General features: G+C 53.4%; 2 protein-coding genes across 4 annotated transcripts; one reads left to right on the top strand and one right to left on the bottom strand.

Annotated features, from left to right (window-relative positions):
* Positions 1-1552: 1552 nt before the first annotated feature.
* On the bottom strand, positions 1553-7242 carry PRF1 (perforin 1). 2 transcript variants are annotated; one of them, XM_042960501.1, is made up of 3 exons: positions 6676-7242; positions 4578-5153; positions 1553-3685 (listed from the first exon to the last, which is right to left on the bottom strand). In XM_042960501.1, the coding sequence occupies exons 1-3, from the start codon at positions 6684-6686 to the stop codon at positions 2557-2559; spliced, it is 1716 nt and encodes a 571-aa protein (XP_042816435.1). In that variant the 5' UTR covers positions 6687-7242; the 3' UTR covers positions 1553-2556. The 2 variants fall into 2 exon arrangements, with proteins under 2 accessions (XP_042816435.1, XP_042816436.1); XM_042960502.1 differs by lacking the exon at positions 6676-7242 and adding an exon at positions 6476-6630.
* Positions 7243-7821: 579 nt separating this feature from the next.
* ADAMTS14 (ADAM metallopeptidase with thrombospondin type 1 motif 14) lies at positions 7822-121160 on the top strand. Of its 2 annotated transcripts, none has more exons than XM_042960498.1 (24): positions 7822-7863; positions 35931-36104; positions 37551-37704; positions 40818-41260; positions 62752-62908; positions 70397-70587; positions 85363-85446; positions 86180-86327; positions 88618-88723; positions 90454-90597; positions 91075-91207; positions 92643-92756; positions 95019-95167; positions 97025-97200; positions 99740-99873; positions 100251-100374; positions 101374-101454; positions 106867-107030; positions 108438-108606; positions 109102-109234; positions 110965-111172; positions 115469-115598; positions 115726-115836; positions 118584-121160. In XM_042960498.1, the coding sequence occupies exons 3-24, from the start codon at positions 37581-37583 to the stop codon at positions 119063-119065; spliced, it is 3705 nt and encodes a 1234-aa protein (XP_042816432.1). In that variant the 5' UTR covers positions 7822-7863; positions 35931-36104; positions 37551-37580; the 3' UTR covers positions 119066-121160. The 2 variants fall into 2 exon arrangements, with proteins under 2 accessions (XP_042816432.1, XP_042816434.1); XM_042960500.1 differs by having other exon boundaries at positions 118559-118769.
* The last annotated feature ends 19654 nt before the right edge of the window (positions 121161-140814 follow it).

Raw genomic sequence — 140814 nt, forward strand, 5'->3', positions numbered from 1 at the left:
GACAGGCAGAGGCCTCCTGGGGAGGAGTAGTGACCCGGCTAGCCCATGGCCACCTCACGGGGGAGGGGAGCAAACGCACTCTCCGTGCCCACATCTCCTGCCCACTGACAGACGGTGCAGACAGATCGGCGTCCCGGGCCAGAGCAGGGTGACAGCGTGGGGACAGACCCTCAGAAGGACAAATGGAAGCTTTCTGGCACGGCACAGAATCTCCGGAACGAACAAGTGGCCTCAGGTGTGACAGTCTCCCATTGTCTGCGTGGGGATAGAGGTGAACAATGTCATACTGGGTCTTGTATTAGGGCTGAGGGTGCCAGAGCCACCCCTCAACAACATCGGGCCGTTCCTCGTCCTTGGTCATCCCACACCTTTTCACCAGTCTCTCCAAAGCTGTGCGTGCCCGGGACCCAGAGCCCCGGCTCTGCCAGGAACTTCCGTAACCACGGTTCCATCCCTCCCTCTGGGTCTCAGCTTCCCTATGTGCAAAACCAGGAGGGTTAGCAAGATAACCGCTCAGTACCCTTTATGTGGCACCGACCTTCTAGAAAGGCTCGTGGCCCCCTGCCAAAGCATCCTAAGATGGGAGTCAAATGAAGAGTGTCCTTTTGGGGAAACCCAGGCCCAGGGAACAAAGGGATTGCTGGAGGTCAGTGATCATGTGGGCACGTAAACAAGTCTCCCCTCTTTGGTTGGGGCTGTCCCCTGGGCCGGGCCTGCCCTGCCCCGGCTCTCCCCAAGGGGTACGGCCCACACCCGTGTTTATTTTCAATTAGTGCAGCAGCCAGCATGACGTTTCAAGGTTTTTCTGGTGCTCTTGTTTGTGTGTGTGGCTGTGAACGGAAAGGTGTAAAAATGTTGGCTTCCACCAGGCTTTCAGAGCCAGCCAGTCCCTCCTGCCCTACTCGGGGATCCAGGGTGAGAGTGATATCACTGCTGAGCTTTTGAGAGTACAGTTCCACCCAAACCTCAAAGGGCTTCATTTGTAGGGAGTTTCAAAGACAGTCAGGAGGCCGTGCCAGCAAATCTGAGCCCCTCTGACGGCCGCCCCGCACAGCCAAATCCTGCTAATTCTGGGAGGCAGGGATCTTGCCACCCACCCCCGAGGGCCCGTGTTCTATAAGGCCTGTGTCCCAGGCGCCCGAGACAAAGACCACTTCATTCGACGGTGCAACCGGAGACTCTGGGGCTTACCGGACGCCAAGGCCAGGAAGCCTCGGCCACCACCTTGTTGGAACCACCGCCTTCTCCCCTCGAACTGTGCGACAGGCGAGAGAGAGCCCTCCGCCTTTCAAATGGGTTCTGTTGAAATTACAGTTTTCAAACCGACGGCTCTGGGTCAATCATGGCCCGCACACACGTTCTCTTTGGCTTGGGCCATGTTTGGCCCTGTAGGTTTATTTTTATTTTTATTGCTTCTTTATTTTTGAAGGAGACAGACAGAGAGAGAGAGACAGAGCATGAGCGGGGGGAGGAGCAGAGAGAGAGGGAGACACAGAACCCAAAGCAGGCTCCAGGCTCCGAGCTGTCGGCGCAGAGCCCGACGCGGGGCCCGAACTCACGGACCGCGAGATCACGACCTGAGCCGAAGTCGGACGCTCAACCGACTGAGCCACGCGGGCGCCCCTGGGTTTCTTTTTACAAAGGGAGATGCATTGCCAACAATCAAAGAAGTGAAGTTGGGGTTTCTGGTTGCTTTCAGAAACTGGAGGACCTGCCAGCCCCGGACTCATGTTCCTGCACAGGGATGCTTGGCGGGCACACAGCCTCCGGCCCCCTCTAGGTAAAGCATTTGCTGTTCAGCTCAACCTGGTCCTCGCCATTTCCCGATGCCTTCCGGCCGGGACCTGAGTGCCTGTTGCCTCTGATCACTGAGCTTGTGCTGCTGTTTCTTGAATTAAGAGTTATGAGGGAAGCAAACTCTTTGGGGTCCCCCCACCATTTCCAACCAAAGTGGAAACCTGCCCCAGGGTGAGCCGCCTGTCCTAGAGGATTGCTGATGTGGAAGTTGGTCTCCAGGGCCACGTTCGGGCCCCATCCTCCCCTCTGCCACAACCGTCACCGTCGTGGTCAACGTCAGTCACGTCGTTTCTTAGTCCTCTTTCAGGCTGTGCGCGCATAAGGCAGGTCCAGACGGCCCTTGATTTGCCGGAGGGGCAAAGTTTGGTGCGTAAAGATGACAGACCAAGGAGAGCAGCTGGGGCGGGCAGGGTCAGACCCGACTCGATGAAGGACTCGGCCGCCAGCAAGGGCTGCGAAAGGAAGCCGTGCAATGATACCACGTAGCCTGGGAGGAAGAGTCTCCTAGCCAGCTCTTGGCCTAAGCGGTGGCCTGGCCCCGGCTCATTTCCAGGGCTCGAGAAAATCAGGAGGCTAAGGCAGTTTGGACAGCAGTCTCAGGGCTGGCCTGTGAATTCAGCCACTTCACTGGGGGGGAGGGGGGTGGGGGGGAAGTAAGCCTCAGTTTTCCATCTAATGGGTATATGAGCATCGGTCCTGGCTCCCTCTGTGAGAACCCCTTCAGGCCAGGCCCACGTGTCCTCTCAAGGCTGGCTCTTCTCACCACACCGGCCCACTCCGGTTTCCGGGAAGCTCCCCCAGAAGACCGTGGGGGGCATACTCCAGGCAGGTGGCCCCCTTCAGGTGAGGCAAGCACTTGGCATGGTAGGAGAATCTCAGGCGACCGTGGGACAGGCCACACTTCACCTCGTGCAAGCCAGACTGTGGGTTCTGGTCACAGGTGCCGAGGAGGTCATCGTCCCAGCCGTGGTCTTGGTCCCAGACCTGCACCCTCAGGGGCCCCCCCGTGGACAGGATCACGTCCCCGAAGTCCAGCCGCGTCATCCACTTGGGGTTGTTATCGTTCCACACTGTGCTCACTCTCAGCTCCTGGCCTCCAAAGAAGACCTTCAGGTAGGCGTCCGTCCTAGTGAAAGAGTCTCCCCACAGGCCTGACGCCTGGAAGTTCATGACCTCCAAGTGGGCCAGGCCCCTCTGCCGGGGACAGCAGTCCTGGTTGGTGACCGCTGAGCCGTGGCAGACACACTGGCATGGGTTGTGGGGGCTCTTCTTCTGCCCCAGGGGGCAAGGCCTGCTACAGTCCTTCCAGCGGGCCCTGTCCATCACGTACTTGCTCACGGCCTGTCGCAGGGCCTCCCGCCGCGGGTCCTGGCTCTCCAGGAGCACATGCAGAGGCTCCAGGGTGTAGTCCACCAGGCTGGGTCTGTCCAGCAGCGAGGCCACCCAGGCGGAGAACTGCTCGGGCCCGGCCTGGTCCCCAAACAGCAGGTCACTTACGGAGGTGTGGTGGCCACCAACTATTTCGGAAAAGCGCTCCCGATAGGCCTGGTGGAAGGAGGTGGTTATCTTGTGGTGCTTCTTCCTCTCCTCGCAGGCCTTGAATTCCGATGAAGAGCTGGCACGGCCACTTATGCTGACCTGGGCCTCGACGGCCAGGCAGTCCTCCACCTCTTTGGCCCCGAGCCCGTCCAGGGCCAGCTCACAGGTGCGCAGGGCGGTGAGGGCCGAGATCCGGCCGCCCAGCTCCATGGACCGGATGAAGTGGGTGCCGTAGTTGGAGATGAGCCGGAGGTAGTCGGCCTCGGTGGAGGTGTTGAAGTCGGGGGGCAGGTCTCTGACGACCCTCTGGAAATTGGGGTGGAGTGGGGGAGAGTGTACCAGGTGAGAGCTAAAGGGAGAGAGAAACATCAGATGGCCAGCGGTGGTTAGTTTCTCCCTCGCCCATCCCTCAAGGTTGCCCAAGGTCACGTGGAACTGGTAGAAAGAGAGCTGGAACCCAGGCGGCCTGGCTCCAAGCCCGAGCTCCGACCCAGTGAGCTGGCGGGGAAGCCCATCCTGTCTGTTGTCCCTTGGTAACCTAGGTATGCTGTACAGGTATTTCTGCGTGTCCTTTCCAAAATAAGGTTTTCTTCTTTCCTTTTTATTTTCTGGTTATAAAAGTGACGATGCTGCACCGATGATGACCCTCTAGCTTTGGAAACTAGTCCTGTGGCCTTTGTCCATCTGTCCCCTGCATTGGGTGCCTGACTGCTCTGGCCACACGGGAAGATGGCACCCTGTCTCACTGTGAGAGGAACGAGGGTGGTTGGCTCGGGGCCTCCACGGAGACCATGCATTTCTGGGGTGTGGGACCTACGTCCCGGAGGGCTGGGGTTGTGACCGCTGTTGTTTGGTGCCGTGGCCCGAATTCCCAGCACAGAGCCCGACACATGACAGCCACGAATTGTGGCTGAACGTGCGAATGAGGCCCAGCGGTGGGGAGTCTCCTGCCAGGTCTCCTGCCCACAGGACAGAGGGGACTCAGTAGATCTGAATGGCACCGTGTTGGGCGTCTTAGCAGGGCCTTGCTTGCTTCTTCTCTGCCTGTTCTCTCCCGGGGCTCTTCCTGTTCAGGGTCACCGGGGAGGAGGCCCGAGGGCACCGTACCAGCCAGTGTGCAGGTTCCCCCGCCGAGTTCCCCCCGCCACCATTCCAGGGCTCCCAGACCACTCTGAGTTTCCCACACCTTCTCCCAAGCCCCTTCTCACCACCCCCCAGCCCCCACCCCCCGCGGCTCTCACCTGTAGAAGCGACATTCCACCAAGTCAGTGCTGAAGCTGTACTGGTCGTGGAAGGTCTTCTGGGCCGCGAAGTTGGCCATGTGGGAGTGCGAGCCAGCCACGGTCACATGCACGTTGGCGCTGGGTTTGGGAGACACGTCCAGCCCCACCCGCCAGTCGTTGCGGATGTTGCTGGCTGCTTCCCTGGCCACACCCTCGGTGGAACTGGCCTTGGCCCTGACCACTTGGCGCTGGCAGCCTGAGCCCTGGGCGCGCCAGTCAGTCAGTGCCAGAGGGAGGCGCTGAAGGGCGCCCCCCTTCAGGACGTTGTGGCAGAGAGTGCAGGTGCCGTCGGGCCGCAGGAAGCTCTCGGTGTCCACCGGGAAGGAGCCCGAGCGCCTGAGGCTGGTCACGTCCACGCCCTCCCCAGCCAGCATTGAGCCGGGCACAAACGGACGGTTGCGGCGGCACTCGGAACGGGCGGCCGTGTGGCAGGGGGCTGGGGCGGGGGGGGGCAGGAGCAGGAGGAGGAGGCCCGGGAGGAGCACACAGGCACCCATGGAGCTGCGGAGACGGGGGCGTCTGGGCCTCGGGAAGCTGTGGGCAGAGGTACGGAGGGTGAACTGTCAGGCCGTATGGGATGGAGAGGGAACGCGCTATCTCCGAAGTGACTGAGTGTCCGAGCCGCGATGACCTTTGCAGACCTGGCCCATCCCCCACGTGTACGGATGGGGCCAGGATGGGAAGTGACGCGCCCGAGGTCACACAGCCGGGAGGAGCCCCTTGCTAGGATTTCATTATTTAAGGCCTAACGGGGGATCCAGATTGATGGCTTTGTCCCCAGGACCACAGATGCTGCTTGTGGGGACGGGGCTCTGCACACAGAGGAGGGGACAGAGAGTGGATATAGCAAACTTGGGGAGGGACCTGGGACCCTAAAGAAGCCCGGATTCTGGAGAAGTGTCATGTGGGCCCCAGAACAAGCATGTTTTTCCCGCCCCACCTCTCCCACTCTCTGTCTGTCTGTCTGTCTGTCTCTCTCCCACGAAGCCCTTAATGGGATTGGATAAGAAAAAACGCACTGCCCTTATTCTCCCCACCTTCCCTTTGCGATCCACTCTCGAGCTTCATGGGAGAGCGGCAGCCTGAATTCGGATGTGCCTGTGCCCTCGCATCCCGTGTGGGGAGGCCCGGCAAGTCCCCTCTCCAGATCTCCTGGCGTCCACACCTCCTTTGGCATCGCCTTGCCCTGTGGCACTCAGGCACTGTATGTGAGCTACCTATGTGTTGCCTCCTATCGGACAACCGTCAGCTAGAAGCTTCTTCCCTGTTTTGAGGTGGCTCGGGAGCCTCACGTGGACCTGTTTGTAATCTGGGGTCTCCAGGCCCTACCCCTATCCAAACTGGATGCCTCAGAGGCCTGTCCCTTCCAGCACCTGCCAGGGACCCCAGCTCCTCTGAAACATGGGGACTCACCCACAGGAGTCACTGGGGTGGTGGGGTTCCGGCCCCAGAGAGATAAATGGGAGAAGGGCAATCTTTCAAAGGCCGTCGGGCCATCCCACTTAGGAGGCCAGTACGGTTCATAACCTAAATCCACGGAGCTCCATCTCCATCCCCGTCCTCCTCGTATTCTCTCCCAGGGAGCCTCTTTTCAGCTTTCTGAGCGGCTCTCCCCGTCAGCATTGGACGGGGCCTTACGGACGATGCCTTGTAACCTCTCCGTTTCCTATATGAGGCAACTGAGGCCCAGAGTGGGCGTGAGGACGCTCGGCGAGTCAGTGACAGAGCACAGTCTCGTGGGTCCCGGCACTTCCTGCTCCATCAGGCTCCTCCCCGGACAGAGTGGCCTCACTCCCGCGCCTCTCCATCCCCATCCGGGGGCTCCCAGCCTCCCTGCCACCCGCCTTCCTCCCTACCTGGAGTCCTGTGTTGAGACGCTCCCCCACGGACACTGTCTCCCCGACGAGAGGCTCCTGAAATGGTGGTGTCAGCCCCCGGGGAGGCTCACCACACGGCTCATCACCCAAGCCACCGCTCACATCACTTCTGCTTCCTGCCCCGCCCCTCCAGCTGTGGTCACGGGTCCCCTCTGCTCTCCCCTCCCACCAGCACCCACCTTGTGCTCATCTCCTCATCCGGCCTTTCTGACAACCCTCAGGAAATGAAGCCGCGACGGCCAGTGTCTCATCCAACAAGTTGAGCTGCCCGGGCCGTGGGGGGCCTGGGCAAACAGGCGAGGCTTGGTGTGGCACTAACACAAGGACTTTGAGCTTCAGCTCTGGGTTGCTGAGCAGGCCGGCAGGGCCCATTCCCCCACTTCTGATCTACGGCATCACATAAGACACGTAAGGGGCGGTACAGGGGAGGAGCTCGCCGCCGAGGCTTAGGAGCCCACGGCCTGGGCCTGGGCCAGCTCAGTTATGCTCTCGCTGTGTGGCCTGGCAAGCTACTTTGGCCTCTCTGTGCCTCAGCTAGAAAAGGAGATCCTTGGAACGCAGACCCTACGGGTTGTGAACAACAGGGGGTTACTATGGGTGAAGTTCTTAGAACCGTGCCTGGCCCTGAGCAAGGGTGACCATTCCCTCCTCCCCAAACAGGGGGCACTAAATAAACCCCCTGGCCCACTTCCTAGCCACACCTGCGTTCTAGCCCGGCCCCCGGCTCTGAACCCCAAACACTACTCCAGGAGACGGTTTCCTGTTCCCCCCTTTTGTGAGGCGAACTGGTGGCCACACCGGTCCCCAGCCCCTCCCCAGCCTTGGCCTGAGGTCGCAGCCACAGGGTGGGGGGTGGGCCGAGGGGGAGGGAGATGTGGGTGGGGCCAGAGGCTTGGGGTCTTCTTCATCCTTTGTCCTACCTGAAGTCAGGGTGAGGTGAGGTTTCCATGGGTCGAGTGACTCACAGGGCAACTTCTGGGGGCCAAAATCACACTGGTCTGAGGTGAAGACAGCTGGGTAAGTGGGGGACTGTTCTCAAGAGTTCATCTTCCAACCGTGTACGTGACAGGAACAGATAGCCGCAGGCCCCAGACCACGTGTGACACCGTGGGGTTCATCCCTTGAGTTTGTTGTACCCCCCCCCCGAATGCCTTGCTTTTACGGGAACAGCGGCTCACGCTGCCTTCTCGGAACTCGGCCCCATCTCCTCCCCTCCGTGCCCCCCTCCAGAAATCGCGGCCTCCTGACCCCCTTCTCTCGGCGCCTTGTTTCAGAACAAGGGCATAAACAGGAGCCAGGTAGTTGTTTGCATGACAGCATGAAGACCTATATTACGATCTTTGGAACTTTTCAGAGACTGTTATCCGGTAAGTGCTATTGTGAATTAATATTTCTGGAGTGGTATTCAGAGAAATGTATGCCGTTTTTATAAATGTAACAGGAATCATGATTAAAACAGATTGACCCTTCTCAAAATCAGATATTCAGAGCGAAATTAAATTTAAACACGGGGGGAAAAGGCCCTCCATGTTGAATAATACCGATACTATCGCATGAATAAAATTATGTGTCAGCCTCTAAGGAACGGATTGGGACACGATCCATCGGGAACATAAGAAATGAAAAAGTCTTTCCAATCTAGTCTGGTTCAAAACATATCTGTTGAATGCCCCCATGTTATTGCTGCTGTCCTCTTCACATAAAAATAACATGCAGATAACTTAAAAAAAAAAAGGGGGGTCAGGCTGCTGAGGCTGTGAGTTTAGTCCTGTAGGAAGAGACAGTGAGGTAGAGGGAACAGATTCGAGTCTCCGCTTCGCGGGAAACTTGCCGCGTGACTCTTGCCGGTAGTTTTAACCCCTTTCCAGGTTAGTTTGCTCATCTACAAAATCAATGGGAGGACTCTGGGATTTCTTTTTTTTTTTTTTAATTTTTTTTTTTTAACGTTTATTTTATTTTTGAGACAGAGAGAGACAGAGCATGAACGGGGGAGGGGCAGAGAGAGAGGGAGACACAGAATCGGAAGCAGGCTCCGAGCCATCAGCCCAGAGCCCGACGCGGGGCTCGAACTCACAGACCGCGAGATGGTGACCTGAGCTGAAGTCGGACCCTTAACCGACTGAGCCACCCAGGCGCCCCAGGACTCTGGGATTTCTAAGAATCCTTAGATTCTTGATGACACAATGTGCATTTAGCACCTTTCGAGTGGCATGTGAAGTCGCTACTCTCCACGAGATCCTGGTGGGGTCGGTCCATCAAAGAGCAAGGATGTCGCGGAGGTCTACCGTGACCGTTTGGGCCTCTGTGACGGACGGCAGTTGTTCTCTCCAGATGACGCTTAGAATAAAAAGGGACTAAACACACTTTTGCGTCTGATGCCTAAGTCTTAATAAGAGCACAGTTTGTTCAATTGCCAGACTCCATCTATACGGTTTATATTAAAAAATGTAATTCACGGGGCACCTGGCTGGCTCAGTCGGTTGAGCGTCCAACTCTTGATTTCGGCTCAGGTCATGATCCCAGACCCATGGGATTGAGCCCCCCAATGGTTTTGAGCTCAAAACCACTGAGTTGTACATTTCATTTATTTTTTTTTGGCAGCTTATTTATTTATTTTGAGAGAGACAGAGGCGGCGCAAGTAGGGGAAGGGCAGAGAGAGAGGGAGAGAGAGAGAATCCCAAGCAGGCTTCACGCTGTCAGCTCAGAGCCCGACGCGGGGCTTGAACTCACAAAACCGTGAGATCACGACCTAAGCCGAAACCAAGAGTCGGATGCTCAACCGACTGAGCCACCCAGGTGCCCCTGACCTGTACACTTTAAATGCTTGAGTTGTATGTGAATAATACATATATATGTATATGTGTATATATATATTATTTGAATTGGGTTATTTGTCTTTTTGTTGTTGATTTCTAATAGTTCTTCATATATTTTGGATTTGAGACCCTTTTCAGATATATGATTTGCAAACATTTCTATTCACTCCCTTCAGAGTGTCCTTGGAAGCACAAATCTTTCTAACTTTAACCAAGTCCAACATTTCTGTTTGTCCTTTTGTTGCTTATATTTTCAATGTCATACCTAAGAAGTCTTTGCCTAACCCAAGGTCATGGAGATACACTCCTATACTGTCTCCTAAGAGTCTTACAGTTTTAACTCTTACATTTAGGTCTATGATCCACTTAGAATTTATTTTTGTGTTTGGAAAACGGTCCGACTTCATTCTTTTGCGTGTTGGTATGATTTGGGGGTACATTTTCCTAGGGCTACAAAATATTTACCTTTGACAGAAAAGCTCCATGGATAGTCTACACAGAATGCACGAGGAAGCTCCTGATCCTGACTGCATCCACTTACATAAACTCTACCTACTCCATGCTCTGTGCATATGAACCATAATCAGAGAGGTCCTTCGACAACACCAGTGTTTATACTGTAATTATCGTGCCTGTTTTAAAGATACCAAATGCAGTCCCAGTGGCGTTCTTTTCCTCCTGTGATTATTCTCGGTTTCCTCTTCTTCCTGGGTTCTTCTTCCTCACCAGCCTGATGTGTTGCTATGGTTATGTCGGTTTTCCCCTCAGCCTCACGAAACGACCGGAGGGGTCTTTCCTCTGCTTCCATTCTGTGGAAGAGTCTCCAGAGATTGGCACCCAATTTTTGTACTTGGGCAGATTTTTAATACTGAGTCCGTATCTTCAGCAGTTATAGCTCTGTTTGAGTTTTCTGGCTTTTTTTTTTTTTTCTGATATCAGTTTTGGCAAGTTACATTTTTCTAGGAAAATGTCCCATCTGTCTGAAATTTCACCATTGTGGCCATGACATTATTTATAGTTGTCTCTCACACTCCTAGAAAAAATGTCTTTCTGAATCAGTAGTCATGCCCCCTATTTGATCACAATTTTTTTTTTTATCATTGTTTCTCTCTCTCTGTTTTTAGATGAGTCTGGCTAAAAGTTTTTCTATTTTTTATTAATTTTTTCAAAGAACTTGCCCTTGGCTTCATTGATCCTCTCTATTGTATCATTATTTCCCATTCGATCAGTTTCATTCTTACCTTTTCATTTCCCTCCTTTTCCCAGTATTCTTTGGGCTCCTTCTATTATTCTTTTACTAACTTCTTGAAGTGAATCCTTAGCTTAATTTTCTTTTCTTTTTCTTTTTTAATGTAAACACTTAAGGCACTACATTTCCCCCAAAATCTTTTATACTGCCTCTTGATAGTTTTGGTGGGAAGAATTTTCATTATTGCCTGGTTTCTTAATATTTTCCAAATTTCCTTATGATTTTTCTTTACCTTGTAAGTTATTTAAAAGTATGCTCTAAGAGACTGTTAAAAACTGAGAACAAACTGAGGGTTGATGGGGGGTGGGAGGGAGGGCGGGGTGGGTGATGGGTATTGAGGAGGGCACCTTTTGGGATGAGCACTGGGTGTTGTATGGAAATCAATTTGACAATAAATTTCATATATTAAAAAAATAAATAAAATAAATAAAAATAAAAAAATAAAAATAAAAAAATAAAAGTATGCTCTCTACATTTTCACGAAAATGGTTTTTTTTTTAAATGCTTATTTATTTTTGAGAGAGAAAGCATAAGCAGGGGAGGGGCAGAGAGAGGGAGACACAGAATCTGAAGCAGGCTCCGGGCTCTGAGTTGTCAGCACAGAGCCTGATGTGGGGCTCGAACTCACAGACCGCGAGATCATGACCTGAGCCAAAGTCGGATGCTCGACCGACTGAACCACCCAGGAGCCCCAAGAAAATGGGGTTTTAAGTACTATCACTTGAGTAGTGATTTCTGATACAGTTGCACTGTAGCCGGACATGTCTGTCTGTATGACAGCCATTCTTTGATGCTGGCTGAGATTTTCTCCGTGGTTTAATAACCGTTTTTCGTAAATGTTCCTGCATACTTGAGAAAAATACCTGTTTGCTGATTTTTTGACGCAGGGTACTATGTTCAAATCTATGGTCTCTTCATATATTAATTACTGGGAGGATCAGGTTAAAATATCCCATTGTGAAGACAGATAGATTGTTCAAGAAAGACCTGTAGATTTCACCCTGCAGCGAGAGTTCTGTCAACTTTGGCTTTCCATGTTTTGAGGCTATCTTATCAAACAAGCTTAGTATCGCTTTGTCTTCCTGGTGAATTAAACCCTTTAAACTTTTTAAATCCCAAATTATGCTTTTCCCTGGGATATCAGTTTTGTCTGATGTTAACAGAGCTATCCCAACTTTTTTTTTTTTTTTTTTTTAGTATAATTAGTTTTAGTTTTGGTAAAATACACATAACGTGAAATTTACCATCTTAACAATTTTTAAGTATGACAACCTTCTTTTGATTAGTACTCACATGCATATCTTCTATCTTACTCTTAAATTCCTTTTGTTTTCGTGTTTTAGCTGGGTCTCTGTTAAACATAATTAGTTGGCTTTTGTGATGTCATCCAGTCTGAGTAACTGGCAGTGTAATTCTGCATTAAGTCCATTTATAATTACTGTTCCATGAGTTTGTTTCTATCACCGTTATGTTTGTTCGCTGTCCTGCCTTTCCATGCTCTCTCCCCTCTTTTCCTGCCTTCTTTGAGGCTGACTGAACTTTTAAAAAGTTACATTCTTTTCTCTCTAGTGGTTTACTCTTAGAGCCTTTCTGATTCTCTCGTGGTTGCCCCTAAAAAATGCTAACACGCATTCCTAGCAAGGTCTTAAGTTTCCTGTTTTTCTTTCTAGGGATTTCAGGATCTTAGAACACTGTTAACTAGGGGCACCTGGGTGGCTCAGGCAGCGAAGCATCTGACTTTGGCTCTGGTCGTGATCTCATGGCTCATAAGTTCAAGCGCCAAGTTGGGCTCTGTGCTGACAGCTCAGAGCCTGGAGCCTGCTTCAGATTCTGTCTCCCCTCTCTCCTTGCTCCTCCCCTGCTTGCACTCTGTTTCTCTCTCTCTTTCAGAAATAACCACCCCCCCCCCCAAAAAAAAGAATGCTATTTACTAAAATCACCTTTTCTCCTTCTCAGGGTTATTTTTGTCTGGTATTTTTGCTCAGTGTTACTTTTCCTGCACCGGCTTAGTCGTGGGTACTCTTACTTGCCTGATACAGTCAGCATTTGTTTACATTTACACGCTGATCAATTTCTTTGCCTGTTATTTGCTCAGCTCCGAATTTCCCTTGAAGATAAGTTTCTTTTTCTTAAAGTAAACCCACAAGAAGCGCCTTCGGTGGCTGCCTCTGGCAGCCCATGCTCTCAGTTTCCGTGTGCCTGAAACATCTCTATTCTGCTCTTTGTTTTGAATCATAATTTTAGCAAGTTGGCCCTTTGAAGTCCCCGCCAGTTGACACCTCTCAACGCTTTGACATCACTTCGCTGCTCCTGGCTTTCATTGTTGCTGTTGTGTAACTGTTATTCCTGTACAGAGAATTTATTTGGGGGGGGGGTGTGTGGCGGAGGAGGAACTGGTTCAAAGATATTTTCGTTTTTGATTTTCTGAAATTTTACCGCAAAGTCTGTATCTCAATAGGAATTTCTTTCTAATTGAAGCTGTTTGGGATTTGTTCTTCTTGAATCTGAGGGTTCACATCTGTCGTTGAAAAATCTCACTGCTGCCCCATTCCAGCCTGCCTCCACAGCTACAACCTTTTCTCTTCTTCCTATTTCTTTCTTGGTTTCTTGGGTGTCGTCTCAGAGTTTTCTTCCCAACACAAATATAAATAAATACTAGTATGAATGTCTTATTTTCTTCCTTCCTCACATCAAAGGAAGCATATTATACATCTTGCTTTGTGCCATTATGTTGTTTTAAAATCGTATACTTTGGAGATCTTTCCTGATTTGCATTAGAGAGCTTCCTCATTCTTTTATTTATTTTTAATTTAATTAAATTTAATTAAAAATTTTTTTTGAGCATATATTTATTTTTGGGAGAGAGGGAGAGAGAGAGAGAGAGAGAGAGCAGGGGGAGGGGCAGAGAGAGAGGCAGAGAGACCGAGAATCCCAAGCAGGCGCCACACTGTCAGCACAGAGCCCGACATGGGACTTGAACCCATGAACCCTGGGATCATGATCTGAGCCAAAACTAAGAGCCAGACACTCAACCGATTGAGCCACCCAGGCACCCTTAATTTTATTTTTTTAAGCTTCTTTTTTAGCAATGTCTTCGCCCAATGTGGGTCTCAAACTCACGACCCCACGATCAAGAGTTGCATGCTCTTCTGACCCAGTGCCAGGTGCCCCTCCTCATTCTTTTATCTTTTAAAATGGTTGCACAGTATTTCATTATATAGATGAAACATAATTTGTTTGACCAGCCTCCCATTGACAGACATCTGAGTTATTTATAGTCTTTTGCTCTTACAAACAATGTTGCAATTGAATAACCCATTCATTTGCTGGATCAGAACATAATGTGTATTTCATTTTGTTATCTGGAAGTGTATATATATGTTCACACACACGAACATTGTCCATAGGGTTGGCACCAGTATTCACTCTATCAGCAATGCACGAGTGGCTTTTCTCTCAGTCTTACCTTCAGAACGTGTGGTCTTCCGGATTTTTCTTCCATTAATTTTTACTTTCAGTGATGTATTTTTTTTAATGTTTTATTTATTTTTTTGAGAGAGAGAGAAACAGAACACGAGCAGGAGAGGGGCAGAGAGAGAGGGAGACACACAGAGAGAGGGAGACAGGCTCCAGGCTCTGAGCTGTCAGCACAGAGCCTGACGCGGGGCTCGAACTCACAAACCACGAGATCGTGACCTGAACCGAAGTGGGCCGCTTAACTGACTGAGCCACCCAGGTGCCCCATCAGTGATTTACTTTTTCTTTATAAGATCTCTGTTTCATTCTGTTCCAAATTTGTGATTATGTTTTCATTCTGTTCCACATTCTGTGATTATGTTCTTTAAAAAGTTTTCTTTCTTTTATAATTTATTTAAAAAACATTTTGTAAATCTTTTTAATGTTTATTTATTTTTTGAGAGACAGAGCACAAATGGGAAAGGGGCAGCGAGAGAGGGAGACACACAGAGAGAGGGAGACAGGCTCCAGGCTCTGAGTTGTCAGCACAGAGCCCGCCACGGGACTCGAACCCACAAACCACGAGATCGTGACCTCAGCCGAAGTCGGACACTTAACCGACTGAGCCACCCAGCCACTCCTTTATTCTTGAAAAACTTTTAAAGCATTCAAGCATACTTATTTGAACTTTTACATCTAGGCTTGCCAATACACAAAGACTTTGGTGCATCCGATTTTTTATCTTGTTACGTCAGTGGAATCTCCCCTCTTGGTGACTTGTATTCCCGGGTATTTCGCCTGCACTTTAGACCGTGATCATGCTTGGCTGCAACTTCTCTGTGGGAATCCTGCCTGGGTGAAGAATAGTGTCTCGAAGCAGGCTTGCACTTGCTTTTGTGAGGCATCTGTCAGTGTACTACCCTTCTATTTATGTTTATTTGTTGACCTGGCATATTTCCCCCTACCGGTGGTATAAATTTGAACCACACGTGTAGGGAAGGTAGGTCTGTGGTTATCATGCTTTAGGAGAGACTCTGTCCTTTTACTCAAAACAAGCGTCTTTCTTGATTCCTTTTCCTAGCAAATAGATCCTTTTTCTAGTGTACACTTTCATTGACATTATTAGCTCACGGAGAATGTATTTTAATTCTATGTGGGATGATCTCAGCTTCCATTCCGCGCCCCCCTCTCCCCCAAGATATCATTGCCTTTGATGCCTGTGGTCATTGTAACTTGGGATCTGCTTTTCCTGGATCAGCACATGTCTCAGGGCATCCACGGTTGATCTGCCTGGTCTTTTCTCTAGTCACTTCTTTGGTTTTTGACCCCTTGGGATTTCTCTTACTTATCTTCAGTTTCATCCATGCTTTGTGATACATGTCATGATATTCAACTCAGCCTTTCTAGGTGTTTTTGCAGCAGTGTAGGTTTTAAGAATAACTATTCTGTATTATTGATTCAATAAATATTCCATTCAACAAGCATTCAATGAAATAAATGTTGGTTGATTGCCTACTATGTGCTAGACTAATCCATTCTATTCTATTTCATTCCAAAAGACTCAAAAGACTGTTAAGTGTAGCAACCGCAGTTAACTCACCCATCATTAGGTGAAGGGGAAATTTTTTCCTGCTTTAAGAAAGAAGTCTAAGTCCATGGTGGATGATGGCTGTGACCAGGTTTTGGGTGGCTACGTACCGACAACGTTTTTATATGAGATTGACCCATACTAAGAGGGCATTGGTAATTACCCTTGGTTTGCTGTTTATCCCACCATATTAATGTCTATTGATTAATAAGACAGGAATCTAGATTGCTAACGTACTTATCATGGAAATGAGTAGTAGAACTCGAGTCTCTTGCTTTTTTTAAATGGATGAAGATAATGAGGGCTGCTATAAGGATGGCCTACTATAGAAATCTCCCAGAAGGCTGGTACTTACGGAAACTGGAAAGACAGCAGCCTCCTCACTCGGTCTGTTCTTTCTTATTTATTTATTTATTTATTTATTTACGTTTATTATTTTTTTGAGACAGAACGAGACGGAGCATGAATGGGGGAGGGTCAGAGAGACAGGGAGACACAGAATCCGTAACAGGTTCCAGGCTCCGAGCTGTCGGCACAGAGCCCGACATGGGGCTCGAACTCACAGACCATGAGATCATGACCTGAGCTGAAGTCGGACGCTCAACCGACTGAGCCACCCGGGTGCCCCTGTTCTTTTTCTTTTAGACTACATAGTCCTCATCTCCTTTTCTTCCTCTGCTCTATTCTTCACTTTTCACCAGACTGCCTTCTTGGCCCGCTCATCTGCTTCAATGGTCCCATGATGCCTGTTGAAAGATGGCTGCCCACCCTTCCCAACTGGCTCCCCTGGCTTACCCTCTTGATTTTGTATAGCACAGCCTATAGCAAAGAACTTCACATACATTATTTCATCTATGCCTGACAATGGTGTGACATAAGCAGAACGTTGTTATCCGTGATTAATTTTTTAGTGAAAAAACAGAGAACCAGCAAGGAGAGGTACTTGCCCAACATTACTCAGCCAACAAGTGGCAGAGCAGGGACCAAGCCCTGGTTTTCTGGCTCAAGGCCAGTGCTTTCTTAAGAGCCCAGCTCACATACAGCTGCCTAGTAAATCCACATCCAAGTGAAATTCCAATGTCTGGAAAAATTGGATTTCTAACTCATCAGTGACCTTTCAATTTTCTGATATTTCTATTAAAGAACAGTAGGTCTGGGATTTCTCTGTGAGAGCGGTGGCCTCAGATTATAGAGCTTTAGAAAATTGGTGTGGGTTTTGTGAATGTTCTGAGGGCTGGGCCTGGCCATGTCTGGGAGTTTTGCGATGAGTGATTAGTGGCCAAGGGCTTGTGAAAACATAAACATCTCACTGAGCTCAAACCTGAATGGAAAAAAGAAAAAAAGAAGTTCTGAGTAAGAGTCTGACTAATGACTCTTTGGAAGGAATTGAGCAGTGTCTGAGACTTTTCCATTTGCCTTTCGGCTAGAAAAGTTTCTTCCTAAAATCCCACAGCCCCGTGCATTTAACCCACACAACGTCCTATGCACACCCATCTATTGTAGTTCATCGAGGAAGTCTTTGCTGAACCCTTACTCTGTGCCGGGTACTGCTAAGAACTGATGATCACAGAGAGAGTTACAAAGGCATGCAAGCCAGGGCTCCATCCTTGATGGAGACTACAATCCAGAGATGTAGCACCACGTTCAAACTCGACCAGACTGCCTGGTCAAAATTCCTGCTTTATCACAACCAACAATCAACCTTGGGATAAGTATCTAGTCTCTTTCCACCTCAGTGTCCATCTATGTAAAAGAAGGCCAATAATTGTATCTACCCAACTGGGCCTTTAATCAGAGTTTTGTTGTGGAGATTAAGAGGTAATATATGTAAAGGGCTTGGCATAGAATAAAAAAATCTAAATAAAAGTTATGCCACTGGGGTAAAATCTCAGAGGAGGTTTGGGATGTATGGCTTAAAAATGGGGAGCTGCGGTGGTCCAGGGTGTTGGTTGGGTCCAGTTAACCCACTGATATAACCAGAATAGGATGCTCTTAAAGGATCAGCGAGCGGCAGAGACTGTGCAGAGGTTTTTCAGGGAAAGGAGTAGCAGGCGCAGAGGTACGGAGGCAAGAAAGAGAGACTCACATCAAGGAAATAGCTTATGTTTACGGATAGGACTAGTATGTATGGTAAAAGGGGGTAGGCATTAATAAGCATCATAAGTATCCCATGTGTAATACTATCTGCCAGACACCTTGGGAAATGCTTTGTAATTATGATGTAAATTAATCCTCCCAAGAGCACATGACATCTCCCCATGAAATGGTGAAGCTCAGCAGCCAAACTAGGACAAAGCCCTACACTGAGGGGAAATGGCCAGAAGTAAGTAACAGGACAATGAGGAGCCAAGTAGAGAGAAGATCCACATAAAGATAAAGTAGGGGATCCTGGCTTCTGTGAATGCACGCATCACACACACACACACACACACACACACACACACACACATAGTGGGGGAGAGTAACAGAGGAAGCAGCTCTTAAACTTCTCTGAAGCTAATTTCAAAAACATTTTTCAGTACAACAGAAGATGGAGCCCTAGAGTCATGAATCTTGGCCAAGAAATCTTCACCTACTCATCCCACTCAGGAGTACAGGGAAGCCTGTCTCAAACATGGGCAATCGAAGGGTGCCTGGGTGGCTCAGTCGGTTAAGCAACTGACTTCGGCTCAGGTCATGATCTCGGGGTTCACAAGTTCCAGCCCCGCCTCAGGCTCTGTGCTGACAGCTTGGAGTCTGGAGACTGCTTTGGATTCTGTGTCTCCCTTTCTCTCTGCCCCTCCCCTGCTCTCACTCTGTCTCTCAAAAAGTGAATAAACATTAAAAAAAAATTAAAAAAACATGGGCAATAGAATAAGATTGCAGAGAAGGAATCCAGTTCCATTCAGGTGTCTTATAAGAAAAGAGACTAATGAGCATAACAGGCTATCAGACCATGAAGTTCTCTAGAAAGACTTGCCCACAATACAGATGCAAATTTTAATTAAATATTTGAAAATGAGCTAAAAGAATTTTTTAAAATGACTGAAACTATGAAACTAAAGCATAGCTCAGGATCATAAAAATGTATAAATGAGAAGATTGGACAAAAGGAAGACTTGAAAAGAGCTTACATAGAGTTAAGAAAAATGGTTTTTTTTTTTCTACAAAGAAAAACCATTTCAAAAACGAAAAAAAATATAGAACGAATACAAGAGTGAACAAATAACACAAATAATACCATAAGAGAAATAGATGAAAAGGAAGGAAATTAAAAAGAAATATAAATAAACTGGAGAGTGAAAAAGAAAAGATATGAGAGAAAGTGATAGGTATGGAAGACAGAGAAGATCCAACATCCATGTAAAAGAGAACCTAAAGAAGAAAACTCAAGCAGTGGGACAGAGTAGACACACAATCAGGTGAACAACTTTAACCTCCCTCTCTCTGTAACTAAGTAGACAACAATAAAATCAGTAGTGATATAGAAGATTTGAACAACACAATTGATAGGCTTGCCCCCACTGACCTGTATAGTACACTGCATCCATGTGCTAAAGAAATACAATTTCCTTTGTTGTTGTTGTATAAAACATTGTCTTTATATAGAAATCAACTGATTTATTCAGGGTCATTGTCTCCATTGTGATGCCTTCCTGAGAGATTTTTAAGAAAATTTGGATTATAAGGATGCCTGGGTGGCTCAGTCGGTTAAGCGTACAACTTTGGCTCAGGTCATAATCTCACAGTTTGTGAGTTTGAGCCCCAGGTCAGGCTCTGTGCTGACAGCTCAGAGCCTGGAGCCTGCTTCTGATTCTGTGTCTCCCTCTCTGTCTGCCCCTCCCCTGCTCATGCTGTCTCTCTCTGTCTCTCAAAAATAAATAAATGTAAAAAAAAAAAAATAAAAAAAAAGAGATACATACCATAGAAGTCATTCTTTTAAAGTGTAAAGTTTAGTACATGCACAATATTGTGCGACCATCACCACCGTCTAGTGTCAGAACATTTTCATTACCCCAAAAAGAAATCTCATATCCATTAGCAGTCACTCCCCATTTTCTCTTCCCCTCCATGTGCCTGTCCCTAATCTACTTTCTCTCTCTATGGATTTACCTATTCTGGACATGTAAAGGGAATCAGATGACAAGTATATGAGGTCTTGTGTGTTCGGGTGCATTCTTTCAGCATAAGGCTTTCAAAGTTTGTCCATGTTGTAGCATTTAACAACGCTTTATTCTTTGTGTCTAAAAATATTCTATTCCATTGTCTGGTTATGCCACATTTTGTTTATTTAATTATCTGTTGATGGATTGTTTCCACTTTTTGATTGTTACGAACAATGGCACTATCAGCATTCCTGTACCAGTTTTTGCCGGGACCTATGTTTCCATTTCTCTTGGATAAATGCATAGGTGTGGAATTGCTGGGTCATAGGTTAACTCTAAGTTCAACTTTTTGAAGAATCGTCAAACCGTTTTCCGAAGTAGCCGCACTGGGTACTATGTTACGTTCCCACTGGTAGTGTATGAGGATTCCAATTTCTCTGCGACCTAGCTAACACTTGTGGTTATTTGTCGTTTGGATTATACCATCCCAGTGCACAGGAAGGAGCATCTCATCGTGCCTCTGATTTGCATTTTCCTAAGGACTAACAATGTTGAACATCTTTTCATGCATCTGTTGGTCACTGTGTGTATCTTCTTTGGAGAAATGTCTATTCAAATACTTTGCCCATTTTAAGAGTAAGTTATTTTTCTTATTGCTGAGTTGTAAAAGTTGTTTATATATTCTGGATGCTAGACCCTTTTCAGATACATGGAAAGGATTTGATACAATTCTAACACCCATTCGTGATAAAAACTCTTAATACTCTAAGAATAGATGAGAACTACAGCTAACATCATACTCAGTGGTGATATTGTAAAAGCTTTTCCTTGGAAAATGAGAACAAGACAAGTGTACTTCCTGTCACCAAGTTTATTCAACATTATATTGGAGGTTGTAGTCGGTACATTAAGCAAGAAAGAGAAATAAAGACATAATGATTGGAAAGAAAGAAATACAACTTTTTGAAGATGACATATGAAAAGAATCTAATAATAAACCATTGAATTAACAATAAATTAGCAATGTCCCTGGATCCCAAGTCAATGTATCAGCAGTGATTATAAAATAAAAAATTTTTTTAAATGTTTATTTATTTTTGAAGGAGAGAGAGACAGAGTGCGAGCAGGGGAGGGGCAGAGAGAGGGGAAGACACAGAATATGAAGCAGGCTTCAGGATCTGAGCTGTCAGCACAGAGCCCGACACAGGGACGCGGGGCTCAAACCCACGAGCTGTGAGACCATGACCTGAGCCGAAGTCAGATGCTTAACTGACTGAGCCGCCCAGGCACCTCAGATGATAAAATAGACTTTACAGAATGATTCAGTTTATCATAACATCATAATACGTCAAATTCCTAGAAAAAATTTTAACGGAGAATGATTGCTATACAAAAACCTACAAAACAGTACTGAGACCGATAATGTAATAGTGCAGTGGAGATAAATAATATACCACATTTATGAATTAGAAGAGTCAAGATTGTAGAAAAGTCATCGCTCCCCAATTTGATCCATAGATATAATGCAATTCTACAAAAGCCTGTTTTAATATGGAAATTTATAGGCCAATGCTAAAAATTATACGGAGGGGCACGTAGGTGGCTCAGTCGGTTAGGCGTCCAGCTCTTGATTTCTGCTCAGGTCATGATCTCAAGGTCGTGAGATGGAGTCCTGGTCAGGCTCCTCGCTGGATGTGGAATCTGCTTAAGATTCTCTCTCTCCCTGCCCCTCCCCCCTCAAAAAATATTAAAATTTATTCTTTTTTTTTATAATTTTTTTAACGTTTATTTATTTTTGAGACAGAGAGAGACAGAGCATGAACGGGGGAGGGTCAGAGAGAGAGGGAGACACAGAATCTGAAACAGGCTCCGGGCTCTGAGCTGTCAGCACAGAGCCCGACGCGGGGCTTGAACTCACGAACTGCGAGATCATGACCTGAGCCGAAGTCGGACGCTTAACTGACTGAGCCACCCAGGCGCCCCCAAAAATATTAAAATTTATATGGAAATGCGAAAGGCCAAGGATGGTCAAGAATACATAGATGCAAAACAAAGCCGGCATGGAGAACTTTTACCATCAAATATAAAGTCTTATTGTAAAGCTGTAGTAATTGAGTCAGTATGGTGTTGGCATGCATATGGAAAAATAGACCAATGGACAGAATAGGGTCCAGAAACAGACACACATATATGGTTACCAGATTCCCAAGAAATGTGCCACTGAAATGCAATGAAAGAATGTTCTTTTCAATAAATAGTATATGAAATTTGGATATCCATATAGGAAAAACATGCATGTTGAACCTTACTATACCTTGGGTAGAGATAAATTCTGGATGGATATAGAACCAAATGAAAAAATTAATAAAGCTTCTAAAAGATAACAGACGAGATTATCTTTAAGACCTTGGTGAGGTAAAGATTTATTAAGTAGGATTTCAAAAGGGATTACTAAAGGAAAAATGGATAAATTAGATTTTATGAAAATAAAGAACTTTTGTTCATGAAAAGATATGAAGAGCGAGGAGACTAAGCCACAGAGCAGGAGAAATCATTTTTAATAGAAATGTCCAACAAAGGATTAAAATCCAGGATATAAATAAACTCCCACAAATCTGTAAGAAAAATGCAGACAACCCAAGGTCAAATCATTCAGACAACTATTTAGTAGTATCTTTAAATTTTTTTTAACATTTTATTTATTTTTGAGAGATAGGGACAGAGTGAGTGGGGGAGGGACAGAGAGAGACGGAGTCAGAATCCAAAGCAGGGTCCAGACTCTGAGCTGCTAGCACAGAGTCCGATGCGGGGCTCGAACCCACGAATCATGAGATCATGACCTGAGCTGAAGTCGGAGGCTTAACCGACTGAGCCACCCAGGTGCCCCTATTTAGCAGTATCTTTTTAAAAATGAACATATGTGTATCCTATGATCAGGCAATCCTGATCCTGGGTGTAGAACCCCCAGAAATGATTGCTATGGCCAACAGATACTGTGCATAAGAATGATCATAGCAGTGCTATTTATAACAGCCCAAATGGAAACCACTCAAATGTCCATTTATAATAAGATGGGGGAATAAACGGTCGTGTATGCATGCAGTGAAATTCTACACAGCAACAAAAATTAGCACATAACCAATACTGGAAACAATTATAAAATATTGAGTGAAGGAAACCAGACACAACAGAATATAAACTGTATGATCCCATGTATATGAAGTTCAAAATAGGGAACACTAATCTATGGTGACAGGGGTCGAAATGGTGGTCATTTTGTGAAGGATTAAGGATGGGGAGACTACATGGAGGGGCTTCTAGGGAGCTCATGATGCTTTATTTCTTGTTCTGGGAAGTAGCTACATGAGTTAGGTGTATATATTTTTTGTATTTCTTGAGCACTTTTCAGTATATATGTTACACTTCAATAAAGAAGCTTACTTTCTTTAAAGAGATCTTATGGGGTGCCTGGGTGGCTCAGTCGGTAAGGCATCTGAGTGTTGATCTTGGCTCAGGTTATGATCTCAGGTCTGTGAGTTCAAGCCCCACATTGGGTTCTGTGCTGACAGCACGGAGCCTGCTTGGAATTCTCTCTCCCTCTCTCTCTGCTCCTTCTCAGCTCATTCTCTCTCTCTCTCTCTCTCTCTCTCTCTCAAAAAATAAATACACTTAAAAAAAATAAAGAGATCTTATATTTTCGAGACATACTGAACTATTTATGATTTGCTTCAATATAATCCAGTACAGATGGAGTGTGTGTGTGTATAGGGGAGTGGGGAATGTATAAATGAAGGAGGTTAGCTACAAGTCAATTATTAAAGTTGGTTTATGGGTGCATGAAAGTTTATTATCCTCTTTGCTTTCGTATATATTTGAAAATTTTCATCCCCAAAGTGAAAAGATAAGAGCAAAAAGCCCCAAACCACAGGGTTTATGGAGGGACATGGTGGAGATGAAATTTGCATACTCATCCACCTTGGAGAGGAAGGGAAGTCACTAGAATTGTCCTTTGCAGAAGGATCCAGAATCCCACTGGAAGAATATGTTTCAAGGATGGGAATTAAGTCCCTGGCACACAGTTGGCTGGAGAGTTATATATAAAAGGGGTTGAGGGGGGTGCCTGGGTGGCTCAGTTGGTTAAGCTCAGGTCAGGACCTGAAGGTTCAATTCGGTTTGCGAGTTTGAGCTCCCCGCTGACGGTGCTTTAGAGCCTGCTTTGGATTCTTTGTTTCCCTTTCTCTCTGCCTCTCGCTTGCACTTTCTCTCTCTCAAAAATAAATAAATGTAAAAGCAAACAGATAAATAAATGGGGTTGAAAATCAATCCCGTCCCAGTAAGACAGTTAGTGAATTGCCCAGGAGTCAGAAAACTCTCAGAGGACAAGACCTTCAGCTACCAGGAGTCAGTCTTGCTTTAATTCCACCCGCAAGCCTCTCTTTGGACTGCGCTCGCCCCCCGCAGTCAGCTCACCAGCCTGTGTACCCAGAGGCTGACGATTCTCAGGTCTTTTGTCTCCCAGGAACGCCAGGCCTGGGTGCTCACTGCACGCCAGGTGTGGGCTCCCTTGGTTGAGTCCCAGAAACTTCAGACTCACCTCGTTCCAAACCAGCTCTTCCCTTTCCCTTCCAAACTTCCCTTCTCCATTTCAGGGGATGCTTCGGGAAGAACCAGTGGGGTCATCCTTATTTGCCTCTCCTCCTCCTCCTAGCCTCTTCCCCATCAACTGCTAGGAACTGCCTAGTGTATTCACCCAACTTCTTCTTAGATAGCCCCCCACCCCCTTTCTTTTTTTTTTTTTAATTTTTTTTTTAACGTTTATTTATTTTTGAGACAGAGAGAGACAGAGTATGAACGGGGGAGGGGCAGAGAGAGAGGGAGACACAGAATCGGAAGCAGGCTCCAGGCTCTGAGCCGTCAGCCCAGAGCCCGACGCGGGGCTCGAACTCACGGACCATGAGATCGTGACCTGAGCTGAAGTCGGAGGCTTAACCGACTGAGTCACCCAGGCGCCCCCCCCCCACCCCCTTTCTAAACCTGCGGCCAGCGTCCCGGATCAAACCTCCCCATCTCTCCCACCCCTGTCCAACCATCGTCCATGCCTCTAGAGGGTACGGGCTCACTGGGGCAAGGGAGCTGGCAGCGAGGGGAGGTACATATAGTAGACTTTGGGGGATTAAAGCCCCAATTAAAAAATACTGTGTTGAGATCTGTTGGGGGTGGACACTTCCGTAAGCATTTAATGTGCCCTCGTCAGCCATCCAGCAGCCCTCACCCCTGTGCCTGACAACCTCCATCAAGTTTGTGTTGAAGTTATACCGCTCCCGGCACATCTTCTGGCCTTAAGTTGGCTGCCTTGGAGTGGGGGCCAGCCCCAGCTACAGTCACGTTGACCCCGGGACCCCGGGCCACGTCCAGCCTGACCTGCCAATCATTGTGGATGCTATCAGTCAAATCCCGGGGCCACTTCTTTGGGAAAGATGGAGCAGTGGAGCTTGGCTGGGGCTGAGGACGGCTCCGCTGAGGGCACTCGGGGGCCCTCAGGAAGGGAATAGGCACCATTCTGAAGCCAGTGGGTCACAAGTACAGGACCAACCATTCCAGTGTGCCCAGGGCAGGGCCTGTCCGTGCCCAAATCGGAGAAGCCTGGGCAAACCAGGATGAGCTGGTTACCCCAGCCATGCACCCAGCCAGTGCTTAGTCCGATCCGTGAGAAGGAGGTCCGAGGCCCTCTGGACGCTGCAGAGTCACCTGGCTCTGGCCCCACTGTGGCCCCAGCACCCACGGGACCTTGGGACCTCCGACAGATGGCTGTGGTCATCTTCACCCCCTTTCTCGTGCTGCTGGGGGACCCCAGAGGGCTGAGCGCAGCTGGCGGCCGCCATGTCCTTACCCCTCTGCGGCACTGTGTCCTTGCTTTGCTTCCAGGCCTTTCCGATGGCCAGCACCCTCTCACCCGCACACGTTTATACGGTGTGCAGAGAGCTTTCCTGCCTCCCCACAAGCTCATCTGCTGGCTTCTCAGTTCCTTACTTCTGGAGCACAGAACCTACCAAACCCCCCAGATCTGGGTGTGTCTTTTACAATCTTCATTCAGAATAATAACGCTAAATGCAGTCAGAGTAACAGCTGACATCTGTTGAGTCCTCACCACGTGCCAGGCACTCTGCCAAGCATCTAGGAATCCTCACCGCGGTCCCATAAGCCAGCTCTGCGGTTTTCCTATTTTACGGATGGGGAAACTGAGGCTCAGGGGGGTTAAGAAACGTTCCGCACGTCACAGAGCTGGTAAGTGGCAAGCCAGCGTCACCGACTTTCCTGAAGCCCTTCTGGATTCTGCATTCGACAGGGACAAACCACGGACGGCGTGTGGAATCCCCTTGGCAAGGCAGCTATAGCCTAAGGTGGAGGGCGCCAGGCTGCCGAGGTTGGAGAGAAGTGGCGGAAAGAAGGAGGCGGGGTGGGTGGAGAAGGCAGATCCAGTTGGAATGGGCGTCCTGGGAAGGAGGTCGGGCAACCTGGGTTGGAATACCAGAGCTTATGTTCTCTGGCAGTGTCACCTTGCACGGTCCGTCACCACCAGAGCAGTCGCTGGGACATCAGTGGTCACCATTCACGGTGCTGCCACTGGGTGATAGCTTAGCACTTCCCGTGGATGGTTGGATTAATCTCTACAAGAGCCCTCGTGAGTAGGTACCTTTATTCTTTTGCATAGAAGGAAAGCGAGGCACTTGACAGGTGACGTGACTTGCACCAGGTCACCAAGGCGGTTGGTCTGCATCAGCACTGGGCATGAACCTGGGCCAGTCTTATTTCAGGGCCCAAGGCCCTACCCTCTGGGCTAACTTTGTGGAGCCCTCAGGTTCCTACTAGCTGGATGAGATCTGGATTCTCCCGACGACTTCTCTTTGGCTGGGATCAGGGAAGTAATGTGCATCGAGCAGGGAAAGGAGTCCCAAGGGTGGGGGTCCTTTGGGGGTGGACACAAACAGGTCATCTAAGTCAGAGGCTGGACTCTCAGGACCCCCCTTATCAGTTTGATGTGGTTCTGGAAGTGCCTGCCCCTTTTGCGGCCTCCTGTCCTCTCTTGGGCCTCAGGTACCTGGCTCCCCCACCAGCCTGCACCTGGATTGTCTCAGACCCTGCTTCCCAATGATCTAGTCCAAGGCAGGGCTCGGCCAAGGGTAAAAAAGGACGTAGCTCCCCACTGCCCTTGCACTTATGGAGACAGATGCCCATTTTCTGCTCAGCTCACAGGCTTAGGTCACCTCCACAGTATCTGCTGGGAGATGATTCCAATGGGTCCCCGTCTGTCTCCTGAATAGCTTTGGTTCTGGGCTATATTTTTGAGGACATTTGCATAACAAATGGCCCCGGAAGATAATGATCTTGCCTTTCTTCTTGCCTGTTTGCTAGCAGCCCCTTTAGAAGACTGGCATTGCCTAGACTCAAGGCTCCTCAGCTGTGGCACAAACCCATTGTGGTCACAGCACCCACCAGGGCCCGCCTCCGGCTTGGCCCCGCGGGACTTGGGGGTGAGGGAACAGGAAGCTCACGCTGCCCGCTGCGCCATGAACAACAAAGTCCTTGGTCTCTGACCCAGGCAGTTAGCATCTTCCTCTGGAAAAGTGGATTAGCCTCCAAGGAGGGTAACATCTCAGACCTTTACAGCTCTTTATAGTTGCTGTTGTGAGGGTGGGTGCTCCAGAGACATGGCTTTCTGGAAGAGAGAAGAACAAGGGCCCCATGGGGGATAGAAGACCCCAGGGATGCTGCCGCCCAAGTGGTGGTGGAGGGTTGAGGAGTAACGGTCCCTCACCATCCTTCCTGTTACTGAGGCAACGGGGCTGGAGGTAGAAGGGAAACAAGGTGCCTGAATGTCACTTCGGCTATTGCTCAGGGCAGGCGGGAGGAGGCACGGCCAAGGAGTCCCCAAAGCTGACAGCTGACCACTCTGGGCATTTCCAGTCGAGCCCAGACCCCTACAGGGCAGCTCGACACCCAAACACAGGATGGGCAGTGACTACTGACATTTCTTCAGGTGACTGTAAACCCATGTGGCCCCAGAGCTAAGCTGTGGCCTGTGTTTGGCTTTCTGGGCCATTTGTCCTTGGATAGAGGTGCTCCTTCTAGAAGCCACTCCCCAGGGCCTTCTGCCTCCTCCTGGTGCTCACAGCTCAGTAGTGAGCAGTGAGGTCACTGGGTGTGGCTGCCTCCAGGGAGGACTCATCTCTCAGCTGCCCTGCTCTCTGGGCCACGGGGCCGGGAGACGTATGTGGACCTATTTGGAACATTCGGTGGAGGTCAGTCGCGGCCAAGTGGGAGGAAGCTTCCTCCCGGCCGGCCAGCTGGAGGGGACTCGGGAAAGCACACAGCTTGTAACGTGCAATCTGCAGCCCTTTTATAGCTCATTCCGGATTTGGATCTTCACCGTGTGCTTTAATTCTCTGTGCATTTTGCTTTCTCCGTGACCTGGTCTTCCTGGTGTCCGTGACCAGGCTCAACTCCACTGGCCCTAAGTAGCTCTTTGGTGTCCGGGAGGGATTTCTGACCGGTTCCCACCCCACAAACCTCCCAACTTCTCAGCACTGACTCGGCTAATTGACCTGGAGGTCTTGCCAAAAAGCAGATCTCGGAAGCCTGTGGAGCATAAATGTGGGGCAGGTGTAGGGCCCCAACTGCCTGGAGTTATAAAAAGAACAGAAGTGCCTGTGGCGGATGAGTGACTAATGGTGACCGCAAGGGTGTCACCATCAGCTGTTGGGTGAGATGATGTGTATCAAGCCTCAGTTAGTTCCCAAGGCCTGAGTATCCCTGGAGACCTGTATCCTTTTTCACTTCCCGGCCTTCACGGTGAGGGGTTCAGACTCTTGCAAGAACGATTTAGCCCTTAGGAGAGCGACGCTCACCCAGGGTAGAGGGCGGAGGGAAGGGACCTCAGTGCTATCCAGTACAACACACTTTTATTGAGCACCTACTGTGTGCCGGGTCTTAATGAGACAACACCTGAGCCCTGCCCTTAAGACAATTTATAAGAAGGGGCGCCTGGGTAGCTCTGTTGGTTAAGCATCTAACTTCGGCTCAGGCCGTGATCTCGTAGTTCATGAGTTCGAGCCCCGCATCTGGCTCTGCACTGTCAGTTGCAGAGCCTGCTTGGGATTCTCTCTTTACTCTTCCTTTCTCTCTGCCCCTCCCCCACTCATGCTTTTTCTCTCGCTCTCAAAATAAATAAATAAACTTAAAAAAAAAAAGAAAAAAAGAAAGTGTATAAGAAATGCTTCCATAAGAAATATGTGTCGGGGCACCTGGGTGGCTCGCTCACTTAGGCGGCCGGCTTCGGCTCAGGTCATGATGTCATGGTTCATGAGTTCGAGCCCCGCGTTGGGCTCCGGGCTGACAGCTCGGAGCCTGGAGCCTGCTTCAGAATCTGTGACTTCTCTCTCTGTGTCCCCTCCCCAGCTCATGCTCTGTCTCTGTCTCTCAAAAAATGAGTAAACATTAAAAAAAAAAAAAAAAAGTAATATGTGTCATAATGGGTCCAGGGAGGAAGTGCCTGCTGACAGAGAGTCTGAAGGAGGAGGCATAGCTTGCCAGGTGGAGGCATGGGAAAAGGCACCCAGCCTCAGGAAACAGTGTGTGCAAAGCCCTGGGGGCTGAGTCATGGGTGGTGGGGGCTCAGAGGCACCGCAGAGGTGATCTCATCCCCACACTCAACGGTACAGGGCAGGAAGGGGACTGCCCAGAGCTCCTTAGCCTGTCAGCAGCAGAGTCTTGACCAGGACCCTGGCCTCCCGGCGTCCCAGCTGAGGTTTTCCTCTTGCTAGGCAAATGTTAGATGCCATACAAACCACCACCTTCACCATTGGAATCACCAACAGGCATACATTCAGATCACCCGAGGAGCTGACGTTTCCCGGGGCCCGGGCAATGCTTTCCACAGTGCCCCATACACAGTGCTCAATAAAAGTCTGTCCCTCTTTCGGAGAACACAGCTGACAACTGTCGACTCCTGACGATTTTGAAGGTGGGGCTTGTGAAAGCTCAGTGCCGATGGAAGGCAAGAATTCCATTGGCAAAGTGTGGGTGCCTGTGTGTCCCCCCCCACACCCCGCCCCTGTTTGAAAGAGGGTGGGTCATCCTGGAAATGAGCAAATGTAGGTTCAGCTCCCACCCACCTGACCTTTGAGTGGCAGGGGGTGAGGACTCTTAGTCCCTCAGGGCATTCCGTTTTAAGGGCTAAGAAGGAAGCAAAATGCCAGTAACATTACGCCCCGGCTCCCCGAAGGGCTTCCAGATATATGGCTGGCATTGTGTTTATCCATCATTGACGGGAGATAGATATTTCTAGTCTCATTTTCCACATTTAGAAACCAGCTCCAAGAGGGGCCATAGCCCAGCACAACCTATTGGAGCAAAGGTGGCTTTGGGTGAAGAGAGAAAAGGCACTACCTCCGAGGCATCATTTCAGAGACTCAATTCCATCGTTAGGAGGCTACCCTGTTATGTATCCCATTACACAGAAAATATATGGACCTAGAAGAATATTCCGCCTTTCTGAAATATGTCAAATACATATTAAGATATATGTCTGGGGGCGCCTGGGTGGCTCAGTCGGTTAAGCATCTGACTTCGGCTCAGGTCATGATCTCAGGGTTCGTGGGTTCGAGCCCCACACGGGGCTCTCTTCTGTCAGCGCAGAACTCGGTTTGGATCCTCTGTCTCCCTCTCACAGACCCTCCCCCGCAGCTTAAACAAAGCATCTGGCTTACACCCAGAAGATTTCATATCAAACTGACCATCCTGACATGCACATGGGTGTGCACCCTGTCTCTCAAAAATTAACATGAAAAAGACATACGTCTATATTTTATATTGATACATAATTTAATAATTATATAACAATATATAAATAAAATTATATATTAAATATTGAATAAATTGTGCATTTAAAAATCATATCATTACATAATTTACTCAGTAATATATAATACACAAATTATACATTAAAACAGATTATATGATATGAAATACAATATAAAGATATACATTAAAAATATATATTTGATATATCTTGAAAAGACAAAACACTATTACGAGCACCCCTCACACTATATCTTGACCCTTTTACCCCCTGGGCTCGAAAGAGCCCAGTGCACCACCATGGGTGACTCATGCCTCAGTGGGAGCGAGGAACTTGAGAGCAGATTTTACATCTCACTCGCTTTTTCAATCCTAATGCTGCTCCCGCCCCCTCATAGAAGCTTCCAGGGGCTGTGAGAGGCTTCTGGATGGGCCAGATCCCTTAACACAGCTTTTCGGCCCCTGTGAGGTTGGATCCCGCACCACCCTCCCCACAAGCCCCTGGGCACCCCCTCCAGGAAACGTTTTCCAACTGCACAAATGTAGGTTTGGCACGTCTTCTCTGTGCCCTCATGGCACCTGTGCCTCCCTCCCAGCTTGGAAGCACCCTCAGTAGATGAGGAGCTCAGAACCCACAGACCGGTCTGCCATGGTCACCTCTGGGTCCCTGGTGTCCAGCACAGAGCTGGGACAGGGGGCGTGCTTGTTAGATGCTGACCATGAGCTAGAAGATGGAGCGGGGAGGATCCGGGTCGGGGGCTGGGAGGGCATCTCGCGAGCAGCCATGTGCTTCCGAGGAGGGCCTCGGGCCTGGTCAGGGATTGGCTGTGAGGGATTCTGGGTATCAAGACTCAAAGGCAAAGTGGGTGATAGGCATTGAGGAGGGCACTTGTTGGGATGAGCACTGGGTGTTGTAGGTAAGCAATGCATCCTGGGAATCTACCGCCGAAACCAAGAGCACACTGTATACAATGTATGTTAGCTAACTTGACAATAAATCGTATTAAAAAAAAAGACTTGAAGGTAAATGCTGTGGGTGGGCGGGGGGGGGGGGGTTGCTCTGGAAACCTCTACCTTGCTCCTCAAAAGGGGCACCAGAAAATGCAGGATTCTGTGGGACAAATGTCCTCATTTCTTCAAACCAAAAACTGGAGAGGAAAAAAAAAAAAAGATAGGGGAATTATTTAGATGAGGGGTCAACGAACCTTTTCTGTAAAGGCCAAGTAATAAATATTTTAGTCTTTGTGGCTCATCCTGGCTCTGTAGAAACGACTCCACTGTGCCTTTGTAGCATGAAATGGGGCCAAGAATGTGTAAACAAGTGAAGGTGGCAGGCTGTGTTTATAAAAACAGGCCGTGGGCTGGGTTTGGCCCCACGTGCAGGTTGCCCACCCATGGATTTGACTAAAGGAGTCTCTTGAGACCCGTCAGCCAAACACATTGTGGGAACTTATTTTGGACCCGGATTTGAACAATCCGTGCCTTCAAAACAAAACGAAAGAAGACGAAAATTTTTGTGGAGGAATTTAAGCAATAATCGGATATAAGATGACTTTAAGAAGTTGAGGTTAATTTTGTCAGATGTGACTGAGGCACTATGTTTTTTGTTGTTGATGTTTTGTTTTTTTTTTGTTTTTAAAGCGAGTAAGTCTTTCTTAGCTACTGATACTAAACAGGAGGTGATGTCTGAGATTTGCTTTAAAATTTTTTTAATGTTTTATTTTATTTTTGAGAGAGAGAGAGAGAGACAGAGACAGAGCATGAGCAGGGGAGGGCCAGAGAGAGAGGGAGACACAGAATCCAAAGCAGGCTCCAGGCTCTGAGCTGTCAGCACAGAGCCCTATGTGGGGCTTGAACTCATGAACCTCGAGATCATGACCTGAGCCGAAGTTGGACGCTTAACCAACTGAGCCACCCAGTACTCCTGAGATTTGCTTTAAAATAACCCAGGATGTTGGGAATGCAAGCTGGTGCAGCCACTCTGGAAAACAGTATGGAGGTTCCTCAAAAAACTAAAAATAGAACTACCCTACGACCCAGCAATTGCACTACTAGGCATTTATCCACGGGATATAGGTGTGCTGTTTCGAAGGGACACATGCACCCCATATTTATAGCAGCACTATCGACAATAGCCAAAGTATGGAAAGAGCCCAAATGTCCATCGATGGATGAATGGATAAAGAAGATATGGTATATATATACAATGGAATATTATTCGGCAATCAAAAGAATGAAATCTTGCCATTTGCAGCTACGTGGATGGAACTGGAGGGTATTATGCCAAGTGAAATTAGTCAGTCAGAGAAAGACAAAAATCATATGACTTCACTCATATGAGGACTTTAAGAGACAAAACAGATGAACATATGGGAAGGGAAACAAAAATAATATAAAAACAGGGAGGGGGACAAAACAGAAGAGACTCATACATATGGAGAACAAACTGAGGGCTGCTGGAGGGGTTGTGGAAGGGGGGATGGGCTAAATGGGGAAGGGGCATTAAGGAATCTACTCCTGAAATCATTGTTTCACTGTATGCTAACTAATTTGGATGTAAAGTTTAAAAAATCCCACCAGGATGTGTGGTGGGAAGGGGGTAACAATGAAACAAGACCAGTCTTGTGCTAATAATGATCGAAGCTGAGTTGTGGGTAAATGTGGGCCAGAGGGGGATTTGGGGGTAGCTTCATGCTACTGTCTTCTTTCATGTTATGTTTGAAAGTTTGCATAATAGAAATTTTTGAAAGAGGGGACAAGAAAGAACTCCCTTTTCCATTGCCTCTGGTCACCATTGCAGCTGGTGAATATACGCATTTGGCTGGCGCTGATGCAGCCATTTTGTGACTAAGAGGGGACAAGACTGAGGACAAGAGTAACTGCGAACATGGCAGAGCAGAAGGAGGAAGGAACTAGGGTACTGGGTGAGTCTGTTGGGCTGCCAAATTAACTGGGCATGCCCAGGTCTCTTTCAGTATTCTATATTATGTGGGGCAATAAATTAAGCCATATTTATTTATTTGGTTACATATAACCCAACTGATCTAGAGAAAGGACGGGAATGGAGGCCTGGCCTGTCTTTGCTGGCAGGATGCCACCATGGCATCTAAGAGGACACCAGGATTAGAAGACAGGCTGGTGAGAAATGAGTCCTTGCCAAATCTCTTTAAGACCTTCTATTACAACCAAGGGGCTCCAGGAAATAGGAGAGGGTCTCTGTTTTCTGCCTGCCTCTCTTGAGCCCCAAGGGGCCAATATCAGGGGCTGCGCTGGACTTTGATTTGCAATTATAAACCTACAGTTTCGGGAGAGTGAATGGCAGAAACAGAATTCCGGAAGGACAGCTGGCTTTTCTGGCAGCCCTCCTTACTAGGACAAGGAGACCTCCTCTCCCTGAACCCCTCACCATGCAGTAACCACAACCATACGACATCTACACACAGGGCACAAACAGCATTGTTTCTAACTGATCTCATGGTTCAGCCGGTCTCGGGGGTGTCAGCTGTTCTGTAATGTATGACAAATCACTGTGGTTAACTTAACCCGTCCGGGTCTCTTAGATACGGTCATTAGACACTCGCCAGGAAATGTGCAGAGGGAATGCGGGGGTGGAGACGAGGAGGAGGAGAAGGGTGATGCGGAGAAGGACCACAAGGCATGGTCTCTGGTTGCTCTGGATGCTCCTGGAGCTGTGTCCAGACCCAGACTTCAGATGCGGCTCAAGCCCAAGCTTTAGAAACTGGGGATAGGAGGTGAGGGTGGCAGCCTTCAGTGAGGAGCAGGTCACAGATCCTCAGTGAGTTTGTTCTCATCCTAATTGGGCCTTGATTTGCAAAGCTTTGCTTAGAATAGTGATTCTCATATTGAGCATGCACCAGAATCCATGGAGGGTTTGAAAAAGCTTGCTGGGCCTCACCCCCTATTCTGGTTGAATAGGTCTGGGGTAGGGCCTGAGAATTCTCATTTATAACACCTAAGTGATGCTGATTCTGCCGCTGGGGGACCGTGATTTCAGAACTATTGACCTAGAACTTTTTTTTTTTTTTTTTAAGATTTTTTATTTTTAAGTAATCTCTACACCCAAGGTGGGGCTTGAACTCACAACCCTGAGATCAAGAGTTGCATGCTCTACCCACTGAGCCAGCCAGGCGCCCCTGGCCTAGGACTTCTTAGTGGGACTGTGGTTCTCAGGTGTCAGGAGGAAGAGATCCACACCTTTCTTTTTCCCTTAGGAATGAGGTGGGAGCCAACGATGAGTAGCCAAAGGGCCAAGGTCCTGTGGTGGGTGGGGGCGGGGAGTGGAGAAACCAACAGGGTGGTATTCTAGAATCATCTTACCAGGAGCAAGGAGTCTTGGGGTGTTATCTTGCCCCTGAACGAACCCACTCTGAGGTCTCATGGAAGTTACTTCTGCTTTCTGGGCCTCGGTTTACCCCTCTGTAAAAAAACAACCAGGTGGCACTTTTCTGTAAGTGTTCTAGTTTTCACAGCAGAAAGGTATTTATTTAATTTAAAATCCATGTATTTACTTTTTGAGAGAGAGCGAGAGAACGTGCACTTCTGCCAGTGAGGGAGAGGTAGGGATAGAGAACCCCAAGCAGGCTCTGCACCGTCAGCCAGGAGCGCAACTCAGGGCTCAATCCCACGAACCTCGAGATGATGACCTGAGCCGAAACAAGAGGCAGATGCTTAACCAACTGAGCTACCCAGGAGCCCCTTTCTTTTAACTTTTTTTATGTTTATTTTTGAAAGAGAGAGAGAGAGAGATTGAGAGCACAAGCGGGGGAGGGGCAGAGAGAGAGGGAGACACAGAATCCGAACGAAGCAGGCTCCAGGCTCTGAGCCGTCAGCACAGAGCCCGATGCGGGGCTCGAACCCACAAACTGAGATCATGACCTGAGCTGAAATTAGTTGCTTAACCGACCGAGCCACCCAGGAGCCCCTTCCTTTTATCTTTTTAAAAACCTTTCCAGGGGTGCCTAGGTGGCTTGGTTGGTTAAGCGTCCAACTCTTGATTTTGGCTCAGGTCATGATCTCACGGTTTGTGAATCTGAACCCCTTGTCAGGCTCCGTGCTAACAGTGCAGAGCCTGCTTGGGATTCTCTCTCCACACCCCTTCTCCCCCCTCCCGGCTCCTCCCCTGTGTGCACACGTGCGGTCTCAATCTCTCTCTCTGTCTCTCAATAAACATTTTTAAAAAAAGATGATGGAAGACAAACAGAACCATGGGTACTCCAAGGACTATGGGCTTTGGCTTGGACCCAAGTCTTCCACTGAACTTGCCCTGAGCCCCTTTCCTTCTGGAATCCCCATAACGCTCACCCATGACTCCGCACCTTCATCCAGCGCACTCTCCTTTTTCCTGTCTTACCCGGTTTTCAGGCTTTCTCGTGCACCTGTCATATCTTCCAATTGGCTCCTGACTGTGCAGTGCAAGCTCTTTGCGTATCCCTCTCCGCTGCCAGCGCTTTGGACAGAAGGAGCGTTGGATAAATGTTGGAGAACCATCAGCGAGACAAACACCCAAGCCGTATTCCACTGTGCGAGAATCCCAAGGTGAGAGTCAGGGAACCCAGAACTTCCCTCTCTAGCAGGATCCCCAGCTGATGCCTGTAGATTTCCTTGCTTTGGCCCTGTTCACCTACAGAAATGGGGCCTGCCACCCAGCCCTTTCCTCCACCTTCTGCCCAGACTCTGAGTTATGTTCCCTTGTCCGCTCTTCCTAACAAAGGGTTCCTCAGTGGAAAAGAGCCTGGACATACAATACTGGCCAACAAAAGCAACCGTTATAGCCCCAGGGAAGGGGGCGGGGGGAGAGAACCGGGGTGAGGTTTTGCTCTCTGCTTGCCAGGACTGGCTCTGGGGGAGGTCCCAGCCCACTGCTCATGAGTCAGGCTGCTGGGGTCCCAGCTGCAATCTGTCCCTCTTGACTTACCAAGTCTAAGGCAGGAAGAATGGGGTGGGGCTCAGGGAGGGGGCTAGGCAAGCTTCTGGGATGGCAAGGGAGAAAGTCAGCCGTCATACACCGTGACTCTTCCCTTCTGTCCCCATAGGGCCCCCACTCTGCAGCTGGGAAAACTGAGACCCTGAGAAGGGAAGGTCATTTTATCCTGAGCTCATTTAGTGGATTTGTGGGGGGCCAGAATGGAGACAGTTCCAGCCTGGTCACCTCACAGCCCCTCCTCCACATTCCCACGGACACACACACACACATACACACACACACACACACACATTCTTGCTCCATCTGTCCTCACACACAAAACCACAGTCTGGCTCTTGACTTAACAGAGCTTAAAGGACCCAAAAGAGTGAGAAAAAGGAACTCTGTTTTTCCTGAACTTAATACAGGTCAGTTTGTGATCCCAGGGTGGTGGGACAGGGCCCCAAATTGGGCTCTGTGCTGAGCGTGGAGCCTGCTTAAGATTCTTTCTCCAGGGGCACCTGGGTGGCTCCAGGGGTTAAGCGTCCGACTTTGGCTCAGGTCGTGACCTCACAAGTTGTGGGATCTAGCCCCACGTCAGGATCCTGTGTCTCCCTTTCTCTCTGCCCCTCCTTCGCTCACGTTCTGTCTCTCTCTAACTCTCAAAAATCAACAAAACATTAAAAAAATACATAAACATTAAAAAATTTTTAAAAGATTCTTTCTCCCTCTCACCCCCTTGCTTGCATCTGTGCACGCACACAAAGTCTCTTTCAAATAAATATATATATGTGTGTGGATTTGCTGGTGCCATTTGCAAATAACTGGATGGTATTCCTTGGAATTCTTGGAATTCCTTGGAATTCTCTTGGTATTCCTTGGAATAGAAAATGCTCTGCATTTCCACAGGACGTCAGAGTTTGCCTTGACTCCCGTGAGCCTTGTGGTTACCCCTTTGACAGATGAGGTACCGCCGCCCAAAGAGGAAAATGACTTGCCCTTGGTCACAGACTGGGTTTGGCAAAGCTCAGCCTTGAATAGTCTACTGACCTTTCATCTTGTCTCTTTCTCTGGCTCAGCACTAGACTGGGATCCCAGCCCCACTGCAAATGAGCTATGTGACCTGGGACACCACGTCAGCTCTCCGAACCTGCTTTCAGAAACCCACCGGCCCTCCAATACCGAGGATGAGGAATCCTGAGGAATCCGGGTCTCTGTCCACAAGGCAGGAAGGTATTCAGAGCCTAACCAGGGGGCAGACTGGGAAGAGTGCAGGAACCCAAGTCCTCTCTCAGGGGATCCAGGGATTCCCCAGAGAAGTGTGTTTAGAGAATTTCCACCCGCAAGCTGGCCTCCCTTTAAGAAAGCCCCACAACAAAATGTCTGGACTCAAAAGCAGAAAGATTAGGGGTCTTTATACACTGTATACAAAGATTCTTTATTCCACAGTTCTTAAAAAAAACAAAAAAAATCCTTTCTCCAATTCCCACCTCTGGCTTACTTGAAATACAGTTCATTTGCAAATTGTTAGGAACACATTTATACAGCGAAGCAGGGGTTGGGCTATTTGCCCCGACTACTGAACTGGTCTCAGCAACACTGCAAAACCGGCAATCCACACTCGTCCCTGCCTCTGGATTGTTCCCACCTCGGGCCGCGGAGAAGCTATTAGTGCCAGAGGTGGAGGGTGCCTTATTTATGGAACACCTAGTGCGTGCTATAGTTAACTCTCCCAGGGAGGCTCCCGGCTAGGATTCCAATCAGGTCTGTCTAAGCACAAAGCCAGGGAGGGCTCTCTCTCCTCACCTTGTTCAACCACACTCTTGACTCGGGCTCAGGTCACTCCCTGCAATTGGGGGCCCAGAGGCGTGGTCTGCAAAACGTGTAGATAAAGTTAGTGGAGGGCATCCACTCCACTAGGAGAGAAAGGAGATAGAAACCCCCTCTAGGGAAGGAGAGGTGGTTACCGTCTCATCACCCAAACGGAGTTGGACATCCCTTCCGCCCGGTGGCTCTGGAGAGTGGGCCCTGCGGTCAAGTAAGGGGAGCAGAGGGGACAAGGAAAGCGGCTACGGACCGTCACTCCGGGGGAGCCCAGGCGGCTGGCTCCGCGTGGCACTTCCGATCAGGCAGGGCCGCTCGGCGCTGCACTCCCCAGCCCCGCGCTCCGCCCCGGCCGCGCAGCGCCCCCCGTCCGACCCGCGCCCGGCCCCGCCCCGCCAGCGTGCCCACCCCCGGCCCGCCCGCCCCACCGCCCCCTTGGCCGGCTCGCGCCGCGTCCCCGAGCGTCACGGCGCGGGCGGACCGACCGGCCCGCGGCAGTTGGCACGGGGGGCGCTGGCGCGTCGGCCGCTCCGCTCTCCCGCCGGCAGCCTCGGGCGCGTGGAGCCAGCGGTCCGGGCGGTGGCGCGGGGGACCTGGAGCCGGCGGGCCGGCGGCGGCGGCGGCGGAGCAGGCGGAGGACGGTCGGCCCGCGCCCGGCAGTCCGGGGCGCGCTCCAGCCTCGTCGGCAGCCCGGAGCCCGGGGCTCGGGCGCCCTCGGGCCCGCGTCCGCGCGCGGCCACATGGCTCCGTTCCGCACGCTGCTGTCCTGCCTGCTGCCCCTGCACTGGGCGCTCTGCGCCGCCGCGGGCAGCCGGACCCCAGGTGCGTGCAGGTCGGGCGCGCGGGGGCGCGAGGGGTCCGGGGTGCCCGGGAGTCAGGCTGGCCCCAGGGGGCCCGAGGGGCCGGCGGCATTCCGGGGAGCAGGAGGCGGTGCGCGCCCTGGGCTTGAGCTCTTTCTTCCCCTATGGCCCGGTCGCTGACCCGAGCTTGCTCTTCCTTTCTGGCACGAGAGGTGGAGAGACCCCGGAGAGGTTTTGGGAATCTGGAGTCTCTTCTTAGGGGCTATATATTTGTCTCTGTCTCTGTCTCTCTCTCTCTCACGCGCCCGCGCGCGCGTGCGTGTGCACACACACACATACACACACACACACTCCCTCTCTCTCTCTCTCTCTCTCTCTATTGGTCTGTTTCTGTCCCGTGTGCCTTTAACTTTCAGTGCCTCCTGTCTCTCCAACTTGTGTGTGCGTGTCTCACTGCCTCATCCTCACGGAGTCAGGCTGGCAGGTGGTTGCCCACACCCAGTGAGCACCTGGCCCTTACACTCCTGCTGGGAAACACACTGATAGCTCTCTCCTCCATCATTCTTAGGCTCTGTGCAGACACCATCTCACACACAGACCAGACGCCCCACACCCTCACCTGAGCATGGGGAGGGGGCTCTTGTCATTTCTAGGCGGGACATCTGCTTGTCTGTGAGCTCTATACTCATGTACTGAAGTGGGATCTCCCTAGCAGAAATCCTGGGGGTCTTAATGGGTAAAACCAGAGGAGAGTCAGTACTCCCCCACCGTAACTGCCATGAGCATGGGAGGTTTTCGGGAGATGTAATTTTCTAGGTTTCATCGGTAGTGTGAAGGGGGCTAGGGAGGCAAAAGATGGAGCCATGTGGAAATGAAAATCCCTCCAAACTCCCGTCCCTGAATCACCAAGCCTGGAAGCCAGCGAGCTGTCATTCCTGCTGGGCCTGGCTGGGCTCAGGGAGAGCTGTGTGAGGACCGGGCTGCTGGCATGCAGCCTGGAGCATGGGGCCATGACCTCACACTTAATTCAGTCCGAGTGGGCAGGTCACCCCATGCGTCTCTTTTTTATTTTTGAAGATCTATATTTACCAGGCTTGGTGCTGGGCCGTGTCGAAATCTCAGCAGCCTCTGTTTACTTTAAAAAGTTTTCTTTCTAAACTTGGAAAAACATAGAACCTGTACTCCCTCCCTCCCTTCTCCAGCTCCTGTCTCCTTGACACGTGCCCAGGATCCCCTGGGTTTCTAGGTGTGTGTGTTTTGCTGGCTGGGTTCAGAGAGCTTGGCGAGGAGGGCCCTACCCCAGGCTGGGCTGGTGACTTCAGCACACTGAGGGAGTCTGGGCAGATCCCGCCATCCCTCTCCTTGCCCTGGGGGCTTTCGGGGAATTTCAGCCTTTTCCTTGGCAATGCCCAAAGTTGGAAGGCTCGTGGCTAGAGTGACAGACAGGACTCTGGCATCATTTCTTTTCTTCTGTTAAGTTTAACAGGGCCTTGGGGACTACAGAAAGCAAGTTATGTGCACAGAGTACTTGAACACCGTTCATCTAAGTACAGAGATCCAGAGGCTCAGGAAGCACTGGATGGCTATCGGATGAACTTGGGCTAAGAGGTCCCTCCGAGGTGACGCTGAGGGTTGCAGAGCTCTCTCCGCCCGTGGGATTGCCGGTCTCCCCTTACCTTTGCACAGACTACATTGATGTAACTCCTTGTTTACTTCCAGCAGAGCTGCACCTCTCCGGAAAGCTCAGTGACTATGTTGTGACAGTGCCATGCAGCACAGATTTTCGGGGACGCTTCCTCTCCCACGTGCTGTCTGGGCCAGCAGCAGCCTCCTCAGGGAGTGCAATAGTGGATGAGCCACCCGCACCACGGTCACGCTCAGGTCGCCTCCGGGTGGCCCGCAGCCCCCTGCGCCGCAAAGGAGCCACCCTGCAGCCTGGCCGGGCGGGGCGCTCCTCCCTCTACTTCAATGTTACTGTTTTCGGGGAGGAACTGCATTTGCGCCTACGGCCCAACCGACGGCTGGTGGTGCCCGGAGCCTCCGTGGAGTGGCAGGAGGATTTTCGGGAGCTGTTCCGACAGCCCTTGCGGCGGGAGTGTGTCTACACCGGGGACGTCACGGGCATGCCAGGGGCAGCTGTCGCCATCAGCAACTGCGACGGATTGGTAAGGGACAAGCCTGGCTACCCGAGCCAGGCTGGCGTGGTTTTCTCCTTGGCTCCCTGTGTTTGGGACTCCTGGGGGCACAATGTGTGGTTTGGGCCAGTCACAGGCCTCACTGCCTCCGGAGAGCTCTGCATGCCCCACTGGCCACCAGGTTCACGCTCTGGCAGGTGCGGAAGATCTGGTTAGGATGATGCCTTGTCCATTCCCCCACCGGACGCGCTGGGACCACGGCTTAAGCTGGCAGGATTCTCTGAGCCCAGACACATGCAGCGGTAAGGAAGGCGGGCTCTGCTGGGGCTGAATCCTGGCTGGGCCACCCAGTAGCCCTGAGGCTTTGGAGATGTTACTCTGCCCTGCCTTCCCTTCTGTGTGAAGCAAGGATTTACGCATAATGCACACATTTACTTTGTGCGTCCTATGTGGCCAGCCCTGTTCAGGCTCTGGGGGATGCCACAGACATGGTCCACGCCCTCCCGGGGCTGAGTGGCAGTGACGATAATAGGACCTACCTTACCGGGCAATGTGGTGGGTGGTCAGCACCTGCCTGGCATGGGGTCAAGGCTCTGTTGGTGTTAGCTGCTGTTATTTTTGTTATTGTTACGTCCTTCCTCATCCCCCACTGTCTTTGGTCTTAAAGTCAGCCTGCTCTTTCCCAGTGCTCCCCTCTGTGAGTGCTCCCCTTTTTAAAAAAAACAGATTTCTTGGGGTGCCTGGGTGGCTATGTGGTGACAGTGCCATGCAGCACAGATTTTCGGGGACGCCTCCTCTCCCGCGGTTGAGCGTCCGACTTCGGTTCAGGTCATGATCTCACGGCCCGTGAGTTCGGGCCCCGCGTCGGGCTCTGTGCTGACAGCTCGGAGCCTGGAGCCCGCTTCGGAGTCTGTGTCTCCCTCTCTCTCTGCCCCTAACCCACTCGCATTCTGTCTCTGTCTCTCTGAAAAATAAATAAACATAAAAAAAAAAAATTAAAAAAAAACAGATTTCTTTTTTAAAGTTCATTTATTTTGAGAGAGAGAGGGAGGGAGAGCACACATGTGCGTGTGCGGATGAGGGGCAGGGAGAGAGGGCAAGAGAGAGAATCCCAAGCAGGCTCTGCACTGTCTGTGTGCAAACCCCAAAGCCGTGGGTGGCCCTCTCGGAGCCTTGACTTGTGCTGGAGTTCGGCTCCATCCCCGGTGTCTCAGGCGCTTGCGAGCCCGTGTGGCAGTCCCAGGCTTTACTTTGTCACACTTTGTCAGGTATGAGCTGACGCGTCTCAGGAAAGGACCCCCGTGCTCCTCTGCCCTTTCGCTTTAAGTGAGGGATGCGTCAGATCGGGAGGATGCTAAGGGGGAATCTTTCTTCACTAGCAGGGCTGGGAGCATTTCTCCCCGTGTCCCCGTCCTTGCACGGTGTCTTCCTGCTGATTGTCACACTGCCTTGATGTGGGCCAGGGCTTCTTGTTCTTTTTTTCATCATCACCCCCTAAGGGGTGACTGATGTTTGCAGTCGCCCAGGGATGCGGTGTCTGTGCAGAGGGAGAGACAGAAAGTGCTGGTGTGGACCGGTGGCTTGACCGAATCACACCGTGAACTCCCTCTCCGGTCCGCAGCCACAGAGGCCGTTGGCTCTTCAGTGACAGGGCTGCGGCCACCGCCTCTCCCGCTGCCCCCACGAAAGTACGTTGGGGCCTCAAAGCTGTCAGTGGGTGATCAACAGCATTACTACCTGTGGTATGACTGCCACTGCTTTGGCTTGCCCCCAGGCCACTGCTGCTGCCTTTGGCTGTCTCTGGAGCCAGTCCCTAGCCACAACCCAGTGCAGAAGCCTCCCCAGGGCAAGGATTTCAGAATTTCCAGCCCATTCCGGAAAACTGCCCCGTGTCCCATGAGCGCAAGGGGCTGTTCACGGTGACCCAGCTGAGCCCCCTTTGGACCCAAAGGCCACAGTGCAACATTTCTTTCTTTCTTTCTTTCTTTCTTTCTTTCTTTCTTTCTTTCTTTCTTTCTTTCTCTTTCTTTCTTTCTTTCTTTCTTTCTTTCTTTCTTTCTTTCTTTCTTTCTTTCTTTCTTTCTCCTTCTTTCTTTCTTTCCTTCTTTCTTTCTTTAAATTTTTTAATGTTTATTTATTTCTGAGACAGAGCATGAGCAGGGGAGGGGCAGAGAGAGAGGGAGACACAGAATCCGAAGGAGGCTCCGGGCTCCGAGCTCCGAGCTGTCAGCACAGAGCCCGAGGCGAGGCTCGAACTCGCAAACCGCGGGATCACGATCTGAGCCGAAGTCCGTCGCTCGACCGACGGAGCCACCCAGGCGCCCCTACAGTGTAACATTTCTGATCAGATTTGAGTCTGTATCTGTGTGTGGTCTTTGGATTTAAACCCCATCTTCTTTAGCACCTCAGGTCCCAAAAGGCCTTCTTTCCAAAAAAATACGTACTGACCACTGGCCGTGGGTGAGGTCCTCAGGGAGACGTAAGAAAATGAAAGTGACCCGAGGAATATAGCAGCAACAGCCCCGGCCTGCACGCGGAGACGTGCACTCATTATCTTCACCCGCTGTATAGATGGGGAGACTGAGCCGTCGGGGGGGGGGGGAGATCTGAGGATAGGCAGAGAGCTTGTTTGCCCAACGCCGTATGGTTTGTAAAGCCCGCCGGTCGTACGCAGTGTGTATGCAGATGTTGTTATTACCCTGCTTCGCAGAGAGCCCCGTCCCTGCTCTCAAGGAACTTGGGTGCCAAGCAGGAGAAACACCTCTGGTAGTTTCTGCGTTAACTTGTTGCCATTCCAGAGCACGATGGAGATGGTGCTCAGGAGATGGGAGCGATTGTTGTCTTTGGTGCCCGGGAACGTCACGTTTGAACTGGGCCTTGAAGGGTGGGTAGAAGTTTGCTGAGGCCAGAGGGCGAGGAGGGCATTCTGGGCAGAAGCTCTTCCTTCTTCAAGCCACTGAGGGTACATCCCCATGCTGGATGGAACCGGGGAGGGGATCCCAGAAGACGCACTGGGAAGGTGGGCCTTGGCCTGACCTTGAGGGAAGGGCAGGATAGGAGAGGGGTCCTCGAGTAGGAATGGGGCAGCCTGTTAACTGCAAAGAGTCTGAGCTGGGAGTTGGAGACGTGGCTGTGTGACCTTGGGCATGCTGCTCTCCTTCTCTGGGCTCCACTTGCCTCTTAGGTGCACCTCAGAGGATGGGATAGAGGGGCTCAGAGCCCCTTCCAGCTCTGGCATTGGTGCTTTGGGACGCGGGGCAGGCCAGCTGAAGGAATTTGAAGCCAGGCCTCTCTAAACCTATGGTTGAGACCTCCTCGCCTGGCGGGTTCTAGGACATGCTCTGTGCCAGACCAGGCTTCATTGCAGGTACCAGGAGGAAAGACAGCCAGCCCTGAGTTTGGCCCTCATGGCCAAGCCAACCTTCCAATTGTGAGAAGGGCTTGAACAAAGACACTTTGTGTGGATAGACTGCAGCCATTTGGATCTTAGCTGCGCTGGGGGGAAGCGCCATCTCTGAACTGGTGGCTTGGTCCTCATTGCCAACTGGAACCCACCCGGGGGTAGGGGGCGGGCAGCAAGTGTCACTGCCATCCCATAGAACCACTCCCCCACGGACACCTGGGACAGACGCTGGGAGGGTGCTGTGCCCTGCGGTTAATTCATGCCAAAACTGACCTCGTTTCCCACCTGCTCTTCTGGAGGGTCTTGTGTGTCACAGTGGCGGGGAGAGGGTCAGGAAGGACCCAGGAATGAGGAAGCTGGGACCTCTGCCCTGGATGAGTTTGTAGGATAATGGGGACCCAGACATATGAGCAGACAAATCACAATTTTGTGTGAGGCAGCAGCAGAAGGATCCACTTATTTTGGTCGGGGCATCTAGGAAGCCTCCCTGAAGGAGGTGGCATTGGCTCAAGATTGTTCAAACATTATAAACGTGAAAGGCAGTGCTGGGCCTCTGGCCAGCAGAGAGAATGACTGGCCCAGGGCAGGCTTGTGCAGGGGGGGGGGGGGGAGGAAATAAGGGATGTGGGTGGCCCCTACTACCTGCAAATTGTTTCCCCTGGGGCGGTGGCGGGGTGGGGGTGGGGGGGAGCCATCAGACCCTAGGATACCCAACTGGGAATGTGCCCAGGCAGGACCACTCTTCAGAGCCTGTCTCGGGGAGCCCAGCCAGTCAGTGCAGTGGTTCTCCCGACACTCCTGTGACCCCCAGCCTCTGAGGGCCTGTGGGCAGGGAGGACCCAGGTCACCTCAGGACCCCGGGCTGGGGGCCAAGTGCAGAGCAGGTCCCCCGTTAGCGATTATGGCTCTGAATTCCTGGGAGGAACACAGAGGCCTGGGGCAGGGGCCAGTTCTTTGTGGGCCAGGAGGGATTGGGGGTGCAGGAATGGGGTCAGCGGAGTGGGGCCCCACGAACCATCTAGATCCCAGACTGCCCGAAAGGGTCCTTCCCCCACTGCCTTCTCTGCCTCCCTGTGTCCTGGGCCTCGCTGCCCCTGCACTGGGGGTGGCAGGGACTTGTCTGTGCTGTGCGTCCCCCCTTTGCCTTCAGTGACTCTGTGAGTCACGGGCCTGGTGTGGAAGCAAGGCACATGTAAGCTCTGTCACCATCTGGTTCCGTTTTTCACCCTCTTCAGATCATGCATATTTAAGGGGTTACAGAGTAGACCCCTGGCAGGCTGTGTGAGGAGGGGCAGCGGGGCTGGGTCCCAGCCTTGCTTCTTACCCCTGCCTAATGTACAAATCACAGCAGCTCTCTGAGGCTCTGTCCTTTGCCTTTGGAATGGGCTTACAGTGGGGTAGGGAGCAGATGGGGAGGGGGTTTCTTTACAGGGTGATGAAATTCTAAAATTGATTGTGGGGCAGTTGCACGGCCCTGTGCATATACTAAATACCATTAAATTCTACGCTTTAAATGGGTGAATTGTATGGCATATGAATTATATTTCAGTAAAGCTGTTACAAAATGTGCCCGGCCAGTAGAAAGGCCTAGACAGGTGCTGTTAGTAATTGTGAGGAGACAGTCTAGGGCGACAGAAAGTGCGGGGTCTCTTCGCTCTGGTCCAGACTGGCTGCGTGACCCTGAATGTGTGTCTAAATCGCTCTGTGTATAGATTCCTCACCTTCAAAAGGAGAGAAGGGCAACCATTTGTAGGCTTGTACAGAGAATTAAATAAGATGATATGAAAAAGCGAAGCATCTGGTGTATGGTGGGGTCTTAAAAAAGGAAATTATTTCAGTGGCTCTTGATACTAATATTTATTACTTCTCATAGCATTTACTAAAGTAATTACAGTTATTATTAATAGTGGAAAACACTGTAAATATTATCAGATGCCCTTGCGTTGCAGCAGGATGTAGATTAGCAGCGTTCTCTGGTGTGGGTTTGAGGCCACCTCTGGTCCCCGGGCTGGCCAAGCCCTGCCTTCCCTCTGCTTCGGCAATCTTAGCACGATGAGCCGATCAGCACTGGCTCCACGAGTGGAAGTGTCAGTATCACGACTGAGCTGAGATAATGCAGCTTAATCCGTGGGCCCTTGTCCAGAGCCCGGCCCTTCACCAGGTCCTGGGGGTGCAGGCATGAGACTCAGCCCTGTCTCCCTGAATTCTAGAAGCCCACAGTTTGAATTTTTTAATGTTTATTTATTTTTGAGAGAGAGAGAGGGAGAGAGGGAGACAGGGAGCGAGTGGGGGAGGGGCAGAGAGAGAGGGAGACACAGAATCCAAAGGAGGCTCCAGGCTCTGAGCTGTCGGCACAGAGCCTGACGCGGGGCTCGAACTCACAGACCGTGAGATCATGACCTGAGCCGAAGTGGACCCTTAACCGACTGAGCCCCCCCCCCCAGGGGGCTTGAAGCCCACAGTTTAAAGGCTGACGTGCCCAGTGGACAGTGCGAAACCAGACAGACCACACTAAACTTCAGTGTTTTATGGGAGAACAAGGAAGCATAATGCACTTGGTGGGTGGCCTGGAGGGGACTATTGAAAAGGAGAGGTGCTCCGAGAAGGCTTCCGAGGGGAGAGGCCATTTGGGCTGCATATTAAAGCCTCAGTAGGATTTTTTAAAACCCGGAACTGTAGGCATTCTGCAGGAAAGGAAATCCTGTGTCTTTGCAGGATTCGGGAAATGGCGAATCATCCCAGCTCTCCATAGGAGAGGGGGAGCAGTGAAAATGTAGTTTGGAAAATCTGTGCCTCACCGTGGAGCTTAGACTTGCCCCTGTGGCCATAGGGAGCCATGGGGGGTCTGGAAGCAGGAGTTACATTAGTATTGGTGGAAGATGCTGATCTTTCCAGATGCACGTTGGTACGGTGCTGCCATTGCACATTTGCCTGTGGCTCATTGGTGTCCCTGTCAGCACCTGTTCTTGCCCTGGGGGCCACTCCTTGCTGGCTGGGGAGCCGGTGGGCTGAGCCAGTACCTCCTTGGGAAGCCCCTGGCTCTGTCCTGCTGTCCACCCCTGTCCTGGGGATGTGGAGTGTGACGCCTGGAGTTTCAAGAGGTGCCCTCATCCAGCCACCCAGCTGGCCTGTCTCTGTACATCTTGGCCTGCGGGCTGCCTGCCCTCACTCGGCTGTGCTGTCGACCCTGGAAGGGACAGAGGTTGGTCAGGTCTCACCTCGTTGCTCCTCCCACCTCCCTGGCCTAGATAGTGGTTCCTGCTCTGCGGACCCCCACCCTCTCCCCAGCCATGCTGATGTGTTCTCACCTGACTTTGCAGCCCTCCCCGCCCCCCTTTGCTCAGGCTGGTTGCTCCTCCTCTGGTGCCTTCCCCTTCCCTCCACTCGCTTGTACGTCCCTCACGTTAGCCACCTGGTTCCCAGAATCCGGAGGCTGGCTTACACCTTCTGTTTATCTCAGTGCCAAGCATGGGGTGGGCTCACGTTGCACAGGAGGTGGTGACTTCAGTGCCTCCAGGAGCAGGGAGTGACACAGAGAAAGGGCCCCGTGTAGTAGGGGAGGGGGGACTGTGGCAAACAGGGGGTGTGGGAGTATGCCCCGTTTAAAGGAAGTACCCATCTGGCTTTGTAAGATCTTTAAGTATTTGAAGGAGAAATTTGAAATAGTGACCTAAAAAAGTGTTTGTTTAGTTTGCTTATTTTGAGAGAGAGAGAGGGAGCTCATGGGAGGGGCAGAGACAGAGAGGGAGAGGGAGAGAGAATCCCAAGCCCTGACAGCACAGAGCTGGATGTGGGGCTTGAACTCATGAACCGGGAGATCATGGACTTGAGCCGAAACCAAGAGTCGGATGCTTAACCGACTGAGCCACCCAGGTGGCCCAGAAATAGCGGTTTTGAAGCAAAGGGTCCTATTAAGACAGCGTGTGGGCCGGTCACAGCAGGACAATTAGCTGGAGGCCTCTGATCGCCGGTGGGGCGGTTCGTGAGGGGACGAGAGAGTGACCCCTGCAACCGCATCTCCCGGGTTGAAGTCCCAGCTCTGGCTTTCACACATGCTGTGTGGCCTTGGACAGTTACTGGGCCTCTCTGTGCCTCCGTTTCCTCACCTGTGAGGTGGGCATCGTAAAGGAGGTCACTTCCTAGAGCTGTCCTGTGTGCTCAGTACGCGATATGCTGCGGCTGTTGCTATGGGACGGTGTGAGCTTGTCGGCTGAATCTGCTGGGTCTGGGGAGGTGGGTGGTGGGAAAGAAGAAGAAGGTCAAGAGCAACCTATCGCTCTGCTTGCCACCCCCAGAGAGGTCCCCGGGCTCTCAGCTGGGCAGGCAGAGCCCGTCCCCGTCCTGACCTCACCAGGCCTGTTAGTTTTCCTCAGGCTGCAACTTGCTCCTGGCCCCAGTTTGCGTCCTCACCCGGACCCGTCCCATCGGGTTCCCAAAGGGCGGGGTCCGAGCTTAGTCACCCGTGTGTCCTCGGGACCCCCGCACAGGGCCTGCCCCGGGGCAGACTCTCGGTGGCTGCGGGGTGAGCTGACCCTGTGAGGGAGTGCGGCCAGCCTGCCGAGGTGGCACAGAGCCGACGTTGGCGCCCTCTCAGCCCACTGGAGGAGGAGGAGCAGAGCGTGTCTGCCGTTCCCGCCGTGGCTGACTGTCCCCCTGCCCTCTGCAGCCCCTTCAGCTTTTCTGGAGGGAAAGGGAACTCCTCACGTCCCACGTCGCCAGGGTGAGTGCGGCTCTTCCGGTGGGACGTGGCCTGCGGCCCTTCTTACGCCTGTGGTGCGTGCAGCGTCTGGGGCCCATCCCGGTTGCCGGGCACGAGGGCCTGGGGACCGCAGAGGTGGAGGCAGGGGTCGGCATGGCGTGCCTCGGCCCCGGCCAAATCCCAGGAGGCGGGCGGCTCAGGTTTTGCTGGGGAGACAGGCCGTGCAGGGAAACTGAGGGGCCGGCCCAGTCACCCACAGCTGTGTAACAAGCTTGCGTAAAACGGAGGCGCTTAGGGCATTCTTTCTCCCCGTTCTGTAGCTTGATTCTGTAGGTTGGCTGCGAGGTTCCTCTGCTGGCTGCTCCCGGGCTCCCCCGCAGCTGTGCGCAGCCAGACGGCGGGCTGGGCTGGACGGTCCGAGCTGGCCCCGTTCCCACATCCGGCGTCGGTGCCAGCCGGCGGGCCCCAGCTCCCTCCGTCCGGCGGGCAGCACTGGTTTCGGCACCGCGGTCTCCGGAGAGCACGGCCGGAAGCTGCGGGACCTCTTCAGGCCTGGTCCGGGCAGTTGCGTGACTGCTTCTGTGCATTCCGTGGGTCAAAGAGAGCCACAAGGCCAGGCTAGGTTTTCCAGGAGCGGGGAAATGGGTGCCACCTCTGGAGGCCGGTGGCGGCAAAGTCTCACCGCAGAGAGGCGTGCGGACGGGGACAGGAGGACTGCAGCCCCCTTTGCCATCGCTTGTCCACGGTGACTCTGGGAAAGTCGCTTGACCTCTCTGAGCCTCAGTTTCCACATCTGTGAAGTGGGTGTCCTACCTTGTTTTATTCACTGGAAATCAAACATATAAAGTTCTGCCATAGTGCCTAGAACAATATCATGGTAGCGTTTACTCACTCTTGCTGATCTCTTGGAATAAATACAGAAACTGAGGCAGGATCCACGGTAGGTTTGTTTCCAGACCGCTGGTCACCCGTTCCAGTGCTCTCCTTGCTTCCCAGAAGCCCTGTCCCACCGGGGCCTCTGTCTGAGCGGACTTGCGGGGTCTGGGACCTGCGTAGTTTTCCAGTCCTCAAGGTGGTCTGGTCTTGCAGAGTTTCACCTCCCCGGTCTCCCCATGGCTGTGCCTTGCTGTCTGCCCTGGATTAATAACTTATTTATGATATGGAATAAAAGCCAGACATCACCTCACTGCTGCTCCTCTCGAGCAGGGCCAGTGGGGGCTGGTCTGGGGGCTGGTTTTATTTTTCTTCCCTGGCGTCCTCAGGCGGGCTGGAGGGAGGGTGGCCTCGAGGCCCATGAGTGTCGTGGGGGCTGCGCTGGCCTTTCATCTGTCAGCCGTGCTCAGTGGGGCAGGGGCCCAGGGGTGGGCTTTCGGAGGGGGCCCAGGGGATTTGGGCATGACTCTGGGAAAGTTGCTTGACCTCTCTGAGCCTCAGTTTCCACACCTGGACCCTGCGGTGGGATGTTCCCAAGCCATCTTCGGGGCCTGGGATTCTGTGTTCAGCATGTAGGCCTTGCCTGCGTCCGGAGCCTGAGAAACAACAATGACCATGACGAGCCCAATAACAGTAATCTTTGCAGGCTGCCTGGGCTCTGGCAGCTCCGTGTTTCCTGTTAGCACAAATAATCCTGTGTTATGAAAACCTCCAGGGGTGAGTTCAGCTCAACGTCATTTCCATAGGCCACCCTGACTTTGGCCTGAGTGTGGACAGCTGTGGTTGGAGGAGGCTTCGGGGGCCTCTGGGTCCCCTCCTAATTCTCCAGACAAGGAAGCTGAAGCCCACGGAAGGGAAGAGACTCACCCAGGGTCACAGGGCGACTGTCAGGGCCCCTGACTCCCAGTCCAGTGCTCCCCCACCATCCCACTCGGCCTCTTCTGAGTCAGTGGGAAAGGACTGAGTAAATGTTGACAGTGACTCAGGGTTGTAAGCCCTGTGCTGGCCAGTGATGCAGTGGCTGTGGCAACAGCTTTAGAGCCCAAAAAGGTGTCCTACACCGTTGGTCTGGTGCTTGCCCTCTGGGGCCCGGGCTGGCAGTCCTCGGGCCCGGGTCCCACTGGGAGAGTGGGATGCTCAGCTTCTGCGTGTCCTTGTGTCCCCAAAAACTGGGAAGCCAGCTAAGAAAAAACAAGTGTCAGCCTCCTGGTTAACAGGATTTGAAGGTCGAACAGAGCCTTCTGGTGTTTCTAGGCCCTAAATCACCATTGCCACTGTTTTCTCCATTTTCAAAATATTGGAGGGCAATGGGCTGCTATTAGGCACATGTTACTTGTCAGAGAATATGAAACACCCTGCAGTCTCCTTTTCTTCTGTTCTCTGTAACACGGGCTGAGGGGCCTGTAGCACAGCCCCCTTTTAGAGAACTGTTCGAAGGTGGGAGCATTTGTCAGGACACGGTTGGTCTGGATGCAAACCCTGTTCCCCAAGGGTTGCCTGAAGCCCTTTGTCAGCCTTTGCTTTTAAGCCAACCAGATATTTCTACCTTTGATCTGTCTAGAAAATGCCCATACCCCCAATCACCTTCACCCCACAGCAGAGGTTCATTTCCGCCCCTTGAGGCTGGCAGGAGCCCACACTCTGAATTAGCTCCTCGAGCCCAAAGAGGCCTTGTGTTCTGTGGCCCGACAGGCTGCTGGCCTGGAAGCGCTGACTGCTTGATGCTTTGTTACCTCATAATTCACGGTCCGTAGATGGGGAAACTCTAGGTAAAACATGCTGTCCCCTAAGCCATGGCCACATTTTATGGGAGAACAGACCTCTCATTAAGGGTGACATGCCCAAGGGACTTTGTTAAGGAGGCTTGGCCCCAAGGATGCTTCTTTTAAGGGGGTTTGTGCCTCAGTACTTGTCCTCCTGAAGCTCACATTTCAAAGAATACACAAGAAAATCCCCTGGATGGGGACAGAGCGCTGTCAGGAGCCACTGAGGGCACAGGGGAGGGAGCGGCGATGGGGTGACGTTTGAGCTGGGCGGGAGGGGCGTTCCTGGCAGAGCTCAGAGCAGGGACAGAGGTGTGGAGGCCCACGTGAACACGTGTGGTTCCAGGTACGGAGCAGGGCCCGTGTAACAGGGCTTGACAGGAAATACAAGTGTTGGGGTGGTCCAGACACTACCTCTCTCGGGGGTGATGGTTGTGGCCTCCCTCCCGGATCTCCCTGCCTCCACCCACGCCCCTGCCCATGACAGCAGCCAGAGCAGCCTTGTTAAGTCCAAGCACTCCCGTGACACCCCCCCGGGGAAAGCCAAGCAGGCCTGGGCTGTGGTCCCTCCTCCCTGTCCGCCTGTGACCTCCTCCACCCCTCTCGGGCTGTGCTCCCCTGACTGCCCTCCTTTGGAGCATTCCTCCCCAGAGACTGCCATCTCCCTCAGACTTTTTCTCAGATGTCACCTTCTGAGTAACCTCTTCCCTGAGTCCACTACTTAAAAGTTCCAGATCCCATTTCTGTGCTCCGTGTAAACGTTCTCCCCCACCGCTGTTTCCACTTGGTATGCCCTAGTTTTACTTATCGATGGCCTGTCTCCCCCCTCGATAGAACGTTAGCCCCAGGTGAGGAGGAATTTGGGGCTGTGTCCCCAGTGCCCAGAACAGGGCTGGCTCAGTCATTATCTCTGAATGAATGAATGAATGAATGAATGAATGAGTGAATGAGTGAATAGATGAATGGCACCGCAGACAGAGGTTTAGGAGAAACTGCAGAGACGTACGTGAATGTGTCAAGTGAGTCGGGAACCTGGTGAGCGGCCCTAGCGGCTGGGATGTGGGCGTTTGCGTTGCTAGTAACCGACAGGGCTTAGCAGAGACAAGGTTTGGTGACGTGTCCGAGTTCTAAGAAATCTGGAAGACGGGGCCATGGTGCCAAGGCCAGGTCAGGAGTAAGGACAGCCACGAGGCCCGGCAAATACGGACTCGTCGCCACCGTGCAGAGGAGGGCCGGGATGCCTGGAGGGCCTGAGTGGTCGGGAGCCTCTCGGGGGGGTTGGGGCTGGGCCCTGCACAGGAATCTGAGCGACGAACAAAGCCCGCTCCCCCTTCTGTCCTTCCATCCTCCTCCACCTTGCCTGGGAAACCGTCCCTGCTGCCACCGCAGCCTCCGTGTATCGCTGGCTGCAGTCCTGCTGTGTGTCAGACTCCGTGGTGAGCATTTCACGTGCGTGATCTCGTGTAGGGAGAACATGGCTTAAAACCCAGTCAGCGCCCCTCTGGGCCGGGGCGACGTCGGATGGCCCAGAGGGGAGGTTGCGCCGGGACAAGTGACCCGGTGGGGGCTGGCCCCCAGCTGTGGGAGGGACTGGCCACGCTCCTTCCTGGAGCTGCCCCACTGTCCGCGGCTCTGCCTCTGAGCTGGAGGTTGGAGACTGCGGGGCCTCGGTGCAGGGAGCCGCCCCTCCGCCCCGGGGGCCTGGCGTCCACACTGCGCCCTGGCATGCGAAAGCCGCTTCCTGCCTCCTTGTCCTGAAGCTGCTGCCACTGCGGGGACTCAGGGCCAAGCGGGCAAGGTCGAGCTCCCAGCCCGAGCTTGGTGGGCCACAGTGGTGATAGGAGGGGGTGCCTCAGAGCCACGTGGCTCCTGGGCGCAGGGAATGGAAAGGACGGGTGGCTGCTAGCCTGGCAAGGTCTGCCCTTAACTCTGGCTGGGCTCCAGGGTGGGGGTTTGCTGCAGATGGGGAGTCTCTGAGCACCTGCAGGCGTGCGTCCCTGCCCTGCCCCCGGGCCAGGATCTCTGCTGCTGGGGAGGGGGGGGGTTGTCATAAAAGTGAACACCCTTCATTTCAAGAATATTTACCAAGCTTTTGAAGACCCGAGGAACTGCTCCCCACAGTGCCAGAGGACAATCAGCACTTTCATCGTGGTCATTGAGGCCCCGCTACTAATTGTTTTCACTGTCTGTGCTGTGGACTCCTCAGCTTGGGTGGCCGCGACATCATTGGCTTGCCACTGGCCACCCAGCAGATCACAGCCCCCTCCCCAGCCCCCCCCCCAGCTCAGGGCAATTTTGGGGAGTTATTCTTCATTCGAAGTGGAGCCGCCCCTCGAGGGAAGGAGGTGGTTGGGTCCTAAGACAGCACCTGTACACGAGGTGGGGACTGGCCTCGGTCAGGCTCAGCCCCAGGAAGTGCTCACGACACGCCCTTCCCAGCCCCGCCTGGTCCAGGGCACTTTCTCGTCCTCTCGTTCCCTCTCTGTCTTGCCCGTTTCCTGCATTATGACCGGCTGATTCTCGTCGAACAGCCCCAGCTGATGCCACTCTCTTTGTGAGACATGGACGAACCCTTAAACATTCCATTGTTGGGAAGCTTCCGGAGTTTGGATGAGTGGTTCCCAGGCCTGGCTGCACAGTAGAATCACTTGGGCAGCTCGGAGAGAATCCTGATGCCTGGGCCACATCCCCTGAGATCTGATCCGTTGGCCTGGGGTGTGGTCTCGGTGCCAGTAATTCTGCAAATCCCTCTGATGATTCTAACGGGCATCTAGTGGTGACACCCGCTGCTGTGGCCTCCTGGAAAAATCTATTGTGTCCTTGATGGAAAAGCTGGGGTCAGGTCGGGGATGCCAGGAGAGCCGGGCCAGAGAAGGAAGGAGGGGAAGGAAGGGGCTGGCTGCCCTGCCGTGGGCAGGACCTCGGTGGTGGGAGGGAGGCATTTGTGCTTCGTGACCTCAGTCCATCCTGCCGGTGACCCTTTGGTTTCAGATGTGGAAACTGAGGCTTGGGGAGGGCCTGGCTCCCAGGAGCAGCCTCTACACCACTTGCAGGGAATTTGGGTGACAGAAAAGGGGGGGCTTCATTGGGTTCGTCTCCTTTTTTAAAACTTTGTTTGAAAATAATTCTTTTTTTTCTTAAATTTTTAATTTATATTTGAGAAAGAGACAGAGAGACAGAGCGTGAGTGGGGAAGAGGCAGAGAGAGAGATGGAGACAGAATCCAAAGCAGGCTCCAGGCTCCGAGCCGTCAGCACAGAGCGCCCACACGGGGCTCGAACCCACAAACCGCGAGATCATGCCCTGAGCCGAAGTCGGACACTCAACCGGCTGAGCCACCCAGGTGCCCCTGTTTAAAAATAATTCTTATGGAACCATTACTTGCTCGTTGTAGTAGGCAGACATTCTGTGCAGAATGGACTTTCCTTTTCAGATGGGGAATCCTAGAAAAGTTAGAAGACACCTACAGAGTTTAAAGAGAAGGAAATGGCAACAATTTTGCCACCCAGAGACGGCTCCCTAGCAGCTGGGTGCGTTTCCACTAACCTTTGACAGGCCTTTTGTCGCCTTTAAAACTCCCCTAAACCAGGAAGGCCTTTCCTTGCTAAGGACTTTTCCCCTTAAGGGTGCTCAACCCATGGTATTTTTTCCCTCGGGCAGTTCCTTCTGTTTACGGCACAGATCTGAGCGGGTGAAAGCCAGGTCGTGGTGGCACCAGGAGTTAGAGGCTAACCATCCTGTGGTTCCAGAATGCTGCTCCCGGCACTGAACTCATGAGCCAGTGGGACTTCCAGGCACACGGGGAGTTGATCGTGGTAATTCTGGCAGCAAGCGGGAGCATTCGCACAGTCCTTGCCGCGAGCCTGGACCATGCTAGGTGCTCTGTGTATATTTCTCAGAGCAACCCACAGGATCGGTGCCGGTATAATCCTGAGGCACAGGGATGTCAGGTAACTTGTCCCAGATGACACGGTTTGGGAGGGCAGTGCCAGGGATCCTGGCTGTCAGGTCTCTGCATTTACCCGCCTCACCGACCACATTGCTTCTTCCCCGAAAGGATTCTTGCTGCAGGGGAACTAGGCCCAGCAAGCCTTTCACCCAGCACCTCCCAGGGTGTGGGGCCTGCAGAGGCCATGACCCTGGGAAAGGAGGGCCCAGCGGTTGCCCCGGATAACAGCCTCCAGCTGGTGGAGGATGTCCGCTTCTGGTGTTTCTCCCGAGACTTTGGCCCGTTCAGGGAATTCTGAGGCTGCCCACGTGGGGCACGCAGGGCCGGGCACACCGGTTGAGGACAAGCCTGACGGTTGTCCGCTCCGTCCTTCAGGGGCTACTTCCTCCTGCCTATCCCCAAGGCTGCAGCTCGGGGAGAATGGGCTTTCAGACTTGCCCTGGCTGGGGCCCCGGCCTTGGCCGTGCAGCCTGCGGCAGAGCTCCTGTGGCAGAGCTCCTGCGGCTCGGGGCTTCCACATCAGGTTTGGATTACTCGGAATCTCAGCGTCCATGGGCTTTTATCCCAGCCGTGCTGACTCACGCTTCCGTGGTCACGGGCAGCCTGTGCAGCTCGTGCGCGCGTTGTCGTCTGAGTGCCTGTGTGTCGTCTCCACGCAGACGTGTCTGCTGTCTGCCCGCGCATGTGCGGGTGTCAGCCCCAGGGGCACGCGTCGTCCCTTCGTGGGGCCCCGTGGGGCCCGTGTGTCCCCGTTTGCACCCTTGTGTCATTTCTCCTCTCCCTGAATGTGTCGTGTTTTTTAAACAGCTTTATTGAGATACAGTTTATGTACCATGCGGTTCACCTAATTTATTATAATTTTTGTTAATTTGACAGAGAGAGAGAGAGCACGAGCCGGGGAGGGGGCAGAGAGAGAGAGAGAGAGAGAGAGTCATAAGCGGGCTCTGTGCCAAGTGTGGACACACACCGAGCTGCCTGACATGGGGCTTGATCCCATGACTCTGGGATCGTGACCTGCTGAAATCAAGAGTCAGGATGCTCAACCGACCGAGCCACCTGGTGCCCCTCACCTAATTTAAAGTGTACAACTTAAGGGCGCCTGGGTGGCTCAGTCGGTTAAGCATCCAACTTCGGCTCAGGTCATGATCTCGAGGTTCGTGAGTCGGAGCCCCACATCGGGCTCTGTGCTGACAGCTCAGAGCCTAGAGCCTGCTTCAGATTCTGTGTCTCCCTCTCTCTCTCTGCCCCTCTCCTGCTCATGCTCTGTCTCTCTCTCTCTCTGAAATAAACATTTAAAAAAAATTTTTTTAAAAAAAATGTATAGTTCAGTGAATGTTCATGATATGGATAGAGTTGGGTAATTATCATTCAATTTGAGTTTTCAAATTTTCACCATCTCAAAAAGAAGCCCCGTGTCCTTTTTGTTATCACCACCCCCCATCCATTACCCCAGCCCTTGGCAACCGCTAATCTTTCTGTCCTTATGGATTTCCCTATTCTGGACATTTTGTTTGGATGGAATTGTAGAATATGTGGCCTTTGGCGCCTGGCTTCTTTCACTCGGCATTATGTTTTCAAGATTCGTCTGTGTTCCAGCATGGACCATTGCTTCCTCTTTTTTTGTTTGTGGATGCATTCATCTGTTGATGGGCATTTGTGCCTGTCCTCCTTTCTGGCTACCGTGAGCAGGGCCGCAGTGAACATTCAGGGACAAGTTTTTGTGTGGACATATGTTGTCATTTCTCTTGGGTGTATACCACGGAGTGGAATTGCGGGGTCATATGGTAACTGTGTCGTGTTTTGTGGAACCGTAGACTGTTTCCAAAGTGGCTGCATCACTTCACAGGCCCAGTTGGCCCAGTCGTGCGCGGCGCGGAGGGAAGCAGGGACTCTGGCACTGGCTGGCCGGGGCCCGGGACGGAGTTTCACAGAGGGGAAGGTCCCTGAGCGCCTGTGTGTGCCAACCAGAATGGTGCAGGAGAGGGTGGGCACGGTGATACTGGGAAGAGGGGCACCCACTGCAGGAGCTGCGTTCTGCAGAGGTAAGAGGGAGGCGAGCGGGAGGTGAGGAAGGGCACAGGGTGCCCGCAGGGTGGGAGTTCACAGGGTGGTGGCACAGGTAGGGGAGAGCCCGCCGGACGGTGCCTGTTTTCTCCTTGAGAACAGGAGACCAGGAGGTGGGGAGAGTGTTCGAAGTCTAAGCCATCAGTGTAGCGGGGAGCCACAGCAGAATCCCCAGCCGGCATCATGCTCACGGGAGAGCTGTGGCCGTTGATCTCAAGTGAGACCAGTGGGCACCACGTGCGTCAGTGTGCAGACAGGGAGAGGGTGGCTGGTTGGGTTGAACCAGGGCAGAGGCTCTTCTGAGACGGTGAGAAGGAGGGAAAGGCAGGGAGAGGGCTGTGGGCGTTCACAGAATTATTACCGTGTCCAGGGTGGTAAGAAGGGAAGTGAGGGCTTGGTCGGGGGTATCGGCCGTGATGAAGCAGTGGGGCCATGCACTGGAGGTCGCGATGAGCTCGGTGAGAGGGGACCCAGTGGATCGTCAGGCTGTCATCTTGAAAGAAGTCCTCCTGGGGGTGGTGGGAGGGAGGCAGACACCTGCAGTTGGGGTTTCTGAGCTCTGGCTGGTGCCGTGGTCTGGGGAGGGAGCGTGGCCGGGCACAGAAGCAGGTTGCTGGGTAGGGGGTGAGCCTGAGGGAAGCCATTCCGGACTCTTTTGCTGTTCCCAGTTGTGTGTATCACCCCAGCCTCCACTTGCTGGGCTTTCTTTCATTTCCTACAGTGGAACAGTTTCAAGCTGAATTTGCTGGAAGCCTAGAACCTGAGACAGCACAGCTGGCAGTAAAAAAACCTTGGTAATGGAATTTCCAGAACGAGTTCGGGCCCGAGAACGTGCTCTCCTTGGGAGGTGGTGGGCTGGTTGGTTGGAGGCCTGTTCTGCTTCTTGCTTCTGTGGGGAGGCCCCACATAGGCTGACCTTGGAAGGAGAAGAAAGAGGGGACCTGGCATACCTCTCACCTGGCTTCGTCGGGGCTCTCATCTTGAAATAAGCCCTCCTGGGCATTCTGCGAAGGTTGGCAAATCTGAGGGCACAGCCAGGAGGCTCTGGATTACTAGGAAAGGCTCTTCCTTGTGAGGAAGGGCTCCCCTTTCCTAGAGGGAGGGCCTGCAGCTGGCCTCCTGGAGTTCCCCCACTTACCCGTGCCTGGACCTCAGGCTGGGTCCTTGCTCCTGCCCTGGCGTTGACGGGAGAGCTTCTCAATATAAGCCCGGAGCTCGGCACCTCCAAGGACACATATTTCAGTCCTTGGGGGTCTCTTCCCGTGGCCCCCAAGATGTATTGGTTTATTGTGCCGTCACCTCCCAGTTTACGTGCAAGTACATGCGATTTTAGAATAAACATGTTTATATATACACATGCACATACACATACTCATTCTAAAATAACGCGGCTTCCGTTATCTGCTGAAATATTTGGGACTTCATCCCGATGATAGACGGTTACCAATGAGCAACTGAACTTGCTCAATTATGACCTAAGGCAGGATACAAGGATACGCCAACACCTACCTCCCCCATCACCACGTGACCTGTCTCCTTCAGAAGCCCTGGACTTCCCCTCTGGACCTGGGGCTTCCGCTGAAAGGAAGCAGGCCTAAAAAATCTGGGATAGCATGGCCTGGAGGCCTCTGGATGAAGATACGGCAGAAGGCATTACCTTTGCCACTAAAATGACGTCACCAGCCATCCTGGAAAAGTCCAACAGGTCCCCCTCCACCACTCACCTCCCAGGAGAGGCCCCTCAGTAGCAGCTGTAGTAAAGGAGTCCAGAGCCTGGCTGATGGCGGCCAGGCCTGTGCACTGGAGAGTTTCCATTTGGAGAGAATCGCCTGAGGGCCTGCATAGAATGTGGCTCAGTTGGACATAATCAGCTGTTCTGGCTGTTTGTGTTGCATGAAGAACCTTTCTAATATATATTTCTGCCAATTGACTGTTTTGAAGAGAAGGAGGTATGGGTGAAAACGGCAATGTATTTTTGTCTTCCAGCAACATATGTTTTCCTCTTTTCCTGATTTCTTCTACAGAAATTTGATTTGATTTTAGTTCTTTAAAATTAGCCACCACTTTTCAGAAATACAAACATCTCATAAATTGAGAGACAGGAGTAACTTGGCAAGGGGGCAGAGAGCCAGAAAGTTCCCGTTGCCAATTTGTCTGCCCCAAGCGGTGCCTGGTGTCCCGGCCAAGGCAGAGCTGAAGACAGCCCGCCAAACCTCTCATGGTGTGGATGGGGAAACCGAGGGCCACGGGGGAGGGACCTGCCCAGCCCACTTCCTGATCTGGTGGCTGAGCCTGCCCGCCCATCGCTCTCCAGGAGGAGGCTCTCAGAGACCCACGGGGCACCCCATCCTGGGCAAGAACTCTCTGTCGGGGCCAGAAACGATGCACAAAACAGAGCAGGAGCGTTGCTGCAAGTGCTGTCTTTGACCCCTGGGTCCCAGAGGGATTTGAAACATATTTCCCAGGTTGTTATATCACAGGTCTTTGTCCTTACCAGTTAGCCAGGATGGGCAGGTAGGGATTTGGTAACTCTTGCCTGGGGAGAGGACTGTGGGCATGGGGCTGGACCAGACCCAGGAATCCTGGGGCTTCCACTTCTGACAGAGCAGGGCTGAGGGTGTGATGGGGATGGTGTGTGGGGTGAGAATCCTTTCAGGCTGGGAGTCGCCTGGGGGGATGGTGGGGTCCGTTCCCTTTAGGGCCATGTGCGGAAGTTCTCCTCTGTTCTCACAACCACGTGGGAGGTGGCCTGGCTTCCGGGAAGCCCTCTGCCCAGAGGTAGGATGTGAACATTCTGCTTGCTCAGTAAGCTCAGACTAGATGGGAAGCCCAGGGACGTATAGATGGGGAGTATGGGAGGGAAGTTTCCTTGCTGAGTGGCCCCCGGGGGGGCAGAAGTGGGACCCTGGGATGGCCTAAGGTAACAGAGCCTCCTGGTTAAGAGCCACACGGAGCTGGGCTCTTATTCTAGTTCTGTCACTTACTTGCTGGGTGACTGGGCAAGTTTCTTAACCATTCTGAGCCTGTTTCCTCATCCATGAAATGGGTCTAATATTTGCATCTGCCTTACAAGGTTGTTGTAAAGGTGGGGTCGTTTGGGGTTGTTGTAAAGGTGAAATATGTCAATATAAGTGGCTGTTATATAAGATACTGTTGTTAATCCCAGCGAGAATAAGACTTTGCAAAGGGTGGAATGTAGGGAAGTGTGTTTTAGCTCAGTAAACTTCACCACTGTCCCTGCACAGAACGGGTTGTGTCTTGAGGGAGAGAGCTCTCTGTTGCTAGAGGCATCCAAGCAAAAGTTAAGAGCCCCCTGACTAGGGATGTTGTCGAGGGATTGAAGCCTCAGACTGGGTCAGGCCTGGTGATCTTGAAAGGTCTGTGCGGTCCATCATGGCGGGCAGGAGGGGCGAATTGGATGGTAGTGCCTCGCAGCCCAGCCCTGTGCCGTGCAGATCATTCCGGAGCCTGCATCCCTCGTGTGAGGCACTGAGATATGGTGGCCACACAGGGCAGGGGATGCCAGATTTCGAGGGGCTGCAGTAGCTTTGGCAGGAGAGGATTAGTGGCTGCTGACGCGTGCTCAGGAGATCTTCGAGGAGATGCCCCAAGAAGTCATCTCGGAACAGGGGGAGGTGGGAAAGCTGGTGGAGTTTAGTTGCATGGAACCATGGCTGCTCCTGCTCAAGTGGAGAACGTCTGATAGATTTATAAAAATAGTTCCTTCGTTCACCACCTTGTGTTCACAGCTGCCTTCCCGGGGTCTGGAGCAGTGCTGGTATGTAGAAGGCACTCAATAGATACGTGTGGAATGAGTGAAGGAATTCATTAAGGATTGCCTACTATTTTCCAGGCACTGTAGTAGGTGGGCTGGTCTGACTGCTTTATAGAGCTGACCCCAGGGTGTGGGCTGGGGGGGCTGCACATGTGTTTCACTGGCCCCTGTGATTATTGCCTTCATCGGGGGCTAATAACACATTTGTGGGGCTTGGCCGAGGTTGCATTTTTAATGTTTTTATTTCCCAGGCCAACAGCTGATTATTTTTACAGGACTATTTTGATGCAGGCAAAAAAAAAAAAAAAAAAAAAAAAAAAAATTAGATTAAAAACAGAGCGTTCATTCCTGTGCCCTATCCTGGCTCGTTTATGGTCAGCAGACATGAACTGCGTCCCTGGTGGACGTGCCCATGTGCTTTAAATCTGACATAATAGCACGCTATGTGGGAGTGGAAACCGGCACCCATGTGCAGGATCATTAACCTTTACGGGTAGGAATTTCCCCCCCTTGTCCGGGGTGGGGCGGTTCAAGGCCAATCTGTGTGATGGCGCTTTGGGGTGGAATTCTGTGCCCGAGGCAGTGTGTGTGCGTATGTATCGCAATGCCTCTCCTGCCTCCCCCTACCCCCTTTAAGCTCTGGAGGCCTTTGGTGAAATGAAACGTTAGGTGGAACCCCAGGAGCGCCCCACAACACAGTGCAAGCGGATCCGCTTTGCCCGAAATGGACCTGGGCCCCCTTGCTCGGCGTCCGACCACCCGCCCGCGCACTTCCCTGCTGGAATCCCAGGGCTCCCCGAGGCCCTCGAGGAAGGGTCCGCACCCGTGTAGTCACACACGTTCGCGGTCACAATTGCTCGCCTGTCCCGGGCTGTGTACTCACGCCTCTTCTCTCTCCCCCCTCTCTGCTCCCGCTTGCTGCGTTGCCCGGCTCAGGCGGGCCTCATCCGCACGGATCGCACCGACTACTTCATAGAGCCCCTGGAGTGGGGGCAGCAGGAGAAGGAGGCCAGCGGGAGGACACACGTGGTGTACCGCCGGGAAGTCGGCCAGCAGGAGTGGGCGGAGCCTGGCGGGGACCTTCACAATGAAGGTAGGCACTGGGCAGGTCCCTGAGCTCCACCTCCGCCGTAAGTCCCGCGCGGTCAAGTCCCGGCCTCAGCCTTCTCCTCCGCGAGGTGGGACTGGACCGTGTATACCAGCCGAGAAAGCCCAGTGGGGCTTAGGGACCGTTACAGCTGGCGGGTGAGCTGCTCGAGCCCCCCTGAACTGTGGCCCTAGGGACTCCGGAGGTCTCCGAGGGGCTCCACATTGCTTTGGAAGGCTGTCTTCCCTGCCCAGCAGAAGGTGCAAGGGTTGCAGTTAGCTCTTCCCCCTAAAAATTCACTCAGCCCGTGGGAGCCCCAGGAAGGAAGTTCTTAGGGCGTTTGTAGGGAGACTTCCAGGTATCAGGGCACCAGAGGTAGGTTTGTGTGCCAGAGCCCATTTTTATTTTTATTTTATTTATATTTTCTTTTTTGAGAGAGAGAGAGGGAGAGAGAGAGGGCACGTGCATGGGCAGGGGAGGGGCAGAGGGAGAGGGAGAGAGAGAATCCCAAGCAGGCTCCATGCTGTCAGTGTGGAGTCCTATGCGTGGATCAGTCTTCTCACGACCGTGAAATCATGGCCTGAGCCGAAGTCAAGAGTCGGATGCTCAACTAACTGAGCCACCCAGGTGCCCCCAGGAGACCATTTTTTCTCCAAATGTTTATTTTTGAGAGAGAGAGAGAGAGAGAGAGCAGGGGAGGGGCAGAGAGAGAGGGAGACACAGAATCCGAAGCAGGCTCCAGGCTCCCAGCCGTCAGCACAGAGCCCGACGCAGGGCTCGAACCCACGAACCATGAGATCATGACCCGAGCTGAAGTCAGTCACCCAACCAACTGAGCCACCCATGGACCCCCCAACAGACCTTTTTTTTTTTTAATTTCTTTTTTTCAACGTTTTTTATTTATTTTTGGGACAGAGAGAGACAGAGCATGAACGGGGGAGGGGCAGAGAGAGAGGGAGACACAGAATCTGAAACAGGCTCCAGGCTCCGAGCCATCAGCCCAGAGCCCGACGCGGGGCTCGAACTCACGGACTGCGAGATCGTGACCTGGTTGAAGTCGGACGCTTAACCGACTGCGCCACCCAGGCGCCCCCCAACAGACCATTTTTAAATCCTGCCTCCAACACTGTCTACTGTGAAACCCTAACCAATTGACTAAAATCTCTGAACCTATTTTTCTAATCTGTAAAGTAGGGATGGTTATTATTGATCTCTTAAGATTGGGTGTATTAGCGATAGTGGGTATAAAAATTCCATCATGGAGCTTGGCACGTAGCAGGTGTTTGGTGAACAATTGTTCTTACTACAGTATTGTTCTTAGGGTAACCAGTGACACGTTAGGGTGAGAGCCCCTGAGAGCAGGGGTGTCCTGGCACCCTGGCTGTCGGCACAGGAGCCCGCATACCACCAGTACTCAGGGCCCATGCTTGCGTGAATGAACCAGTGGATGCTACGCGTGCTAGTCTTGGGCCCAAGGCCAGCTTCATTGTCCAACTTAGCTTTGTCCCAAAGCCCCCTTTGGCCAGGAGGACGTGAGAAGGCTTTGGGTGGAATCTGGCCGTGAGTGGACCACACCCTCCTGCCGGGGCCCCGGTGGGGTTGGGCATAGCGTGAAGGAATGCGTGGAAACCAGTTGTCCCCACATACACTACCTCCTTTGAAGTACCAGCTGCTCTCCCGGTGCCCCTCTTGAGAGAAGCCACGGCACCAGAGGCTGAGCTGAGTGGTGGAGGGCTCTGCAGGCCTGGGGTGGGGGCACGGGGGGGGGGCAGGGACTTGATGGAGTCTCGGCGGGGGGCTGGGGTGAATCTCAAGGGCAGAGTGGGACGGCACCGTGCCTTCTACTGTAGCTGGGAAGAAGGACAAGTCTCACTGGGCTCCACTTTATCTGAGGCCAGCTGTGAATCAAAAAGCATAAATCTCCCCTTTTGGGGAGACCCTGGGGAAGTGCTGCTCCATGGCCATGGGCCTGGAACCAGCCACACTGCCTGCCGCCACGGTCAGTGGCAGGGAAACTCAAACCGCTGAGCTCACAGAGTTGGCGTTCAGACCCAGGAAGGCTGCCGGGGCTTTCGTCATCAGGCTTCTCAGCTGAACGTCATGGGCCCATGGGTGATGCCATGCCTCAGGCCCATGCGTGTCTTTCCTTAGAAAGACAGGTGGCATTGGAGGGCGTTTTGGAAACCTGGGACGCTCACTCACTGTTCTTTCAAGACCAGCAGTGGGTCTGAGCCCGGTGAGTAGGTTAGCATTTCTAGGTGTGTCTGTCTCCATTTATCATTCGTGATTAGGACAGGTTTCACTTCAGGGGTGGGTATACTTCTTGGCACAGAGCAATGCCTCAGAGGCCTAGGCCAGCCGGTCGGAACCTGCTTAGCTGCCAGCAAGTGGGCTTTTGAGAAATCTGCCTCAGGCCAAGCACCTTCCTCCACCTCTGTCTGCCTCCATGCTGCCCAAGTGTCAGCCCAGCTCAGGTGTCCCCTCCCCTGGACCCTCGAGCCCCTTGGATTTCTCCCAGGACTTCTTCTTGTCCCAAATAGGCTGGGGGGTTGGGGGGAGGCAGTTCCTGGAGGACAGATACCGAGTCTTTGTTCCTTCACATGAGCTCTGCCACTCCCCAGGATATGTCTGGCTTTCCTCAAGGGAGGAGAGGAGGTGTCAGAAGACCCTTCAGATTGGTTTTCGAGCTGAGCTGTGGCCTGTGGAAGGGCTCCAGGCACCTGGGCTCCACTGGAGAAGTATCTGGCATTTGCCAATGAACTTGGGGGCACACTAAACTTCAGAGTCTGGAGGTAGAAATTCCCTTGGCTGGACCTCCAGGTCTAGCTGGTCCCCACCCAGCCCCTCAGAGACTCCCCCGTGGACACTGCCTGGGCCTCAGGGGCTGTGCCCTGGATGCTGCCATGCTCCTAATGCTGCCCTTTCCCTCCTCAACCCATGGTCCCGCTCTCAGCAGCCCCTTACCACCCTACAGGTCCTGCCCGAGGAGGGAACAGTCTGCCTCGGGGCCATGTGCACCTGTGGCCAGAGTTTCAGCTCTGTGGCAAGGGAGGGGGGACAGGCATCAGACAGCAGGGCGGCCCATCCTTTCAGGGGAAGCCTGCCAGGCTGGGGCTTGGGGCTAGTGCTGCTGCTTTTGTTTTTTTTTTTTTGTTTTTTTTGTTTTTATTTATTTTAATTTTTTTAAGCGTTTATTCATTTTTTGAGAGACAGCGCGAGTGGGGGAGTTGCGGAGAGAGAGACACAAAATCCAAAGCAGGCTCCAGGCTCTGAGCTGTCAGCACAGAGCCTGATGTGGGGCTTGAACCCACAAACCATGAGATCATGACCTGATCCAAAGTCGGACGCTCGACCGACTGAACCACCCAGGCGCCCCAGCTTTTTTTTTTTTTTTTAAGTTTATTTTTATTTACTTTGAGAGAGAGACAGGGAGTGAGTGGGGGAGGGGAAGACGGAGAGGGAGACAGAATCCCAAGCCAGCTCTGTGATATCAGCGTGAACACGGGGTTCGAACTCACGAACCACGAGATCATGACCCGAGCCGAAATCAAGAATCGGATGCTAACCGACTGAGCCACCCAGGTGCCCCCTCTTTTTTTGTTTTTTTAACTTGAGATAAAAGCCATCATTTAAATCATTTTCAAGCATACATTTCAGTGGATTTTTACTATGGTTACAGTGTTGTGTACCCATCACCACTATCTGATTCCAGACGTTTCTGTCGCTCCCAGAGAAAGCCCTGTGGCCCATTAATTAGCAGTCACGTCCCTTTTCCCCCTCTCCAACCCCCTGGCGACCGCCAGCCTACCTTCTGCCTCTATGGATGTGCCTCAGGACGGCTCACGTAAACGGCATCACGCAGGCCTTCTGGGACTGGCTTCTCTCGCCCCGCGTGTGAGGTTCAGCCGCGTGTGGCTCGTGGCATTACTTCACCCCTTCTTGTGGCAGGGTGGTCTTCCACTGCACGAATACACCACATTTTGTTTATCCCTTCACCTCTGGGTGGGCGTGGGTCGTTTCCGGTTTTCGGTTGTTACGATAACGCCGCTGTGGACGTTCACGTACGAGTTGTTGTGTGGATGTCTGTTTTCAGTTCCCTTGGGTATGTAACTGGGAGTGGAATTGCTGGGTCCTATGGAAACGCCATATTTGTCTTTTGGGGAACTGCCAAACTGCTTTGCAAGAGCAGCTGCACCATTTCACATTCTCGTGGGGCGTCTTGGGTGGGCTTCTGGAAAAATCCCCCGGGGCCCCGCCGCCCCCACCCTCCCCTCTTGGAAGGTTACCTGTTTCTGGCCTGAGAGACAGAAGAGGGTGTGGGGGGCACCTCTCCAGGGCCTATGGTTGACGTCAGTAGGCCCTGCCCAGTGCTCCTCACTGTTTTTGCTGAGAGGGAAATCCGGGCGGGCCCTCATAGGGTGTGATCACGTGAGGGTGGGAGCCCTGGGTTTCCATTCTGGGCTTCTGCCATTAACTTTCTGTGTGACCTGGGATGAGTCAGGTGACCTCGCTGAGCCTCCCTTTGACAGGCCTGTGGCTGGGAGAGCCGTGAGGGGTCACGTCCACCTTTCACTTGCAGTCTGTCAACCCGTGGGCGCTGCTCCCATGTTGGGAGCGGCCGCTCTTTAGTCTCCCTGCTCGGTGGAGAGAGCGCTTGCTCCTTCTCCTCCCCTCCTGGGGGGTCTCCTTCCCCTCTCCCAGGCATTTGCCTCCGGGCTCTGTACTCACCATTGGGCTCAGGCACCAGGCCGCCGGGAGTGCTTGTGTCAGGCCTAGTGAGGGCGACGCCGGCCCGAGCTGGGCTCCCCAGGCTGTGCATCACTCAGAGGGCTGGCCGCGCGTTTCTGGTTTCTCCACTCGGCCAGTGCGCACAAGCTTTCCCAACCCTTCGGTCTAGTGCTTTCCTTCCTTTGCACTTGAGAGCCCCAAACCAAAGGGAAGACAAAAAGAAACCATAGCAGGGTCCCGTGGTTCCCTGTTGCCCTGTCCTCAGATTTCAGTTCCTGAAGTATCCATATCGATAGAGGCTTAGAGGCAGATCTTGGGTCTCTGCCCAGGTACCTGTCGAATCGTCCCCAAGGGTCACGCATATTGTGGATGGTTTCACCCCACACTTGCTCACAGTGGGTTTTGCTAATACAATTCCCACTGCTGGGGACCCTCTGTTCCCCGTGTTCCAACAGGTTGTCTCCCGCTCCCCGTCTGGCCCAGCTTAGATGTCCCCTCCTCCAGAAACCTCTGTCAACCCCCCAGTCCTGGTTTGGGTCTTGGTGTGGAAGCCTTCCCTAGTCAGTCCTCCTGTAAGACTGAAGTCACTCCAGTGACTCCTTGAAGTCACTGTACTGTTACCATCTGGTTCTTTCTCTCACCCAGGGGAGGCAATGGGTTCAAGGGCAGGGCTCCCACCTTTCCCACTCACCTACCATCCACCCACCAAGTATGTATAAGGCCCCTCCTGCAGTCATTCCCCTTGATACATGCTGGGGATGTATTGGTGGCATTTTCCTATCCTTAGCTCCTGTCCCACTCTCTGGAGGATTCTCACATAACTGGATATTCTCAGAAATTAATGGTATGGGCACCTGGGTGGCTCAGTTGGTTAAGCATCCAACTCTTGGTTTTGGCTGAGGTCATGATCTCATGGTTCGTGAGTTTGAGCCACACTGACAGGGAGGAGCCTGCTTGGGATTCTCCCTCCCCTCCCCTCCACCACTCACTCTCTCTCTCAAAATAAAATAAAATAAAATAAAATAAAATAAAATAAATAAAATAAAATAAATAAAATAAAATAAATAAAATAAAATAAATAAAATAAATAAAATAAATAAAATAAAATAAAATAAATAAAATAAATAAAATAAAATAAATTAAATAAATAAAATAAAATAAATTAAATAAATAAAATAAAATAAAATAAAACAAAATAAAAAAAAATAGAAATTAATGGTACAAGTACCAGAACTTCAGGGTAGAATGGAGCGGAATCATGAAATGTTAAGGCTTTGGAGTCTTCTCAAGAGACCCCAGACTCTTATCTGACTTTCTTAGTGTGGGGGAGGAAAAAGAATTTTCCCTTTACCCTTCCAGGTTCTGGCTGAGGCACCCTGTAATAAAAGACAGATTAACAAAGATAAAGTAATCAGAAGTTCAATTACATGGATACCTCCTGTGTATGTGGGAGAGACTCAGGAAAATTGAGTAACTCCCCCAAATGGTCCAAGCCACCACCCTAACATCAGCTAAAGACAAAAGAAAACGTTGGTGGGTGGGAAGGAGCGGTGAGTTGATGGGAGGTTACCAGGAAAACACGGCAAACAGGGGCAAGGTTGTTATGTGGATTTAAGTCATTTCCCTCTCTATTGATAAAGAGTTTCCAGAGATTTAGAGTCATCCTTCTTCCTGGTGCAGGGTGGGAGACCCCCTTATGAATGGAGATTTCCCTTAAAGGGTCACTTCTCAATTTCCAGAGCTTTTCCCGTGTCTGCTGTTTCTTAAAAATAATCAGCCTGAAATAATCCTCACACCACAGAGACGTATTTTGGGGTGGCAAATTCTGCTCCCCTCCATTGGCTTTTCCCACCGTGTCCTCACGAACCCTCAACTCCACCGCCCCAACAAATGTTGCTGCAGTTTATTCAGACTATGGTGCAAATGACTGATAACGACTTAAGGTGCCACCTTTCTAAGTAGCAGCACCGATGGTGATGCTTCAAAGCCTGGTGTCTTGACGCAGACAGACCTGGACAAGCTTCTCTGGACCTCAGTTTGTTTGCCTGTATATTGGGGGCAGTAACCTGAGAGTTGTAAGAATTGGATTGGATTGGATTAGACTGGAGGTCAGCAAACTAAGGCCCACCATGGGAAATTAATTTTTTTTTAAGTTTATTTATTTTGAGGGAGAGACAGAGACAGAGAGAGAGAGAGAGAGAGGGAATGCACACAGGTACGTGTGGGGGAGGGTCAGAGAGAGAAGGGGACAGAGAATCTCAGGCAGGCTCCCCACGGTCAGCACAGAGTCCTGCCTGGGGCTTGGACTCACAAACCCTGAGATCATGGCCTGAGCCGAAATCAAGAGTTGGATGCTTAACCGACTGAGTCACCCAGGCGCCCCCCGACGTTTGATTTTTACAGCCAGCTTCTGGGTGAGAGATCAAGAGGGGCTCATCCTGTGTCACAGGAGGAGTGAACGGGCAGGGCTGGGTCACGCGGGGAAGATAGGGCTGAGTGGGACCTGGGACCTAGGCCTGCGAGTCCAGGCGAGGTCCCCCTTCTCCGTGTTCCTCGCCTCAAAGCCTCAGCCGTGGCCTGGCTCCTGGAAAAGGGCTTGTGCCTCCGAGCTGGCAGGTGTGGGAGGAACCCTCACGCTGAGTCGGCTTCTTACAGAGGCAGGAAGAGGGCACACGTGACGAGGCAGAGCGGGCTGGCGGGCGGCCTCCGGGCGACAGCTTCTCCTGTGGCTCTGACCTCTGTCTCTCTTCCCATCCTGGTTGGCAGCCTTTGGCCCGGGCGACCTCCCCAACCTGCTGGGCCTGGTGGGCAACCAGCTGGGCGACGGGGAGCGGAAGCGGCGGCATGCCAAGGCGGGCAGCTACAGCATCGAGGTGCTGCTCGCGGTGGATGACTCCGTGGTGCGCTTCCACGGCAAGGAGCACGTGCAGAACTACGTCCTCACCCTCATGAACATCGTGAGTGTCCTCACGTCCCAAAGCGGGGGCGGGGGGGGGGGCTACCAGTGTTGCTCAGAACATGATTTCCCTCGGGCCGGTGTTCCCTGATGGATGCACTGCTCGCTCCTTAGCCCAGCAGTGACCCAAACCTGAGCTGGCCTGACCCCCGCCCCAGGCTGAGGTTTGGATTAGACTGGAGGGGCCCATAGGCCATCGGCGTTGGCCCCTGGCAACCCGGGGCCTGGGGCCAGTGGGTTCAGGGCTGGGACACATTCAGAGCCTGAGGCAGGCGTGGCCAGGGGCTTTGGTTGCCCAGGAGTTGAGGGGCCTTCCCTGGGACTCCCCTTCTGGAGAAAATGCCCAATCCCAGGCCGGGAAGATTGGCCAAAGAGCCTTCAATCTGCTGGTGGGGGGGCCAGATCCCAGGTCCCGAAGGGGGCCTTTGTTTGGTGCACAGGGAACAGAAAGGTGGTTGTGCAGATTGACGTCTTCACCTGCCTCGATAAGAGTTTCCGGAGACTGAATCATCCCCTGCTTTTGGTACAGCTATGAGACACCCTCACAGATGGACATTTCCCTCATACATGTAAATGTCTCCCACGAAAGGGTAACTTCCACTGGGGTTTTCGGAGCTTCTCTATGCCTGCAGTTTCTTAAAAATAACCTGCTTATGAGGCGCCTGGGTGGCTCAGTCGGTTAAGCGTCCGACTTCGGCTCAGGTCATGATCTCACGGTCCGTGAGTCCGAGCCCCGCGTCAGGCTCTGCGCCGACAGCTCGGAGCCTGGAGCCTGTTTCAGATTCTGTGTCTCCCTCTTTCTCTGAACCTCCCCTGTTCATGCTCTGTCTCTCTCTGTCTCAAAAATAAATAAATGTTAAAAAAAAAAATAAAAAAAAATAAGCTGCTTATGGGGCGCCTGGGTGGCTCAGTCGGTTAAGCGGCCGACTCTTGCTTTCGGCTCAGGTGGTGATCTCACGGGTTCGTGAGTTTCAAGCCCCACATTGGGCTCTGTGCTCACAGCTCGGAGCCTGCTTGGGATCCTCTGTCTCCCGCTCTCTGCCCCTCCCCCACGCACACTTGCTCTCTCTCAAAAATAGATACATGTTCAAAAAAATAATCGGTATGCCAAAGAGGCATCTCTTGGGGCGCCCACACCGGCCCGCCTTCATTGTTCTTGGAGCTGTACTGTCTGTGTGTGTGTAGAAGTGGTCCTTCGTCTAAGCCTCTGAAGGGGTGGGTTGGGGTCTTGTCTTATACTTTTTTTGAGCCCCAGCTGCACACAGCACAGTCTCGGACCCCTAACGGGTGATGGGTATGTGTGGAGTGGGTGAGTGGGTCGTTGAAGAAGCAGGGGACAGAAAGGTAGCAGGTTTGTGTCCATAATACGGGTGTAAAGAAAAGGGGGGTGGGGCTAGAAGTCAGATCCAATTACACTGAGCCCCAGGGAGGTGGGGACTGAGCCCCCGGCCTCCTCTTTGTTGGGATATGAATTCTTCTGTCCCTTAAGGAGCCTCCCGTGTGGGACTCTTAAGAGCAAAGGCTACCACGTTGGGCTGTTTGTGAGGCAGGGCAGGTGATTATGAATATGGACACACCCCCCCCCTCCCTGGAGCCCTTGACCACCCACCCAGACTCTATAGATGGCTAGCCCAACCTGAGGCCACACAGCCTAGTACTGGTCCCATCAGTGGGAAAGCAGGGTTGGCCCCTGGAGCCAGCAGGTGGGGGCAGGGGAACCCTTAGGAAGCCCTCAGGTGCTGGAAGCCTGGGTCTTGGGTCCAGAGCTGGGGCTGAAGACCCCAGGAGTGTGAGCCTGTGAACCAGACCCCATTCACAGCCCCAGAGTCCTTCCGTTTGCTAAAGGATACTTTTCAGGAAAAGGTCAAATCCTGACGCTCATACAGAAATAAAAGCAGGCGGGGCGCCTGGGTGGTTCAGTCGGTTAGGCGTCCGACTTCGACTCAGGTCATGATCTCACGGTCCGTGGGTTCGAGCCCCGCGTCGGGCTCTGTGCTGACAGCTCAGAGCCTGGAGCCTGCTTCGGATTCTGTGTCTCCCTCTCTCTCTGACCCTCCCCTGTTCATGCTCTGTCTCTCTCTGTCTCAAAAATAAATAAACATTAAAAAAAAATTAAAAAAAAAAAAGAAATAAAAGCAGGCAAGTGTGAAAGATTTTAGTTTACTCAGTAATCAGGGAGGGAACCAGGCAAGTGTTAACCACCCTTTCAGAAGAGAACCCTAAGAATGGAAACATTTACGATCAGGGATTTTGAAATGAATGTGCAAACAGAGAACGAAATTGGCTTTTTCACGGGGTAGAAGAGAAGACAGGATTCGTGCATCTGTAGACACTTTACATTGTTATCAAGTGTCCGGTTCTCAGTTGTAACGTAGCTTCCGTGGAATCAGATTCAGATAAGGCGAAAAGTGTTCTGTGGACACATAGTTTCCATCAAGGTACACGTTGTAATTATTCTCCGGGCTTGAGGCCTGGCCAGGGTCCCAGGTAGGAAGCCCTTCCCGGGGATGGCAGGGAGTCTGGTGGCCCGTCCGACTTACGGGCTGTGTCTTTGTTCCTGAAGCTAGAAGGCTAGCAACCTCACTGGGGACACACCCCTGGATTCTGGCTGTGTGACCATCCTAAGCAACTAAGTGGTGGGACCTCCCCCACCTCCCCCAAGAGCTGGCCTCGCCACTGTCTCTCCCTTTCTAGATTCTGGCCTGGGAATAGGGATGAGGAGAGAAGGCCTAGGCGGGAGTGGTGGAGGGTTGGGAGTCTGGGGAAGACCAGAGGCTCTCTTTCATGGTCTGTGGCCTCCCGTCTGGGTGCCTCCAGTGAGCATTCTCTTGCTTTCTTTCTCCTTAAATGTGCGTTGGTTGGACTAAAGCGTGAGCAGGTCAGCAGGATCTGGAAGGGTGGCACAGGCTTCCCGGAGCCCTGCTCCCCAGCTGGCCTCACTCTCCACTGTTGATGGTTGTGCGTTCATCGGTTCACAGCCGGGTTCTGTGCTGTCTCCGTGGATCGTCCCCCGTGCTGGGCATTGGGCATGATGGGAGTGGATGTTAGTCTGGTAGGGTGCTCGCTCTCTCTCTCTCTCTCTCTCTCTCTCTCTCTCTCACCTCCCTATTTGTCCTCTTGGTGATATAAGCCAATAGGAGCCAGGCTTTCTCTCCATGGCAGGAAACAGGCCCATTGGGCCACCCCAGGCCCCACACTTCCTGCTCCCAGGACACAAAGGCAAAGGAATCCCCCCGATGTTTCTAGGGAAGGCTGGCCTGGGTCAATCAGGTGGCTGTCCTTGACTAATTGCTATGACTGGAGGGTTGGGTTGGGTCCCCAGGTGGAGCCCAACACCTTGCATGGGGGCGAGGTGGAACAGAATCTCTTCCTAGATAGTGGGGAAGCCAAGCATGCAGACAAAAGAATGGCTTCTATAGTGAAGGGCTCAGAGGAGTAGAAAATGGGGTCCCTGCCCTCAGAGCCTTTACCTTGCTGCGTGTCCCCAGACAACTGCAAATAACATTCCCTTGTAAGTCATTACAGTCATTGAGCAAGCACTGGGAGCCAGACTCCTTGTAAATGTGACTTCATTTACTCCAGTCTCCCGACTACCCCGTGAGAGGTCTGGCTATCCTGTCTCCATCTGTTCAGCCACAGGCCTGGGGTCTGAGGCCTGCTCTGTCACTTTGGAGCCAACCCTCTTCACATGGCCTCTGCATATAGGTCTGAAGCCTCATGCCTGGTAGTGCTATCTCTGGCTAGTGACCCAGATGTCAGGGAGGAAAGACAACTTTCCCTCTATCCTCTTAGGTTCAGTTCCAGGGGCTTGCAATTTAAACTGATGAAAGATCATCATGTGCAATACGTGTATTTGTGGGGATGCTTAGTGATGAGTCGCTCAAAGGGGTGATTTGAATTTGTAACTTATATACCTAAGGGGAAAGAGAGTTGGCAAAAGGCTTGTACGGTTAGGACAAATAGGCTTATTTAGGAAAGACAAGTAGGTTTTTAGGAGAACAAATGGGAAATAACATTTGCGGTTACACTTGTTTATACTTTCCGTCCTTTTTTATGGTGATGAAGTTGCCCAGGAGAGGAGGGGGAAAGTTAGAAAATGATGGGGAGGGTCTACAGGAGCTTGTTCCCCAAGAAGAATTTGGGGGCTTGATGAACCATACAAGGCGGATGGTTCGCCATAGGGGGATCTTCTGGGAGGTTGCGTTCTGATGTCGCAGGTGCGGAAGGCAGCCAGTGAGAGCTCTGGCCCACGTTGGTGAGTGGATGGGTGGCCAACCACCTCTCCTCCTGGGGGACCAGCAGCTCATCCTGTCCATTGTGTGGGAACTTTATTTGGCTGGGATGCTTGAAGCTCAAAGCACTAATTTCCTGAGGGATTTCATGAAGCCAGTATAAAGGGTGTCCCTTTGCTGTCCCCTTAAAGTGCCTGCCGGCCTGTGACCATTTCTGATCCTGATTTGTGGGGCCGGGGCTGGCCTAGCAGGATCAGAGAGAGATCCGATTCCCGGGATGTATAGTCCTATTGTGCTAACCCTGGAGGAGGGGGAGAAGCCGTTAGTGAAACCCTCAGAACCATCTGATGGGGCCCTGCTCACTGGCAGCTCTCAGGGTATCCTGCCTCTCAGTTTTCCTTTGCATTAACCTGGGGATGTGCTATAAATATTCATGCAGCTGCACATGGTGGCAAGGACCCCCCCCCCCCTTCACATGCTGGTGGGCCCTTGAGGGACTTTATTTGCCCGTGCCTCAGTTTACCCATCTGCACCAGGTCACTCTCCTTAAAGCGTCTTCAAGCCTCAGGACTAGGGAACCATTTGAGAGCTTTGAAACATAAGGAGCAGTTTTGTTCAGCATTTGGTGAGTGCCTAGTGTGACAGACCTTATTCTAGAAGCTTTGGTCTGGCGGCCAAAACAAGCCTCAGACCACGGAATAGTTTGGGAACCATTGAGGCCAGTGCTGAAGGAGCTTAGAGGAGGCAGCCGTCCCTGTGGACTGGAGGGAGAGGCTTGAGGTTTGGAGCTGAACCAGCCTGGGGGGAAAGGGTTTGGTGAGGTGGATCATCGTCGTATGGCGGGATTGTAGACGTAGGAATGAGGGGGCAGCCAGGCCTGCGGAGACCTCTCAGGAGTTTAGCTGTGGCGGGAAGGTCCCTCGGGCGACAGCATGGGCTCTGGCATGGAGAGGAGGGGTGAAGAACATTGCCTGACGGTGGCGCTGGCTTGGATTTGGGGGGAGGAGAAGACGGAGCCTGAGCCTCCTCGAGCCTTCTCGAATATCACAGTATCGTTCCAGCACCTACCACATGTCCGGCACGGGGCTGAGAACCTCACAGACAGGCTCTGTGAATCCTCACAGTGGCCTTACGCCAGTGACATTCCTTTGACCGCTGTGGCTCTGAGAAGCCAAGCGACTTGGCTCGGGATAGTAAGTGGCAGAGTTAGGATTCGAACCCAGATCTGTCTGATTCCAAAATTCATGCGCCCCTCCCCCCCCCCCCCCCCCCCCCCCCCACTGTGGTAGAACCAGGGGCAAAACAGCTCTGAGGAGGAAGGAGAAGGAAGATCGTAGCCTCCACCCCCTGGCCTCTTCCCGAAATGGGTCTCCGTAGCTGAGTCAGGATTCTGAAGCTTCACCCCTGGGCCTGCTTCCTGCTCTCGGCTCCTGGCTGTGGCCAGGCTTGCCAGCCAGGGGCATGGAGAGAATCAGGCACTGTCACCGAATCTCTGCGGTGAGGACTCTCTGCAACAGGGGGATGCAGGCATCCTCAGAGGGCCCAGAGCCAGAGCAGAGAGAGGGCAAGGAGTCAGGCCCCTTTATCGGTCCTCACTGAGCCATTCCGCAGCCAGATCCCTCTTTCTTGGCAGTCCTAGGCTCCCTGCCCCCCCTGCTCTCACCCCATCTGGCCAGGCTGATGCCACAAAGGTGTTGGGCGTGGTTGCCGTATAGATGTTGGCCGGTGCCTCTGAGAGGGTCCTACCCTCTCTGACCTGCTTCCGGGCCCCTTCCTGAAGCCTCTGCAGTGCTCTGCTGGAAGAGCTTGGTGCCCCTTCGAGGCCCAGGAGGTTTGGCTGCAGATGACTGTCAGACCAGGGCCTTGGTGGCCTCAGCCTGGGAGGGTGGCGGCGTTCTCTTGGCACATAACTGTGTTAAATATTCATCATAAAGGCCAGTTTGGAATGCCACAAAAACACTGCTTTCGTGCTGACAGAGAGTGTTGCTTTGCCAGACGTTTTCCGTTCGGGGATATGTGAGCCTCCGAGCAGCTCATCCTCCCTGCTCATTGGAAGGACACAAATCCTCCTCCTCCCTCTCTTTTTAGGCCTTTCTCTTGTCTTGTCTCACCCTAAAATGCTTTCCACTGCTTTTGGGGGCAATCTGAGACCCCCTACAACTAGGAGCAGAATCTACTTACTTTGAGGTAGTGGTTCTTAATAGGCAAGTTTGCTTCCCAGGGGGCACTGGGGAAGGTTTGGAGATATTTTTGGTTTATTGCAGCTGGAGGGGATGGGATGCTACTGGCTATCTTGAAGGAGGAGCCAGGAATGCTGCTAAACATCCTCCGGTGCACAGGACTCCCCGTAGCCAAGGTGGCCCTTGTGGCCGGGAGTCCTGCCCTGAGGTATTAGCTCCAGTCCATATTGCTTTTTGAAAGCAAGCCCCCTTGGGCAGAGAACAATGCTTAACACAAAGGCGTGAATACTGGGATTCCTGGCAGGAGAGACACAATAACAATGAGGACAAATACCCCTCCTGGTAATGAGAGCTTTATGGTTGACAGAGCACTTTCATACCAGGCATCTCGGTCGCCATATTGGAGGTCACGCTCCTGAAATCCCGTATTCCTGGGCTGACCTAATGGACCTCTCATCAGCTCCCCAAGTGGGAAGTAGAAGTTCTGAACCAAGAGAGGCCACTGATCGAGCACATATGTGTTCCAAGCCCTGTTCCAAATGCTTGACATTTGCCTCACCTTCTGTCCTCAGGCCTCGCTGCAAGGTTTATCAGTTCACACTCAGATGGGAGAGTCGGGCTCAGCAAGGTGAGGTCACGGCAGTTCGGGTCTTTCTGGGCCTCCACAGTGCCTCTCTTTGCACTCAGACAGGCCGACCTGGGGCATAAAGGCGGCTGCATTATGGAGACAGGTTGTGGGGGATAAATGCTGGGGACTCGTGAGCCGCGCCCTGGCCCGGACTCAGTGTCCCAACCTGGGGGAAGCCGAGGCCCAGCTCTGGCTACTGCATAGGCCAGCCTGGGGGGTGGGCAGGGATCCTGGGCTGCAGGCCGCACAGTGTTACTGGGGTACACCCCCAGAGAGTGCACACATGCACAGATGGAGTGCGTGTTTCCATGCACATGCGTGTGCACGCACACACAGCCACCCATATGTGTAACTGGGCTGTGTGCACATAGATGCGTGTACCACACCAGACCAGGTGTGCCCACGCAAGGAGCTCACACACTACGTGTGAACACATCACTTGCCACGTTTCATCAAAACTGAACCCATCGACTGTCAGATGCTCTGTTACTTTACGTACTTAAGAAACAAAAAAAGTGCTACCCGTTAAACCCTGACGTGGTGTTTTCGTATCACTTAGAATTTTTATTTGTGCTCGTCGGAAGAACTCTTTCAACCTGATGGAGGCTTAGATTTTCGTCGCGTGTTACTCACGTGCGCACGTAGATACGACGGTGTGACAGAGTCCGGTATTCCCATCACTTCTTCCATTCCGAGTGTTACTTGTCAGAGTCGCTTTCAGCCACAGAGCCATCCGCGTCCGTGTTTTCTGCACGGCATTGGCTCCTGTGCTGTCTGGAGCCTGGGTGATGCTGTGGGAGCCCCCCCCCCCACTCCCCACCCTTACCTCTGGATTTTCTCCAAGCCCGAACCCGTTCCGCGACTTTGATGTGGGTGCCTTCTTGATTTTACTGCAAGGTGGCAACGGAGGTTTTCTTTTTTTTTTTTTTATTTAAAAAAAAAATTTTTTTTAACGTTTATTTATTTTTGAGACAGAGAGAGACAGAGCATGAATGGGGGAGGGGCAGAGAGAGGGAGACACAGAATCAGAAGCAGGCTCCAGGCTCTGAGCCATCAGCCCAGAGCCCGACGTGGGGCTCGAACCCGTGGACCGCGGGATCGTGACCTGAGCTGAAGTCGGACACTTAACTGACTGAACCACCCAGGCGCCCCCGGAGGTTTTCAGACAACCAGGACTCCCATTCCTTTCTCACCCCGTAAATGGCCCGCTGCCAGCAATGTCAGGGCGTGGCAGTGTCCTGTGAAGCCACCAGGAGTCACGTGAGAGTCTCGCTTGCACGGGCAGCGGTAACAGTGTGCTGGCCCCCTGTGACGGTCAACGGGGAAAGGAGACCGTCTCAGACGCGTGCCACGTGGTGCTGGTTGGAGCATCTGGTCTGCAGAGTTGCCTCGTGCTCTCGATGAGAGGGGTCGGAGCTGGGGAGACGGGGGGCTAGTTCCAGGGCCTGGGACTAGAAAGGGCAGGAGAGGTGACTGTTGGCCAGGCCGCACCTTCAGGCAGGGCCACCCCCGTTCTGTTCAGGGTCAGAGGCCGGAAGCGACCAGGGAGGGCACGCGAGCAGAGGCTGCTTCCTTTCCTGTGGCCGCCGTGCTCACACAGGCTCGGCTGTCACTGTGGGCCTGCTTGTCTCCCGGCGAGACGGGGGGGTAATGACTCCTTGGAGCTCCTTCGAGGAACGGTTGGCCGTCACAACTAGAGCGGAGAACGTCCAAGGCGAGCCTCCCGTGTTGCCAGAAAGTAAGGAAGTGCCCAACACACAAAAACAAAACAAAACAAAGAACCCCAGAGCCAACAAGAAGGGTGTGTTAAAGGGACACAGGAGCCAACTGAAGGAAAGAGCTCCCGGGGGCCAAAGCTGGGACAATTTGAGCGACCAGGTTAATGTCGCGTTGAAGTATAACCCAGAGTATAAAAACACACAGCCATGGGTTCATACTGATAAATAAGCGACAGAATAAATGAACAGCTGGGAGAAGGATTCCGAATAATTGACGTAGATACTCTGCCCTCAAGGAGGTGGATTCTAACTCCCACTCCTGAAGTTCAGGCTGTGCCCGGTGACTTTGTCCTGAAGCGCACAGCACGGGGGTCGGGAAGGAGAGAGTATGTTACGCAGGAGAAACCTGGCAAACGCTGTCTAGAGGTCAGCATTGTCGGTGACGGGTCGTGCTGGCGGCGGGTGCCCTTGGCGTCGTGTGGGGAAGATGGCCCTTCACTCCTGTGGCCTTCCTCCCCCCCCAGGCCCGTACCGCGCATCTAATCATGAGACAAACATCAGCCATACCCGAAGTGAAGGATGGTCTGCAAAATGCCCCACTGGTATTCCTCGAAACTGCTTTAGGTCATCAAAACCCAGGAAAGTCTCCGGAACTGTTAGGAAGGGCAAACAGTCTGGAGCAGCCCAAGGAGGTATGGCAGCTAGACGTAACCTTCTTCTCTTTTCAATTGATATATATTTTTGATTTTTAGAATAGTTTCAGATTTACAGAACAGCTGCAAGCCTAGTCCAGAGAGTTCCGAGGGCCCCACTATGTTCAACATCTGCCATTACCGTGGTACATTCGTCACAACTACTGAGCTGATACTGATGCGTTATTGTTAATGAAAGCCCGTATTTGTTTCAGATTCCCCCTTTTTGCCCCTAAGGTCCTTTGTTTTTGCTCTAAGACCGCATCCAGGGCACCAGGTTACGGCATGCAGGCTGTGGCTGCATCAGCCTTTAGGTAGCAGTTACTGCCCTCTCCTGTTTGAGCATGGGGTGGGCTTGAGACCCTGGGGTCATGCTTCCTCAGCACGGCCCCTCCCTGTTTGAGACCTGCCTGAACCGCTGCCAGGCTGGTGGATAGGCTGCTCCAGAAGTCCTTGGGAGCAGTGTTCCCTAGCATTGTGGGAACTTGGGGCTGGCTGGGGGGCCATTCTCTGCTGGACCCCTGTCCCCGCACTGCCAAGGAGAAGCCCATTTTGGCCTGGTCCAGAAGGGAAGGCTGCCAGCTCCCCCCCCCCCCCCGCCCCCATGGGCTCCCCAGGGGCCTAGCTCTCCCCTCCAGCCGCAGTGGAGTCCCAGGCATTTCTGCTGTCGGTACCTGGGGTCTGATCCTCCCTTTGGGCTGGAACACAGATTCAGAGTTCCCAACCCCCTTCCCTTCTTCCTGCTCCCTGGGTTTGGCCACAAGGCCCCCGGGAGGCCTGGCCATGCAGGGTTACAGCAGAACAGAGAAGGGGCTCTCGCAACGACTCCCTGGCTGGCCGTGTTGCTGTTTACTGGATGTGGAAACCCGCTTCGCTTATCTTCTCTCCTAGGCCACAGAGAGCCCACTCCAGCCAGCCTGCCACAGGAGCTGGTTCTGGAAAAACAGCTGTGTGGAGTGGCTCAGAGTCACACAGCATCAGAGTTTAAATCTGAGCCTTCCCACTTTCCAGCTGGGTGGCCTTGGGCAAGTTACTTAACCGCTCTGAGCCTTGGATTTCTCACCTGTGAGACGGGAATGATTCCTCTCTCCGTAGGCTGGCGTGAGGTTGTATGCAAGCCCTCACATGGTGCCCGGCACATAGTAGGTGTTCAGTGAATAGCAGCTCTTTCTCCAACCCTCGTGGTCTCTAGCTTCTGTTACGTTACCATGGACCTTCTCCCTTCTGCTGTTCTGTGCCCCTTGACCAGAGAGAGTCCTGACGTTTGCTTGATTTTCTAGTATATACCAGTGGCCGTCCCAGGCCAATATCTGATGTGGAACCCTACCCTGGGGTCTTGGCAGGGGATGTTGAACTTGGCTGAGGTGGGGAAGAAGGACACCAGACATAGCCTTCTTTTCTGCCCTGTGGGCGTCTCTTGATGTATCCCGCTGGGACCCACAGCCGCGGGAAGCAGTTCCAGGTCTCCCCAGAGCTGGCGCACGGGCCTGACCTTTGGCATCGGGAGGGTGGAGGCCGACAGCCAGTTCTTGAGCGCACAGCCAGATTAGAGCCTGCCAGGGGGCCGCCAGCGCATGTGTTCCAGAGGGCCAGGGTCCTGGGCCTCTCAGGAGGCCCCCCCTCCTGGCTGTGGCTCCAGCACCAGCTCACGGCTGTGGCTGGGACCTGTGTGCCAGGCACTTCTGCAGCCCTGTCCAGCCCCCTCCTTGGCCTGTGGGAAGGGTCAGGACAGCTTCAGCTGAATCAGAGCCCTACTCAAGGGCTGGGGGGGATGGGGGTGTGTGCAGATGAGGGTGCCGGGGCACCCCAGACGGACCCCACTAGGGGATGTGGAATGGCAGGGCCAACCCCCCCCTTTTTTTTCTTTAAGTTTATTTTGAGAGAGAGGGAGAGGGAGCGCATGAGCAGGGGAGGGGCAGAGAGAGGGAGAGAGAGAGAATCCCAAGCAGGCTCCACACTGTCAGTCCATGGCCCGATGTAGGGCTCGAACTCACAAACTCACGAACAGTGAGATCATGACCTGGGCTGAAATCAGTAATCCGATGCTTAACCAGCTGAGCTACCCAGGGCCCCCCTCCTTTTTTTAATGAGGGAATAAGGGTGTGAAATAGAATTACTCTATTTTTATCTCCTTATTTAGCATAAGAAAAGACTAGACTTGCTCATTGCTGAACCCTGCTGCTCTCAGAGCTTCAGAACTGTTCACCCACTCTTACACCCTGGGCCACCTGTTGGGGATCACTTTCCACCTTACTTTCCTGCAGACCTGCAGACAGTGGGGTCTGGGTGGCTCCGTTTCTGTTTCCTTGATTGACAATGGCTTCTTTCATCGTGGTTCTTAAAAGCTGGTTTGCTGGGCCCAGGATTGTGGGTTGATGGTTTCTTTATCTTGGGACTTTGGTGCTATTACTTCAGCGTCTCCCCTGGTCACTGCTGAAAACCTACCCCTAACCAGATGGATGGTCCTTCCTTGGCAAGTGGCCTGTCGTCTCTCTCGCCGCCTGGAAAGTTTTCTGTTTGACCGACGTGAGCACGGAGAGACGTCCCCTGAGAGACCGTGGCCGCCATCTCTCCCGGGGAAAGGAGCAGATACGCCCCGTGGGACTTCCAGAGAGAGACTTGAGGCCAGTGGAGGAGGCGGACGGGAAGGTTCAGTGGGGCTCACGGCGCCCAGAACTTTCTAACGGGCTAGCACACACGTTGCTGGAAGTGTGGGAGCGTGGGCTGGGAAGAGATTCCCATCGCGTGGGGGGCTGGCCTCAGCTGCCCTGATTACCACTGGCCTGGGGCTCTCTCGATGGTTCCGCATGACTCCTGCCTTTCTCTCCCCTGCCCTGAACCTCTGCCCATCTCCTCCGAAAGGCCTGTGACCTTCTCCAGCGGGACGCGTTCTGGGTCCTCCAGCAAGTCCTCCCTGACCCCTCCCTCCCACATGTACACCACCTTCCTTTCCCCCAGCTCCTGGGGTCTATGTATATCTGTCCCTGAAGCATTTGGTCGCCAGATTATTTCAGAGTGCTGTGCCGAGTGGGGTCTCTCCGAATGGTGCGTCCCCTTCTGCTTGCTCAGTATTGCATTTAGGCCAGTTACCCGGAGTGGGAGGTGGCATCAGAAGGCCCCGCTCAACCCCCACCAGTGATGGACACTTGGGCTCTGATCCTACTTCTTGTTCAGAGAGGCAGCAGCCTCCTCCCCAGTCCCACCGCGAAGCCTTCCCCGTGTTCTGGGCCGGAGATGCCAGCCATTGGAGCAGGCGTCACTGGGGGTTTGATGGGTGGCTTTGGCCTGCTGAGTGTGGGGACAGTAAGGAAGGATTCGGGCAGCAACCTGCCTAGCCCGCTTTGGAGAGAGACAGAGCAGGAAGACAGTGGCCCCCTGAGAATTTCCAAAAGCCTAGAGGCCGTGCGGATGCCTCCACCCAAGCATTCCAGCGACTGATCTCTTTTCCTGCCCTGGGGCAACCGGTGGGGTTTACATGTGTACATGTGGGGCACAGATGTGTCTGTGTAGAGCGTGCCCTGCTTATCACCCCATCTCTGGTCTGCTTGCCCGCAGGGCACATCAGGGAGGTCTGAGACACTGACCACGTAGAAGGCCACGTTCTGAGCTGGAGGGGCTGAAATGTCAAGGTTATTTAAGAGTCACTCCGGTGCAGATTATTTTGGCAGAACAGGAGAGAATTCTTAGGTTGGACTTGTTTGGGAGAAAGTGTGTGTGTGGCCGGTCGGCTCGCCCGTCTTCCACTGCACAGTTCTCCTATGACAGCCATTAGGATCCCCATTCTACAGAAACAGAAACAGAGGTCCCAAGGAGTTGCCTGATGTGCCCTAAGCCACAGAGCTAGGACCCGAACCCGGGACTCTGGCCCCCAGTAACTGCATTGCTTCACCAGTGCTGTCCTCTGACACTGACCCACCGAGCGAGTCACTGAGCGAGTCTCGGGGGCTACGTCCAGCTAGGGGATTAATTATCTAAGTCGTGGCCCATCATACGCAGACATTAGAGATGATACTTTTTTTTAAAAAGTTTATTTATTTTGAGGGGGGAGGGGCAGAGAGAGAGAGAGAGAGAGAGAGGGAGAGAGAGAACCCCAAGGAGGCTCCACACTGTCAGCAGAACCGATGTGGGGCTCGATCCCACGAACCGTGAAATCATGACCTGAGCCAAAACCAAGACTCAGATGCTTAACCGACTGAGCCACCCAGGCGCCCCCTAGAGGTGATGCTTTTAAACATACAGAATACTGTTTCATGAAACAACCAATGTATTAACGGTATATTCAGTATGATTACTGTTTTGTAAATTGAGCCTCCCCCTCCCCCCCGCCCGCCCACCGCACACACACACACACACACACACACACACACACACAGAGATACGCACCCGGCAAGAAGAATGTAACTGCGGTTATTGTACATCTGGCTGATTGTAGTTTGGGCAATTTGATTTTCCTCTTTCACCTTTTTTTGTACTTTTCAAAGTTTACAGGGTGAAATGTTTTATATTCAGAAAAAAAAGTTAAAACAAAAAAGCTGGAATTGTTCAAGGGGCATCCTTAGGAGATGGGCACTCAGGGGAGGGTGAGCTGCCTGTCTCTGGGGGTGGACAGACAGAGCCTCGTCCATCTGTCATGGACACTGTTCCGGGTCTCCTGATTCGGGAAGTAGGAGGGATAGCATTCTTTGGCGGCCTGTGTGGGACACTGCCCCACGGACCCCTGGGCCTGTGGGAGAAGGGAGTTTTCCAAGGCCATGGTCCTCAAACTTGACCATGGCTGAGCATCCCCGGGGATTGTGTTCAGATTACAGACTCTGACTTGGAAGGTGGGTCCAAGACTCTGCATTTCCAAGGTCCTCGTATACTTTCCCTTGGATTTGCCGTGGAAAAGTGCCCGGGCACTACGGAGCAGACAGACGATTCCGGTGGCAATTGGAGGGGTACCCAGGGACTTGAGGGTGAGCGACCCAGGCCGGGGGACATCTGTGGAAGGACTCTCCCGAGCCGTGGAAAGATGAGTCTTTGTCAGAGGGCTGAGTGTGAGGCCAGCCCCTCATACTTGGCTTCGTGGAGAGGGTGCACAGGTGGAACTAGGCGGGGCAGGATTTGAATCCCAGGTCTGCAGCAACTTAGCGGTGTGGCCTTGGGAAGGTCATTTTGCCTCTCTCTGCCTCAGTTTCTTCGTCTGTACAGTAGGGAGAAGAATGCTGCCTGAAAAGGCCATGGTGAGGATAACACGGGTCAGGTACCTGGCTCAGTACCTGCTGTGTGGTAGGCTCTTGACAAACGTTTGCTTCCCTTAAAATTGCACACTCTTTTCTCCTTGCAGGTGGATGAGATTTACCATGATGAGTCCCTGGGCGCCCACATAAACATTGCCCTTGTCCGCTTGATCATGGTCGGCTACCGGCAGGTGACCACCTCCCTTCTGCAACTGGCAGGGTTTGGAGGGAGAGGGGGTGTGGGACCGGAGGGAGAGGGGGTGTGGGACCGGTGCACCGGACGGGCTGTGGTGTGGGGAGGGGCTGGTCAGCATGTAGGAAGCATTTTGTTCCCAGAATCAGAACCCTGAGACCGTTAGAGTTGAGGCTTCAGGGGCAGAGGCATTTGGGGATGTTAAGCGGGGCCTGGGGGATTCCCTGCAGTCTGGAAGCAGGCAGTCCTATGCCCTGGCAGCTGGAGATCCCTCTCCTTGAGGACCCCGTGCGGAAATGGGCTCTGAGCCGGGCAGTGACCGTGAGACAAGTCCTGCTCTGGTTGGACCCTGGGGCCCTGGGCTCTGCAGTCTTAGACCGACTGGTGGCTTCTTCTCCCCCGAATGGGGGTGGCAGTAGCACCTTCCTCCAGGGGCTGTTGTGAAGATTAGATGAGACCACAAACACAAGGCACAGAAGTGCTCAGAGCTACCCCCGCCTGCAGTTCGGTCGAGGGATGCGAGAGAATGCGTGTTGAGTTCCCAGCAGACAGGTGTCCCGGCACAGGGCCTGGCACGCGAGTGTTCCCTGAAGCGGGAGGGCTGTGCGCATGCACGGCGACCTGGGGACCGGTACCGCGTCCCACGGGCCTCGGTGTCCTCTGCCCCTGGGAGGGGAACGACGGGTGCCCGCTGGCAACCCCCTCTCTGTTGACGCTCTTGGCCCTCGCAGTCTCTGAGCCTGATCGAGCGGGGGAACCCCTCTCGCAGTCTGGAGCAGGTATGTCGCTGGGCACACTCTCAGCAGCGCCAGGATCCCAGCCACGCAGAGCACCATGACCACGTCGTCTTCCTCACCCGGCAGGACTTTGGGCCCTCAGGTACGCAAGGTACTGTATTTGCTGCGGCCAGGTGTTGCAGCTGCAGGGCAGAGGCCGGGGCTCGGGGCTGGGCTCTCTGGAGCCACCCGAGGAGCTCTGAGGAGCCAGTCAACAGAGAGATTCATGGGACTCTGGAGAAGGACCTGGCCCATCTGGATGGGCAAGCTTTAGAGTGGTTTCCTCGGGGATCAGGGGAAGTGAATGGGTCCCCGCTCTGGTCCCTGCTGTCTGGGTCGAGCCTGCGGGTGGCCGCAAGTGGTCAGGCTTACTGTCCCAGAGCCTGGCTGCGGGAAGACCCGTCAGCATCTTCAAGATGCTTCTGTTCCCCAGCCCCCCACCCCCTACCCCCGTATCGATATGGGCTCATCACAGGCCTCGGGGCACCTAACAGGTGCCTGTGTGTGGACACGCTCCACACCTCTCCGTGCAGCGACCCAAGCTCACTTCTTCTCCCCTGGTCCTCCCACCTGCCGAGTGGGGAAAAAACAGTTGCTGCTTTCCCCCATTCCAGCCCGCTACAAGGTCTGAGGGAGGCCTGAAATAAATGCCTGTGGTCGTGCGTGCTCTGCAGACACGTGAAGCTTTGGTCACTCGCAGTTTTCCCGGTGGGGAAACTGAGGCACAGAGTGGCGAAGAGGCTTGCCCCTGTCCTCTAGCAGAGACGAGACAGATCTGCAGCTCTGACTGGATCTTCAGGCTCCGAGTTGAGGGCTTTCTAGTTTTTCCTGGTCTGATTCCAGAAGGGAGTCAGCTGGCCATGCCTCTATCCAAAGCCTCCTTGTCTGAATCCCCGAAGTGTCAAGTGTGAGGTTTGCTCTCACACACACACACACATACACACACACACACAGATATACATGTACACGGATCACATAGATACACACGCTTACGCATGCGGATACATGTACGTACTTACACGTGCGTGCTCATGCACAGACACATGTCCAACATACCAACACGCGTGCAGCTGTATCCTCACGTCTCACGTAGAGTAAACCTCAGAACTCCAGGACAGTAGAGGCCCCAGGAAGCTCCTTCACACCGCAGCCTCTCATTAGAGTCCCCCGAAGCGTCTCAGATACAAGTGCATTTGAGCACTTCTGAAGACCGGGTAGAGTTGTCTGGATAACCGCGGCCCCAGGCAGGAAGTGCTTTCTGCCCTCACCCCTTCTCCGAGGTCTTTCCCAGCCCAGCCTTCCCTCCCAGCCTATAACAGGGCCCCGGGGAGGCTGGGAAGCAGGCCCCTTAGAACGCAGGCCTCGTGGGGTGCCTGGGTGGCTCAGTGGGTTAAGCGTCTGGTTCTTGATTTCGGCTCAGGTCGTGATCTCACGGTTCGTGGGATCGAGCCCCACGTTGGGCCCTGCGGTGACAGTGAGGAGCCTGCTTGGGATTCTCTCTCTCTCTTTTTCTCTCTCTCTCTTTCTGCCCCTCACCCATGGACATGTGCTTTTTTTCTCTCTCTCTTCAAATAAGTAAATAAAAAAGAATTCAGGCCTTGCACACAGTAGCTACTTAGCAAACATGACTGGGGCTGCTATGTGCAGCCCCCTGCACTGCCTTTCTGTGTCCCCACCCAGCACGTCCCCCCATCCCCTCCCCTGCAGAGTCTTGCCTGTCCTCTGGGCCCAGCCCTGTGCCCGCCGCCCCCCTCCCCCGCCATGAGCCATTACCTGGTGGCCCTCAACCCCCTTAGTTGAATCTGTTCTCTCCTCCACATGCCCCCTGCACACGCATGATGCCCCTTGACTGTAGCCTTGCGGGCCCTCGTGTGAGCTGACCTCCTACCACCTAGTTTCTCTGCTAAGCCATCTGCTCCTTAAGTATGGGTGTGTGGCAGGGGCAGGGACAGGGGCAGGGCAGGGGGGCTTGGATCTGATTCCTCTGGTTCCCCATAGAATGTAACACAGTGTACCCCTGCCCTCCCCATCAAAAAGTATTTGGAGTGTGTTTGTTGACTGACCAGCTGACTGGCTGGCTAGAGGGGCATGGCGTGGAAGTCGGGTTTGGGCAGGCTTGGGGCATCTGGAAATCCCACTGCCTTGATTAGAGGAGGCTGTGGGCCCTGAGGGGTTCCGTGGAGCTTTAGGGTGTGGGGGCATTTGGCTCGGGGTTGCTGTACTGGGTGGGGCGGGGGGGGCGGGCCTTGCAAGGATCCTTCTTCCTCCAGGCAGCCTCTGGCAGTGACCACGTCAGGATGTCCCTGCGGTGGCTGGTCAGTCACAGACCTCATTGAGTCCTGCTTTACCTCCCCATGACCTCTCTCTCCGCCCTCTCTCCCTCTCCCCGGCAGGGTATGCGCCTGTCACTGGCATGTGCCACCCGTTGAGAAGCTGTACCCTCAACCACGAGGATGGCTTCTCCTCGGCCTTCGTGGTGGCTCACGAGACCGGCCACGTGTAAGTGGCGCCGGGAGGGCGGGCTGTGCCGGGAGCTCCGAGGGGTTCTGCGGGTGTGGGAGGCTTTATCCCAGATCAGGCCCCCATCCCAGTGTCCCCGGAGATGCCAGAGGAGCTGCCCACGCACTGAGGCTCAGCCCTGATGGGAACGGAGCCCAGGGGCCCAGATGGCAATTCTGGGCCTGCGTTGTTGGGTCCAAGCCCCTAAATCCCAGGGCCACGGAAAACCAGATGTGGCCCTGTCTTTGGGCAGGCGGATGCACTATCCCGTCATAGGAGGTGGTCTGTTCTCTGGACGGTCTCTCTCCCTCGTCCCATGCACAACTCAAGGCCCTTCTCAGAGCTGTCCCGGCCCACACTGGTGCTCGCTGCACACCGGGGCACTGGTCTGAGCCCATCTTCAACAGGTGCACAGAGGCTCCGGCCTCAGGCCAGGCTGGCGGCTTGCTGGCTTGATCCTTGGGCCTGGATTTTGTTGGGAGCATATCCGTTCCTGCGACCAACATTTCTTGAGCACCCACTGTGCGCCAGGCCCCGTTGTAGGGATGGACTGCCGTGGAGACTAGGCCAGAGAAACTACATTCCGGGAGAAAGCAGATAAGCCACTGACATGTAGCGTGTCCTCTGGTAATGTGCCCTTGCTACAGTCATGCCTCCTGGCGTCGTCTGCCCAGGGGGCAGAGCTGAGGGACGCACTCCTGGCCCGGCCCCTCCCCAGTGCACACGTGGAGGGAAGGCTGTGTGCTGCAGGTGAAGGGCCTGGGGAGCAGGGGAGTGGGCCAGCCCAGAGGGGTTCTGCCCCCCGCTGTCTGCCGTGCCCCTCTCCACACCGGCCCTGTCGGCACAGAGACCATGTGGACTTCATCCCAGCTCTTCCCCTCACCGGGCGGTGACCCCTTGTCTCCGGGGCCTCAGGTTCCTCCTCTGCAGCATGGAGGCTGGCACCCGGGGTATACTGAGGTCTCTTCCTGCCCATAGTTCCACATATTTTAGAGCTGGGAGTTTGTCTTCCTGTACGTGGGAGGCAGGGGGGTCCACTCTTCCCAAAGCAGAGACCTCTCCCCGTGGAGAGCCAAGGTCAGCACCAGAGGTCCCTGTGTCTGTCTGTCTAGTGGTCAAGGCCAGACGCAGCCACCTGGGAGTACCCGAGAACTTAGAACCTCTGGGCTTTGGCATTAAGTACTAATTATAACAAGAACCAAGCTTTTAAATTTAGACTATCATCATGGTAGGTGTGTACCAGGCACAGAGCTCCGGGCTAAAGTACTACGGGGTCTCGGAGAAGCTTAAGTAAGCCACTAGGTAAATGAGGTTGAGCTGAACCAAATGAAGACTGGGTCCTTGTACTTGAAGGTCTTGGGTCTGGCGAAGAGATAGCACGTCGTGGCATGTGAGGTGTTAATGGTGGGGCAAGTGGCCGCCACCGTGGGAGGTCAGCCCTCAGTCAGGGTGGCCAGGGAGGGTGTCTGGGGTCGGAGTGGGCCTTGAGCTAGCCATGGAAGCCGTGAGGGCGGGGTGGGGTTTGAGGAGGGGGCAGGAGGGCAGAATGAGTCCAGCCCCACTGGGGAGCAGGGGGGACCCTCAGCTTCCGTCCAGTTTGAAGCCTGGTCAGGGCATGGTCTCCCACTGCTGTGCCACCTGCCTGTTTTCCCGGGGACGGTTTCCCTGGCATGACTCAGGATTCCCGTCTTTCCCCCTTCCCCCCGCCCCCCCCCACCGCCACCCTCTAGGCTCGGCATGGAGCATGATGGTCAGGGGAATGGCTGCGCGGACGAGACCAGCCTGGGCAGCGTCATGGCACCCCTGGTGCAGGCTGCCTTCCACCGCTTCCACTGGTCCCGCTGCAGCAAAGTGGAGCTGAGCCGCTACCTCCCGTAGGTCACCTCCACCTCCGGGCTGGGGACTGGGGAGCATGCAGCCTGCCCTTCATCCCCTCCCCCTCCAGCCATCTCCCTCCCTGTACCTCCCTGCCCCCGGCACAAGCTCAGTTCCCAGGTCATCAGGGGCCCAGGACAAGCTTTAGACTCAGGAGCTCAAGGCCAAGAATGGGTACAGAGAGGACTTGGGGGGGGGCAGGTGTGGGCAGAGACACTGTCACCCACCTCAGGCGGCAGCTGGCCAGGGCCCCGAGTACGTCCTGTGTAGCTGCCTGACTTTTCTTCCCTTGGTGCAATGAGCCCTCAAATGGTCCAGGGACCAAACCTTCCTCCCTGGAAGTCACGGCTCCTAGCAGAGGGCAGCAAGGATGGATTCCTGCAGGCCTTCTTTGCTCCTTAAACCCCCACCTCCAGGAAAGGAGAGCTGGGGAGCGCCGGCCTCAGCCTGGCTCACCTCCTTGTCTCCACCGGCAGCTCCTACGACTGCCTCCTCGATGACCCCTTTGCGCCCGCCTGGCCCCAGCCCCCGGAGCTGCCGGGCATTGACTACTCGATGGACGAGCAGTGCCGCTTTGACTTCGGCTCTGGATACCATACCTGCTCTGCGGTGAGTTCCCACCAGCCTCTGACTGCTGGAGAACCAGGGCCGTGTCCGTCTGTGACCCAGGCTGGTCCTGCACAGAACATCTTCCTCCCTCCTGGCCAGGTAGCCTGGTGATGGGCCCACAGGCTCCGTGCCAGCTGCCATGGCGGGGGGGATCCAGGGCGACCGGCACCTGGCCCCGCCACCTTCTGCTACATAACTTCCCCACCCAGTCCCACCTTTGGGGGCAGGTGTGTGCAGTGGCTCGGGGATGCTTTACTCCTGGGAAAGATGGAACATAGTAGAACAGAGTGGCAGGTGACTGGTGGGATCCTGGCTGGGCTGGGTTATCAGGGAGTTCCTCTTATCTTATCTGCCAGGCAGTTCCTCTGTCACATCAGCCACTGGGCTCTCGCCTGATGGAGGAATACTTGCCTCTGTCTGCTCTTCAGGGATTTGGTAGGATGATTTGGGCTGATTCGTCACCCTTGTGAAATTCTCCTGTGTCGCCACATAACTGTTCTCCAGGCGGTGAATTGCATGCCCCCCCACCGCACCCCATGCCCAGGAGACACATATAAGGGGGCATAGCCCTTCCTTACCCTGTAGGACAGGGCGAGGGAGAGCCTGGCCCTGGGGATCAGCTAGAGCCACCCAGGAGAGAACGGAGCTGCTAACCAGCGTCCAGGCAGAGGCTCAGAGAAGGGACATCCCAGGGCAGGGGTCTTTCTGAGGGGTCAGGCCTTGGTGACTCCAGCACCTCAAACCTCCCATCCAGGAATGCAGCCCCCTCCTCAGCTCTGCAGGCCCAGGAGGCTCCGTGTCTGTCCAGGCCACACTGGGACACGTGCTCTCTGAGCTGGGGGTGGAGAGGGGTTTCAATGCCCAGGGCTGTATCTGGAGGACACTGGTCCGGCTGGCAGGGGGATGATAGGAGAGAAAAAAACTGGGCTCTCCTGGACAATGGGAAGCAGGAGAGTACCAACATCTGGCACAGCCTGGCAAGACTAGAGGATGCTGGGAGGTCCTGACTTTATCTGGGTGCCTTGGGATCCTGGCTGGACCGACAGCCCCTTGAAGCCCCGATAGGCACTGGGCTCAGGGGACGTCGGCAGGCCCAAGCCTCCCTGGAGCCTCAGACCCTCGAAACCCTAGTCCCTGCCCAGTGTCACAGTGGCTTCTGCAAAGGCAAGGAGGGAGGCCTGGGGGGACGACAAGGGATGTGGGCTGTGGCCTGCCCCTTCTCGGTGCCCTGCTGGAGGGAAGAGGGGTCACCGGAGGCCATGGCGCTTGGAGTGGGGTCCAGTTTGAGGGTGTGGGCCCTCCTGCCTCCTTCACAGCATTCTGGCCCCAGCGTCCACCGCACCACTCCTCTCCATCACTGCCCTTTGCCCCCCGGACAACTTGTCAGAGCCTGAGGGCCAGTGTAGCCGGTGACCCCCGTCCCCTTACCGCGCAGTTCCAGACCTTCGAGCCCTGCAAACAGCTGTGGTGCAGCCATCCTGACAACCCGTACTTCTGCAAGACCAAGAAGGGGCCCCCGCTGGACGGGACAGAGTGTGCCCCTGGCCAGGTACCTGCGTTCCCGGGGCTGCAGCAGGAGTGTGCAGGTCCCAGGGGAGCCCCTGCCCCCCAGGCGTGTGGCTGCGTGTGTGTGTGTGTGTGTGCGTGGAGCCCCCCATGAACTCATAGGTACACCCTCTCTCCCACACCACAGTCGCTTGCTTCACAGAGTTTGGCATCATCTCATCGCCCATCTGGCAGGAAGCCTTCCCCCCATTTTACAGATGAGAAGAGTGAGGCCCAGGCAGGCAAAGGAAGGGATGAAGGGAAGACTCCAGGTGTCCTGCCCGCCCCCCTCCCCGGCCCACCATGCTGGTTCTCCCACATGCGTGTTGCCTCCCCTGCCCCAGACCTGCCCTTTCACATATCACCCGGCATGTGTTTGCCCTCTTGAGCAGGTGTGGGTGCCAGGGCATCATTTGTATGGGGGACCTCATGGCCGGGTCTAAGAGCCTGAGGGGTTCTAAAATCCACTTCTGCTATATTGCTGGCCCTTCTCTGATTTCTGTGGCGACCTTGGGCCATTCATTGAACTTTGGGTCCTGCTGACCCCTGACCAAGTGGCCTTTCCACTCCTCGGGTTGTTCTGAAGTCACTGAGTCACGCTGGAGCAAAGCAGAGAGCTGGGAAGAAGCAGGGTGTTAAGAGAGGCTCCAGCGTTATTACTCAGCCACAGGACCCGCCCCCCCTAGCCTGCCCTCTGCCCTCTGCCCTCTGCCCTCACGAGGCTCTGCCCGCTCACATCACATGTGGAGGGCTTGCCTCCTCACAGATGGATGGGGCTTCCCACAGCTATGCATGGCCCAGTAGACTCCACACCTGGCGGGTTCTTAGCCCGGAGACTCGGTACACTGGCTCCTGGTATTTGCAGAGTTCCAGGTCCTTCCGTCACAATTGCATGTGACAATCAATCCGTGGCTCTCAGTTCTGGCTGCATATTGGAACCATCCGGGGAGCTCTAAGAGTCCCCACCTCTAGAATGGGGAACGACTGCAGGTGGGCACGGAGATCTCTTTGGGGTGATGGAAATGCTCTAAAATTGGACGTGGTGATGGTTGCACAATGCTGTCGATTGTGAAAAATTGTTGGCTTGCACACTTGACCGGAGAGACTTTTTGTAGTATGTGAGGTATACTATTGCTGCTGTAAAAACTCCCCACTCCTAGAGATTCTGACTCACTTGGTTGGGGGTGAAGTCAAAGCATCTGGAGGTTTTTTTTTTTTTAATGTTTATTTATTCTTTGAGAGAGAGAGTGCATGCACATGAGCAGGGGAGGGGCAGAGAGAGGGAGACACAGAATCTGAAGCAGATTCCAGACTCTGAGCTGTCAGCACAGAGCCCAATGCAGGGTTCGAACTCATTAACCGTGAGATCATGACCTGAGCTGAAGTCGGACGCTTAACCACCTGAGCCACCCAAGCGCCCCAAGGCATCTGGAGTTTTAAAAGCTCCCCAGGTGACTCTAAGGCTGAGAGCCACTCTGTTATCTCTTAAAAAAGACCCAGGGAACTTTGGTGTACTTCTTACATGTTGCCCTGCAGGAGAAGGGGAGGGGGTTACTTTGGTCGAGCCCGCCTTTGTGCCTGGCCCTGAGCTAAGGCCTTTGTGGGTATTACTGCCTTTAGTTCTTAGAACAGTCCCATTTAACAGATGAGTAGACTGAGGCTCAGCAAGGTGAAGTTATGCCAAAGCCGCACATAGCCAGTAATGGCTGAGCTGGGGTTCCAACCCAGGCCTCTCAGACTCCATTCGTATACCCCCTCCATTTGTGCATGGATGGACCTCCCTGTGGGGCTGGCTTGCCTCCCACAAACACACCGGCCTGTGGCCTCTGGGTGGTGATTTTGAGACACAGAGCCAAGATCTCCTCTAGATTAACATGGTGAGACTGTGTCTTCTCTCCCCTATCAGCTCTTTTTTTTCTCCGGGGGTGATAAACCAAATAATTGCATAATTATTACCGTCATTAGCAATACTCTCTGCCACTTTTGGAGGGCTGTGTGTGCCCGGCGTTATCTCCTTGGAGGCTCACGGCAGCCCTGGGGGCAGGTGCTGTTATCCACAGTGGAGCCCTTTGCCGGAGGTCACTTGGCTTGCGGTGTGGGTGGGATTCTGTCACCCTGGGGCTCGTCCTCTTAACGTCCCTCTCTCTGGGCTCACCTGTGGCACCCACCAGCTGTGCCACGTGCGCAGTCGGGCACCCTTCCTAGCAGGCTAGGCAGCGGGGGGCGGGGTGCCCAGGGTAACCTCATTCCCTCTGCTCTATCCCAGTGGTGCTTCAAAGGTCACTGCATCTGGAAGTCGCCAGAGCAGACTTACGGCCAGGATGGAGGCTGGAGCTCCTGGACCAAGTTCGGGTCATGTTCACGGTCATGCGGGGGTGGTGTTCGATCCCGGAGCCGGAGCTGTGACAATCCCCCGTGAGTGCTCTTGGCTGAGGTGGGCAGGGCAGGGGACCCCCTCCCTCCCTAGGCCTGAGGAGGGGCTGGGTGAGGAAGGCACCGAGGGGCAGGACACTAGAGAGAAGGACCCTGCAGGTGCCTGTATCCTGATGGTGGGGACCCAAAATTGTTTGGGGGGGGGGGCCACATCACTTCCACCCGGGCCCGACATCTCCCATCAGGCTGAGATTAGGTCTGAAGCGGTGATTCTCAGACTCTCACGTGCAGAAGACTCTGGGTGGGCCCAAAGACTGCCAGTTTCACGAGCCTGCCCGTGACCCGGATCCTCTGGCTAAGCTTTGAGAAAACACTGATCTAAATGCTCAGTAGCCATGTTTGTTTTCTACCCCAGGAAGCAAAACTTGACATCAACTCCTGCCTTTCACTGCCCCAGTAAATCCAACATTCTGGGGGACCGGTCTGTTTCTCCCCTTTTGTCCCCTCTATGGGGATCCCTCCCATGGTTTTGGAACTTCCGAGGGCCAGCTGGCCATGGCCTGCCTCTCCCAGGCTGCTCAGAACAGCCTCGGGCGAGATGAGGGCTGGCGGTGTGGGTCACACGCGGCCTTGCGGGTCAGCGGGCTCCGGGGACCAGGGACGCCGAGACTCCGCTGAACAGCAGGCCCCCTGGATGCTGTGGCTCGGTGTTGGCCACCCTCCCTCGCATCCTCAGGAGGGGTCCTTCACACTCGGCCGTTTACCTCCAGGGATGGGAAGCTCACTACCACCCAGAGGAGCCTATTCCTGTGTCAGACGGCTGTGCTGACCTTTTGCAAACGGGAGCCAAACGGCCTGCCCCGTAACTTCCACCCGTCGGTGGGGGGAGAGCCGGGGTTGGGGCAGGGCCCTGTGGCGCCCACTCCGAGTAAAACACCTTCCAGGTGGATGGTTATCCCCTCCATCAGAGCTGCCCTCTTTCAAACTCCTCTGCGATAAGAACTATTTTTATTTTACAAGGCTTAAGCGAAAGAATTCAGCGCTGTGCCCAGCCCAGATTAGGCACTAACGGATGACAGCTGCTGTTACAATTATTACCGTGTATCGAGCACTTGCTCTGCGCCAGGTAGAAGGCTGAGCGCTCAGGTGCACGAACCCCCGTGACGCCCCAGCGTCCGGGAGCGGAGCCGCGGTCACCTACGCCTGGACCCTTGGCATCCATAACGCTACCCAGTCCTCTTAACATGATGGCAGACGGTACAGAGTACGTCATAGGCCATTTCTTATTGATTCCTCACCGACACACCAGGAGGTAGGTGGCCGAAGAGGTATCCGGGTCCCACCTTTAAAGAGGAAATTAAGGCTCAGGGGGACTAAGTGACTTGCCCAAGATTTGCATAGGTGGGACGTGGGGTTAGACCTAGCCAGGCCTTCTCATTCGGGACCCAAGTCTGTTTTTACCACTGCTTAGTTTATTAGGACGCGAAGCGGGTGCAGATGGGAACTCGCGGGGGCACCTTGGGAGGGAGTGCCCCCCGTGGTATGTCAGGCTGTGAGTCATGTGGTTCGAAGGACACACAGAGATAAATGAGACCGGTTTCTCTTCCAGCCCCATTGGAGAGGGTTGCTCATCCCTGGCTCCGTGCTTCTCAGCTCCCCCACCGCCCCTCGTGCCAACACACAGGGGACCAGGTGGCATATGCCCCAGGGGTGGAGCGAGAAGAATCTGGAAGGGCTCAGAGCACGGCAGCCCCCACCACGAGCAGCCCTCTAGTTTACGTTCGAGCAGCTGCTTTATGTCCCCCTAGAAGGCCAAGCTGCCCCTAGGGGCCACGTGGGAAGCCTGGCCCTCCCCAGCCTTCCCCCGGCAAGGTCACCGGGTCTCTCTGCTTGCCCCAGCCCAGCCTACGGAGGCCGCCTGTGCTCAGGGCCCATGTTCCAGTACCAGGTGTGCAACAGCGAGGAGTGCCCGGGGCCCCACGAGGACTTCCGGGCCCAGCAGTGTGCGAGGCGCAACTCTTATTACATCCACCGGGACGCCAAGCACAGCTGGATCCCCTACGAGCCAGAAGACGGTGAGTGAGCCCCGCTCCCCCTCCCATCCGCCATGCCCTTGGGCATCTGCCAGGTGGGCCTCCCGTGCCTGGGGCCACCAGTGGAGGTGGAGGGACGGTGGAGGACAGTCGGCAGGCTGGCCGCCTTTGTGCAGGCCCTTGTCTTTGGGCCACCGTCCTCCTTAAAGCCATCCCTGATGTGGAGGCTTATGAGGACTGTTCCCTGGCGGGGAAACGATCTGGAACCGGGGCATTTCTTTTCTTTTCTTTTCTTTTCTTTTCTTTTCTTTTCTTTTCTTTTCTTTTCTTTTCTTTTCTTTTCTTTTTTTTTAAAGTTTATTTATTTTTGAGAGAGAGAAAAAGTAAGGGGCTGAGGAGGGGCAGAGAGAGGGCAAGAGAGAATCCCAAGCGGGCTGCATGCTGTCAGTGTGGAGCCCGACATGGGGCTCAAACCCACAAACCGTGAGATCATGACCTGAGCCGAAGTCGGGCGCTCAACTGACTGAACCACCCCCCCGCCCCCGCCAGGTGCCCTTTGAACCAGGGACATTTCACTCAGAGGTGCTGTTGCGGCTGACAGCAGTGTTGGCTGTTGGGGTTGGTGGTGCCTCTCACACAGGTCCCTTACCTGTACGGGAAGGCTCTATACAGGTACAGGTGCCCTGGCTTTGCTGAGAGCCCCCGTCCCGTTAGATACCATAGTTTTAGGTTTTACTGACTGTGCTACTGTTTCAGCAGCTAATGAAAATGATTGAAGAGGCACACAGATGGGAGCCTGTGGCCAGGGATCCTCATACGGAATCCCTCCAGGCTGCTCTGGGACAGACGCAGGCCAGTGCCTGTCTGCTTTGGAGCCTTTCCACTGACTGCTCTTATAGCAGCAGCAAGATACCAGTGAAGGGGTGGGATTCACGGCCTCTTAGAGCCTTTATGCTGGAAGGGCCCTTAACTGTCCTCTGTGTTCACCTCGCCTGCCAGCCTGTCCACGGTCCTTTGATGGACAGATGCTCACCCCCCACCACACAGCCCTCAGCCTCCGATGGCACCGACCAGAGCAGCCTTTCCTCTCCTGAGCCCAAGGGCTGCCTCTTTTAGCCCCTGTTCCAAAGTATTAATTGCAGGGCAATTCAGTTGACTTTTAGAATGACAGTCTTCAGATTAGAAGGGACATTAGAGGCCTCTCCATTGCCCACCGGTGCACAGACCTCTCCAGAATATGATCGCAGAGAGCATTTTCCCTCTGCTTTGAATTCCTCCCATTCTGGGGAGCTCGCCACTGTCCGCTGGCTTCCATGGCTGCCTGCCTGCCTGGGGCGTACTGGTCAGGGTCCCACCTGTGTGTGAAGTTCAAAGTGGTATTGGATGCTGTGGCTCTGAATTTGAGCCCTGAGTACTGGGGGCAAGATGTATCCTAGGAGCCCAGGGACAAGGGGCAGGGAGCCATTTGGTTGCTGAGAAGTTTGGCTAAGGGGGTGGCTCGCTTTGAAAGCCTTGCAGCTCCATTCAGATCCAAACAAGCCTCTAGAGGAAGGGGCTTCGAGGCCCATGGGGCAGCTGGGCTTTGGGCTTTCCCAGGACTTTTAGACAAATTCCAGAAAGTTAGCTAAGCCCCAACTTCCCTTTTTCTAAGAAACACAGCAAGTGTTTATATGTTACGTTTTTTGGAACCTTCTTTTAAGGACATCAGTAGCCCAGATGGGAAAGAGAACAATTAATTGTTAGAACTAGGAAGGGCCTCCTTTCCGCTCTCACTGCAACTTTGTTTTATAAACCCAAACCCAGCCTACTGCCCTGCTTTACTCTCACAGGGTGTCCTGATGTTTGCAATCATGTTGAGATACACTGTTATACATGAGACTGCTGAAGTGTATGTAGAGGTCAGTGTGGGACTCAAGCCAGACTGCCTTGTTTAGAATCCTGGAGTTGGTTCTCAGTATGTGGCTGTGTGGCCTTGGGCAAATTTCTTAACCTCTCTGGTCCTTGGTCTCTTCTAGAATGCTAGAACTTACTTCCTAGAACTTACTGAAAAGTTTAAATGAGTTAAGTCACACAAAAAATTTGAGGTTGTACATCAAGAGTGTGTAGGGGCACCCGGCTGACTCGGTCAGTAGAGCACGTGACTGTTGATCTCGGGATCGTGAGTTCAAGCCCCACATTGGACGTGGAGCCTACTTAAAAAAAAAAAAAAAAAAAAAGAGTATGTAAAGGTTTTGGAAGTATTTGGTACATGGTAAGCATTCACTATATATTGGCTTATTATTATGGCCATTACTATTATTTAATCACTTGATTTTATTTAGCATCCTGATGTGGCATTTTATTGATCAGGGATAATAAGTAAGGAACAGAGACTCCGAGAGGTCAGCTGATTTGCCCAGGGTCACTAGGCTAATAGGTGACATGGCAGGGATTGTAAGTCCCAGCTCCATACTCAGTGCTCCCTCCACTGCCCAGAGCTGGCCCAGGAGCTTCCCGCTTGGGACATGCGCTGATGTCCTTCTGGGCCAGCCCGCTTTCTCCGAGCACAGCTGGGAATGCAGCACGGTCCCTTTCTCCACAGATGCCCAGAAGTGTGAGCTGATCTGCCAGTCGGAGGACACAGGGGATGTGGTCTTCATGAACCAGGTGGTCCACGACGGGACCCGCTGCAGCTACCGGGACCCATACAGCGTCTGTGCCCGCGGCGAATGTGTGGTGGGTTCCCTGCTCCGGGCCACCCACCTTCTGCCTGCCTGGGGAGACCGGAGGGCTATACTGCCCGCTTCTCCTGGGCCCTAGGGAGACAGGCATCTCCTCGCCTTCCCCACCCATGACACCCTTGGTCCTCAACATAACCCTGGGATCCTAGAAGGGGGTTATTGCCCAGCCCATTCAAGGGAAGAGGAATGGCCAGGTTTAAGACCTGCCCGTGTCACTTGGCGAGTTTGTGGCAGTGACGTGTCCAGGAATGCCTCTGGGTTCAGGGTCAACTCGTGGGGACTGGGGAGGGAACCAGGGGCTGCCGGCCTGGGGTGGGGGGTGGGGGTGGGGAGCACGGGAGCCTTATCCTCTGACCCCACCTCTGGCGTCAGCCCGTTGGCTGTGACAAGGAGGTGGGGTCCATGAAGGCAGATGACAAGTGCGGTGTCTGTGGCGGCGACAACTCTCACTGCAGGACTGTGAAGGGGACACTGGGCAAGGCCTCCAAGAAGGCAGGTGAGAGGCTGGGGCTGGGAGATGACCAGGAGTGGCTGGGGTTCTGGCCCAGCAGGGGCCCTTGAGCCCGAGTCCCTTGGGCAAGCCGTCCGTCCTCTGCTGGGCCACGGTTCAGGGCGGGGGAGGGAAGAAGGCACGCAGAGCCTGCCTCCAGACCTTCCCGGGCTGCCCCAGGCCACTGAGTCAGAAGCTGCAGCTGGCCGCAGTCTCTTCCAGTGAGCACTGCCTGCATTCGGGCCCAGGACTTCAGAAGCATTTTTCTGCTGGCCAGTGCACTGTGATAGGAACTCAGCCATCTCTTTGGCCCTGGGGCTATTGTGGGAGTGAGAGCTCAGACACGTCTGAGGATGTGGCCCAGACTGGACTGGAATTTTTTTTTCCCTCTCTCCCCTCTCTCTCCATTTTTTGGTCAACTTGTGGTGCCTCCTTCTAACTCCTGGTACCTTGAGTTCCTTGACTTCCCTCCCTACCTTCCATCGGACCACACTTGGCTGTTGAAAAGGGCCAGATATTAGTCCTTTACACTCTAGGAAGAATTAGATCCATTTCCCCTTTGGGACTGTCATAGCTTTGCCTCATTTCTCCTTGTGGGGAGAAAGTTGGTGGCTTCGAGAGGGGTTTGTTTCCAGGCATGGGATTGGGAGGGCCATGGGGCCCAGGGCAGCCATGATGGTGGCTCAAGGTATGAGAAGAAAGGGGGGGGGAACATCAGAAGAGAAAAGTAGGCTCAAGAAAGTGGAAAATTGTAGCAACAAAGTGTCTGCATACTCTCCCCCCCCGCCCCCCGCCACAGCCCTTAGAGTTTTTAGGGCATTTTAAGCCATAGCATCTCATTTGAACCTCTCGGCACCTTGTGGGCAAGGGTCCCCCCTTCCTGTTGTACAGATGAGGAAACAGGTTCTTGGGCACGTGCAGGGGCAGGGGGTGACGGGGTGTGCTGGGCAGTGGGGCCACCAGCTCAAGATGCTCACGGTTTTTCCGGATCCTGCTCTGTGGCAGGAGCTCTCAAACTGGTCCAGATCCCGGCTGGTGCCAGGCACATCCAGATCGAGGAGCTGGAGAAGGTTCCCCACCACATTGGTGAGTATGGGGAGCTGGGAGGGCAGAGGAGAGCAGTCTAATGCAGGGAACCCTTAGAAACATTTTTTTTAAACTTAGGTTGGGTAGACAACCCGTTCCATGCTTCGAATGTCAGAAGGTGTGAATGGGGATCCAGTGAAGATTGCCCCTCCCACCTCTTCCCTCCAGGATCAGTTTCCTTCCCCAGGGGCAGCCACGGTCCATCTGTTGTACACAGAAGAAAACCGTTTTCATAGAGTGTATCCGTCAACTTTTGCTTGTCTAACATCCCATCCCCAAACTTTGCGGTTTCTAACCAGTGTTTGTGTTAGCTCATGGTTCTGTGAGCCATGAGTTTGGGCTGGGCCCAGCTGGAGCTACTTCTGCTCCGGTGGCTGGACTCACTCCTGCGAATGCAGCATCTGGTGGGGCTGTAGGTGTTGTTGGTACTGGCTGTCAGCGGGGGTGATGGGGGTGACAGGGCCGCATCCCTGGCAGGCTAGCCTGGGATTATTCGTGTGGTCTGTCACATGGTCCTCAGCGGGGGCAAGAGCAGGCAAGCCCCAGCGTGCAAACACTTTCCAGGTCTCTACGTGTGTCATGCTTTGTAGCGTCCCGTCGGCCCAAGCAGGTGTCATGGCCAAGCCCAGACTCAAGCTGTAGAAACAGACGATCTCTTGGTGGGAAGTGCGGTAGAGTCCCAGTGCAAAGAGGCCTGCACGTAGGAAGAGGAGGAATTTGCAGCCAGTCTGACACACAGACCCTTAAATCCTTCTTATATGATGACACATAAACACAGTCACTAAGACACTACTTATGAGAGTTATACAACTCTAAAGCCAAGAGAGATGAAAAATTCTGGCCCCAAAAGAAATCGACAGCATTCAAATTGAGAACATTAACGTAAGGGGAGAGATTTTTGTGCTTACTTGTTTGCTTTGTTCTGTTTGTGCTGAAGCCAAGTTGGTGGTTAAGAAATGAACATGTCCAGGGCGGGCAAATCCGTGGACGCAAGAGAGTAGCTTAGTGGTGGTCAGGGGCCGGTGGGAGGGGGATGGGGGCATCTGCAAATGGGCGTGATGAAGTGTCTTGGAATCGGGCAGTGGTCCGGGAGTCAGTGAGTTGCACACTTTCAAAGGCTGAGTGCGTGCTACGTGAATTACATCTCAATTGAAAACACGTAAGCATGGTTTGGAGCAGGGTCCCGGGGGCAGGCAGACAGAAGGATGCTTCCCTGACACTGGGGAGTGGCTGCATCCTCCCGCACTTGTCTGTTCAGACCCCTTACAGAGGGCATGGGTGCCATGGTGTCGCCGGGCCTTACTTAGCATGTCCCCAGAGGCCCCTCGAGTCGACTGTGCTCGCCAGGCCGCACCGCGTGTCACCACCTCTTCATGAACGTGAATGCAAAACGTAACATCTCTGGGCAGGCTCACGTATTCCAAAAATGCCGATATTCGTATTTTTAGATTACCATCACAATGACAGAAAACGTGTGAAAGCCTCCCAGGGAACTTGCGCCCCCTGCAGAATACGCTAACCTGCTCCAGAAGGCACCTGAGAGGGTGTAGTGCAAATAGACACAGGGGGAAACTGAGGTCCACAGTGGATTGTGGGCCCTCTGTGTACCCTGATTCCCCCACGCGGTGAGCCAGTCTGCGCCAGGCTCTCCTGTCTCCCAGCCCCGGGCCCTTGCCCACAGCCCCACTCTGCATGGGTATGAGTCAGGAGGGCTTGGCTTGGCCAGCTCCCTGCCCACTTGCCTGTCTGGCTCCGGGGGATTGTGCCAGAACAGGGGCCAGGGGAAGGGAGGGGAGGGGGCAAGGAGAGAAGGGCAGCTGACTCCAGAAGAGGGTGGAGCTTGCAGACGCTCCTCCTGCTACACCCCTACAGATGATTCAGATGATTCCATAATGCTAGCAGCCCCTGGGGCCTCCCCAGCCAGCCCTCCCACTCCTCCCAGCCCCCACCCCTGTCTGCGGACGTCTAGCTCCTCTGTCTGCTGGCAGCGAGGAGTGCTCCGTGGAGGCTGCAGCCGGGCTTCCATGGGGGTCGGGGCAGAGGCTTCTAGAACCCAGGGCAGGTTCAGTGTGGGCACGCTCGCCTGTGAGCTCCCTGGAGGGTTAGAACTCCCAGGAGCTGGGCGGGGAGGGAAGTGGGACGGAAACCTGACATTGGCACGCACTGTGTGATTGCACAGTTGTGAGGTATGCGGCAAGCCCGCCGTGGAAATGTGCAAGCTGCACGTATTGAGAGTGAGCGTGTGTATGTGCACGTGCCTGACAGGGTATGTGCGTGCTCTCTGGAGACATCCAGGACAGGTGGCCGTCTTGGCAGTGAAAGCCAAGGCCCCGTCCAGGCTCGTTAGACTCTCCTGGAATTTGGGGGCTTTGATTCTTTGAAAGGAAGTCAAGGGAAGAGAACCATGCTGTTAATATCTACCATGTGCCAGGCCTCGAGCTGGCACTTGTCATCCATTACCTTACGTAGGCCTCGGGACAGTCCACGGACACTCCTCCCTAGCCGTGAAAGTTCTAGATGGCATCTCCTTCCAACAGAAGGCTGTCTCATCTACATTGAAAATCTCTTGTTTGTAGTGACCTTCTGAATTATCTTAGCTGGATCTTCTGGAAAACTTGCTGCAGTTTCGACATCAGCACTTGCTGCTTCCTTCACCTTGTGCTTTTATGGCTTCTTTTCTCCAACCTCTGCTGTCTTCGAACTTTGTCTGCAGCTTCCTCGCTCTCCTCCTCTTCCTCTCTCAGCCTCCATAGAACTGAAGAGAGTTAGGGCCTTGCTCCACGTTAGGCTTTGGCTTAAGGGAATGTTGTGGCTGGTTTGATCTTTTTTTTTTTTTTTAATTTTTTTTCAATGTTTATCTATTTTTTAGCGAAAGAGAGAGCGCGAATGGGGGAGGGGCAGAGAGAGAGAGGGAGACATACAATCCGAAGCAGGCTCCAGGCTCTGAGCTGTCAGCACAGAGCCTGACACGGGGCTCGAACCCACAAACTGCGAGATCATGACCTGAGCCGAAGTTGGCTGTTTAACTGACTGAGTGCCGCCCCAGGCCCCCCTGGAGTAGCACTTTCAATTTCCTTCAAGAACTTTTCCTTTGCCTTCCCAACTTGGCTGACCGTTCGGCACAAGAGGCCTGGCTTTTCGCCCATCTTGGCTTTTGACATGCCTTCTGCGCTAAGCTTAATCATTTCTAGCTTTAGATTTAAAGTGAGAAACATGTGACTCTTCCTTTCCCTTGGACGCTTAAAGGCCATTGTAGGGTCATTAACTGACTTGATTTCAATAGTGTTGTGTCTGCGGGAACAGAGAGGCCCGAGGAGAGGGACAGAGATGGTCGATTGGGGAGCAATCCGAACACACTCATGTATCCGTTACGTTTACTGTCTTTTTTTTTTTTAATTTTTTAAAAATGTTTTTATTTATTTTTGAGACAGAGAGAGACAGAGCATGAGCGGGGAAGGGGCAGAGAGAGAGGGAGATACAGAATCCGAAGCAGGCTCCAGGCTCCGAGCTGTCGGCGCAGAGCCCGACGCGGGCCTCGAACTCACAGACTGTGAGATCACGACCTGAGCTGAAGTCGGACGCTTAACCGACTGAGCCACCCAGGCGCCCCAAGTGTGCTGTCTTAAATAAGTGGGGTTCATGGTGTCCCCGAACATTTGCAATAGTGACATCAAAGATCACTGGTCACAGGGCACCATGACAAATTTAATAATCGTGAAAAAGTTGGAAATACTGCGAGAATTTCCAAATTGTGACCCAGAGACCCAAAGTGAGCAAATGCTGTCGGAAAAAAGGCACCAAGAGACTCGCTCGGCGCAAGGCTGCTGGGGGACGGTGGCTGCTGAGAGGGTAGCAGACAGAGCCATGGGGAGATTTGAGGCCGGGCCCGGCTCTGGCTCCAGGTCTGGCGATTCTGGGGGCAGAGAGGGATCAGGCATCGAGAGATGAGGGGCATCTGTCCTCTCGCTCAGCAGGGAGGCCGGTCCTCCAGGCGGCTGGGCCACCAGCACCCTGTGTGTCCAGGAGACACCTTTGCCCCTCACGGGTCTCTAGGTCCCCATCTGGGGCAATAATAGCACCAACCTCGGGATGTGTGTGAGGATTCCACCGAGGCAGGTGCCAGAGTGACCAGTGCATGGTGAGTGCTCTGAATCGTTGGCTCTTATGGTCTCGTCATTACCCTGGATGGTTTTTGTCGGCACCAGGTGGGGCACCCCAGGGCTCCGGAGCCTTTGCTCCCCCGCCTGGGCTGAGGGGCTCGGGTCCGAGGCGGCAGCCCTTCACCAGCCTGCTCCAGGGCGGCCAAGGCTGTGACGCAGGGGCCTCTGCCAGGCCGTCTGCACCTGCACACCTCCCACCCAGCTGCCACCCGACACCTTTCGATAACAAGTTACGGGTTACTCACTCAGTGGGACTTTAAGGGGTGGACATTTACAGGTGTTTCTAAGACTCGCTCTGTGCCAGGCCCCAAGGACACCAAGACAGAGGAGATACACTGACAGGCTGTGGGGGAGACAGGCACCAGTGCTAACACTCGGGCCCTGTTCTGATGGCAGTCATAGTGCCTCCCATTTATTGAATGCCAGCTGCATGCCACGCACTCTGCCTAGCTCTTTACACCTATGGACTCCTTTAATTGTCCCAAGGACCCCATGATGGATAGGTGGGACTGCGGTTATCCTCATGCGGCCGCAGCCCTATGAGCTACGGATGATTAGCATTCCCATTTTACAGATGGCGAAACTGAGGCAGCACAGGGCGGCTAAGTAACTTCCCCAGATCAATCTGGTGCCAGGGCCTGTGTTTTTAGCCTCGTGCTCTGCTGTAGAAGGGAGGGCAAGTCCCCGAGGACTGGGCAATCAAAGAAGGCTTCCTGGGGGCGCCTGGGTGGCTTAGTTGATTAAGCGTCTGACTCTTGGTTTCGACTCAGGTCGTGATCTCTCGTGGGTTCGAGCCCCGCCTCGAGCTCTGTGCTGACAGCATGGAGCCTGCTTGGGATTCTCTGTCTCCCTTTCTCTCTGCCCCTACCCCGCTTTCTCCCTTTCTCTCTTAAAAATAAAAAAATACATACATAAAAGGAAAACTTACTTTTTTTTTTTTTTTTTAAAAGAAAAGAAGCCTTCCTGGAGGAGGGGAACGTTGTGCTGGGCCTTCCATATGAGTGAAGATTAGTCAGACAGGAAGAAGGGAAGACGGTGGGAGGAATGGGTGCGCCAGGGTCTAGAGGCAGGGGTGCTGCGTGCAGCCGGTGCATTGACTCATCTGACTGAGGAAGGTTCTGGTGGAAAGGGGTGACAGGTCATAGGGAGCCCCAGGGGATCCACTAGGAAGGTCTCGAAGCCCCAGAGGAGGTCTGGCTAGTGTTCCTGTGGAGGGGAATAGAAATCTGTGTGACCCTCTCCCCATGGCCAGCGGTGAAGAACCAGGTCACAGGCAGCTTCATCCTCAACCCCAAGGGCAAGGAAGCAATGAGCCGGACCTTCACTGCAATGGGCCTGGAGTGGGAGTATGTGGTGGAGGACGCCAAGGAAAGCCTCAAGACCAGTGGGCCCCTGCCCGAAGCCATCGCCGTCCTGGTGAGCCCCCACCCTGTACGGTGGCCCCTGCCCACCCCCTTGCTGCCCCAGCCCAGCCTCCCCAGTCTTCACTGTTGAGCCAGCGCAGCCCCGGCGGAAGCAGTGTTGCAGTGTCTTTAGCAGCCTGGCCAAGGCCAAGGCCTAGATGCCCTCTGTGCACAAAGGCTGGCAGGACGCACGTGAGGAGGGAGAAAGAAACGGTTGTCTTGCTATGAGAGGGAGTCTGTTCTCCGTCACGCAGCGTCAGAAACAGGGCCTGGGAATGAGAGGAGGCACCTGCGTTGGTTCCCCCTGTTGCCCTGGCGTCATCCAGTGTCCGCTTGCGTTATGGCATTGCCCGCGAGTGACCGGGGGGTGCCAGCTCACGCTGCCAGCCTCCGGAGAGGGGGATGCGGTCACTGTCCTTGCTGGGGTCCACCTCTTCCCACACCCCCTCTTCCTAGGCCATAGACCGGGGCTTATGGAGCAGGGATTATTAATGCAGGAGCTCAGACCAGGAGGGGTTTTGTCTGTGGTGCTCCCGACACTGGCTGATTCATGCCAGGGAGAGCTTGGACAGGCTTCTTTCCTGGTGCGACCGTCACTAGTCGGGGAGGTCCTAGAGGGCAGGGTCTGAAGCCTATTGGTGTCAGTGTATTATTTCACTCTGCACGTATTTTCTATTCACCTTATACGTACTGGCCACCCATACACCTATGCCAATGGTGGAGGTTACCAAGACCCATTCAATGGGCAAAGAATAATCTCTTCACCTAATGGTGCTGGGACAACTCGATAGCCACATGTAAAAGGATGAAGTTGAACCCCTACCTCACTCCGTATACAACAAGCTCAAACCAGATCCAATATCCAAGTAAGAGAGCTAAAACCATAGAACTCTTAGAGAAAATAGAGGGGGGAATCTCCTGACCTTGCATCTTATGATACCAGAAGCATGAGCAACAAAAGAAAAATAGGTAAACTGGTCTTCATGGAAATTGAGGACCTTCGTACATTGGAAAGACATCGTGAAGACAGTGAGAAGACAAGCTGAGCAGAATGGGAGAAGGTATTTGCAACCATATACCTGATCAGAGGCTTACAGACCATCTTATATCTGATCAGAGTCCTATAGACCTGGCCATAGGTCCAGACCAGATGCCCTGGTAAGCAAGACAGACCAGCAGACACGGTCCCTGTCCTCGTGAGGACTTATGTCTGGGAGGAAAATGATCCCAGGTGAGCACGCAGGCTGTTCCTGCTGCTTAGCCTGAGTTTGCTGCGTGGCTGCTGGTCTGAATGGTCTCCCAGGCCGTGCTCGGTGCTGACCCCACATCCTTTCCTTTGACCCCCTCCTCCCTGTCCCCCCCATGCTGGCCCTGTTTCTCTGCTCTCCAGTCCTGTGCCACCTGCTCTGTCTCCCCTCAGGTGCTCCCCCCAGCTGAGGGTGGCCCCCGCAGCAGCCTGGCCTACAAGTACATCATCCATGAGGACTTGCTGCCCCTTATTGGGAGCAACAACGTGCTCCTGGAGGAGACGGACACCTACGAGTGGGCGCTCAAGAGCTGGGCCCCCTGCACCAAGGCCTGCGGAGGAGGTATGGGCCTGCCCAGCCATCTGGCTGCCTCGTGGGGCAGCCCAGGGCTTTGCAGGGGAGGAGTAGGAGTGGCTGGGGGCCAACACTGTCTCCACCTGATGTGTCCCTAGCTCGTGCCTCCGTTTCCCCTTAAAGATCTCTCAGGTGTGGCACCTGCCTGGCCAGAGCCTTGGGGATGGGGCTGGGAGTGGGGGAGCAGCACCGGGGCAAGGCCTGCACCCTGTAAGGGCTCCCCCGCTATGCAGGGAGGCAGCCGTGCAGAGCCAGGCGCCTCCCCCACCCCAGCCCCTGCACCGCTGGCACGACATCAGGGACACATGAGATGGGCTGGTCAAGGAAGGCTTCTTCAGAAGGAGACTTGGGCAAGAGGGGTGCAAAGGCACGGGAGAGGTAGGATTGGCCCTCTGGGCCCTCCAGAGCGTGCCGTCCCTGAGACCCAGCGGAGCGGCGGGGGCCTGGCGGGACCTGGCCCAAGTCAGCCTGTCCTCCCCCCAGGGATCCAGTTCACCAAATACGGCTGCCGGCGCCGGCGAGACCACCACATGGTCCAGCGGCACCTGTGTGACCACAGGAAGAGGCCCAAGCCCATCCGCCGGCGCTGCAACCAGCACCCGTGTGCCCAGCCTGCGTGAGTGTCCGGGGGATGGCCAGGAGCCTGACCCCTTCCCATGGGCGTCACTGACTCTCTCGTAGCCCTGGGCCCCGGAGGAGGGGCTGCTTCCTCTGGCCATGAGTGTCCAGGGTCACGGCCCCTGCACCCGGGACTCCCTGAGCAGAGCAGCCCACACACCGGACTCCGTCCGTGGCCAGTGCTGCCCTCCTGGCCGGTCTGGCCGCATCCGCCCCCGTCTGTCCCCCTGTGGGGTTTGTGGATTAACTTCCGCTCCCAGAAGAAGGACAGTGCTTCCTTTGTTCTGCCCCTTCCAGTATTCTTTTACAGATGGGGAAACAGAGGCCCACTTTGGGGACACAGCTTTCCCTCGATGATCCGAGGGGACGTTGAGGTGAAGTCGATCTCAGTGCTTCTAGATGCCGGGGCATAGGCCAGGATGCTGTCCGGCGGCCCCCACCCATAGTCTAGCCCCTGAGTGGGTTCCCTGACCTGAGGAGACAGGCTCATTTGGGCACAAGATCATGTTCTTGGGCTTATTTGGAGGGGGCTTCGTGGAGGAGAAGAGCTATGACTTTTCGGGAAGTCGAGGTGTGGCCTTGAGCCCGTCACAGAGATGGCCCCAGCGCCTCCCCGGCCCCAGGCAGAGCACCCAGTCCACTTTCCTGCCTCCCCAGGAACCTTCTGGGGTCCGAGCCGTCTAACTCGGCCTGGCTGATTCACGGCAGCTCTGCTCCCTGAGGCTGGGGGGACCTCAGGGCCAGGACAGGAGCTGGGGATCAGTGCAGAGTCCACCGTGGCCTCTCCGTGCCTGGCCCAGGCGGGATCCCCTGCCCCTCAGTCCTCCACGCTCCCCCTTCACACGGCATGCTGGCCACTGTCCCCGCCAACGTCTGTGGCCACAGAGCACACGGCGCTGACTCGGCTGTGGTCCTGGGCACGTCACCCTCCAGCCCTCCCCCCCCCCCCCCACCCACTCCAGCTTCTCATCCGTAAAATGCCAAACGAAGTTTGGGGCCTTTTTTGTCTTTTAAAGGAAGGGGTTGGCCAATAGAGCCCTCATTCGCTACAAGATGTCTCAGGAACCTGAGAGGGGAGTGGGTTGTGGCCGCCCCTCCCGCCACCCCACCAGAGCCATTTTCGTCTTTGTCTAATTCATCCAGGGGTGTCTGCTTACGGTGCTCTTGGAAGCTGCTCCGTGGCCAAAAGACGGTGGGAGACCACCAGCTTAGCTGATCGGCACCAAAACTCTGCAGGTGCTGACGGCGATAGTAACAGTGCCTGTCTTTATTACATGCCTACTGCATGCATGCACTCTGCCAAGTGCTTTTAAGTATACACGTCCTTTAACTGTCCCAAGAGCCCCAGGGGCGGGGGTTCAACTCTACCAGCCATGAATCTCGTGCTGTATCTCAGCACCTAGGACAGTACCTGCCCACACTCCGTTATTTACGAAGTGCTGAAAAGAATTCTGATGTTCATAACTTGCCTGCGGACATGCAGGGTGCCAGATGTAAAGGTACATCATACCCGTGCATTTTTCAGATGAGGAAGCAGAGGAGATCATAGGCGACCCCCCTTATGGCAGCTGCAGAGCCCGTGGACGGTTGTCTTGGCTCCCAGCATTCTGAAGCTCAGACCCACTTGCCAGCTCCTGCCCGCAGCGAATCAGGGGGTGGGAGAGACCCTGGGAGGAAGCGTCCCCATAGTCCCGCCTCTCCTTCACCTTTTGCTTTGTCTGTCTCTAGGTGGGTGATGGAAGAGTGGGGTGCCTGCAGCCGGAGCTGTGGGAAGCTGGGGGTGCAGACCCGGGGGGTTCAGTGCCTGCTGCCCCTCTCCAACGGGACCCACAAGGCCATGCCGGCCAAGGCCTGCCCTGGGGATCGGCCCGAGGCCCGGCGGCCCTGCCTCCGCGTGCCCTGTCCAGCCCAGTGGCGCACGGGAGCCTGGTCCCAGGTGAGTTGTTCTCAGAGGGTGGGAGGGGCTGAGCCAGTGGCCACCTTCTCTGGGGAGTCCGGGAAAAGGTGGGTCTGGGTAGGGAGCTGGATGTGGTGCTCCCTGCTGGCAGAGAGTCTCCACCTGAATTTCCCTCCCCACCTCTGATCTGATCTGATCTGAATTTTCTCAAAACTGAGTCCAAGAGCTCCTATGTGTGCTGGGCCATGGACCTGGGCTAGGCCTTTATATTCATTCACTATGTGCTCTGACCTAGAACTGGGTCAGAACTAGGAGGCATGGGTTAAGACCCCCGTGATACAGGTGAGCAAACTGAAGCACTTTCTTGCATTCAAGAAATATTTACCAAATGCCAACTACGTGCCAGGCACGCTGTGCTAGGAATGCCTGGAATCCGTCACCGACTTGTCCTCATGTAACTTACGGTCCAATGAGAGAGACCTAAACCAGTAACAGAAGCATTTACAGATGGCGGTTGGAGCTGTGCGGAAGTAAATGGGGGTAATGTATCTGGGAGGACCTCCCTGAGGAGGTGACGTTTGTGCTGAGACTTGAAGGCTGAGCCACAGGAAGACCCTTGCCGTGTTCCAGAAACCAAAGGAGAGTGGGACTGGAGCTGAATGGAAGGGACAGGATGACAGAGAGGCAGGCAGGGATCAGTCCCGCAGAGCTTTGTGAAAAGTTAGAACGTATTCCAAGTGGGGCTTCTAGGTGGCTCAGTCAGTTAAGCGTCTGAGTCTTGATTTCGGCTCAGGTCATGATCTCACGGTGAGTTTGAGCCCTGCGTCGCTCTGTGCTGACAGCAGGGAGCGTGCTCAGGATTCTGTCTCTCTCTCTCTCTCTGCCCCTCCTCTGCTTGTGCTCTCTCGAAATAAATAAAGACGAACTTGAAAAAGAATGTATTCTACGAGCAGTGAGAAGCTGTTGAAGGGTTTTAATGCAGATGTTCCAAGCCCTGATTCCAGGTTTAAAGTCACCTAGCAGCTCTGTAGAAAGTTCACTGCTGGGAGGCCAGGGTAGGAAAGAGGAGATACTAAGAAGGCTGTGGAATAGCCAGTCCAAATGCTCCTGCCTAGGCCCTCGAAGTGGCCACAGGGAAATTTTTGTCTTGAGTTTTCTCTAAAAAATTCATTTGAAGGGTGCCTGGGTGGCTCAGTCGGTTAAGCGTCCAACTTTGGCTCAGGTCATGATCTCAAGGTTTGTGGGTTCGAGCCCCGCGTCGGGCTCTGGGCTGACAGCTCGGAGCCTGGAACCTGCTTTGGATTCTGTGTCTCCCTCTCTCTCTCTGCCCCTCCCCTGCTCACACACACTCTCTCTCTCTCTCTCTCTCAAAAAAAAAAACATTAAAAAAATTAAAAAATTTTTTTTAATGTTTATTTTTGAGACAGAGGGACACAGAGTGCGAGTGGAGGAGGGGCAGAGAGAGAGGGAGACACAGAATCTGAGACAGGCTCCAGGTTCTGAGCTGTCAGCACAGAGCCCGATGCAGGGCTCGAACCCACAAACCGTGAGATCATGACCTGGGCCGAAGTCGGACGCTTAACCGACTGAGCCACCCAGGCGCCCCTAAAAATTTTTTTAATAAAAAATTCATTTGCTGTGACACTTGAAGGCATTATGCTAAGTGAAATCAGCCAGACACAAAATGATAAATGCTGTATGATTCCACTTACCAAGAGTGGTCAGGTTTATAGAGACAGAAAGAAGGGTGGTGGGGAGTCCGTGTTTAATGGGGACAGGGTTTCAGCTTAGGAAGAAGGAGAAAGTTCTGGACGTGGAGGTGGTGATGGTTGTACAACATTGTGAATGTTCTTAATGTCACTGAACCATGCACTTAAAAATGGTTAAAATAGTGTTATGATATATATATATTTTACCATAATTTTTAAAACCTCTGGTCACAAAGATAAGTACAACAATGCTTAATTGTAATAGCAGAATATCAACAAATACCCCAAATGTCCATCTCTAGGAGATTGGACCAAAAAAATCATGGTCTGGGTGCCTGGGTGGCTCAGTTGGTTAAGTGTCTGAGTTTGGCTCAGGTCATGATCTCACGGTTCATGAGTTCGAGCCCCGCATGGGGCTCTGTGCTGACAGCTCAGAGCCTGGAGCTGCTTTGGATTCTGTGTCTCCTTCTCTTTCTGCCCCTCCCCTACTCTCTCTGTCTCTGTCTCTGTCTCTGTCTCTCTCAAAAATAAGTAAATATTTTAAAAATGTCAAAAAAAATCATGGTCTGGTCATACAATAAAAGCTTGAAGTATACTTACCAATGTGGATAAACCTCAGAGGAATAGGTAAGAAAAAGCACTGAAATATGAAGGCAGATCACTTCCAATGAGATACCATGCACATGAAGTTTAAAGAGGCACAACACAGTGTTTGAAAATCTGCCAGAATGCTGATATATTCAGGCTGCTGGAGGTATGTGAACAGGCTTTCGTGACCAGGCTTCCTCATACTTTTCTGGATGCTTAGAATATTGCATAAGGAAGAGTATTTTTAAATACCCCAAATCCCCGCACAATGTGGGCAGATTTTGTTTTCTTCTCCTCAACACACAGCTTTATTTGTCTGAATATAAAACAGAAGACTGCTGGCCCACAAAGGGCCCTTAGGTAACACTGGCAGTGAGGTGACAGGTGGTGGAAGACTGTTGCCCCTGTGAGACCGACAGAGCGTTCAGGAGCTGTTGGCATTATCCATCCTTGGGGGAGGAGCCATCCAGTCCCACGGTTTGTGTGGCCCTTAACGCTCGTGTCTCCCTCGGGCCCAGCAGGAGAAGTACATTTCTGTGGCCTCTTCCCCGTCCTGTGGCCTGGTCACACGGTACAGCCTTGCTTTTGGGGAGCCCCCGCCACCAGCCTCCGTCTCGCAGAGGAGGTGAGGCCTGGGGGTGACGTGCGCAGCAGGCCCTGCCAACTGTTTGCCTCCGGCTCCTTTGTGCCCACACCTTTCCCTTTTGGGGAAGAAGATCCTTTTTTTTTTTTATGTTTTATTTATTTATTTTTTTGAGAGACAGAGTGTGAATGGGGGGGGGGCACAGAGAGAGAGAGAGAGAGAGAGAGAAAGAGAGAGAGAGAATCTGAAGCAGAATCCAGGCTCTGAGCTGTCAGCACAGAGCCCACGTGGGGCTCGAACCCACGAACCTTGAGATCGTGACCTGAGCCGAAGTCAGATGCTTAACCTACTGAGCCACCCAGGCACCCCAGGAGACACTTTTTTTTAAAGTTTACTTATTTATTTTGAGAGAGAGAGAGAGAGAGAGAGAGAGTGCATGAGCTGGGGAGGGGCAGAGAGAAAGAGAGAGAAAATCCTAAGCAGCAGTTTCCATGCTGTCAGCGGAGTGCCCGACACGGGGCTCAAACCCATGAACCGTGAGATCATGTGTGACCTGAGCTGAAATCAAGCGTCAGACGCTTAACCGACTGAGCCACCCAGGTGCCCCAGAAGACACTTGTGAACATGCCTCTGCCAGCTGAGTTTTGGTATGTTGAGGCACAGAGTCACCGAATGTCAGAGCTAAAGGGGTTCATAGCGACCCTGTCACCCAGGTCTCTCAGTTTAGCAAGTGTCACAATCCGGGTCCTTACATCCCATTATTTAAAAAAAAATTTTTTTTTAATGTTTATTTATTTTTGAGAGTGAGAGAGAGACAGAGTGTGAGGGAGAAGGGGCAGAGAGAGAGGGAGACACAGAATCCGAAGCAGGCTCCGGGCTCCGAGCTGTCAGCACAGAGCCCACGCGGGGCTTGAACTCACTGACCGTGAGATCATGACCTGAACTGAAGACGGACGACCAACCGACTGAGCCACGCAGGCGCCCCCCCTTACATCCCATTATTAAGATATCATCAAGTGAGTGGACCTACTTCAGGTCACTCAGGCTGGTGGAGTTTGCCACCAATAGGGGACACACAATAGGGGAGTTTGCCAGAATGATCCACAAAATATTTAAGGACCCAGGCACAGGCCAGATATGGTAGACACAGGCAAAAGTGCTGGAATGGGGTTCTGGAGGTCCCCTCCTGAACCAGGGTTAACCATGTAGGTGACAGGGAGGTTCGGCCATTCGCCTGGCACAGGAATACGGACAGCTGGTGTTCTGTCCTCCTGAGGCTACTTGGAGCGGTCCTTGCATATCCCTCTGGTCAGTAGAAACCCGGGGCCCTCCTCTGTACCTTTCCGTCCTGGGCATTGGCTAGACTCTAGAGCTCACTGCTCCCTTCCTCTTGTCTCTCCACCTACCCCTCCCCGGCCACTGTGGCTTGACCGGGCCCCGGCCTTCCCGCGACAGTGCTCCGCCACCTGCGGGGAGGGCATCCAGCAGCGGCAGGTCGTGTGCCGGACCAACGCCAACAGTCTTGGGCAGTGTGACGGGGAGAAGCCGGACACTGTCCAGGTCTGCAGCCTTCCCCCCTGTGGAGGTGAGCTGGATAGGATGGGGGAGGGGGGCAGGCCCAGCTCCTCCGGCCTAGACCTGAAGCCCAGCCCAGCTTGCATCCTTGCCCCCTAGAAATCCCCAGTGCTGGAACTGCTTGTCCCCACTCACAGGCAATCTCCAGAACTCTACAGCGAGAGCTGACATTCGGGAACTTGTGACCCCAGAAGGACAGTGGGTGCCACAGTCTGGGCCCCTACATCCCATTAACAAGATATTATCAAGTAAGTGTGTGTCTATCTGGACCCAACCGCCACCCCAAACCTTCCAGTGGTCGCCATGTCACAAGCACAGGCCATGCAGTGGAACGGCCCCAGTTTCCAGGCTGTCCATGTGACCTCAGCCTCCTGGAGCCTCAGCTGTGAGCTGGGGGTGCTACCCATACGGGTCCACAGTCCCTTACCTGCAATTCCAAAATGTTGAAAGCTTCAAGTGGTGCCCTGAATTCGGTGCAGACTCATTTCGCAGCAGAGTCTGGCCTGACCCAACAAGAGATCAATTATTCTTTTGCTACAGAAACATTGCTGTAGTTATAAGGGGATATCCCACTCCCTATGACAGATGTTCTATAGTATGAATAGTACTTTTCTAACCTCAGAAGTTCTGAATTATCAGTCATATCTGGTTTCAAGGTTTTGGGATAAGCAATTGTAGATCTGAGCTGTCTTCGTAGGGTTGTTGAATTAAATGAGATAATGCACGCACTCCTGCCTAGCTGTCAGATAACAAAAATGGTGGTAGTACTTTCTCTCTGCCTCATGATCAGGAGCCAGTTAGTCCATCCTCCCCTCTATCCATCCATCTACCCATCTCTCCATCCATTCATCCATCCATCCATCCATCATCCATCATTCGTCATCCATGTATGCATCCATCCATCCATCTACCCATCCATGCATGCATCCATCCATCCATCCATCATCCGTCATCTGTCATCCATGTATCCATCCATCCATCCATCCATCCATCTACCCATCCATCCATCCATCATCCGTCATCCATGTATCCATCCATCCATCCATCCATCCACCCATCTATCCATCCATCCATCCATCCATCCACCCATCTATCCATCCATCCATCCATCCATCCATCCATCCATCATCCGTCGTCTGTCATCCATGTATCCATCCATCCATCCATCCATCCATCCATCTACCCATCCATCCATCCATCATCCGTCATCTGTCATCCATGTATCCATCCATCCATCCATCCATCTACCCATCCATCCATCCATCCATCATCCGTCATCCATGTATCCATCCATCCATCCATCCATCCACCCATCTATCCATCCATCCATCCATCCGTCATCCATCATCCGTCATCTATGTATGCATCCATCCATCCATCTACCCATCCATTCATCCATCCATCCATCCATCCATCATCCGTCATCCGTCATCCATGTATCCATCCATCTACCTATCCATTCATCCATTAACGTTAACTGAGCATCTGCTATATACCAAGCCATATACTTCCTTCCTAGATTCTTTCTCTCTCTCTCTTTTCCTGCTTCATCTTCTCAAGGACCAGGGTCTGACAAGACAAGTAGCAGAAAAATCATAGACTGTAAATTCTAGCTGGAGGACCAACTGGCTATGTGACCATGTGCAGATCCCTAAACCTCTCTGAGCTCAGCTCATCATCTCACTCGATGTCCACAGAGGATCTTCTGGCTCCAGCCTGGCTGCTGCTCTGCCCCTGTTCTGAGACCCAGGCTGCACAAGTGCCAGATTTCCTTCCCTTTTCTGTCCAGGAGCAAAGGGTCGGCTCTGATTCTGGTCCTAGAATTCTGGCGCCATCTAGAGGCCACTGGCTTTCCTATTTTTTTTTTTTTTTCCTAATTTTCCTGTTGCCCTAAACCAGCCCTCAACCCTCTGCCCCGTCCCTAAATACACACACACACACACACACACACACACACAGAAAATTAGCAGAAAGCAAAGTTCCTGCCTTCACATTGTCTGGAGAGACCTACCTGGAATTATCACAGAAACACAAAACGATTTTTAGATATCTGAACCAAAGCAAATGAAAGTTATATAGTGGGCACCCCTATATGCCAGGAACTTTATAAATGTTATTTATAATCATAATGTTATTGTTCATTGGTAAGTGTCTAGCATTATCCCCATTTTATAGGAGAGGAGACTGAGGGTTGGAGAGCTTCAGTGACTTGCCCAAGGGCTCACACTTTTTCAGTGGTGGAGCCTCAGTTGGAAGCCAGATCTGCTTGATTCCAGATTTATCGGTGGAGGGCTTAGTGTTCCAAATGTGTGTTGACGGGTGGCAGGATGTTGCCTCGGCTTGTCCCAAGTGTGGGTTACCTGGGCATTTGCCTGGCCCTGGCCCAAGTGGATCAGTTCCTTTGGGTGGATTGGGAGGGGACCAGGATTCCTACTTCACTGAGAGCAGGGTTTCCAAGCTTTGCTGCAGGTCAGAACCACCCAGCGCCCAGGCCACACTGGCCGTCCAGTCTCCCCGGGCGTGGGAGGTGCGCAGTGCCTATTTGTAAAGCCCCTGGGGGATTCCACTTGGCAGCCACATCTGACGACTACTGATGTAGGCCCGTGGTTCTCAGATTGGTCCACGCACTGGAGTCACTTGAAGGTTTCGTTGAAACGCAGAACTAAGCCCCACGCCCAGAACTTCTGATTCGGTAGGTCTGGATGGGGCCTGAGAATTGGCATTGCCCACCAGCTTCCAGACGATGCCGGTGCTTCATGTGTGGAGACCCTTTTTGAGAACCACTGCTCTAGGGGATTTCAGTTCCTTTTCCGTAAAATAAGGGCTCTTACTCTGGCCAGTCTCTCCCTTCAGGCAGGCCCGTGGCGCCCTCCAGGGCAAAGCTTTAGAGCAGGTCCTCCAGCAAGGGCGGGAGCTGGAGGCCGGCGGTTTGGGGGGGCCGAGTGGGAGATGGAGGCCTCCTCCCGGCAGTGGTCCTTGTGCCATATGCGTGCAGCGGAGCCCTGCGTGGGGGACCGGTCCATCTTCTGCCAGACGGAAGCACTCGATCGCTACTGCTCCATCCCCGGCTACCACCGGCTGTGCTGTGAGTCCTGTTCCAAGACGGCCCTGGGCCCCGACACCAGCCCGGACCCTGGCCTGACCTCGCTGCCACCATTCTCTACTCCCGGGAGTCCGAAGTCCCCTCCAGATGCTGTGGAGCCCACTGTGGGAACAACAGGGTCAGATGCCCATCAGCCCGGCCAGCCCACACAACTCCCGAGACCTCTGGGCACCAGCTCCCCGGTGACCCAGCACCGCTTTACTCCCCAGACACTGGGCCCCAGAGCAGCTGGGGGCACTTCCCCTGGCACCCCCCGGGGACTGCCTTGGGGCTGGACCAGGGCACCTGTGCCAGTCTCCGAGGAAAAAGGGCGGCTCGGGGAAGACCCGAAGCACCCAGGCACCAGCCTTCCCGCCACCTCCCTGGGGACATGAGCCCCGCCTCGCCTATCCCGCCAGTCAAGTTTACACTGTGTGCTGCCTCAGAGACCGCCAGCTCAGAGGACACGCAGCGGGGGCAGCGGCAAACACAGACTTCCTTCTAAATTATTTGCCTTCTTGTTGTTCTAGTTTTGGGGCTGTGACACTTGAGCCCGTGAAGCGGGCGCGTGAGGAAGAAAAAGATCAGGGGAAGCCCTAACCGGAGATACCTCAGCAAGCAGCCAGGGGGCAGTCGCACCTCTCAGGGGCTCCCCGTCTGTCTCTTGGCAGGACTGAGGGCCAGCTAGCACCCCCTCCTCCCCCACCCCGGATCCTTCCAGCTGCCTGCCTTTGCCAGAACTTGTGGGGTCCACAAGTGTGGAGGTCCTGTCTATCTGGCCCCTCTCCCCAGAGAGGCAAAGCGGGACCAGGGAAGGTGAGGGGGGGAGCACTCTCAGGGCAGTCCACGAGGAAGGGGGCGAGGGGTGAGTGTGGTCATGACGCTCTGGCTGCGGGGCCGGGGTGGGTGGGAGGCGAGTTCGTCTCAGGCCCAGCTCTTCATAGCAAGAGCGCCACACAGCTCCTCCAGCCAAGGCCGAGGCCAAGGCCAGAACCCACCTCGCCCTTGCTGGCCGGAAGGCAGTGTTGGTGACCACCTCTGCCCCGTGCACATGGCACCTCCTGTTACCTCCGGTGCATCCCAACCTCACCCGGTCCAGCCCAGAGAAGGGGGCCCCGGACAGTCTGGAATGCGTGTTCTCGTCATCCGGGGCGTTCGCAACTGGTGCTAGACCCCTGGCTGCACCAGGAATGTCAACTTCGGTCGTCACTTTGCAGCATGAAAGGAGCCCGGCCCGGAAGGTGACTCTCTGGGACACGGGGATGTGAGTTCTCAGGTTGTGCCCCATCCATCATCGTTCTCTGCCAGAGACCACACCTGCTGGAGTCAGGGGTCTTCTCCCACCTGGCCGGGGCTGGGCCAGAAGTTTGTGGTGCTAGGGTAACGGGGTGCAGTCAGGTCCCAAGGCTGAGGACCACAGTCCACCCAGGCCCAAGCCCCAGGGCAGGATGTGAGCCTTTGCCCCATGCCTGGCGGGCGGGAGGGAGGTGACATGACCCACAGCGCTGTGGGGCCTCAGCTACCCTCCGTGTTACCTCCAAAGGCAGGTAACTTCCCTAGACCCCCTGGCTCCCAGGAAGCCCCTTGGGGTGCCAGGATTTCTCCCAAGGGTCCTCATTCCCAGTCACACAGAGGGTGTCCCGGACTCCTCAGCAGGTGACAGAGGTGCTTGCCTGCCTTCCTTCCTGGGGGCAGGGGGGCTGTTCTGAGCCAGGCTAGAGGCCTAGGAGCAGTGGGTCCCCACCCCCACAACCCCTGGAGAACAGAGGCCCGGAGGGGGCTCCCCAGCCGTCCTCTCCACCCGCTGCCACCCCCTCCCTGGGCCGCTGGGGCACACACTGAAATCATTCCTGTGAGACCCAGCCTGCCGGCGTTAGGGGTATAACTTCCCGTGCCTCTGAGATCCGGATCTTTACACGTTTATGTATTTATTAACATTGTCCTTGGTGTTTCGTTTTGGACGCCCAAATGGCGTGTTGTGTTTTTCTCGTTGTCTCTGTTTTAGAGGAAAAGGACGGTGAAGCCTCCCTCTCATGTACTCTGCTGGGCAAGGTGCCTGGGGGTAGGGGATGGATGGGGGAGCAAAGCCGCAGAGGCTCGACCCTCAGCCTCCCTGCCTCGGCCTCACTCGCTCTTGGGCTCCTCGGAGCACCAGCTCAGGGAAGAGAGGCCAGAACAGCACCGGGGGCCGGGGGGTGCCGCCCTCGAGTAGCTCTGTGGCCTTGGGCAGGTCACCATCCGCGTGGAAGTGCCTGGGAGGTAGTTTTGGGGTGTGCATAGGGACAGCAAGGGGTGGCTTCCCTAGAGGGGGGGCGAGCACTCTTTCCCTGGAAAAGTCCAGGCGGAATGAGAGTGCCGGATAGGCGGGGGAAGGGACATGACGCCGGGTGAGCAGGGAGGGCTGGCACGTAGCAGGAATAACTTAAAACCACCCATCCGTGGGGGCGCCTGGGTGGCTCGGTTGGTTAGGCCTCCGACTCTTGATGTCGGCTCAGGTTATGATCTCGCAGCTCGTGAGTTCAAGCCCTGATTTGGGCTCCGTGCTGACAGTGTGGGATTCTCCCCTTCCCCCCCCCCCCCCGCCCCTCCCCTGCTCGTGTGTGTGCGTGTGCGCGCACGCTCTCTCTCTCTCAAAATAAACATTAAAAAATCATTTAAAAAACCAGCCATCCGTGCTTCACACCTTGCTCGTGTCAGACATCACTAATCCACCATCGCATGCTTTTAAGGAGTGTACCCCAGGCCCTTCCCTGCCAGCCGTGGGGCTCAGGACGAGGCACAGAGGTCCGCTCCGAACCTCACATGCCTGTGTGTGGACCATCTAGCCTCAAGGCCAAACTCCGTTTATATCCCTCCGCCGAACAGCCTCCCCCTGGGAACCACCCATTCTGGACAACTACCACTGGAGCCCAGGGGTGCACACAGTGATGTCCCTGCCAACCTGGGAGATGCTGGCACGGGCCCTCAGATCGCACTCGTGACCTCAGGCAGGGAATTCTGCAGGCCAAGGTACAGATGGCTTGCAAAGAGCAGGGTCCTGGGGCCCCGGGGCGGGCGGGGGGTGGGGGGGTGCAAGTGCCTTTTGTACGGTGGGCAGAGTGGGGTCCTCTAAGAGCCCCAGCACCCCTGGCTCTGACGGAGGACCGCGCACACTTCGTGGGGCAGGGATACCACCTGGGCATGCGTGCTGATGTGCCCCTATCTTGTGCCACGGGGGACATTGCCAGTCTGTCGCTGCGCTGAGCCCGGCTACCGCGGGAGCCCTTCGTGTAGGCGCCGTCGCCGGGTCTGGGAGCAGCGCTGTGGGGCTGGAGAGGTAATTTAAAATGTCCCACCATTGGGAACCTGTGATCAGTCCTCCCAGACCGAAGGGCGTTATCTCAAAGCGGGCCTGCAGTGCTCGAGGGAGAGGGACCCAGAAACCAGCCCCGAGGACCCTCCACCCACCATTACGTCCCCACAGAGTCTAGCATGGGGTCGACACCGCTCTGGGGAGCCTTTGGGCCCTGAGATTCTGAGGGGCACGGCCCCCTCTGCCCCTCTGGAAAACGGCAGTGAAAGCGTTTGCCGTGCCTACCTCTGGAAACAACATGATCAGAAAATGCAAGAGACGACGATGTGGGTGCCTCCTGGGGGCGACATTGCCCCTGGGGTATTCCTGGAGTGGGGGCCTAGGGGGCCCGCTCAGCTAGCGGGACCAGATGAGCTGTTGGGTCTGCCACCGGAGTGGGCCACAGTCAGAGTTTGGGGTCCTGAAAAAGCCCCCAGACCTCCACCTGAGCAGTCCTACCCCTGCTCCAGTCCCCCTGTGACCCTTTCACCCTGCAGGGACTGCTGGCCAGGGCCTTGGGAAGCCCAAGCCACAGCCCTGACTAAACGTTACCCACATCCTGCTTAGGAGGTAGAAAACTGCAGAAAACTGTAAGAAAAAAGCCTAGTAGTCTACAAAGTGGGACTGTTTTTTGTTTTGTTTTGTTTTGTTTTTTTTTAGCTTATCAGAGGGGTGAGGTAGTCAGGCAAGCAGGTAAACTCAATTGCAAAGAGTGACAAGCCCGTGTCAGGAGAGAGGGTCCATAGGCTATTTTCGCTTCGGCAGATCACGGGACGAAGTGGTCCACATGTAAGCAGGTGAGAAAATACCAAGTTTGAAAAAACTTTAAAGGTTAGTGTGACGGTTTGGAATCATGACGCACCCCAGGCACAAGGCGGGGTGGGGTGGGGTGGGGGGCTGTATTTACTCATCAGCTCTTGTCCACGGGCCTCTGCTGGATGCATGCGAGAAAGATCTAGAGGAGGACAGTAGGCCCGTGAGATCACCCCTCGGGGCTCCCGCCAAGTTGCAGAGTGCAAATTAAGAAAGCAATACACATTTACAGCGCATCGGGGACACAAACTACCTCTCCGCAGAAAACCCTAAGAATATCTAATGGTAGACTGTTTATGAATCCCAAGACTCGGGGTTAAGATGTCAATTCTACCCCCAGTGACCTGTAAACGCAAGGGCATTGCAATCAAAAATCCAGCAGACTGTTTTTTGTTTGTTTTAGAATTTGACAAAGTCATTATAAAATCTTTATGGGCATAAAGAGGATTTAGAACAGCCAAAACAATTCTGAAAAGGCACCGAGTGGCAGAATATACACTGATTTCAGGCTTACTGTGAGAACCAGCAGTAATCAAGCCAGTATGACTGGTGTAAGAATCAGCATACGTAACAGTGGGGCACAACGGAGAATCCAGAAATCGACCCACGTGGCCGTAGTGCTGAGGTGATTCAATAGGTGATGCCAGAAAATCGGAGGCTCCGGATGGACAAAAATAAACCCCCAGCTCTCACGTCATATACAAAGATGGACTCAGTCCAAGCCATCAACTTAAAGGCATGAACTGAAATTATAACACTTCAAGAAGAAAACATGAACAAAAAATACCTTTGTGACTTTGGGTCAAAAGATGGCACAGAAAGCACTCGCCACAAAAGAAGGGGTGGACAAGCTAGACGGGGTCAAAAATGGGAACTTTTTTATTTTTATTTTTTTTAAGTTTATTGAGAGCGAGGGCATGAGCCAGAGTGGGGCAGAGAGAGAGAGAGGGAGAGAGAGAGGGAGAGAGAGAATCCCAAGCAGGCTCCGTGCTGTCCGTGCAGAGCCCGACACGGGGCTCAGTCTCACAAACTGTGAGATCATGACCTGAGCAGAAATCAAGAGCCAGACTCGTAGCCGACTGAGCCACCCAGGCATCCTAAAACGAAGAAGTATTCCTCAAAAGACGGTGGCAAGAAAGAGAAAACACGAGAGGAAATCTTCTCATATCATCTATCTGGAATTGAACCGTATCCGAAAGACCTCACAGACTCTCAAACCACCCAATAAAATCTGTGCACTTTACTAGAGGAGACGTCCAATGACACGTACACACATGAAGAGAGTGCCCCACATCGTGAGTCTTTAATGAAATGCAAATTAAGAGCCCAGTGAAGGGCACCTGGGTGGTTCAGTCGAAGCAGGCTCCAGACTCTCAGCTGTCAGCACAGAGCCCGACGCGGGGCTTGAACCCACGAACCGTGAGATCATGACCTGAGCCGAAGTCGGACGCTTAACCGACTGAGCCACCCAGGCGCCCCGATGTGGGCAGATCTTGGTAAGAAACATACGCTTCTCCTCAACCTAGTGATGCCTCCCCTCTGTATCCACAAGAGGGGAATGAAAACATTTGCCCACGAAACGACCTGGACACGAATGTCCACGGTGACTTTATTTGAAATAGACTCCCACTGGAAACAACCCAAATGTGTATCCGACAGGGACTGGATAAGTAAATTGTGATGCATCCGTGCGGTAGAATGCCACCGAGCAGTAAAAAAGCATAAACCCCTCGTGTGTACATGCATGCACCCTTTTGGCTGGAACTAAAAAGCGTTGTGCTTCGTGAAAGAAGTCAGACTCAAAAGCCTGAACATTGGGTGATTCCATTCATAGGATAGTTTGGAAAAGACAAGACTATAAGGACAGAAAACATCACTGGTTGCCAGGGCTGGGGGTGGCAGAGAAGGTGGGCTGGGAAGGGGCACAAGGGAACTTTTTGGAGCGATAGGGATACTCTCGATCTTGATGTGTTGGTGGTTGCACACGTTTGTCACACAGTTTAGAATGAATTTTCTTGTGTGCAAAACCCTGCCTCGGTTAAAAAACAATGATTTTTTAGAAACATTAAATTTTTTTTTTAATTTTAGAGAAGGAGTAAAAGTGGGGAGAAGGGCAGAGGGAGAGGGAGAAGAAAATCTTAAGCAGGCTGTGGGCTCCGCACAGAGCCGGATGCGGGGCTCAATCCCAGGCCCCTGGGATCAGGACCGTGGCCAAAATCAACAGTAGGACTTTCTTTCTTTCTTTTTTTTTTTTTTTAAAATTTTTTTAACATTTATTTATTTTTGAGACAGAGAGAGACAGAGCATGAACGGGGGAGGGGCAGAGAGAGAGGGAGACACAGAATCGGAAGCAGGCTCCAGGCTCTGAGCTGGCAGCACAGAGCCCGACGCGGGGCTCGAACTCATGGACTGTGAGATCATGACCTGAGCCGAAGTCGGACGCTCAACCGACTGAGCCACCCAGGCGCCCCAACAGTAGGACTTTCAACTGACTGAGCCATCCAGACATCGCCCCCCCCCCGCCAAATTTAAATCAAATAACCAAAGTAGTGGAGGATGCTTGGTCCCCCCCAGGACCTCTTAGAACACGCTGCGGTGTTTCCCTAGAGGAAAACATCTTTCCTCCCCCAATTAGGGATTTACCTGATCCCCAGCATCACCGTTTACTAACCGGGTAAATGCTTGGATCTGGGAAAGTCACTTTACCTCTCTGAGACTTAGATTCTCTCATCTGTAAAATGGGCATAATTCTTACCTATCAGATTGCTGATCGTATGTCAGGTAATGAGTGCTGTGTCTGGCTCTAGAAGTAATAATTATTCCTTATAATTACAGCATAGTTGGCTCTGCCCACGGAAGCTGCAGGCTACCAGAAGGGTAGCATGGTTCTTCTGGTATTTGTATTTTTCTCTTCTCGTCCCTTGACCCCCAGAGGCACCAGCTGGGCTTCTGGGCTCCCTGCTTCCCTGGCCCTGGCTGGCGTGATGCTGGTTTTCCCCAGGCCACCTTTCTCCAACCTCTGCTTCAGAGCCCTCGGCGTGCTGGTGAGTTGATCTCTGGTTGCCGCAGAAGGCGCGTCTGCCCCCCAGACCGGGCGCCCCTTGCGGGCGGCACTTTCTCTCGATAAATGGAGTACTTGCAGGATACACGGTGACACAGGGAGATGGTGGGTTCTCTGCCTCTCTGCAAGGTCTCCCGGGGCCTTGTCTTCTCACGAGACCCTCCCCGGGCTCTGTCTCCCAGTCCACAGCTCTTTGCATGACTCTGGGAGCTCAGCGGTGAGGGCCCAGCGCGTCCCAGGGCCCATGGAAGGGCCTCGGCCTGCATGCGGTGCTGGCGCACATCCACACGGTCCTGGTGCAGGAGGAGGGGCCGGTGGCCCTGAAGACAGGCCCTGTGCCCCGGACGCGCAGTGGAGCACTGCCAGGGAGGTGTCATGGACCCGGTAGAGACCTCCTGATGAAGGGGAGCAAGGGACAAGGTGGCTCAGCCAGTGGGAGGGCCACACCCCGCCCTGGTCAGTGGGCAGAGAGAAGCGGGGCTACAGGAAGCGGCACCCTGAACCCACCGGCAGAGGCCCGACTTCCCCGGGGCCCTTGCCTCCCTCCCAGTCTTGGTCCCTCTCCTTTCCGTAACAATGTCTCCCTGATTTCCTTGTCAGTGTCGCCTCCAGAACTCTCCCTACCACGCCCCCGCCCCCCAGACCTGATTGTCTTGTCAGAAAGGACTCTGCTTTGGCCCGCCTTTCCTTCCTACTTCTGGTCTTTCCTCAGGCTGTTGCCAGAAGGAGCTGCCTGCTGCAGTCGTCAGCAGCCCCATCCGTTCAGAGGGGCTGTGCTGTTGGCGGCGAGAGCATGGTCTTTGGAGCCACTGTTGGGGCCAAATCCCAGCCCATTAGCTATGTGCTGGAGCCCCTTCTCTGAGCCTCAGGCTCCCTTCGTAGAGCTGAGAGGGGGGCGTCGAATAAGATCGGACTTCGCAGGACTGGGAACGGTTAGCATCTCCCAGGGCTTCTGCCTCCATGAAGCCCTCGCCCTATCCTCCCAAGGCGAACTTGATGGCCTGGAGAGCGCCAAGGCGGTCAGCCTGGCCTGCTTGCCTTTCTGTGTCCAGCACAAGCCCTACGTTAGAACAGCGTTGTTACATGTATTTCTTTCCATCCCAGAGTTCCTCGGGAAAGAAGAGAGAAGGTATTGTTGGCCAGAGGCGCCTGGGTGGCTTCGTCGGTTAAGCGTCTGATTCTCGGTTTGGGCTCAGGTCGTGAGCTCCCTGTTCACGAGATCGAGCCCCAAGTCGGGCTCTGCGCTGCCAGCATGGAACCCGCTTGGGATTCTCTCTCTCTCCCTCTCCCTCTCTGCTGCTCCCCTGCTCGCGCACACAGACGCACACACTCTTTCTCTCAAAAATGAATACATAAATTATGAACAAAGAAAGGGTACTCCCGCCTAAAGCCTTGCCTTGCTGTTTACCATTCAAGCCTCTGTCACTCCCCTCGGGAGCCCCCAGCGGCCTCAGCTGCCCTGTCTCTGTGCTGCTGTAGCACCCAGGGCATCCGTTTGGGTGTGACCTATCCGTCTCTACCGATAACCTGAGAACCCCCGAGAGCAGGGGCTGACAGCTCAGAGCCTGGCACACAGCTGGCACACAGCAAATGCTTATTGAATCGTGGGCGGAGGCAGGAAGCACCGAGTGGACAGCTCTGGGGGAGTTTCCCATCAGACCCTAGTCTGGACAAAGGGCTCTGGCCTGGGGGCTCCCCCTCTTACCTGAAGGACGTCTCCCCCCGTCCTGCAGCTGCAGACACGGTCGCACGGGGCCGACCCGCCCGTGCTGCCGGGGTCACGTCCAAGGCGGTGGGTGACCTTCACGTCCAGCTGGGCTGTCGGCTCAGCACCCCCCTGAATGGTATCCACAGAGACCTGGAAATCCACTTCCGGGGCAGCCCTGGCGGGGGAGGTCTCCCATTGTAGGGTTCCTGCTCACTCACAGGGAGCCATTAGGCAGATAATCAGGGCCCCACACCCTACCTTGGCCAAGCACTTGCTGAGAGGAAGCTAATAGAAGTCCTGGAACCCCACCACCCATGTGGGGACAGGTCTGAGGGACACCCATTCATCGGGGGGCTCAGGCCCTCCATCCCAACCTCAGGGACCAGGCTCGGAATCTCTCCCTCCCTCGCCCGGGTTTTCGGTTTCTGTGCCCAAAGGCTCACATCCACCTGAACGGACACATCTAGGCCCAGCTGGCCTGCACACTCCTCACTGCCATGCAGCCCTGACTGCAGTGTGGGGGCCTGTGGGAGCCAGGGGGAGCTCAGGTGGTCCCCCCGCATCCGCAGGCCTGGGCTCATGCAGTTCCCCTGCCTTTTCTTTACTCTTCTTTCAAGACTGGGACCGGGTGTCACCTCCCTAGGAAGCACGGGTGAGTTAGTGGCACTGTCTGTGTGCATCTGAAGCTGTCTGCATCCCCTGCCTTCACGTCCCTCATGGTCTCATGAGTTTCACCTGACTATCCCCTCCCCTGGGCTGGGGCTCCTTGAGGGCAGGGGCCAATTTTTCATTACGCAGTCATTCAATCAGCAAACGCTTATTGAGTACCTACTGGGTACACCGGGACCACAGAGAGGTGAACGAGACAGATGTGGTCCGTCCCCACGGGGAGCTTATAGTTTGAGGGGGAGGCAGATAACGAACGAGTCAGGAATGAAGTGAGGAAGATCCTTACAGATCACGGAAGGGCTAGGAGCCTAGAGCCACACCGGACAACAGGGTAGAGAAGAAAGGGGTCAGCTGTCCTTGGGTAGGATGGTCGGGGGCCTCTCAGAGGGAGCGGTAACTGTGCTGAGACCCGGGGATGGGAAGGAGCGGCAGGCAAGGGCTGGAAGAGTGTCGTCACCGCTGGGAACAGCATGAATGGGTCCATGGCTCCCTGGCCTGTCAGAAAACCCACGTATTGTCTGAGTGAGGACCAAGGGAGGGCCTCACAAAGAATGAGATGGCAGCAACAGCGGGGCCTGTGGCCAGGGCAGGGTGTTGCGCAAGAGAATGATGGAACACGGTTTTGAAGTCTTCTTCGCAGGGAACGAAGAGGAAGTCAGGAGCAAAGACGCTGCCGTTAGCTCAGAAACGGTGGTGGCCTGGACCAGGGGGTAGCAGAGGAGGAGGAAGGAAATGAGAGTCAGATGTTGGGGAGGGATTGGCTGTGGGGTCAAGGGTGATGCCCTTGGGCGAATGAGGCATCGTGCTGGAACAGCCGGGTCATGATGCGCTAGGACTGAGGTGTGGGGGAGCCCTGGAGGGAGCCCTGTTGAGAGGCAGGAGCTCGGGGGCAGAGGGGAGGGCTAGACAGGTAGGTGTGGGGGTTCTCAGCTTATTAGGGGTATCTGACAGCAGGATGCTGGAAGGATGGCCACCGGGAAAGAGCCGTCAGGGGTGAGTGGACGGCCCGGGCAGGAGCCCGGTGAGTCTCTGACGGTTAAAAATCAGGCGCCTGGGGCGCCCGGGTGGCTCAGTCGGTTAAGCATCCGACTTCAGCTCAGGTCACGATCTCGCGGTCCGTGAGTTTGAGCCCTGCATCGGGCTCTGGGCTGATGGCTCAGAGCCTGGAGCCTGCTTCTGATTCTGTGTCTCCCTCTCTCTCTCTGCCCCTCCCCCGTTCATGCTCTGTCTCTCTCTGTCTCAAAAATAAATAAACGTTAAAAAAAAAAAAAAATCAGGCGCCTAAGCAGTGTGTGTTCGCCCGGTGCAGGACCCTGCTGGCCACGAGATGACAGCAAGGGCCAGATGGGCCTAGGGAGACCTTCAGGCATGTGTTACAGGTTGAATTGTGTCCCCTCTCCCACTCATGTGCTGAGCACCCAACCCCAGTACCTCAGAATGTGTCTTTATTTGGAAATAGCATCATCGTAGGTGTGATTAGACAATATGAGGTCAAACCAGAGCAGGGTGGGCCTCTAATCCAACGTGACTGGTGTCGCCCTAAAAGGGGAAATTTGGACCCAGAGACACGCACACAGGGAGAGGTCATGTGACCATAAAGGCAGAAATAGAAATCCGAGGAGGATCTCTAAGCCAAGGAAGGCTGACAATTGTTGCCAAACCGCCAGAGGCTAGGGGAACAGCCCGGATCCGACTCTCCCTCGCAGCCCTCAGCAGGCACCCCACCCCACCGACACCTGGTTCTCAGACTGCTGGCCTCCAGAACTGGGAGACAAGAAATTTCTGTTGTTCAAGTCACCTAGTTGGTGGTATTTTGTTATGGTGGCTCTAGCAAAGTAGCAAACTGGCCAAGAAATTCAGAAAGGAAAAAAAAAAAAGTCACATGCCAGCTTCCCAGAAAACTGTGAACTTGCTGAGGCTGAGGGCACTGTGTGACCTTGGGCAAATCACGTGCCCTCTCTGGGCCTTTCCACCCCTGACACACTGAAGAGCGGTTCTGAAGTGAGCCATATGCTGAGTGGAGAAAAGCCACCGAGAAGGAAGACGGGCTGGGTAGATGGGGGAAGTCCAGGGAAAGAGGAAGGAGCCAGAAGGGAAAGCAGCAGATGCCGAGAGCCAGGGCGAGGCTGGGCCCTATGAGGTCTGTGACTAGCTGGTGCGGAACCGCACAGGGTGGCCATGGCCCTGGCCGTCCCGTAACGACGTCCCTGGCTCTGCTCGGTGCAGGACGAGGGACATAGTTCCAGGGAGACGGATGTTCCTGTGCCCGCCGGGGGCAGCGACATGGCCTGGCTCACCTCCTACTAACAGAGGCCACTTCTCCGCAGGTGCTCCCGAGTGTCCGGGGCAGCCACAGACTCCAGCAGCGTGCCCTGCTCCGGGCTGGGAAAGTCCGGGAACCCCGAGTGTGGCCAGGGGGGCCTCTGACCAAGCAGAGGTGGAGGTGCCCACCAAGAAGGGGCTGGGGCGGGGACGTAGGTGAGACCCGGGACGAGGGCACGCGTTGGAGGCCGAGAGGGTAGAAGGAGGGCCCTGCAAGGATTCTGAGTGGGCTGCCCTCTAGGGGTGTCAAGGTCCCAGCCCAGGGGCAAATCCTGGGGGGAAAGGAGCTCGGGGGATTGTTTTACCTGTGTCTGAGCAGTTAGATGGAGGGAGGGGCCTCTTAAGAGGCCTTGGCTATGCCACTTGGGGGGACATTGATACAAGGCAGGGTCCACCAGCACTAGGACTGCCAAAGGCTGCGAGCTGCTGTTGAAGAGCGAGGGGTGATATCTAGGGGCTTCTGCAGAGCTGATGGGGAGGCGGGCGGGAGGGGACCCTTGGTAGAATGGCAGGGGCTGACAGCACAGCTCTTCCCTGGGACCCACACATCTCCAGAGATCCCAAATGCACATCATGATTGGATTCCTCGTTGCAGTTGGTGTAGGAGTCCAATTCTGCATCTGGGTTAACGTGAAGGGTGCAGCAGGGGGCAGAGGCCGAGGGGCCCGAGATGCCGTCTGCAGGAGCTCCGGGAATCTGTAGGCTAGGGAGATTGGGAAGGTTCCTGGAATGCCACGGCAGGGGGTGGAGCGTCCCAGAGCCACACGGGACTAAATACTGGGCAGGGGCTCTGGACCAGGAGCCTGGAATGCTGTTTTCTGCCACGTGTGTTAATACTGAACTTGGGTCTGACGTCGGCAGCTTGTCAGTTTGCGAGGTGCTGTCACTAAATGATTTTGTTCTGTTTTATTCTCCCACTTTATACGTGTGGACGTCGATGTCCTGAGAAGTAAAGGGACCAGTAAAGGGAAGGTGTTTGGAGCTGGAATGGGCACCCAGGTGCAGGTGGGGCTCTGTCCCTTTCAGGCCAGGAGGGAAAGGATTTGTCTAAGTCCCCTGGACCGGAGAGACACAGGTGACTCCAAGGGCCGTTCTGAGGGACACCTACTCCCTGCCTCACTTCAGGTGCCCGAGGGCTTGGGGGAAGGCAGAGGTGTGGCTGGGGATGTGACCATAGGGGAGAGAAGAGGGGCATTATGGCTGGGACAGTGCCCAGGGACCCCGCTTCCACTGCCTAGAAAATCCCAGGGCCTCCAACTCAAGTCTTTTCTTCTTTAAGAAATTATACAAGAAATTATATGCTCATTATTGAAAAAAAAAAATCTGGAAACCAGATGAGAAAAAAAATCCATATTCCTACTTAGCAGTAATCACTGTTACCCATTTGGTTATCCTTCTAGACACATGCAGATATGTGCACGTATGTGCATGCGTGTGTGCACGTGCACGCATACTCACACGCGCCTGGACGCTATCGTGCATGCCATCAGAAATAGGCCTCCCTCCCCCTCCGCCCCTGCGGCGATGTAAGAGGGACAGCTTGCCAATCTGAAACATGTCAAGCCGCCTTTTCATCCTTAATGACACATAATACCCCATTATATGGCTAGATGATCATTTATCTAACCAAATCCTCTGGTACTGGAAATTTACATTGTTTTAAAATTTTGCTATCATAAACAATGACATAGGGTAAGTCTGTTTCCACTTACCTGGTTTTTCTTAGGAGACATATCCAGAAGTGAATCTGAGTGAAAAATGTACCCAAACCACAGTCGGAAGGCCCTGAACGTATATTTCCCGATTAAGGCAATTGGGAAAGAGTGTTCCAGAAAGGCTGTTCAGATTTTAGTCTCTCCAATGGTATAATAGGACTGTAGCCCAAACATTCTAAATTTGGATTTTCATCATCTTCTCTCAGAACTCTTAGAGAAGTCTTAGGCATCCAAATGGATGACATTGCCAGAACTTTTTGAATTTACTGTCTGCACGGCAAGAACTTGGCATTCATAGCGATGTTCCCAGAAGCCTAGCGCATTTGAGGGGCCTTCTGGATCACCACCACAGCTGATCTCATCTTGCTAAGCGGTCAGCAGGATAGAGGGGGACAGAATACTGGTCGAGGAGGCAGGATACCCAGGTTCTAGTCCGACTCTGCCTGTCTTCACGTCGGACCACCTGTCACCCGTCACCTGCAAGACAGCGAAAAATATCTCTGGCCCCATCCTTTCATGGGGCCGTTGTGAAGATGGTGTGGGAGAGTGGCCAGGAGAAGTTTTTGTGTTAGCCTGTTCCTTGTGTAATGAGTCGCCCAGAAAATAGGTATGGTAACAGTAATGTGGTTTGCATTCTAGATGAATGTTTGGAAATGGGTGCTTGAGTGTAGGGGTATATATTGCTAACATTTATTGAACACATACTATGTGCCAGGCACTGTGCTACGCCCTTCACCTAATATCTCACTAAATCCTTACAACAACCCTACGAAGTTGGTGCTCCTCTTATCCCCACTTCACAGATGAAGAACTGAGGCTCAGAGAGGTTGACTCACTTGCCTAAAGCCACACAGCTAGCAAACAGTAGACACAGTCTCCACATAAGCAGTCGAAGAGAGGCCATGCAGTTGACAAAACACAAGCCTGGGATTCTGTATGTGGGACAGCCTGTGTCATCCAGTAAGTGACAGTGTTCACTAAAAGGGCTCGATCTCAGATAACCCACTTACTGATTAATCTAATGCTCTGGCTGGGAACAGTTCTACCGAAGCGGAAGCTGAGAGAGTAACGAAGGAACTGAGGAGTGTCACACGATGAACGGCTGAGCCCCGCTGTGAAGCCACCAAATCTGTCCTTCCGCCACACCAAGCAACGGCAGACCTGGAACATGGTCGGGGCACGACAGTCCCAGCCGCTAGCTAAAACCAGGCAGTCAATCGACGCTTTTTGCAACGAATGGAATTAGATCTCCTGCTGCTCGTTTTCTGTAACTTAGAAGGAAATGCAACAAAATATACTTCACGCAGAACTTCTCTGACCTGTGGGTGAAACCTTCCATTCTCCAGGGCTCAGCAATTGAACTAAAAGCTCACTCAGCAGTTGTTCCGGCCATAAGCGTGCCGGGTTGTCTCAGGGCCTTGAGGCCACTGCTGTGTCCATGTGGAGCAGAAAGGGGTGGCGAGCTGGAGAGTGAGGGGTGGAGGGGCCAGAAGAAGCAGAACAGCCCATAATGGACAACATGTGTGCTGGAGCAGGGCTCCCAGCCTCAGGGCAAATCTTGTAACCGAACGTAGGCACTATGGTGGGTGGGGACCCATGCCAGGCAGAACAGGGATCCACTGTTTCCATAGCTTCTGATGTTTCCGGAAGACACTCCAAATCTTGATTTTTAAGTTGTCGCAAGACATATACTCCAAAGATCAAACGCACCTACCGACGGTCTGGGTTTGCTCCTTTGGCCACGTGCCATCTCTGGTCTGCTGAGCTGGCAAAGGGGGGCTGGGCTGGACCCTTCCAGAGCCACCAGCACCTTTTCTCGAAGCCCCTCCTGTCCTCCTTTGTTTTCTCTCCTAGTGCAGTGCATGCAGTTCTAGGTCAGATTACTTTCAAGGCTCGGGACCCTACAAGGAGAGCCTGTTGGTGATTTTTATCACTGGGAACCCCACTTATTCTCTAGTTTGAACTTAGAATCATCATAGACTGTCCAAGCGGGAAGAGGGGGGGCGTGGTGAGTGGAGGGGTGAACAGAGGCTCAAAGAGAGGAGGGACTTCCCCTGGGAGAGGTCGCCAGTTGGGGGCAAGGCCAAGTGCCTCCTTGGTTGTCCCCTGGCAGGCCCCTGGGTCGTCCTGATCGCCGGCCCTTCCATGCTGTCCATGCTTGGGGCTTGCTGATTGCCCACCTTTCTGCGTGGGCAGCCATGTTTGGGGGCCCATCCCCATCTTAGCAGAAGTGAACAGATCTAGGAGAGCAGCTAATAGGCACCATTTTCCCCCTTTCTACTGGCAGGAAGAAAGAATTTAAGCCACCATTACCCTGGGTCAATTATCTCCAATGGCAAATAAAAGATGAGCTGAATGGAAAAAACCAGAGCTGGGCTATAGCAATTTAATACCAACTCTTATAGTCTAAGCAGCCACAGATTGCACAGGACAAGCCTGTGGTCCGATAAAATCAAATTTATTGACTTGGTGCGGTGAGCAGGTGCGGAATGCTATATGCCAAGAGGCAGAGGGAGTGCCTTTTCTAGGGTTTGGGTTTCTACTGGAGAGTTCTGGAAGGGTCCAAGGGAAATAGGGGTCATTTCTGGATTGGTGACTGTTTCTGAGGCAGGATGAGGGATTAACCAGGGGGACAGGGTGCTCTCTGGAGGCAAGGGTGACTTAACAACTGAGTATCCCCAGGAATAAATCAAAATAGCAACACAGATCTGGGGGGCTCATTGGTAAGAGAGTGATCGTCACTCAAAGATGGGGCGAGTACGGCATTTTACAACCGTTGCTTGACCTTGGGCAAACCAGCATTTCCTGTTAATGTTGCAGCTTGGTTTCATCTGTGTCTGTCCCCCAGCCTGATGCATGGCAGGACTGCTTTTGTTTTCAGTCGGAGGTGATTTTCACACTTTTAATCCTATTCGGGGGGTGTTTTTATTCCTCGGCCAAGTCAGCGAAAATTAAAACACAATTAGCACCACGGCATCTCTGTTGCTATTTTAATTTCCTTTTGCATATTGAAATGGCCCAAAGGGAACACAAGTAGTAAGGAATGGGTCACTAGGCACTCAGCAAGGGTCTTGATCAAAACCACTTGCCTCATGAAGATTACCCTAGAGACTATGCCACGATTTGGGCCAGAGTGAACGAACATTCCAGGAACAGATTCGTGCCTTGTTTTGTGAAAGTGGTGCAATGATAGGAGTTGGGCAAAGAGAAGTCTCAAAAACTCATGGTTCCCCCAGTTTGGTGGAAAACGGACTGTGGATTTGTAGGTGCCGAGATAGCGTCAAAACACCTGCTATTTGCCTCCCGTGAAGGATAAAGAGCATCCCAGATAGAGATGGAAGGACGGCACTTTCCCAGGCACTTTCCCCTCCCAGGTGGGAGGGAGAAAATATGCAAACAGTGGGTACCCTGTGTTAATAATCTCTGATGGCAAAAAAAAAGGCTTAGCTGGGTGGAATTAACCAAATGCTGGGCCAGCCCAAGAGCATACAAAAACTTGAGCCCCGCGAACCTAGGGGGCTGGGGGGCTTCTGCACGGCAATCCCCGTAGAACTAGGAAAGTCCCAGACAGGATGGAGTATCCCCATACACAAAATAGGACCTTTGCTGTCTTACAAACAACATTACATCTGAGCAGACATTTTTTTCCAAAGCAGATGCACAAACGGGATAAGCACACGAAAAGATGCCCAAAATCATGAGGCATCAGGGAAACTCACATTAAAAACCACAGTAAGAGGGGTGCCTGGGTGGCTCAGTCCGTTAAGCGTCCGACTTCAGCTCAGGTCATGACCTTGCAGTTCGTGAGTTCGAGCCCCGAGCTGTCCGCACAGAGCCTAGAGACTGCTTCAGATTCTGTGACTCCCTCTCTCTGCCCCTCCCCTGCTCCCTCTCTCTCTCTCTCTCTCAAAAATAAACATTAAAAAATGTTTAAATAAAAGAATAAAAACCGCAGTAAGATATCACTTCACGCTCACTAAGATGGTTATAATTTTTAAAAAGACAGATATCAAGCGTTGACACGATGTGGAGAAATTCACACCCTCATACGCTGCTGGTGGGAATGCAAGATGGTGTATTTGCTTTGGAAAACCGTCCTCAAAGGGAGTAATCCAATGACCCAGCAATTCCACTCCTAGAGAGCTACCCCGCAGAGTTGAAACATGTACGCACACAAAAACTTGTACATGACGGTTCCTAGCAATATTATTCACAAAAGCCAAAAGGTAGAAGCAATCCAACTGTCCATCAGCTGATGAATGGATAAACAAACGTGCTGTGTCCATAGAATGGAATATTACCTGGCCATAAAAGGAATGAAATACTGACACACGTTACAACATGGATGAATCTTGAAAATGTTATGCTAAGTGAAAGAAGTCAGGCACAAAAGCACATGTTATATGATTCCATTTACATGAAAAGTCCAGAATAGGCTGTGTGTGTGTGTGTGTGTGTGTGCGCGCGTGTGTGTGTGTGGTGGCGGCATAGGGCAGAGGGAGTGCTGAGGGAAAAGGAGAGTACAGCAGTTTCTCTTTGGAGTGATGAAGATGTTCCGGGATGGGCTATATTGCACGACTCTGTGAGTTCTAAAAACCCTTGAATTTTGTACTTTAAACGGGTGGATTTTGTAGTTTGTGAATTGGATTTCAATAAAGCTGTCATATAAAAATAATAGTGGGGGAAACTGGGTGAGGGAACTCTCTGAACTATTTTCACAAATTGTCTGTAAACCTGAAACGGTTCTAAGATTAATCTCTTATTTTTAAAAAACTTACAGATGAAGTGAACAGAGACCAGACTGATTTCCTGGCTTCCCAGGACCCAGTCTTTTCCAATCCCTCTATCCCAGGCAGCTTGAAGAGGGCAATAGGGGACATATAAACCAGTGACACTCAGCCCTCAAGCTAATGTTCAGAGGGGAGGATGCATGCAGGGCCCAGATAAACAAAAGCAAATGGGAGGGTTGGCTATAAATGTTCCAGATCCAATGTAAGCAAAGGCAAAAAACGGACATGGTGGCTAGACAAGACTTCCACAGGAGAAAAGGGAGGAAGGAATCAAAGAAGAAAGAAACGAGAGAGAGGAAGGAGAGCCTACAAGGGAAAGATGAAGCATCCATTCTGGAAGAAGACACCCCCAGGAATCGGAGAAAACAGACAAATGTTTTGCGTTCTCAAGAAATTAGAGATGACTTGAATTATCTGAAACGAGACATTCAAGTCAAGACGAGGCAATAGAATGAGTTGACAAGGACGTTGTGGGGACTAAGAAAAGAAACCAAGGACAAAAATAACACCGCACTGCGAATGGTTATAGTAGAGTCAGATCAAGGGTATAATTGACACGATAGCAAAATGGAAGACAGATTTGAGACAAGTCACACAGCCTGGGGCAGAAATTAACCCAATGTGCAGTAGAGGTAAACTCGGAGACCGCCAATCCTCCGGTGGGAAAGATACACCAGCAAGCTGTTTCACCTCTCCTCTGATTTCTCATCCATGAAGTCGTGCTAATAACAATATCTGCTACACAAAGTTCTGGGGTGTGCAGGCTCAAGAGGATGGGCTCTGCCCATTCAAGCTGCTCAGGATTTAAATCCTGAGTCTCATTCTTATTACGCGTATAACCTTGACCGACTTACTTCTTTCTTCAGCCCCTTATCTGTAAAATTGTCCTAACAGCAGTCATACAGACTTTGTACGTTTCCAGTGTGGATTAAACACTTAAGAACCGACGGATACTTCTTGACATAACTTAATGAGTATGTGATTGTTTCAGCTCATGTGTACTTCATAAGTAAACGTGCGTACTGATGACAAATGAGAAGCATCCCCATTACATAATATTAAAATGCTCACTGTCATCATTCCTATTTAACATTAGTCCCTGGAAGTATTAGCTCGTGGAATCAGACAAGAAAAAAGGTATTATTAGAAGGGAGGTAGGTGTGGTCTGATTGAGACTTACAAGAGAGTATTGACAAGCACAAGATTAGGTAGCCAGAGGAAGAAGGAAAGACTTGATCTCGGTGGCTGGGGACAGAACTAAGGTTTGAGAAGCCAGGAAAGGTAGTGACATCTCTGTTACTGTAGCTCCAAGGTGAAGTCGGATACCACGTCACGGGTGGTCCAGCGAAGGTTACCCATGGGCTGGGAAGGTTGTTAGAGAGCTTCTGAGGGGTATCCAGCCATGGGATTCTAAGGTGCTACCAGTGAGGATACAACCTCCCCTGCCTTTGCTGCAAATGGGTCTCCCGCCTATTCTCCTCTATTTATGGGGAGTGGGGTAGGGGAGGGGCGGTTGTTGAGCCAGCACGCTGGGCCGGGAGAAGCTGACCCCCACGTGTGTCCTTCAGCTAGAGTCCCAAGTGTCTCATCTTTAAACTGCCATATGTTCTAGTCAATGTCACCCGAGGTGTGGGCGACATAACTCTGGGGGGTGCGATGATGAACTTAGGTGGCCCAAGGAGGAGGAGTGTTGATACACTGCTATTTATCGTCATGTGTTCGAGGAACTTTTATAAAGAACGCATCGAAAGCATGATGCCATGGGCATTATTGCTTAGATCAAAACAATATTTAAGTAAACAAACTAAGAAAAGTACCTTTAAAGAAACCTCAGGAATAGCACAGAGAGTGAAGCATCATAACACATTCGCGATGGGGGGCATCAGAAGGGCTCAAGTTTGGGAACCCAGGGCTCTTGTCAGTGACTCCGGAGTCTGACAAACCTGGATTCTAATTCTGGAGGCTTCACTTACCAGTTGCATGGCCTTAGATGATCCGGGATCCCTTTCATCATGTGGCATAAAAATCAATACTTTTGCACACTCATCTCCTTAGCAACCCTGTTCACAACCCAAAGGTCCGTCGATGGATGAATGGAGCAACAAAACGTGATGCACACATTCGACGGAATGTTATTCAGCTTAAAAAGGGAAGGGAATTCTGATGTGGGCTGCAACACGGACGAATCTTGAGGACGCCACGCCGAGTGAAATCAACCAGTCACAAAAAGGACAGCTACTGAATGGCTCCACTTACTCGAGGGACCTGGAAGGGTCAAATCTATAGAGACAGAAAGGAGAAGGATGGTTGCCCAGGGCTGTGGGGACGGGAGGGGGAGTTCGTGTTCAACGGGTGCAGAGTTTCAGTTCTGCAAGCTGGAGAGAGTTCTGGGGGTAGATGTGGTGATGGTCGCACAACATGCACGTGTTATTACTGGACTATACACTTGACGATGGGTAAGGTGGTGAGTTTTACGTTAAAAATGCATAGAAATCAACTATAAGAAGTAATTTTATGGACTCATATAATGGGGAACGATGGGGGACAGTCAGGGGCTTCAGGTGTGACCGATGCTTTCCAGTGATGGCATCCCCTCAAAAGCCGATATTCCCCTCCTCCCCCCAAATCCAAGGACAGTCTGTGATTGGCCCAGCTTGGGTCACATGCTCATCCTACCCCTGAACCAGTCCCTGTGCCCAGGGATTGGGGGCTGTGGTTGGATGGAACTAGTTTCAGTCCCACCCTGGAAGGAGGGTGGGGGACACCTTGGGCAGGCACAAACAGCGGCTACCACAGTGGCTAAGGAGACTGGATCCCAAGAAAGACCCAGAGCCATAGGGGAGAAGGTTGGAAAGGACAGTCTATCTTCATGCTTCAGGCAGAGAGGCAAACGGTAGGGAGAAACTTCAGGGTCTGGAGCCAGGGGAAACCTAAGAGTGACCTAGAAGTGGCCAGTGTCCTGGCACCATGATGTCCAAGTGGGTGCATAGTCACCGCAGACAGGGGGCGCTGCTAAGCATAGAGACTGCAGAGCCCTTAGGAGCCAGCCTGGCCTCCAAACAACATAGGATCTGAGGGCACAGGTGATGAGGAAGGCAGGCTGGATGCCACTGGCATTTCCAAGAAGGCCAGTGACAACTCTGACCAGTGCTTTGTGATATGTCTGGAACCTCCGAGTGCCCTCTGCTGCCTGTCCCCGTGGGGGTTAGCGGTGATTCCCTTAAAACCTGGAGATAGGACACGGGCCAGTTGAGGGACTTTGAAGAGAGTCAGGGAGTGACAACAAAGCCCGACTTGCTCCGTATCTGAGAGATGGGGGAAGAGGAAGCAGGAGGAAGGTGGGTGAAGTGGCTGGGAATGAGAAAGCAGTAGGCCAAGGGTGGGTGGCCCGCAAGAAGGCGGTGTAGAAGGAAAGAGCACTGACTGAGGAACCCCGCAGCCCTGCGTCTGATCCACTATTTATTGGCTGTGTGAACTCTGACGTGTTACTGCTGCTTATGCTCTAAGCCTCGGGTTTTCCACCTGTAAAATGTGGTCATGACGCCTGCCTTACAGGTTGTCTTGGGCGCCCAATGGGGTCAGGGTATCCGTACGAGCCCAGCTCGGTCCTCCACGTCCCTGCAAGGTAACAGTTTCCCATTGGTAGAGATTAGTGTTCTCTTCCACAGTGTTTTTCTGTGTGCATGGTTCAGCTCAGACCCTTTATCTTTCTTTCTCCCGATAGACCGCAGGGCT

This window comes from Panthera tigris, chromosome D2 (assembly GCF_018350195.1).
Source record: "Panthera tigris isolate Pti1 chromosome D2, P.tigris_Pti1_mat1.1, whole genome shotgun sequence".
Taxonomy (NCBI): domain Eukaryota; kingdom Metazoa; phylum Chordata; class Mammalia; order Carnivora; family Felidae; genus Panthera; species Panthera tigris.

Bases quoted from the DNA above. Each gene is read 5' to 3' on its own strand.
- PRF1 (XM_042960501.1), bottom strand. The intron at 3,686-4,577 runs GTGAGAGCCGCG...CTCTCCCTTTAG, and splicing joins GTGGAATGTCGCTTCTACAG to CTCTCACCTGGTACACTCTC.
- ADAMTS14 (XM_042960498.1), top strand. From the start codon at position 37,581: ATGAGCTATGTGACCTGGGACACCACGTCAGCTCTCCGAACCTGCTTT. The intron at 85,447-86,179 runs GTGACCACCTCC...TGGCCCTCGCAG, and splicing joins TCATGGTCGGCTACCGGCAG to TCTCTGAGCCTGATCGAGCG. The intron at 108,607-109,101 runs GTATGGGCCTGC...TCCTCCCCCCAG, and splicing joins CACCAAGGCCTGCGGAGGAG to GGATCCAGTTCACCAAATAC.